Genomic DNA, 144,179 nt, shown 5'->3' with positions numbered 1-144,179 from the left:
TTCTCTTTTGTATCTTTTAGGTCAGTCCTCTTATTCCTACTCAGGACTGCACACAAAAATATTTGCATTTCTTCAGGAAGCTATCCTGAATAACTGAGTTAAGGTAAAGATGAGGATTAAAGTAAATAGTTCCTAAGCTTGATTCCTGTACGACATACCTCACTCAAGACATCACCTGGGAAATGTTCCATTCATTCATTATTATTCCACTAACTCATTTATGAAATATTTATTGACGTCTCTAGACCCCCAAAACTATGAGTAAAATTTATAGCAACATGTTTAAAACCACAGGCTCAGGGGTTAAATCCTAACTCTGCTATTTATTAGATATGTGACTGACTCTGGCAAGTTATAAAACAGTTTCCTCATTTGCAAAATAGGCATAATAATAGTTCCCAAGGGTTGTTGTGAAGATTACATAGAATAATCTATGTAGGGGTGCCTGGGTGACTCAGTGGGTTAAAGCCTCTGCCTTTGGCTTAGGTCATGATTTCAGGTCATGGGATCAAGCCCCACATTGGGCTCTCTGCTCAGCAGGGAGCCTGCTTTTCCCCCCACCCCCCCACCCCCACCTGCCTCTCTGCCTACTTGTGATCTCTGTCTGTCAAATAAATAAATAAAATCTTTAAAAAAAAATCTGTGTAAAATGCTTTGACCCACAATGGGCCTATATGAGCTAGTAATAATCTAGAGATAACATTACATTGGTTAACATGAACTGGACATAATACTGTTTTAACTTCTATGCTCCAGATTAATTTTATCTTTCAAATCAAGGGGAAAGAGCTGAGCCTCACCTGCTTCTCTGAGTCTTAGGAGTAATTAAGCTAATAGGAAATACGGCCATACTGTAGATATAATAGGAGCATGTCCTTCTAAGGAATAGGACCTCTTCTGATAGAAAGAATCCCAAGCCTAAGGTCTGGGGCCAAGATGAGATAAGAGAAATTTATGATACTTGAGAGGATCTGCCAAGTCATTAAAGGCTCTCATGTATGCAGAGCTTACTTTCACCATTGGTGTGTTAAGATCCAACTCAACCCCTTGAGCATGCAGTGGAAATTCAAGGGACTTACCAGTATTTAAAAGTTGTCATTGTATGGCTACCATTGCCCCTCACAGTGTGCCAACAGAAAGTACCCATCTGTTACAACACCCTGCCTTGGGGCCAATGGAAGAAGGGTGAGAGTGAAGAATTAGAGCTTTCTTCTTTTCCAGCCACAAGACACCTGCCTAGATATAGCTGTGTGGTGAGTCAGAAAGGATTTTTAATACGCTCTTTTCCCCCTATGACTTCCAGGCTAATTCTGAATATCCATTTGTAGCCATATGAATAGATTTTTTTTAAAACCATTTTTCATACAATTAAATTACCTATTGTATAAAGCAAGCTGTAATAATAGTTCAAATAAATACCTTGAAAGGAAGGAAATGTGAATAAAGTTAGGACTTTAGTTAACACATGTCATTATTGGTTCATTAGTTGTGAGTGTCATACTAACCTAAGATGTTAACAAGAGGGGAAACTGGATGTAGGGTGTATGCGAATCTTGTACTATTTGTACAGCTCTTTTAAAATAAATCTAAAAGTATCCTGACATTGTTTAAACAAACAACAAAAATATATTGGTGCAGCCCTACTCTCAAATTTGGTTCTTTTTGTTTGTTTATTGGCTAAGGAGAATTCTGTTATTGTTCAAATGGAGAATCAAAGTTTTGTTTTCATTTTAGGAAGTCAACTGTTCTTTCACAGTCAACTGAATGTTGAGAATGGAAGTAAGCCAACCACCTGCAACCCCAGCCAGTTCAAGTTCAAAGAAAAATAAACTTAAGGGAAACAATTAAATACAAGCAAAAGATTATATATACTAGCTCTACAGTGGATTCCCACCCCTGTTTCTCAGCAAAAAAGAAAACAATATGCCTGTCATTAGGTGACGATTCTAACAAATTATGACACATAAATGTAATAGACTATTATGTACCACTTTGGAATAAAAGAACAACTGTAAGAATTTGAGAATTCTTAATTATGCAGTGGTTGGTGGGAATACAAAATATGTGAGAGTTCACAACCAAAATAAATGCAAAAATGTAAAGAAAAGTGTGTGCATATTGTGCATGTTGTACATCTTGGAAGAGTGAGATATGTTTGTATGTTCACTAATACATCAATATTATCTCTAATAAAAACAAATGATATCACAGTGAAGCAGTTAATCTTTTGGGGGGTTAAAGCTCTCTTAGTGAATTTGTTAAGTTAAAAAAGAAACAAATAAGCATGCCATTCTCTTCCACATCTTCTAATTCCTAATGAGTTGACCTAATGGCCCCAATTTCTGAACTAGCAGGACCCCTGCCTTTCTTCCTCTTTTCAAAGTTCCTATTCCTCAGTATAGATGACTTGGGAGGGGGGTTTAGGAAAGAAAGGAAGGGAGCTATCTGTCTTCCATGTGTATATGTCGTGTCATTTAGTTCCAGAATTAATTGTGCTTTCTACTCCATTTATTTTGCTGTTAATTTTGGGATCACAGTCCTCCACTGAGTTAAGTGACATCAAATGCAGGGAGAGGTTGCATTGCTCCATGCTGTTCTTTCCTTTATAATTTTGATCGATGCTTGTCAAAATTTAATCACTGGCATTACCATGCATAAATGTGCCTTTTTTTCTTTTTGGTCTATAACTGAACTTCCAAAGCTTCCATTTCTTCACAGTTGTAAATTTACTATCTTAGAGTCAATCTACTTTCATTAAACAAACGTACACATAAAATTCCATGTTCTAAATCCCTGATATTAAAAAGAAACTTTTGAAGTTTGGCAATGTAAGCAACTGGGTCTTGCACTTGAAAATAAGGCTTTCAAAACTACTATTTCTACTGAGTTATTTCAAAATCTATTTAGAAACTCAATTGATTCCTCTGTTCTCTATGTCCCTTGGTCTCTGTTCTTTGGGGTAATAAGCCAAGGATATTCTGTGTAGTTTTAAGGCAAGAAGTCTTCAGTATAAGCAAGGAAAAAAAAAATATTTTAAAATACTATCTTCAGTTTACCTGCCTAAGTTTCCTTCCAAGCTTTGGTTCTTCTTATTTCTGGAATTAAAGGGCTTAAATAAAACATACAAACCCTTTTCCCCAAAACAAGTGTTCCCTTGAACTTCACTCCAACAGAAAAGTCTACATCAATATTACAAGTAAAAAAGCAATTTGGCAGGGAGCCTGGGAATATGGTAGAGTAGAAGGATCCTAAGCTCACCTGGTCCCACAGATACACCTTAGTTAACAACCACATTAGTGAAACTAACCTAGAAAATGACCCAAAGACTGGCAGAACAGACTCTCCACAATTAAATGTAAAGAGGAAACCACATCAAAAAGGGTAGGAGGATCAGATATACAGTTGGGAAATAAACTCCCAGTGAAACTAACCACGAACTCAGAGGGTACCACAAGGACAGAGAAGGGAGAGGGGAAGAGACCCCACACCAGGCACCCCAGACCAAGGGGATCTGCAATGGGAAGACAAGTCCCCATAACATTTGGCTTTGCAAACCAGGGGGGCTACACGTCACAACTCTGTACAACCAGTGGGGCTCAACTCTGGGTACTTTAGAAATCAGTGGGCTTAGCTCTGAGAGAGCCAGGAGGGTGTTAGGAAACCAGGCCCATGACTTTAAGGAGACATCATAACAAACAATCCTCTGACATACAGCATCGAAATAAGTAGCAGTCCGAAAGTGCCTGGCCTATATAGGAAGGATTTATTTACTAATCTCAGAAATGTGCTCACTGGAAGGACAAAGATCTTTAGAAGACTGATCCAGGAACAGAAGAGCTGGAAGGTGCCATCCACCATCCTTCCCAACCTAGATAGCAGGACACTTCCAGAACCAGCAAGAACAATTTCTGTCCAGCTTGCTAACATCTGTGTCCTGCCCCCATCTTCTCCTACAGCAGTGAAACTGAATCAGAAAACAAAACACAACTCCAAGTGAACAAAAGTCTAGGGTCAGATGGCTTCACAGGCAAATTCTACCAAACATTTAAAGAAGAGGTAATGTCTACTCTTCTCAAACTATTCCAAAAAATAGAAGAGGAAAGAAAGCTTCTAAATTCATTCTTGAGGCCAGCATTATCCTGATACCAAAACCAGAAAAGGACAACTACAGAAAAAGAGAGCTACAGGCCAATATCTCTAATGACTATAGATGCAAAAATCCTCAATAAAATATAAGCAAACCAAATCCAACAATATATTTTAAAAAAATCCTTCATCATGATCAACTGGGATTTGTTCCAATGATGCAGGAGTGATTTGATAGTCACTAATAAATCTGTTATACACCACATTAATAAGAGTATAAAAACCATGTGATCATCTCAGTAGAAGCAGGAAAAGAATTTGACAAAGTACCATATCCATTCATGATAATTACCCACAAAAAAAGTAGTTTTAGAGGGAATAGACCTTCCAACGTAATAAAGGCCATATATGAAAAACCCACAAGTAATATCATACTCAGTAGTGAAAAACCAAGAACTTCAGTCTTAAGATCAGGAATAAGACATGCATGTTTGCTCTCACTGCTTTTATTCATGATAGTACTGGAAGACCTAACCACAAAAATCAGACAAGAAATGATACATACAAATTGGTATGAAGAAGAAGTAAAAGAAGTAAAACTTTCACTATTTATAGATGGCATGATAGTATATTTAGAAAACTCTAAAACTCCACCAAAAAAAAAAAAATACTAGAATTGATAGAAATTCAGCAAAGTTACAGGATACAAAATCAATATACAGAAATCTGTTGAATTTCTACACAATAATGAAGTGACAGAAGAGAAATTAAGAAAACGATCTGATTTACAGTTATAGGAAAATGAATAAAAATACCCAGGAATAAACAAATAAGAAAAGAGTTACACTCTGAAAATGCAAAACACTGATGAAAGAAATTGAAGATGACATAAGCAATTGGAAAGATATTCCACACTCAAGGATTGGGAGAACCAATATTGTTAAAATGGCCATGAAATTCAAAGCAGTCTGCAGATTTAATACTACCCCTATAAAAACACTAACAGCAATTTCACAGAACTTCTGAACAAATTATCCTAAAATCTGTAGGGAAACAAACACACACACACAAATCCCCAAATAGTGAGCAATCTTGAAAAAGAAGAACAAAACTGGTAGTATCACAATCCCAGATTTTAAGATACACTATAAAGCTGTAGTAATCAAAACAGTGGTACCGGCACAAAAAAAGACACACATCAATGGAACAGAATAGAGAGCCCCGAAATGAGCTCACAATTATGTGGTCAATAATTCTTTGACAAAACAGGCAAGAATATATCATGAGAAAAAGACCTTCTCTTCAATAAATGATGTTAGGAAAACTGAACAGCTACATGCAAAAAATGAAACTGGACCACTTTCTTACATAATACACTAAATGGATTAAACTCAAAATGGATTAAAGACCTAAATGAAATCTGAAACCATAAAACTCCTGGAGGAAAACATAGTAATGTCTTTGACATGGGCTAGAGAAACATTTTGTAGGTATGTCCCCTGAGGCAAGGGTAACAAAAGCAAAATCAAACTACTGGAATGACACCAAAATTAAAAGCTTTTGCACAGTGAAGGAAACCAACAGCAAAATATAGAGGCAACCTACTGAATGGGAAAGGATATTTGCAAATGATCTATTAGATAAAGGATTAATATCCAATATATATAACTTATACAACTCAACACCAAAATAATGTAATATTAATAATAATAGATTTATTTATCTTAGAGAGTGAGATAGAGAGAGAGAGCACCAAGCAGGGGGGAGGAGCAGAAGGAGAGAGAAGCAGATTCCCCGTTGAGCAGGGAGCCCAATGTGGGGCTCGATCCCAGGACCCCGACATCATTACCTGAGCGAAAAGCAGATGTTTAACCAAATGAATCACCCAGGCACCCCTTCCTATCATCATCATCATCATCATCATTGTCATCAACACAATAATCTAATTTAAAATGGACAGAGGCCATGAATAGATATTTTCCCAATGAAGACATATAGATGGCCAAAAGATATAAGATGCTCAACATTACTCATCATCAGGGAACTGCAAACTAAAGCAACAATAAGACATCACTTCACACCTGTCAGAATGGCTAACATCAAAAACCCAATAAGAAGTGTTGACAAGGATGTGGAGAAAAGGGAACCTTCATGCACTGTTGATGGGAATTCACACTGGTGCAGCCACTTTTGAAAACAGAATGGAGGTTCCTCAAAGCATTCAGTACAGAATTACCATATGATCTAGTAATTCCACTGTGGGGCATTCACCCAAAGAAAATGAAAACACTAATTCAAAAAAAATATATGCACCCCTGTGTTTACTGCAGCACTGTTAATAATCGCCAAGATATGGAAGCAGTTCAAGTATCCATCGATAGATGAATGTGTAAAGAAGATGTGGTACACACACACACACACACACACACACACAAGGAATATTTCTCAGCCATTAGGAAAGAATGAAATCTTGCCATTTACAACAACATGGATGGATCTAGAGGGTATAATGGTACATGAAATAAGTTCATCAGAGAAAGACAAATACCATATGATTCTACACATATGTGGAATTTAAGAAACAAACAAAGAAAAAGAGACAAACAAAAAAGACTCTCAAATATGGAGAACGAACTAGTGGTTGCAGGGGGAAAAGTGAGTAGGGGGTGAGTGAATAGGTGGGGGGATTAATAGTAGATTTATCATGATGAACACTGAGTCATGTGGAGTCATGTTGTTGGATCCTATTGTACAGATGAAACAAATATAATCCTATAGCCAGTTATACTTGAATTAAAAAAATACAGATTGGCAACATATGCCCTCTCCTCACCCCAATTCTGATCTAGTAGGGCTGGAATGATAACATATTCTGTATTTTTTATAAGATTCTATGTGTAAAATAAATTAGATTTGGTGGGGAGAAAGCAACTTTTTTTTTTTTAAGAAAATGTAATTTGCAAAATTTCAATCTTATCCTTTATAAAAGCAAGCAAGTTTTAACTTTTCCAGAGTCATTTATCCTGCGAAGCCCTTGAATCTTGAACTTTTCTATTTTAGAAAGATGTTGTTACCTGATAATTATGTAATTAAAGGTGTCGGGGAAAGGGATAGGTTCCAAGCATAAAATGAAGGTTGGAGAGGTAAAGTCAAGGCTCCATCTTTTATTATCAGAATACCTTCCCATTTAATCCTCTGAAATTATGTGGAATTTCTTTTTGTTTGGTTTGTTTTTGTGTTCTCTATTAGAAGGCTATTTTTCTTAAATGGCTGTAATATTCCAGAATGTTCTTGACAAAGAATGCAGCAAAGAACAATAACAAAAAGCCCTGGAAACAAAAACGGTTGGCGGGGGGTGGGGGGGGACACAAGACTTCTTACATAAAAAGCATGGAGTGTGACTGGTGGCATGGCATAGATTCAAAATTGTTATAAGTACATTTTAGAAGAATGTAGAAGTGTATGTTCTTAGATAACACTGGCTAGGTACCTCTCAGGAAAGTATTCTTACAACCATATAGAGTATAGCAACTTCTGGTTTATTCATTTCATTATGTCTTTGAGTTAATGGAATCTCATAAGAAGATATTCCACTGAATATCTTGCAAATGATCTATTAGATAAAGGATTAATATCCAATATATATAACTTATACAACTCAACACCAAAATAATGTAATATTAATAATATTAATAATAATAGATTTGTTGAGATTATCACCTCCAGACATTTAGAGTTCTAAAATTTTATTTCAGCTGGGCCAAGATCCTTTGCTTCCTTTTTAAAAAAATCAGAAACAAAAATTATTTTTATCCTCACAAAAGCTTGAGCCTCAATTTTTAATTTGTTCCACTTTACCAAACTCAACCACCACACTACACTGTCCATTTAAAAGTATTCAACACGGGAGGGAGACAAACCATAAGTGACTCTTAATCTCACAAAACAAACTGAGGGTTGCTGGGGGGAGGGGGTTTGGGAGAAGGGGGTGGGATTATGGACATTGGGGAGGGTATGTGATTTGGTGAGTGCTGTGAAGTGTGTAAACCTGGTGATTCACAGACCTGTACCCCTGGGGATAAAAATATATGTTTATAAAAAATAAAAAATTAAAAAAAAAAAAAAAGTATTCAACATAAACATGTTCTCATCTGACTACTTTACTAGCAGAGTTAATGAGATGTAGCAAGTCAAAGAAGAGCTTCTGAATAAGTGATAATCACCCAACTCTCAACTGTGTTCCTTTAACATGAGAAACAACGGACTCATATAAAAGAATGTGAGCTCTACTTTAAACCTCAGACTAAATCCCAACTCACCTGATATTTTCTCCACAGTGTCATTCTTACTTAAACATATTATAGATAGACCCAACTTACAATCTTTCAAGTTAATGATTTTTTTTTAACTTTACCATGATGGGAAAACAATTCCCATTAAGTAGAAACTGTACTTTGAATTTTGAATTTGCAAGGCCAGCCACAGTTTCTAATCAGCCAGGGGGATCATGAGGATGAACAACTGATACACTTACAATCATTGGGTATCCCTACAGAACTTCTTTGAGTTTCAGTTGAGTATTCAATAAATTACATGAGATATGTAATATTTTATGATAAATAGGCTTTGTGTTAGACAATTTTGCCCAACTATAGGCGAATATAAGTGTTCTGAGCACGTTTAAGAGATGCCAAGTTAAGCTATGATGTCTGGTAGGTTAGGTGTATTAAATGTTTTTCACTTATGATATTTTCAACTTATGATGGGTTTATCAGGATGTAGCCCCACCATAAGCCCCCCAAAATCTATATTTAAAAGATAAATATTGAAATACAAGTACAGGAGACTTCTTTAAAGGAGTGTCCATTTTGAGGATGACAAGAATTTTCTCATTCTTGCTTTAAGCTACTTTCTTGCTTTGTCTTTAAGGCTACGTTTCTCCCTCTATATTCTATCTCTTCTATTTAAGGGACAACTGCGCTACATGGAGCTCCTACTTCCATCATACAGTGATTATTTGGATAACAACAAAACCTGGCTCATCACCCAAATTGTTCAGGTGATGATGACCTTTAGAATCCATCTGACACAGATGACCCACAACTTAAGAATGAAAGACACTCAGGAGGTAACTGCCTGTCTTCTGTCTCCCCTTGATTACTCAGGGAGAAGATCCCACACAATCCCCTGGCATTCTAGTCTCTGACAATTTCCATAAGCAAGACATACTTTCCATTTACCCTTATTTTATCCCCATTATGTTCTCTCAATGTGCCTTTCATGGATATAGATGATTGATCATTTCTTTCTTTGGGAGGTTGTGGTACATTGTAGCAGGCTGCTAACTAACATTAAAAAAAAAGATCCTTCAGATTCCATGGAGACTACTATTTGCTTTCTTTTATCAAATTTAGAACACCAATTTAAAAAAAATTTTTTAAAAAGATTTTATTTATTTATTTGACAGACAGAGATCACAAGTAGGCAGAGAGGCAGGCAGAGAGAGAGGAGGAAGCAGGCTCCCCGCTGAGCAGAGAGTCTAATGTGGGGCTCTATCCCAGAACCCTGGGACCATGACCTGAGCCGAAGGCAGAGGCTTTAACCCACTGAGCCACCCAGGCACCCTTAGGACACCAATTTTGAGTTTTATTTTAATATCTGTGTGTCAAAAGTTTATACACTTCCTTGGCTCTTTCTGAATAATTACTCAAATTTTTATATCCCAATTCACTCATAAGGTTCAGAGTTGCACAGAATATTCTAAAAATTATACATGCAACATTCTAGTACCTTTCTTTTCTAACTACTGAATATACAGTATTTCACATGATGATGGTAACACTATTTCATAATTTATATTGTGTCAGGGTCCAGGCTGTGTGTTTCCTGACACATTATGGGTTGACACAAAATGTTAAGAAAAAGAGTAAGTCAACTAATGTGATTCACATTCCTAAGCTCATAAATTATCTGTGAATGGTCCCGTGTTCAATAGTAATTTTCAAATCACAATTTTTGTTAACTATACTAATAGTTCCATCCAGTGATGATGGTACTGTGTAATGGTTACGCATGAGGGAGAAAGAGTTGGCCAGTGTTCCACGTGTGAATCCCAGTTCTCTCACTCAGTTATGTGTGACTCAGTGCAAGGAATGTAGTCTCCTTCATAAAACCCACATCACTGAGTTGTTGTGAATGCTTGCAAAAGTCTCTTAGCATTACCTTGGTCAAACAGTAAGCTTTCAATAAATGCTGGCATGGTGGAATGGGCTGAATGTTTGTGTTCCCCCAAAATCCAGATATTAAGACTCTAAGCCCCAATATAATGATATGAGGAGGTGGGGTTTTGGGGAGATGGCAGAACCTATGAATGAGATTAGTGCCCTTATGAAAGGGACCCCAAGAAGCAGCCTAGGCCCTCTTATGTCATGTAAGGACACAGCAAATGGGCTCACAGACAGCAAATCTGCCAGCACCTTGATCTTGGACTGTCCAGCCTTTCAAAATTGTGAAAAATGAATTTGGTTGTTGATAAGCCACCCAATCTATTGTATTGTATGTTATCTCATCCTGAACTAAGACATAAAGTATCACCACTCTGGTGGTGGCAACATTTCAACTTTGTGATGTTTCAATAACTAAGAGGAGGAGAAAACCCTTTCAGAGGTTAGAGTCTAGATAATGTTGTCTGAGTGAGTGAGAATGCATCCTTTGTTCAAGAGCTACTGTTCTGCTTTTGACCCCTCCCTCTTGTTCTCACTTCACTCCCTCTTTGTTTCCATGAATTCTACGAGAGAAATCACACTATGTACGTTGTTCCCTGATCTCATGTCCATCTCTATTCAGCCTATGCTGCCTTCTCCATTGCTCTAAACACACGGTCACCAGTCGCCACTGAACTCTGGCCTTTCCGCCCCACTGTCCTGAAAAACTTGCACCCATGCTCTCTACAACATCTGCCTTCTCTTCCTTTACTGCAAAGCAGCAGAATGCTGTTAGAAAAACCAAAAGTAGTGCAGATGACGCCTGTGTACGTGTGTGTCCTCTCACTTCACCCAGTGAACAATCCTTTCACATGTCTCAGTCAGCTTTCTCTCCAATTTGTCAGCTTTTCCTATCATCTACTATTATTTTTTCAATGTCCCAGACATTCCTCTCTTACCTCATTTTCAATGGGTAACTTTGCTTTCAGATACATACATACACACACACAGGGCCAAAAAAAGTTGAAAACTTGAAATTTTTAGTTCAGGTGTCATTTGAGAGAATGCCTAAACACAGATATAAGACAATTTTTCTTCAATATGGAGGTTATCTGAATTGATGTGTTGGTGGTGGGCCATATCTGCTTCAGAATCATGGTTGACGGGCCTCTAGGTTGCTCCCTGCCTACCTCTGGTGCTGCTGGAACCCCCACAGTAGGAAGGGCTCCTGCATCTAAAGGAGTCAGTCAAGTCTGCATCAGATGTCAACGTTAGAGCAAGAGAACTAGCTCTGCAGGGAAAAAGAGACTACCATTCATTTAAAGATGTTCCTTTAGGTTAGATTCATCTGTTCCAATTCCCTGGTCCTACATCTCTGTGCCAATCAGAAGGCACCCATTTCTTGCCGATTTTGTTATTTTCTTTCTTCCAGCACATCAGATCAACTAATATCAAAAGCTCTCCCATCTGTGAGCTGTCAATAGCTTTACCATCACAAGTCTCTCTAGGGCCAAGCAGCTGTAGAAGCCTCTTCAATAGCTCACAGTATTGACTGGACTTGGCAGCAACTTACTTTGGAAGTACTAAACCAAAAGGCTAGCTGGTGTTTCATTTGATTAACTGAAAATCTAGACATCCATTTTGCTGACCATGTTCCCAGAAGCAAGCATCTGTGGTCAAGAGCCCCTGTTTAGCATTTCTGAGCTGAGCCAAGACATTCATTACCTGACAACAAAGGCATGTGGGGAGCAGCCGGCAATAGTATCAGAGCTTGGGACTGAAGGAAAGTTCTGGCTGATGAGTGCTGGACAAACATCTTTGATATTTGTTTTCTTTAGTTCCAACTAAATATATTTATTCCTTTGCTGCTGATAAAGAGGTTTGTTGTGCTCAATATCCCCAAACTGTCCAGAAGATGTGAACCACTGTCCAATGGTTACTGTGACACCTCCTAGTTTCCCTGCTTCCTCCCTTGCACCCATTTTCTAGAGAAGCAGATCTGTTCATGCCATTGAGGTGCTTAAAATATTCTAATGGTTTCTATCACATCTAAAATAAAATCCCTATTTCTTATTATGACTTTCAAGGATGTGCCAATCTGCCTAAACTCACTTCTTATGATTGTTCCTCACCAGGGTGCCAAGAACACTGTTCTTCCTAACCCTGAACATGCTGAGTTCTTTGGTGGCTTGGAAACTTTGTGCTTGCCCTTTATGCTCTCTGCCTGGAATGCCCCAGAACAATTTTTTCAGCTAAACTTTCTTAATGTCAGTGAAAACTAACTGGTACAAATAAACAGAATTGGAGTGAGTATAAGTTTATTTAGCTTCCTTTCTTATATATGCAAGCATAAACAGCTTTCTGTCTCACCTGCCATTCTTGGAACATGTTAATATTATATCCATGGTTGTTACATTTTATTTACATTAGAAATTATGCTATTCAAACCAGCTACCTCAGCCTGGTAAGCTGCAGCTCTGCTGGACTGCCATCTCCTCGCTCCTCCCCCAGCCTTCCACACACTCACGCTCTCGCTCTCTTACAAACACACACACACTCTCGCACAGCTCTGTCCACTGGGGCCTGTGGAGACTTCCCACCTCACCTACTCTGGTGGGCAGAGAAGGGCATCTGGGGTCTGGTGCTGGGAAGGAGCCCAATGGGCTGGCTCCAGGGCTACCTGAACGTGTCGCAGCATTTGGCCACTGTGTCTTTCTCAGGGGTTTGGTCGTGAAGGATGGATCTTCCCAGCTGGAGGATGCAGGGACAGCGTACTATTTCTGGTCATTGGATCCTCTCCCCTTCCCCAGGCAGCTTGAAAGCCCAAGAATGGGGATGCCAGCAGGTGTCCCAGGAGCAGGGACTCAGGCAAGAGAAGCTTTCCCTGAAGGCCACAGGGCAGGCTGTGGGTCAGGGTCTCTCTGGGCCCTCCCCTCCCTGTCTACATGTACTCTGGCCAGGAAAATGTGTTAGCATATGGGTAGCCTAGGAAGTGATAAGTACCTCAGACGTCCTCTTGCAGCAAGTGTCTGTATATGTGGTGGTTGTTTTCTATCCTACGTGTTCTCGAATGTTTATATTTCAATAAACCTCTACCTCTTCACACACACACACACACACACACACACACACACAGAAATTATGCTATTCATTTATCTAAGAAACAACAGTATCTACACTCCAGTGGGCTAGTTCATACCTAAAGACTTAAGTAGGTCAAATTCCATCTACTTCTCGGGATCTTAAACTATTATTTAAGGCCCAAACTCAGTCCTGGCTTTTAAGGTAAAGCCTAAGCTGCTATCAGCCTAAACTGCCACCAAACACACAATGGCTTACATGAGATAAATATTTATTTCTCTGTCATGTAATAGTCCAGGGTAGCCTAGGGGCCCAAGTCTCTACATGGATATTCGGCAACTCAGATTCCCTCCATATTAATGCTCTGCTGATCCTTGGGGCTCATTCCTCCTCTATAAAGTCAAACTAGCTTAAAACCCTATCTAAGGTCTAAGATCTCAGTCGTATCTAAGCCTCCAGCCATATCTAATATATCAGACAGAATAGGGAAAGTAACTTCCTTTTAATCACGTGAGGTGGAAGTTACACTCATCACTGCTGATCACTTTCCATTGCGGTACCAAGTCCTATGGCTACATTTAGTTGCAAAGGGGTCAAGAAATACAGACTCTGTCTGGGCAGCCATGTCCAATTAATAGTGGATGAACAGACTCTGGGGAGCCACTAGCTATCTTCCATATCCATGTAGGCACTGCTATTCTTTTTTTTTTTTTAAGATTTTATTTATTTATTTGACAGAGAGAGATCACAAGTAGGCAGAGAGGCAGGCAGAGAGAAAGAGGGGGAAGCAGGCTCCCCCCTGAGCAGAGAGCCTGATGTGGACTCGATCCCAGGACCCTGGGATCATGACCTGAGCCAAAGGCAGAGGCTTTAACCCACTGAGCCACCCAGGCGCCCCTGGCACTGCTATTCTAACTAACACAAAGATAATACTCCTCTACACTGATCTAATTGAGAAATGAAAGAAAGGAATAACAAAGACAAAAAATATCATCTTTATTACTTAACAAAAGCCAGGTTGTAGGATATGGCTTTGTGTATGTTAATCACAGGAACTCTACAAAGCTGAGTGGTAGAATAAGGTATATAGAATCAACGTTAAGGCAGACTGGGCATAGGCAACTCATGTGTGGTGGGGAAAAGTGTCCCCTTGAAGGAACAGGAGAACATATGCTCTCTGCAGGCAGACTGCTCCCCAGAGGAAGGGTGGCTGGAATTCAGCCAAGAATTTTAATGCTCAGTTGTTCTAGTCAGATTTACTGAGTATGTCATTAGTTCCACCTCTCCTAAGGTGGTGTGACTGAAGGAGTAGAGACGTCCTGGCATGCGTTCTCTCTAAAGAGGAAGAAAGAGGAAATCACCCATCTGAGTGCAACTAAACTAAACTAGATATCAATGCATTTCTAAAACCCCCAATTCTCTACCACCCTCCAACCTCAAATAGGTCTTCTGTCTAAAGCCAATGACTCCTCTAAGCCTCCGTGCTGTATCTCCACTCATACTAATTTCTGTGGCATTGATTTTATGTTCTTGCTTATCTCTTAAGATTCTTCTCCTACTGATTCTCCCTCCACCACTAAATGTAACCGTATCTTTCCCATCTTGAAGAAAAACCTCTTTTGATCTTGAATTCTCTTCTAGCTATACTTTAATCTCTGCTCTTACCTTCATAAATGAGCCTCTTGAAAGAATAATCTGAATTCATTTCTTCATTCTCTGTTCATTCCTCAACCCATAGGAATCTGATTTCTGCCAGTACCTCTAACTGAAACTGTTCTTACTAATTTCCAAATTAAGTGGATGCAAGCCAGTCTTTGTCTCACTGGACCCCTCACAGTGATTAAAACCCTTGACCACTATATTGTTTAAAAGTCTTTCTTCCCCAAGATTTCCATGACAGCCATTTGTTTCTCTTTATCTCCATAAGAAGAACTTCATCCCCTCCACCCTATAAATATTGGTATTTTCCTAGAATTTACCTTACTCTTCTCCTTCCTTACTATATACACTCTCCTTAGAATAACATCTAAATCACCAAAACACAATGACCAAAATTACAACACTAGCCTAGGTCTTTCTCCTGAGCATCATATCAAATATCCAATTATTTACTAGATATCTTTCCCACGGATGCCTCTCAATTTAGTATGTCCAAAGTTAAATTCATTAACTCCCACCTCAACCTGAATATTAACATCCACTAGTCAACCTGATCAAGAACCTGGGAATCATCTCCCATTTCTCCCACTTCTTCAAAAATCTAATTTTATATAAATTAATATATAAATTTTATTTATATTTTATATAAAATATAAAAATTTTATATAAATTATTTTATTAATTAATAAATTAAATTATTAATTTACTCTTCGTCTCTGCTATCATTATCTTGAGAGCTTGTTTGGAGGTTCTAACAGGGGAGTGCAGCTACTCATATACCCTTGACTGAAGAACGGTCCTCTCCTCTATCGGGGAAGGTCGTCCTCTTCGACCGAGCGCGCAGCTTCGGGAGGGATGCACATGGAGCGGTGAGGGAGGAAGGGGACACCGCCTAGCCAGCCAGATCAGCCGAATCAACCCTGGCGATCAATGGGGTGACAGATGTTGCAGCCAGATCGCCCTCACATCCTCTGCTATCATTATCTTATGTAAGTCCAGACGTCATATGTGTTTACCTGTCTCCTAGCAGACTCCAGGAGAAAGAGGAAACTTTCATACCACTATCTTTTGTTTCTAATAACTCTAGCCACACCTTTGTAGCAAAATCCTAATCTTTTGAAAATTTGCCTTCTCTTTCCTATTGAGGACTCCTGGAAAAAATCATGTAGCGAATGTCCTGACTTCCTTATGAATTCTTTTTGTTCCCTCCTCATCTTTAATCAACAACATCCACTCGGAATCTTTAATATTCTCCTAAAAATCCTGACATAATCACCTCTCACCTCACCTTTGACAGGTAACATGGCTTCATTCAGAGAAGGGGAGAGAACATCTTCCCAAATTGAGATTTTTTGTTTTAAAGCAGATAATGCTAACATATATTTAACAAGATAACTTAAGCAGCAGGACCGTGACTAAAACAGTCATCAGGACAGAAAATACTTTTAACTTCACAATAAAGTCTAAGCTCATTCACATGACACATGAGGTCTCTCAGACTTTACTCTTGCTTGTCTCTGGCTATCCCTGGGAACTCCCCTTCTGTAACCTCCCAAATAGCATCCTCCACTACTACTTGGGGTAGCCTTTGCACAGACTATTTCCTCATCCCAGTTTAGATAATGGAATGATGGCTTTGAATCTTCCAGAACTTTACCTAATTTTAGATCAAAGTAAACATCATGACCTATCCCATACACAAAAGTACCAAAATGGTGTTCAGTTCTCTACAGTAGCACTGCCCAACCCCCAAGCACCACACACATACCCAATACCCTAGACCCCAAAAGAGCTGGGGGCGGATGCAAAAGCAGTTGCCATTTAAACATATTCTAACCATAACTCCATTCTATCTTAATTTTATTTTTTAAGCAAGCTTTATGCAGGGCTTGAACTCACTATGGCAAGACCAAGTCACATGCTCCACCGACTGAACCAATCAGGCACCCTACCTTAACCCTATTCTAAAGCAAGATGATAAATGCTAAATTCATTGTTTCTCAGTTTTCTTCTCCGTTTACTCTATGATGTCAGGAGTAGGCTGGTTGCATGGTTAGTTCTGGGAGAAGATAAAATTTTTACAGTGACTTGAAATAGAATCTGACAAAAAACAGTATTAATTTTATTATAGAGGAAGCTAAAAATTAATTTTACATATCATTGCTATGGGATGCATATTTTAAGTGCAACTAACATCAGTTTTTTTTAAAAAATGGTTCCAAAATGCCATTTTAGGATCTGACATAGAAAAACCTGAGGAAGAGTTTTGGAACATTTTCCTAGTTTGCTTTTGCCACACATGAGAAAATAGCATTTCTAGTATTATAGTACATAATAAATCATTTTAGCTTCTCCTCATCACCTGTCTCCTCTGACTGTATATTCCTTGAAGGGAAAGCAGTCTCTGTATCTCCAGAGTAGAATAGTCTTAAGCCCCATTAATGAATAATGAATGAAAGCTCATGGAGCTTCCAGGTCAAAGTTAAGAGTACTTAATCATGTAATTAGCACTTCAAAAGGCATGGGATATTGCATCACATGCTGAATTTTACAGCCCAAGTGACTGGCAAGATATGACAAGAGTTCTTTACTCCTCTCAGTTGTTCACCCTCTGTTCCTTCAGGAAAGAACACAGAAAATATATTTCTATGTGAAATATATTTCATACAGAAAAATAATATATATATATATACAGAAATATATTTTTTCTGTATGAAATATATTTTACACAGAAAAGTACTATATTTCTGTGTGAAATATATTATTTTGGGGTTTGTATTTTTCTCTTTCCTCTCTCCTGCCTGTCTTTCCTCCTCCATAAGCTGTGCCTTATGAAAATAAATGTTAAAAGTTTATTGAATAAACTTGAGTTTTCCTGGACTAAATATTAGTAATACATTTACATTAACAACTTTTTCTCTAAAATAGAGTCTTTCCAGATTGCTTTGACTTCTGAGGGCTTTATTATTTTGACAGTGTTAGTTAAGAGGTACTTAACATGAAATATGGTAAGTCAACTTTTTAAAAGCACATAGTTTATAAATAAGATATTACTGCTATCTTCTGCTCTCTCCATTTTCCACCTTAGAGAAATAGAAAAATTTGTATGAAGCAGCATCAGGCTTTACAATGGACTTTGTAAGTTCTACTTCAGGATTAAACATAAGGTATACTATGTTGGAAATTCAATAACTCAAGAAATTAATAGTCATTTTGGTGTCTACATTTAAATACTGAAAAGAGCTTTGCATAAGGTGCCTTAAGGAAAGGGAACTATAAGCATTATCTGAAACAGAAATACCACTTTGAACCAGGAGTTACTTGGGACCACATGAAAACACAAAAATGGATTTTACCTATCATTAAAAAATTTAGTTACCCACAAACATTGATACAAATTTTTACGCAGTAAAAATTCCTATACTGCCAGATTTTATACAGATCTGTGCACTGCTTTACAATGTTGAAAGTTAGAGGTACATGTTTTAGAGCTGAATTTCAGGTATCTTTTATAATTTATTTCAGCTATAGTGATAGTTCTTTATCCTTTGTTTTTCTATTTCTTTAAGATTTTATTTATTTCTTTGATAGAGAGAGTGTGAGCAACAGTGAGACAGTGAGCAACAGAGCACAAGGTTGGGGGAGGGGAGCGGGAGAGGGAGAAGCAGGCTTCCTGCTGATCAGGGAGCCCAATGCAGGACTCAATCCCAGGGCCCTGGTATCATGACCTGAACTGAAGACAGATGCTTAGCCGAGCCACCCAGGTGCCCCTTCCTTTGTCTTTCTAATGAAATTAAGAATGGTTGAAGCATGAGTCTAAAACCATCCTGAGCAGGAATGGCTGCAGTAACTCCAGTAGTAGGTAGTGTACACATTAGTCTTTTCACGGTCTGTGACTGAAAACACAGAGGTGATCCAATGAGTAAAGTACAGTTAATGATCAGTGTCTAGAAAAGAGTGTCTAGAAAAGAGATTCCTGAATGTTTTGTTCATCCATTTAACAGATGCTTATTAAATATAGGCTAGGCCAGGTGATGGGTGCCAGGAATCCAGCAGTGACCAAACCGGATGATCTGCCCTCCTGTACTTCATAGTCCAGCTGAAATGCAGATTAGTCCAGAGAAATTGTAGGAGATCTATGAAAGGAGGATGGTCATGGGGTTACAGACTCATAAAACCCAGTGTGAAGAGTTAGTGATGAACAAAACATATATTGGTATGAGATTTAATTTTCCCAATGTCCTCAGTTACGCAAATGATAATACTTCTAGAGTTAAGATTGGCTACATATTCTATGCTTTGGGGGAGATGAAGAAACCTTCACCTGAAATACCCTCCTTAATGATGCTCTGAATAAAAGTTATAGTCAAAGGTATAATGAAATACCATTCAATAAGGAAAAAAATGTCTACTGAGTGCCTACTCAGCACTAGAGAATAAGACAAATGTGTCTTGTCCCTTGAGAAGCTTTCAGTAGAAGAAAAGATGACTGCTGAAGAATAACAAAATTTGGTGAGCATCTCAAGAGGAGAAGCTGAGGGAACATACAATGAAGAGGCAAAGCCAGCCAACCATTAGCTAAAGGCTTCAAAGAGATTTGCAGGTAAATAAATTGCTCTGACTTGGCCATCTTTAGGGTTTTGAGGGTATTTCAATTTCACTACTCTTTGTCTCATACAGAGTGTGTCCTTTTAAATGATTTTTGTATTAAGATGCCCCCCAGGGGCGCCTGGGTGGCTCAGTGGGTTAAAGCCTCTGCCTTCGGCTGAGGTCATGATCCTGGGGTCCTGGGTTTGGGCCCCACATCAGGCTCTCTGCTCAGCAGGGAGCCTGCTTCCTCCTCTCTCTCTGCCTGCCTCTCTACTTGTGATCTCTGTCTGTCAAACATAAATAAAATCTTAAGAAAAAAAAAAAAAAAGGATGCCCCCCAAAACACATATCTCAGTGTTGAGTGGTCTAGGACTTGGTAGTTCGGGAAGATCAGTTATAGGTGTAAAAGAAAAAGACTCTTTTACCCTTGGTGCTCCTTTAAAAAAAAAAAAAAAAAAGCAACTTGTCTTTCCTCCCTTCTTACTATTAATAAAGTAGCAAGACTCTTAAAGCAAAAATTTGGGTGTAGGCCTGGGGCAGAGAAGTCAAAGGGGCCTCTTTGCTTTCTTTTTATCTAGGCTTTAGGCCAAAGGGACAAAAAGAGTCCTTGTAGAGCTCTATGACTCAGCCTTGCTCACTAGGGCTCTGGGTTAATGCCAGAGACTTTGTGTAAAGAATGTGCGTGTGCATGCACGTGTGTGTGTGTGTGTGTGTGTGTGTTACACTGGTCCCCAAGGAATCAGAAGATGGGTGATTTATTTTTCCCAGACTTGGGGTTCCCAAAAGTGCCTCTTTTTATCAAAGATCTACCTAACAGAAAACAAGAAGGCAACAACACATTGCCTTTTCTAAGGAAATGTACTCAACTACTTGAAATAGTTTTGTTCTTCCTTCGGTATAGAACATCATTCCACATTCACATTCTTCATGCTACTTTAGGGAGAGAGGAGGAGGTTGATTGCATTAGCAAGATCAGAGGATGCGGATTAAGCTTTCCACGGGCTATAGGTTACACAGGCCTCTGTTCCTCCATTGGCTTGCTGGCAGGACATAGCAGAGTGCTGTGAGAGGCAAAGAGAGATTATCCTCTCCCTAAGTGTGGGGCGCAATGAAAAGTTTACTTCAGCAACACACAGGAGAGCTAATAGGGTCCTCTTTGGGTTTCCCTCCATTTCCATTAGTGCTCACTGAAGTCTTAAGGCTGCCTTTGAAGCTAAAAAGTAAGAAGAGAGCAATCCCAAGAGCCTGCTATAGCCTGAGGCTATTTAGGCCAACCAGGCTCAAGAAAAAGAAACCTTTCATGTGTTCAGCCCAGTTTACTAGAGCTTCGTACGGTGGCTTGAAGCCAAATTTCCAACTAATAAAATTTTTTACTGTTGTTTGGTTATTTTTGCCCTTGAATTTTACTGTAAGCGAATACATACCTCTCAGAAGCACTGGGGAGGATATAACTATTTGAGGCAATTTCAGGGACACTCTTGGTATTTTCTGGCAAAACATCATTAAATAGTATCCTGAACTCACTCAAATTTCTAAACAAGGTAAGCTAGAAAAATTGATTTAGAAGTAAAAAATGTTATTTTTGTTTGCAGAATACATTTTAGTGGTATTGCTGTCAGTAAAGGTCCCAACAAGAGGGTAGACAGAGTAATAAAACAAACAAGCCTATGGAATTCCACAAAATCTTTACGGTGAACCCAAGCCTGCTCACACTGAAAAAAGGCTACCCATGCTATGACCCACACCTGTTCATCTGCTTTGCTGGGTTTGGAATTTGAAAGCTATCAAACATCCAGAGAAACACAAATAATTTGAATACTGGTAATAAAATCACATCTACTGTGAGTCATGTTGCAGCCACATTGTTGAAATTATGCGATGAACACAACTACTAACACCGTAATATGCCATGCTCGAGCTTCCAAAAGCAAACGCTCAAGACTTCCCATTGCACATGTTTAGAAGCAATTATTATCTGCTGCTTGCAAGAGCATCCTGTAAGTTCTGACTTTTGTATACCGAGTCTCAAGGATCTCCACCCAAATGGTCTCATCTGCTGTTTCTAGCAAGCCTGGGAAGCAGATAGGAGCCACGGCCACCCCCTTGGTTGAGTCAGCATGCTCATCTAGCTGCTTTCCTTATTCATCAAGGGTTTTGCATGTATAATCTGAAAGTGCATATTAGATTTTACAGTAATTTGAAAATTATGCCAAAATATTAGTTTTATAATATAGATCACAAAAACCAAAGCTGGAACAATGGGGATATTTGAGGCCATGATACGCAATGAGGTTGGGAGGAAGGAAATGTGTTTATTCAGGATTTTGAACAACTGATAGAGATTGTTCTACTCCCTTTTCCTAGATGATCGCACCCACTTCCAAGGCTTTACTAACTATTAAAATGCTGGTGCCTCCTAAATTTTGCATCTCCAGGCTGTATTTCTCTTCTGTATTCTGATTGGTACATTGTTATGCTTGCTGAACAATTCTTTGGACAAAAAAAAAAAAAAAAAAGCCAGCTTGATTCATATTGTTTTAAGTCATGATCAGGGCTGGTCTGGCATTGAGCTGAGGCTTTAAGGCATCATTTGTGGATAAGTAAGCTAAAGAAGGCAATAGTGCAGGCAACCAAAGCAGATGTCTCCATCAAATCTGATGAGCTAAAACTGCTTCAGTTTATAACACAGTTATAACACATTTCCTCTATTTGTGACACTATGGGTTGTTTTCAATTCTCAATTATTTTTGTTCTTTAACAGACCCCAAAAGTCAGGTAAGTCATTAGGTTAAAAAACAGAAGATTTCAAATAAGCACAGTTTACTAGTGGGTTGGTCCCTAACGGACAGATAAAATATCTCCCACAGATGAAATATTTGTACAGACATGACTAAAACATGACGAGGCTAGCTGGTGTTAGACTAACACATAAACAGTCACATAATATGCAGGCAGGTCTGCAAAAGAAGAGAGTATAGCTGATTGTTTACAACTGAAATAATGATAATCCCCTCATTTTTAGGAAATTGGTATTTTAAAATGTTAATTTGCAGAAAAGCTGAACATGGAAACAAGAACTCCTGCTTAAAGTAATTAAAACAAGAAATTATATAAACCTTTCTATCAGACTTCAGCAATCATTAAAAAACCATGTTCTAGCCAGAATTGTATGAAGACATGATTTCTGCTGACTTCAACAGATAACACCTTTCCACAAACTCAGCTGAAATATTTCTACTCAGGGAGGTATGTTTTTCCAAGTTTATTTCTGAGAACACTTGCACAATGAACTTGTCTACGCTTGCCCTTACTTCTCTTTTGATGTAACTATATATCCTATAACAGCAAATACTATTTCACCAGGGGAAATAGTTTTCTATTTGTCTGAGAATATCAGTGTTTTTATAAGTGAATGCTTTAAGTCTTAAAAACAGAGGACAACTTGGGCCACCTGGGTGGTTCAGTTGTTTAAGCATCTGCCTTCAGTTTAGGTCATGATCTCAAGGTCCTGGGATGGAGCCTCGTGTCTGTGGGGAGTCCGCTTCTCCTGCTCCCTCTGTCCCTTCCCCTGCTCATGCTGTTTCTCTCAAATAAGTTAGTAAAATCTTTACCAACAAAACAAAACCACAAGACAACTTAATTTGTTGTTTCATTTGGTTTTTTCTTTTTTGTGTTTTGAGGTTGACAGTGCATGCTCAGAAAGCAATATTACTGGTTTCATATTTTTTCACTTTTATTTTATTTGAAAACATCCATATGAAAACTTGGGTGAAAAAATATGAAAGAAGATTCACTCCAGGAAGTGAAATGGCTGTGAGTCCAAGAAAAATCTTATTCAGACAGAGTGAAGAAACAGCAATATCAACACAAAACTGATTTTGGTGTTTGCCCTTTACCTGAGTAGCTGTTTAAAATGAAAAAGTGCTCCTGGCCACTTTCATTTCATAGAACCAGGGATTTCATATTACCTTCTACCACCAGTTATCAGTTATCAGTTTATCAAACATATTACCAAAACCAATAATACTGAGATAAGCTGTATATAGAATTTAGCGGCAAAAAAAAGATAACTCATTAAAATGCTAGGCATCTACAAATATATACAAATATATTCCAAGTCTCAACCTAATAAATTAGTAACCACTATATGGCATTCTAAGATTATAGTATATACCTAGGTACTTAAATGAGAATGTAAATTTATTACCTTTTTTAAAACTTAGGTTAAACTTGAATATATCAGCGATGCCATTTGTTTCTGTTTTCCTTTCGGGCCACAGTTTCTCAATATCATTGTAAATATTTCTTTTTAAAAAAAAACATTTTTATTTATTTATTTGATAGACAGAGATCACAAGTAGGCAGAGAGAGACAGAGAGAGAGAGAGAGGAGGAAGCAGGCTCCCCGCTGAGCAGAGAGCCCAATGTGGGGCTTGATCCCAGGACCCTGGGATCATGACCCCAGCTCAAGACAGAGGCTTTAACCCACTGATCCACCCAGGTGCCCCGTACATAGTTCTTAAAATGAATTTGGGGGGGCCCCTGGGTAGCTCAGTAGGTTAAGCCTCTGCTTTCAGCTCAGGTCCTGATCCCAGGATCCTGGCATCGAGTCCCTCATCAGGCTCTCTGCTCAGCGGGCAGCCTGCTTCTTCCCCTCTCTCTCTGTCTATCTCTCTGCCTACTTGTGATCTCTCTCTCTCTGTCAAATAAATAAATAAAATCTTTAAAAAAAATGAATTTGGACTGTGTCAAATGTTTAGAAGGTTGGTTTCTGTTTACCTGCGTGCCTGGTGGATGGGTGAGAAAAGCTCAGCACTACTGTTGCCCTGCAGGCTTGCAGAGGCTGAGATTCCTTAGTAGTGACTCCTCAGAAGGGTTACTCCAGCTACTCCACAGGATCCTGGAAAATAACTTCGGGCCCAGCTGTGTTCACTTGAGCATGAGAAATTGAGACCCCACTGCAATCTCCTCCTACCTATTTCCATATGTAGAATAAGCTGGTATCTTATATTGCAAATAAACAAATATCAAAATCCATTAAATTTTTATTGTAGAAGCTTAGGATAAAAAGCACTAAGGAGATTTAAAAAACTCATTCATTGGGGCGACTGGGTGGCTTAGTCGTTATGTGTCTGCCTTCAACTCCGGTCGTGATTCCAGAGTCCTAGGATCAAGTCCTGCATCAGGCTCCATGCTCAGCAGGAAGCTTGCTTCTTTCTCTCCCACCCCTTGCTGTGTTCCCCCTCTTGCTGTGTCTCTCTCTGCCAAAAAGAAAAAATAAATAAAATCTTTAAAAAAAAATACAAAAACCTCCCTCATTCATTAATTCAACACCCAAAGGAGAGCATTTTTGGTGTATTTCCTTCCAGTATTTTTATGCATACTTATTTTCAGTATATGTTTCCTATACAGTAAATCCTCATTTTGTGGGTCCAAGAGAAGACTGGCTAGTATAAAAGGAAATATTATACAAGTTCAGCACTGAGTGAAAATAAGAAATGAATCAAAATTTTAAAATGATACGAAACATTAAAATACCAGGGGAGAGGGTAGAATCTGATTTTCACATTATCTATGAATAGCCATGTTGAAGACAGTGGGAGTAATTAAGGAAGAAGTCCCTTCTAATAAAAGGATCTAGTAGGGATCTCTGGTTCCCAGATAAAATTAAGAGGTGACTTGAACTATAGACTCCATATTGTTTAGTAGTATCTATGTGTGGGAGAATCTTGCACTGCTCACAGTCTAAAAGCATTCCAAGGAATAATACTCAATGCAGGGGCACCTGGGTGGCTCAGAGGATTAAGCCGCTGCCTCTGGCTCAGGTCATGGTCTCAGGGTCCTGGGATCAAGCCCCGCATCAGGCTCTCTGCTCAGCAGGGAACCTGCTTTCCCCTCTCTCTCTGCCTGACTTTCTGCCCACTTGTGATCTCTCTATCAAATAAGTAAATAAAATCTTTAAAAAAAATAATACTCAATGCATTCTTTCTATGTGATCATAACAGCAATTTTTGTTGTTTTGGACAAAATTTTGAAATAAATCCCTGATTTATGGGGTTGCCAAATACAAAAAAGTGTATTTCATAAGCTGGAGATAGGAGGAGAATCACGAACAATTCTCTTTACTCTAAAATAAATTTCCTCACTCAGTAGATTTTTAGAGGCGCTTGGGTAGCTCAGTTATTTGAATTCTGACTCTTGATCTTGGCTCAGTTCTCAATCTCAGGGTCATGAGTTTGAGCCCCACATTGGGCTCCTTGTTGGGTGTGGAGGCTACATAATAAATAGTCAGACAGATAGGTAGATTTAAACCATTCTAAATTGGAGATGTTTACTGGTTAGAATGGTGTGTTATTTCATTAACTTACTTGCCAGTTTGCTGGCAACTTACTTCATTAATCTTACTTGTAAGATAATAAAGATACAAGACCAGGAGTCTAGATCCATAATAATCCTAACGTCTATACAGTGAAAGCTTTAGAAATACAAGGAAATCTTTTTATTACAGTTTCTGTCCTATTTCCCAAATAAATGATCACTGCAACAAACTGAATATCTGATATTCTTAGATGGTCAAACTTATTTGTCCAACAAATTAATGGGAGGTTCTCTCATTGCCACGTAGCCTAAAATTGTGACATAGTTGTGTGTGTGTGTGTGTGTGTGTGTGTGTTTCCATTTAGCTCCTTTTTAAAATGAATCAAACAGTGCTGACCACATTCATATATCTTTTCCAAGGAGACTATGAACCTTTGAAGGTTGGGACCATGTCTCTCATTGTTATTATTATTATTATTTAAAGATTTTATTTTCCTTAGTTCCTTAGTAGGGACTCCTCAGAAGGGTTACTCCAGCTTCTCCATCTGATCCTGGAAAACAACTTCGGGCCCAGCTGCGTTCACTTGAGCATGAATGATTGAGACCCCACTGCAATCTCCTTCTACCTATTTCTATAGGTAAAATGAAGTTAATATCTTATATTGCAAATAAATTACTACTTTCCCACCCCATGCAGGATTCGATCCCATGATCCTGGGATCATGACCTGAGCCAAAGGCAGATGCTTAACTGACCGAGCCACCCAGGCGCCCACTTTTTTTTTTTTTTTTAAGATTATTTATTTATTTATTTGACAGAGAATTCACAAGTAGGAGAGAGGCAGGCAGAGAGGTGGGTGGGTCGGGGGGCAGTCTCTCTGCTGAGCAGAAAGCCCAATGCGAGGCTTGATCCCAGCACCCTGAGATCATGATCTGAGCCGAAGGCAGAGGCTTAACCCACTGAGCCACCCAGGTGCCCTGATGTCTCTCTTGTTTTTATATACCCTGCACCTTTCAGAGGCTAACATACCTAAAGCAACCAGACAGTGTCTTTTTTTTTTTTTTTTTAAGATTTTATTTATTTATTTGAGAGAGAGAGAGAGAAAGAGGGAGCAAGGGTATGAGAGGGGAGAGGGACAGAGGGAGAACCAGAGACCCACTAAGCAAGGAGCCTAATTTGGGGCTCAGTCCTGGGACTCTGGGACCATGGTCCTAGTCAAGGCACACAATTAACCAACTGAGGCACCCAGGAGTCCCTACTTTTTTTTTTTTAAAGTAGCCTCCATGCCCAGTGTGGAGCAACATGGGGCAAGAACTCAGGACCCTGAGATCAACACCTGAGCTGAGATCAAGAGCTGGACACTTAACCAAGGGAGCCACCCATGTGCCCCAACGTGTCTTACAAATGAGTGAATGAACCCTCCATATTACTGTTCTATGCACCTTATAGTATTTCATAACAAAACAAGAAATGACTTTTTAATTTCTCCACGTCCTTCGTCATCTTCATTATCAAAATTTATTAGATAGCTGTGTTCGTTTCCTAGGGCTGCTGTAACAAACTACCACAAGCTGGGTGGCTTAGGAGCAAGATAAATTTATTCCTTCACAGGTATAGGCTGCGTCATCCCTGTGAAAGGAGAGAATCCTTCCTTGCCTTTTTCAGCTTCTGGCCACTCCAGGAGTTCGCTGGCTTACAAATACATCCCTTGAATCCCCCCCCTCTCTTCACATGGCCTCCCTCTCTTCTGTATTTTTCTCTTCTGTCTCTTATAAGGACATGTGTTGTCTGTTACATCTTCAAACACCCTTTTTTTGAAATAAGCCTACATTCATAGGTTCTGCATAGACCTATCTTTTGGGGGCCACTGTTGAACCCACTAAATAGCTAATTGTGCACATTTCTTCCTACTGAATATTTTAACAATGTCAGAAATAGGCATAAATATTTGTACTAGTTGGTACAAATGTTAAGCTGGCATTAAAAAGAGACTCAAAACACATAGTGGCCTAAAAAAGGCAGAATTTCATTTCTCTCTCATCTTATCGTCTGGCCAGTCTAGGCTAGTAGAAAGGCTCAGGTTCATTAGGTCATTAAAGGTCCCTGATGCCACTGATCTCAGTATCTTAGCCCAAGAAGGGGGAAGAAAGTGGAGAGCAAGACATTTCCTTTAAGCAAATGAGACTAGAGTTGCATGTATCGCTTCTTCTCTGCCGTTCTGTTGCTGAGAACTTATTTACTTGGCTACTCCTAGCTGCAAGGGAAGTTGAGTTACTCTAGTGGGATGGCCACATACCCAGATAGAATTTTTAATACTGGTGATAGGTGGAGGAATGGAGTAGGAATAACAGCATGTGACAACTTAAAAAAAAAAAAAAAAAAAAAAAAAAAAAACCCAAAACCAAAACCAAAAGTTTTAACTCTCCAAATCATCGGTTTTTAAATGAAATGATCGTTGGTGGAATTATCACAAGTTATACGTATAATTATGCCATTTGTCATCTTTATTCGTAGATGAATAACTTCCCTGATTTTTTAAAAATACCTAATGTCTTTGGCATTAATTTTCTTAAAGGGAGAGATTATTTTGATACTGTTCAGAAGTCACTTATTAGACACTGTGTGGTTCGTCATTAATATTTTCTTAGAACTATCACTAAAACTTTATTAGAAAATATACCAGTCTTGAGGAATTCAATCCCTGGTTTCCCTGGACTTTTTGCCCTCTACCCCTGTGCTTTTCCACATGGTAGCGGAAGGACTTACTGTGGGGAGGGTGATTGACAATGGGTTAGGTTAATGTGTCCGTGTAACAGATTCCAACTTTCCCTCTAGTGGGCTGTTCCGAAGACTCGACTGACAGCGGTTCATCATTATTGTCTTTCACTCTAAGACAGATGCCCCATCAGTCCTATCAATAATAGAGTTAAAGTTTTGATCTTCTTTTTCCTGACTCACATCTCTCGCAGTTTAGAATTAGGTGGTGAGGAGTAACATATAAATCCCTCTAATCTCAACAATGACTATGAAGCTTTTTTGTTTCCCCCATGATTTGTGAGCATTAAAGAGTCAATTAGAAAAGTTCCTGAAAGGCTACAGCTGAAGAGTATGTTTAATATTGTTAAAGAAAGGGTAACATTTCTGTCCAAGGGAGAGATCCGTTTTCAGTTTACACCCAATCTGAAAGTTATTCTTCTAGTTCAAAAGAAGAAAAATATGACACCTTACTTCCACCCCACTCCATTCTTTCCTTCCCCTCCTGCTCCTGCCTCATCACCAGCAAAGGGGGACAGCACACAGAGGCTGGAGTCCAGTGCAAAAGATATATTAGGTTAATGGGCTGCAAAGAACAAAGAGAAGCTAATGGGTTGTTATAAGTATTTGGCAATGAGAACTGAACAAAGCAACCTCTTTAGAAATGCCATTGGCAGAGATTACATTGATGGAAACATTTAGAAACTGCAAAAAGATTAAAAAAAAAAAGGCTTTGTACAAGGAAGTGACCATTTCAACAGCCTTGTAAGAGGAAACAACAGCACAAAACACAAGAAAAGGGTCAGTAGCACCTGGCACCTTAAGAACAACAACAAAGAGAGAACAGAACAGAGATGGCTCCTCAGGCACACTTGGCTAAGGACTCAGTTGCAAAGAGAATCTTGAAGCTAAAATCGAAATTTCACCGAGTGTTATTACGGGTTCAATTTAGGATCAAGTTACTCATCTATACTTCTCTTTCTATTTAATGGTTTCAGCCAGTTGCGATTTATCCTCCATGTTGTATCTACGAAGTCTTAACGTATTTGGGGGAACCCCTATAGTTATTAAGAGTATATTGAGGTTGGAAAGACCACAACTAATACTTGCAGCTAAAGTTGTGATGTTCTGAATGGGCACAGTAGGTGAACAGCACTCCTAGATGATGCTGCCTTAGGAAGGTCTGACTATACATGAGTGGCCTTCACGCCACACATTTTGCGGAGTGACTGACTGCAGAATGACCACAACCAAGTCTTCTCTCTCTCTTTAGCTATAAAGGCGTGACACTGGCAAGAAAGTCTTCTGAAATTCTGTATGATTTATTAGACCCTATTTTAAAGATTTTGGTAGCATGAAATTCTTTGAGTACATAAATGTTATAGTATCTTGGTTATATTTTGGAAGATCATTTTAACATTCTCAATCATTCCAAGTAATCTTGATTATGCCTCTAGACATTCTCAAGTGTATTTCATCTTCCCATAAATGCATTGAGGCCCATTTACTTTGTCCCTTGGACATGAGATATAATCTACCCAGTGGTTTCCCTCCCTCATTCTCCTTACAACTGCCAGTAACTCCTCTAAATCCAAATCTGATTCTTTCTTTCTTAAGCTTCACAAATTTCAGGTCCCAAATGATATATAGGATAAAACCCAAACTCTTAAGAAATGGATCTGAAAGTGTGGTCCTAGTACCAGCTGCATCAACATCAGTAGGAAATTTGTAACAAATGTAAATTTTTGCCCTCTCACTCTAAATCTGCAGACTCAAAAATCTCTGGGGATGGGGTCGGGGGATCTGGGCTTTTAAAAGCCTCCAGGGAATTCAGATGCATGCTCAAGTTTGCAAACCACTGCTAGAGATTGACACAATGGTTATGCTATCTGTCTCCCTTCCCCCAGGTTCACCCACGTTTACTCTGTGCATCATCTGCCCTCAGATCTTCCCACGACTTCCCAAGCATATCGTGCCCTTTCACACTTCGGTGCTTCGGCACTTCCCCTGTCTGAAATGCTATTCCACTCCTCGATGATCTGGTCCCTTAAATCCTTTTGGAATAAGAGGATATAAATAAGTGTATACTCATCCTTCAACAACCAGCTCAAATATCACCTCTGCTGCAGAACTTTCTCTGATACTCAGACAGATTTAGCCACTCCTTCCTCTGGGCTGTCCTTGTACCTAACTTTCCATGCTACAATTGCTTATGCCTCTCCTGCTGCAAGATGGATCTGTGGGGGCTGAGTCCTACCCTCAGCATGCCCTTTAAGATGCTGGAATCACAGATGTTCCCAATAAGTAATTACTGAATAAGACTTTATTTGGTGATTTAACAAGCAAGCTTGTCTACACCTTCTGTTTGTTTGTTTGTTGTTTTAATTCCTTTCTTTTAACTGAAGAAGAATCCTCTTCCAAGGGAGACTGTTCTCTTCTTACTCTTGAAATGGGAGGACAGATTTGAGAGAGAATGATGTGAAGAGATGAGGCAAAAGAAAATCAGCCAGATGGGTCACTTTCTGCCTAGAGGTCAACAGAGTAGGCCTTTCCTCCTGAACTCATACTTAATAGATGAAACAAATGATCTTGATACAAATCCAAATCTTAGAAATAGTCTCTAATCATATTTTCTTCATCAGTCTTCACTTACAAGAACAACTGAAAAGCCACAAGTATTTAATAAATCATAAAATTCTGTGTATGTCTGCCTAAAAATATTTAGTCTACAGAAATAATATAAGTCTCTTAACATATTTTATATACTGGGAAATAAGGATCATTGGCAATAGAATATTCTGAATTTTCCTTTTTCTTTCTTTCTTTTTTGTTGCCATTATTTTTATTTATTTATTTATTTATTTATTAAAATATGTATTATTTGTTTCAGGGGTACAGGTCTGCAAAACTTTAAACATAATATTTTATACTCATTTGTATCCCTAATATCCTAGATGGTGTTAATTAATATAGTGGCTAGACTGTGTAAAACTTTGTGTGTACATCTACTTGTATAGTAACAGAATCATAATAATGGCAAAGCTTGGCATTTCCCCCCACCATCACGAATGAAAAACAGTTTTCTGACTGAGCCTTGATAAACTGTTTTCACAGAATTGAAAATACTTGAAATTAGAAACACCAAATCTTCTGATTGTTCTGGAGTGGAAATTGTAACTGTAAGATCAGCCTGTGATTTCCTATTTTCTTACTCTAAGTGATAATTAGCTAAACAATTATTTAGCTGATATGAATGGGTGCTTCCCCACTTTCTGCTAATTTTTACCTGCTACCTCCATCAAGACTCACTTCTTCTGAATCAAATATATTGAAGAGCATTGTTAGAGGAGAGGGAGGCTGGAGATATACTCCTCATGAAAATGTATACTTGGTAAAGGATGGACAGGTATGTGAGCAAAATTATGGCAGATCAAGCTAGAAAAGATTATAGCATTTCCCATCACAACTGTAATGACAGACAGAAGGAATTATAGAAGAAGACTGGTTACATTCACAGTTAGCTCCAGGGATTAAGGAAAGCCCAGAACAGAATGACAAATACTTGTTGGACATGGCCAGCCATCAGGAATCATCTACCTTACCCTTGCCATCTCAAACCTCTAGACACCACTCTGATGTACCCATTACCCATGCTAATTGAGTTAATGTTCCCTTCCTCACAATTAGACTGTACTTCCTTGAAGGCAGGAAATGAATGTCCTTCATCTTATATTCTCAAGGCAGCTAGCGAAGATATATATCCCCACTATGCTTCTGTTGAACAAATAAGTTAAATAGATATCATTCAGAAAGAATTAGTTGCTAACACTGAAACAGCAACTTCACAGAGGGTCCAGACACTCATTTAAATTATATATCTTAAGCAAGTCTGGAAAAAAGAAGGCACTCGTCTTTTGTGAAGTGCTCTAAAAGTAGTGTTCAAGGTATTTGCCTTGTTAGCTGGAGAGCTTCTTGAAGAACAGCACTGTTCTGATTCCACTATTCCATGCACTGCTTACACTTTCATATCCTTTGGCTGCAGGAGTCGTCACTGAAGGATGCCTGGCGTATGTGTTCATTTGGCACAGAGATCATGAAGTGAATTCAAGCCTTCTGAAACTCTATTACAAAATTCTAAAATTCTATTTTAAACTCGGTATTTAAACTCTATTACAAAATCTATTCTAATTTTGATTCCAGAACCCTAAAATCTCCCCCAAACCTACCACTCAAAGATGTATATAGGAGGTAGAGAAAGGTAAAGACAGTACATTCGTGTAAAGACTTGTAATTGTGGATGAGAAACAATTTGCATGAATAACAATAAATCTCAGCAAATTAATTTTAACTATTAATTTCAATACCCACATATCAAAATGTCCTTATCATTATGGATGTACTTAAGTTTAAGTGAAGGTAATACTGTGAAATATTGTGAAATCTGCAATTATAAAATAATTTAGAGTTTTAGAGTAATCTACCATTGAATTACTTTTTAATAGCATCTTACCATTTTGCTTTTAAATGTTATTAATAATGTTTGATTGGATTCCCTCTTCTACCTTCCTTCCTCTCCTCACAGATATTAACAAAGTAAGGAATTCAAATGACTAACACCGTGGCAAGGAGCCTCCATACCAAGGAGGCTAGAAAAATGTACCCACTATATGAATGGCACCTAAAGAGCTGAGAAGATAAATCAGGGAAATTATTTGTGATCATGGAAATCATGCCATAGGCTATCAAAGGGGAAGAGAAAAACTATCTGCATCTCTCCCAATAAACCCCCAATGACAGACTCCATTACAATTAGAAATCAGCACTGGCAAATTTGTATTCATTCCTCATCATTCCTTTAAACCTCAGAGAAAGCATTGCCTCCCTGCATCTAATCCTTTCCCTAGATCTTAATCCCCCCGCCCATCTCTTTGGGAACCTGGCTTCATCACTTCTTTTTCTGTTTCTCAATCCTTTTTTCTCCCTAAGGCTTCCTTATCTCAACTTATGAACATGCTAGAACATCACACAATCTCCCCATCTTCCTCACCTGCCATTACCTCCTAGCTGTCACCCTTTTCTTCCTTTTCTTCTGTTCAGGAATATCAAAAGAGCTATTTAGACTCTGCTATACTCACCTTTCATTTACTCGCAAACCTCTACAATTTGCCTTTCATTGAAAGTACCTTTCCTAATGCCTTAGCAGCTATTTTTTTTTTTTTTTTTTTAGATTTTATTTTCTTATTTGAAAGAGAGAGAGACGGAAAGAGGGAGACACAGTGTGTGTGGGAGGGGGGGAATGGAGCAGAGCAGAGAGAGAGAAGGACAAGCAGACTTAGCACTGAGTGGGGAGCTGGAAATGAGACTGGATCCCAAGACTCTGAGATCATGTCCTGAGCCGAAATCAAGAGTGGGATGCTTTACTGACTGAGCCACCCAGAAGTCCCCATGGTGGCTACTTTTAAAACATTATCTAAGAGACCCTTATTGGTCCTTCTTTTACCTTGAACCCTTTGCAACATTGGGCACTGGTGACCCTTTCTTCCTTCTTAATATTCTCTGTTCCTTGGACTTCCAGTATAATAATTTCTCCTGATCTTTCATAAAACCTGAACTTCAATTTTTTAAAAAAATATTTATTTATTTGACAGAGAGAGATCACAAGTAGGCAGTGAGGCAGGCAGAGAGAGAGGGGGAAGCAGGCACCCTGCTGAGCAGAAAAACGGATGCAGGGCTCAATCCCAGGACCCCGAGATCATGGCTCAATCCCACGACCCCGAGATCATGACCTGAGCGGAAGGCAGAGGCCCAACCCACTGAGCCACCCAGGTGCCCTCTGAACTTTGATTTTAAAACCTGGTTCCATCACTTTCTCTGTGCAGCCTTGGCTAAGCTGCGTTAATTCAGGTGTTAGTTGTACTGAACTGATCAGAAGCCATAGTGTCGCTGGAGGGAGGGTGATAGGAGATGAGGTAGGACTGGTTGGCAGAAGCTAGATCATAAAGGGCTTTGTAGACTTGGCAAGGAGCTGGGATGTTTTTGCTAACGCAACAGAAAGGTTTTAGGCTAGAGGTGGCAGGTTGGAGTCTTTGTAAGTTAAGACATACCTAATTTCCATTTGTAAAACATAGCTTCAGCGATTCTGTGAAAAATAAATTGTAGCAGGCGGGGGAATGGAAATGTCTTGGTATAGTCTGCATTGCCCTGACCAGAGCTCCCATGTTCAAGAGAACTGGGTGGTGTTCTGTGCAGGGCAGCCCTGTTTGTGTCAGGATAGGTGCCTGACACACAAGCCGCATGACTACAGACTGACTGGCAGCCAATGATAAGGCTGAGATAAGGGGTCTTGCAACTGGACTGTGATCCTCTGAAATGCGGATGAAAGTAAGAGAAGAGAATTAATTACTAGTCAGTAGTGTGAGGACAGACCAAAGAGGTAGAGAAAAAAATGGAGATCTAAGAGGAAAGAAATAAGAGGACAGCTTCTAGAGGGGCCTTGGTTCCTAATAACTACTCATATATCCATATAAACACTTTTGCTTTCACCCTTTTAATGGAGGTGGTCTCTGGGTCTTTCTTACATGCAAAATTGTCTAATGAACACATTAATGTTCTCAAGATTTGATTCTTCTCATTTCCATCAGTCAGAAATGACAAAGATCTGTTCTGGTAACAAATAAACTCCTCAAATCTCAGTTGCCTAAAACAACCAGTGTTGACTTCTCATTCGGTTTAAATATCCATCATGAGGTGAATGCGACTCTTTTCTGCATCATCCTCCCTCTAAGACCAAGAATTACAGAGCATATATTCTCTGGAACATTGTTGATTGCCATGGCAAAGAGCAAAAAGAGTTCTGGAAGGTCTTGCATCAGCAATTAAGTGCTATGCTCACAATTCATGACAGAATGTGTCAGGAGGCTCATCCCAACTACAAGGAAGCCAGGAAATGCAATCCTACTTGTATCTGAGAAAGAACAGAAAGTATTTGATACACTCGCCACCATTCACTCACCCATAACCATGGCTTTAACTGCTGCCTATACACCAATATGCAAATTTCTAACAGATGTCCCATTGTCACTTTTTATCCATATTTTCAACTACCTGCTGGAATGCCACAATTGGATTATATCATAGCTATTTCAAATCTCAAGTTATAAGACAGAATCCTTTATCTTTCCCAGAAACTTTCTCTGTTCTTTCTCTCGGTCAGTGGTCCCATAATTGAGCCATTGTACCAAATAAGAAACCAAGGGCACCTGGGTGGCTCAGTGGGTTAAGCCTCTGCCTTCAGCTCAGGTCATGATCTCAGGGTCCTGGGATCAAGCCCAGAATCAGGTTCTCTGCTCAGCAGGGAGCCCAGTTCACTTCCTCTCTCTCTGCCTGCCTCTCTGCCTACTTGTGATCTCTGTCAAATAAATAAAATCTTAAAAAAAAAAAAAAGAAACCCAGTTATTATCTTTGACTCTTCCTTCTCTTCCAACATTCAGTTAGTTGCCCAGCTTATAGCTGTTCCCCTTTAATTTATTCTCATCCTACTAACCTCATGACCATTACCTACTTCAGCCCTTCATAGATTCTTGCCCAAACAATTGTGTTGGCCCCATCTGGTGTTTTTGCCTTAGTATCTTTTCTTATAAACTGTGATAAGTTATTCATTCCTCAAACATTTATAAAGTGCTTATACCGTCTTAGTGCTTAAGTAATGAGCCCACCTTGAAGAAATTCAGTCTAAAGACAGAGACAGTGATGTAGACTAAAAATTTCAACACAGTGGACAAACGTAATAATAATTATGTAGCAAACAGTGGAAAAATAGAAAAGAAACATCAAATTGAGTGTGGTGCTGATGGGAAGGTAGTTTCGAAAGTTTCTAGAAAGGAAGTAAAACTTTAGCTAAATGAGGATGCATTACAAGCTGCTCCTCCACGTGGGCCACAGCAGTTGGAAAAGATGAAGGAAGAAGCATGTGTCTGACATCACTGAGGTACTTTTCCTGACTCAGCCAAACCAAGGTGGATTAAGAGGAATGGCATGAAGCAGCAGGAACCTGATCAGTAAGGACCCAAAGTGTCCTGGTCAGTTATTGTGCAGGCAAGTGGTAGAAGGTCATCCATTGAAATAAGAAACTCAAAAGGAAGAGCAGGTCTTGTGGGGAAGATACTTTTAATTATAGATACCTCCACATAGTTGAACACTGATTCCAGGCATACGGACAAGCATCTTACTTTATTACAGCTGACCCTTGAAAAATGAGGGGATCTGATCCCTACACAGTCAAAAATCCCTATATAACTTTTGACTGCCTCCCAAACTGCTGACTGGAAGCCTTACCAATGAAGAGTTGTTGGTTAACACACTTTGTATATGTATTACGCAGTATATACTGATAATAAAATAAGCTACAGAAGAGAGGTTATTAAGCACATCTTAAGATAGAGAAAACTCATTTACAGTACTGTAGTATATAGAAAAAAATCTGAGTGTAAGTGGACTCACAGTTCAAACCACTGTTGTTCAAGGATCAGTTGTATTTTATTTAATCTTCACAAGTTTATGTCAAGTTGTTCTTTTATCTTCATATCTTCATATCTTGCGATTTAAACGCAAACCCTGAGATTCAGAGGCTAATGACTTGACCACTCCCACACTAAATGTTTTGCACTGGAGCCCAAGCTGCCATGGAGCAAGCCATGCTAAGTTTAAGGCGCCTACAGGAACTGCACCCGCATGTGTCCACAGGCTGGACAAAGGAAGGACGGGCTTGGGGGTCATCAGAACAAGGGAAATATGGTGGGATCAAAGTTATGGGTGTGGATGAGATGGTCTAACCAACCCTAAAAAAGAAGGAAAGAGGACCCGGGTTACAGTAAACTCAGAAAGAGGAAAGGTGGATAAGAAACCAGCAAGAGAGTCCGAGAAGCCTTTTGACAGCCTTTCCATGAATCTATTTGAGAAGTCCCTAGTCCAAGTGTCTAGCACTTGGTAAAGGACCTCTGGGTCAGAAAGGGCATTCTGTCAAGGGTGGGCCTTTCTACCTAATTACTCCATCTCCAGAAGGATCTCCAGAAGGATACCCGCATGGGGACTGGGGAGGTAACAATTAGCAAATTCTCCTCAAAGCAAATGAAGAACTCTTCTTCCTCCAGTGTCGCCTAAAGAGCTGTGGATGTGAGCGTCCCACAAGCTGTTCGCTTGAATCTGAGGTTACTGCAGAAACGACCAATGGGCAAGGATCCAAGCAGCCTGGCGGACTGGGACTGGGTCCGAGGATCGCGCGGCGGGAGAGCGCGCGCCCTGACACGCAGGCAAGCGCGCGCCCGCCAGGAAAGGTCGGGAGCGCGCCTGGTCCCAGCCCCTCACGGCACTCTCTACTTCTTCGCTGACAACTCTTTCCCTCTCCCGTACCTGCGTCCCCTCGGATCCTTCTCTCCTCCCACCAACTCCCCTCAGCAGCCCCAGCGCGAGACCGCCCCCGCGGCCGCCACCGGCCCCCTCCTCACCATCCCCGCCGCTTGCCCGACTGTGCGTCGGGGGGGCGGGGCCAGAATGCCGCTCACGCTAGGCCCCGCCCCCGCGCCGAGGCCCCCACCCTCTCTGGCCGAAAAGGGGCGGGCCCGGCCGGTGCTGGGTCCAGAGTTTTCTCACTCTCGGTCGGACCCGTCCCTCCCCGCCTCTGAGTCCTCGCCCTTACCCCGGGCCCTCTCCTGCCCCCCGAGCGGACGCAGGGAGTCGAGGCAGGGCGTACCGGGCGCCATGAAGGGCCGCTGCCTGATAGGCGCCGCGGCGGAGGGGCTGGCTGGCTGAGGGCCAGCGCCGGCCGAGGCATGTGGAGTCCTGGCGGGAGCCTGCTCCAGGCACTCCCCCGGCTCCTGCAGCACGCCGCCCTCCAGGGCCGAACCGAGCCGCCGGCCCGCTGGGCCCTGCCGCGGGCAGCGGGCGGGGACGACGCGGCCGATCGCCTCCCCCGCGGAGGCGGGGCGAGCGCGGCGGCGGCGGCGGCTGCTGCCTCGGGCGCCCTGCTCGGCGCCTATCTGGAGCGCCACGGTCCGCCAGCGGCCTCGGAGCTGCCGGCGCCGGGCGGGGCCTTGGCGGGCTGCCCCGGGAGCGGCGGCGGCGGCAGCGTGGTGGTCGGCGTGGCGGAGGTGAGAAACTGGCGCTGCTGCTGCCTCGGCAGCACCTGTTGGTGCCGGAGCCTCGTGCTGGTGTGTGTGCTGGCCGCGCTGTGCTTCGCTTCCCTGGCCCTGGTCCGCCGCTACCTACAGCACCTCCTGCTCTGGGTGGAGAGCCTCGACTCGCTGCTGGGAGTCCTGCTCTTCGTCGTGGGCTTCATCGTGGTTTCGTTCCCCTGCGGTTGGGGCTACATCGTGCTCAACGTGGCCGCCGGCTACCTGTACGGCTTCGTGCTGGGCATGGGACTGATGGTGGTGGGCGTCCTCATCGGCACCTTCATCGCCCATGTGGTCTGCAAGCGGCTGCTCACTGCCTGGGTGGCCGCCAGGATCCAGAGCAGCGAGAAACTGAGCGCCGTTATTCGCGTCGTGGAGGGAGGAAGCGGCCTGAAAGTGGTGGCGCTGGCCAGACTGACCCCCATACCTTTTGGGCTTCAGAATGCAGTGTTCTCGGTGAGTGGTGTCCCGCTGTCCCCCATCCCTTTCCAAGACTGTTTCTAGCGGTCTTGTGACGGCCCTGGGAGGGCGCTCCATCAGATAAATGCCAGCAGAGAAGTGACATTGACAACAGGAGTTAGAATCACTTTGTGTCGCACGCTGAGAAATCTCATACAAATAAAACAAATCTTAAATCGGGGCCTCAGACGTGGTAGAGAAAGAACTACTCTTTTTTGGCATATGAGTGTGACTAAAAATGAAGAGCCCTTTTAACTTCGAGGGGAGATGGATGAAAATATCCGTTTTAAACATTTGTCATCTTATTTCTGTAGCAGCTTTGGCAACAGTCAGGGAGTGAAGGCTTCACATTCCTAGCTCTCTCGCCTGCAAAAATGCATCCAAGGTTTTAACTCAAGTTTTTAACGACGTGGGGCTGAAGGAAGTGTTTGGGTAAACAGTGGGAGGGGTAGCTTCCGACTCCATATTATAGTCTCCTAAAACTTTAATAGGCCTGTTCTTCACAAAGTAATTTGCTTTAATACAGTGCAAAAGGGGGAAATCCTCGTGTTTATTTTTCTTTGGAGGAACTGCAATTTGAAATCATTAGGTAGGGAATAAAACAAAATAGGACAGATAATCTTTTGCTTAGTAAGCATATATTTTTCTTTATACACACCTTCTACACTCTTTTTTGCCTTGTATTATTTATTTATTTAATTTTCTCTAGCTCGTTGCAACTGATTGAGGAGTAGAAATACTGCTGGTGGAAGAGACCATCTGCCTGGAAGAAGGGAATGAGGTCTTTACAAACTTCTTGTCTTGGACCACATCATTAACCCTATGTGTCCTTGCTTTCCTCTTTTCTAAGGCGAAGGCATTGAACTAGATGACTGAGTTCCCCAGAGTCAATGATTGTAAACTACAAAGGGTTCATACAGCGATTTTCAGGAACTCAGCCCTTCAGCTTGACTTAAATAAAACTGTGATATGGAAGTAAAGAGATGCAGCGCTCAAAACCATAGGTATAGGTATATAGGTATGTACATCTATATATGTATGTACATATACATATATAGGTGTATAAACATTTCATAATAGGTATGTTATGTTAGTGATTCTGATACATTGTATTGTTTTCAAAATATTGTTAGTCTTTAGAAACTTTCTCGTTTTGTTTTGTATTAAGAATAATTCCAACCACTGATTCCTAAAAGGTAAAGATTGGTATTTTTAGGAGTGTGGTATCCTTTTAAAGCCCAAATATCTCCTTATTCATTAGTTTGAATAATTTTTATCACCACGAATTGCTTTCAAACCAATATATAACTCTAACAAGCCGTAACCACCAGGATAAACAATTTGAATAAACTAGCAGTTTATCTAAAAAAAAAATAATAATTCTACCAACTTAACCATTTTTGTGATGAAATTAAGAATTTTTAATTTTTCTCTTTCTTTTAAGTGCCTTTTGCAAGTCTCATGTTGATATTAATCAACAGCAGCAACGACTAGAATGAGGCTTATGGAGGCATGGAAATAGGTAACTGTCTTTTTAGGTAGAGAGAAGTTTTGGTGTTTATGGTGGTTTGGTAGTTTTTTGCCTTAAATTTTTCCATTTCACAACAACTTATAGTATTAAGTATAAACATGAACTTTGATCCAGCCTTGGGTAAAATAGATCAAGTTTTCTAAGACTTTGGAAGAGAGTTGGGACTAAGGAACCTGAATATTTGCTTTGTTCTCCAGTATAGCTTGTATCCTTGTGCCTTTTCTTGTTCACTTACTGTGTGCTTACTACCCTAAGCTCTTTCCAAATATTATTTCTAATCTTTAAACCAGCTCTGCAGAATGTATTTATGCATATAGTGTAGACTTGTTTAACAGCTTGGAGCATAGGACTAGTGCTCTACTCTCTGCATCGAATCTATTGACCTTGGTCAGGTTGCTTGTCCTCTCTGGTCAGCTCCTTATTTGCAAAATGGGAAGAGAAATGGTTCCTACTTCATAGGATCATTCAGATAATTTCATAAGATAAATACCTGCAGTAGAGCCTGGCTTAGCAAATATGTGTTCTTTTTGGTCACCATTACCATTGTTATTACCCAGGGTCACCTGGGTACTAAATAAATGATAAAGTAGAAGTCTGCACTATGGCTTGAGGATAGGGTCTCAACCCATGGCTCTATTTCTTCATTGTATATTTAAAGAAAAAAAATTTTTTTAAATAAACATATAATGTATTTTTATCCCCAGGGGTACAGGTCTGTGAATCGCCAGGTTTTCACACAGTTCGCAGCACTCACTATGGTCCACTGTATATTTAATAGCTGCTGTAGTCCTGGGTATATAGTAAGGACTCATTATATATGTTTAATTAAAAATAAGACAGTTTTGGAGAGCCTGGGTGGCTCATTCAGTTAAGTGTTCAGTTTTTGGGTTTTGGCTCAGGTCCTGATCTCAGGATCCTGGCCCCGAGCTCCATGTCCTGTTCCGTACTCAGCAGGGAATCTGCTTGATTCTTGCTCCCTCACCCTCTTCCCCTCCTCTCTCTCTAAAATCAGTGAATAAAATCATGAAAAATAAGTGAGACAGTTTTTAAAAAATGTTTTTAACATATTAAATATGTGAATTAGAAGTTTTACTTTGTGCTTGGAAATAACTTAAGGTAATTATATAGTTGAAACCGCACTTGACAAGAGGCAACTCAAGTTGGTGCTGTGGGGTCAAGAGTAAAGAAGGAAAAAAAAAAAAGGAAAATGGTCTCATTATTAGTTAATTTTACTGAGGAAGAAACAGAGGCTTAGCCTTCCAGGGACTTGTTCGGGGTCACTTACCTAGCAAATGGAAGCTGTGGTTTGACAGCAGGATGGGTGATAATATGTGTCACACTAATACTCATATTCATAGCTGTAAGTAGAGTGGCTTGTAGAGCCAGTAAACAGAGTCTGTTACATTTTATTTTTTTCTTCTTAACAATCTGCTTATTAGCTCTTTCAACCAAAACAGTTTACTAAATTCACCCAGGGTATGTGGGTGAAAAGAAAGTTTAGTTTCGTCTGATTTTTGTTTTAGTCTGACTTTCTTTTTTCTGCTCTAAAACTTCATTCTACCTCCACCCTTTCTATCCCCATACCCCTCTGACTGCCCACAGCTACTCACTTTCCAGGCATATTTATGTTTTCTTCTTTTCTTCCCATCTTTTAAAAGATCTCCCCGCCACCCCACTTCTATTCCATTAAGGAAATCATTTTCGGGGGCGCCTGGGTGGCTCAGTGGGTTAATCCTCTGCCTTCAGCTCAGGTCATGATCTCAGGGTCCTGGGATGGAGCCCCACATCGGGCTCTCTGCTCGGCAGGGGGCCTGCTTCCTCCTCTCTGCCTACTCTCTGCCTACTTGTGATCTCTTGTCTGTCAAATGAATGAATGAAATATTTAAAAAAAAAAAAAGAAAATCATTTTCGTAATGCCCTTGATTAAAGAAGTTTATCTGAGTTACCTTAAAGAGGAAGTGAGGTGTAGTGATCATGAGAGGCATAGGCTTTAGAAATAGTCCTTGATTAGTCCATGCTGAGTTATGAGAGTTAAATAAGCTGGTGTAGGGGCACCTGGGTGGCTCAGTGGGTTAAAGCCTCTGCTTTAGGCTGGGTCATGGGGATCGAGCCCCGCAATGGGCTCTCTGCTCAGCAGGGAGCCTGCTTCCCTTCCTCTCTCTGCCTGCCTCTCTGCCTACTTGTGATATCTCTCTCTCTGTCAAATAAATAAATAAAATCTTAAAAAAACCTGGTGTAGTGAAGACTTCAAGTATTGCCTGGCACATAGTCAATTCTGCCATTGTTAGCAGTCATTATCATTATTAGTGGTGCATGTAGTGGTATTTACATTTTAGAGACAGGAGATGACTGTAAAGGTTAAAATATAGAAGGAAAGGGGCTCTCCTTTGCTTTGTGTCTTTTATTAACCATATTTCTTTGCTTTTTCCATGTGCTCTAAAAAGGGATAGGCAAATGGACACTACCCAATTTTGAAACTGTTGAAATAAGAAAAAAGTCCATACATCTCATAGTATCAATTATTAGATCATAAGAAATATAATTTCCCCCAAGTACATATTTAAATTTTTTCCTTTAAAAAAAAATGCACCTGTTTTTTTGGGCTGGGAAGTAGTTAAAGCTCGCTGTTTTTAATGTAATCTTGTACCTGTAGCTGCCTGTGAAGACATCTGCCTATGAAGACATCTGCCGATGAAGACAGATTTACAGACTTACAGTTTGTGCGTTTTTCTCAGTATTGTTCTTATCTGGACACTCGTCTAGGATGAGCATTTCTTACAGCTCCAGTCAGGACAGGTTAAGTTATGCTGTAGTAGAAACCCCTAAATCTCAGTGAGCTGGGAAGTAGAGGTTTGCTTACCTGTTGACACAGATTCAGGTCAGCGTGGTTTGGGGAAGGGGCAGGGAACCTTTGCGTTAGATCCCTTTTACCCTGGGATCCAGGCTGACAGAGCCACCGTCTTTTACTTGGTTACTGGGATGTGGTGAATTTTAAAGCTTTCATCTGGAAATCATCTCACTTTTTACTGGCCTGAACGAGTTACCCGGCCAGTGGTAACTTAAAAAGAGTCACGCAGATGCCTGGAAGGAGCTAGAACTGGGCTGTCTGGTAGCAGTCTTCATGACACTGTCATTTGATTACCTCCTTTCTCTCTCATCCCCCACAAGGAATCATCCACACCCTATGGATCCTGACTCCCGAACACGTCTGTGTGACCCCCTACCATCACTCTGGTTCAGGTGTCTCGGCCAGCCTCCCACCTGGTCTCCTTGCCGCTGAGCCAAGGAGTTCCATTTTTTTCTCTCTCCAGAAAGTTCTTTCTGATATGTAAATCTGATCTTGTTATTCCCCTGCAGGAAACTCTCAAATGGGTTTTCTTTTCCCCTCAGGATAAATTCCAAACCCTCACAGCATAGATACTTCTGTACCCTGCCTCTTGCCATTCCTCAATTACTAAATGCTCTTTGATGTGTTCACTTTAATCCTCAGCATTCTAGGAAACAGACACGATATTTCTGATTCAAACAGCAAATCTTGTCTGTAGCTTTGAAAATTCAGGTTTCCCTTTTTCCTTTCCTTTTTCAGAAACCCCATGGGCTGCAAAACTTAGGCTATGTCTTGCCTGGTACTATAGGAAAAGTTTGCATTAGGACTTCAGCAGTGACTCTAATAAAACAGCCATTAAGCCTAAAGCTGCTAAGCTCTCCTGTATAGCTTACTTACCTTTGTATTTAACAAAATTATCTTTTTGAAAACAAAAGCAGTAAGTACATGGGTACTGTGAGTAGAATGTACACAAAATAGAAATGAGTAAATTTGAAAGTGCAAGGCCTGTCCCTATCACCCTGGCTCTCTTTTCAGTGGAACCATTTTAAAGAATTATGTGTTAGCAAACTATTAATTACTTTAGCTATTTTTATGAGCCCACAATAGGTTAAAAAAAGCAACTGAAAGATTTTCTGTTGGTTTGGGGAGGGGCAGGGAGCTGTGAAACTGATATACTAACTAAATGACAGCAAAATGTGATTAAAGACGAACTTGGAGCTTATTTAAGGAATGAATTTTCCTCAGGTTTGCACTGAGTAATCAAGAGAAAGAAAAGTTTTAGTAGTTTAGTTCACAAACTGAAATTGATTTTACAGTTAAAGTTTTTGACAGGCTGGTGATCATAAGACCACAAGTATGGTAAAGCCTTAGCCTCATGGACTCGTTGGGGGCCTGTAGTTCTGTCTCCGCTCCTGTGTGACTTTGATGAAGTCATTTAATGATCTGCCCCCTCAGTCATCTTATTTGTAAGGGGAGAGACAAGGTCTCATAGTTTGCTTTTCAGAAGGCAAATGTTCTGAGCAACAATTTAACATCCCCCCCCCCCCTTTTTTTTAACAGTTTGGTGATTGTATGTTTTATAAAAATGTTTTCTCATCCTAAACTCTTATTCTGTATTATAGCTCTAGACATCGAGTCAGACATAGTTGATGGGTCATGGTGCTTATCACTGTGACAGCATACCTGACGGTCCTTCCTTCTCACTCTTAAGTGTACTGATCCACTGCCACTGGTACGGTTTGGAGAGAATAGCAAGACAGAGATCAGTGTGTGTTTTGAAGGACCTTGGAGTCTTATCTCTGAAGGAGCAGATGTGATGGCCAAGTTAACAAATGTGATGCCATCTCAGCCCACACCCTTAGGCCTCACAGTGCCACTGAGTCCAACTGGCCATGACTTCTTCAAAACTTTACCCTTCTTTATGCACCTTCAGTTATCTCATTAGTTTCTGTGTTTTTCCTGCCTCATCTGTGGGCTTACGATTCACAGATCAGTATTTTTAGCCTACTGTATCTTAATAATACATACAGTATGTCTTATTGTCCTTTATCCAGATTTTTAAAAAATTCTTTAAGAGCAAATCGGTTTTATTAAAACTTATTTCAACAGTATTTGTTTAGCAGTGCTCATTGTAAAAATGGAAAAATACAGTTAAGCACAAAGAAAAAACTATCATTAACATTTTAATGTTTATTTTTGTAGTCTTTACATTAATGAATTCTTGTGTTTTCCTTATATAACATTGTGAGTAAATGTTATAAATGATTCTTGTCACGTTTTACTGGCTGTAATGGGCATTTTGGTCATTACAAATGGTATAGAATGACATAAAACGGACACAGTCAACTATGGTTTTTCTGGTTTTTTATCTTTTTCCCTGCTGACAGCTGGGTCTATGTATAGAAGGCATTTGATAAATTCTTGGGGGGGTGAGTAAAAGTAATTAGCCTATAGTTTTTCAACTCTACAAATAAAATCTTTTTAATTTATGTTCCAGAAAGTATATTCAGTGAAGTGTATGTGTGTGTGTGTGTTTTCTGGGGAAAAGGGTTAGTGTGTGTGTGTGTGTATTAATCAGATTCTCAGATGGATCAGTGACCCCCTAAATATTAACCATCAAAAGCAGTTCCTAATTTAGGTACACTGAACTAATGAAAAGGTCTGTATATAAGAAAATGGCCTCTACTTTGTAGGTAGACTTACTGACCTAACCATCTTTGTCTGTAGAAGCCTATACATCGCAGGCATCTTCGGCTGTTGGAGTTGGGTCTCTTCTCTCCGAGCCTCTGCCTTGTCTGCTCTCCCCAGTAGCAAGACTTTTCCTAGTACTTTCACAGTCGCCCCTTAGCCAGAGGGTCTCAACCTTGACATTAGGTTGACCTTAGAGGTTACTGGAAATGCTTTTAGTCTTCATTCAGTATTCACTTAGTAAGTAACTGGTAGTTACCGAATTTGTGCCCACTGGTGTTCTAAATGCTAGAGTTATAACCATGAACAAGGCAAAGTTCATCCCAGATTCTTTAAGGAGCTTACAGTCTAGTGGAAATAACATTCTAGGTATAGTATGGCATAAATTTTGCTGGTAATTTTCATTTCTAAGATTTTTTCCTTCTGGGGGGTGGGTGAAGGTGTTCTCAATATCTGAACAACTGATTACAAGTGGACTTGGCATCCTCACCTGTTTATAAACTGACAATTATTATAAGTCTCAACATTCATAAACAATTTTGTTGTTTATATCGTCATCATCCAATGAGCATGTATTTAGAACGTAATATATAGTAAGCATCATGCTAAAGACAATAAAGAACAAGAGAGGTCCTTTTCTTCACAGAATTTTTAGTCTGGGAAAGAGGTGAAGGGCAAACAGGTGGTGAAATCTTTAGTTACTCTCTAGTGTGAAGGGGATGGGGACGGCCTAGTGTCCTCTCAGACAACCTGAAAGCTGTTCTTAATGCAGACCTGGGAGCTCAGGGAAGCTTTGCTAGAGATGTCCATGACTGAGTAGTCAAAGAAAGTTTAGGACTTTTGCCCAAGGAAGAGGAGTGGGAGGAAGGATATGAGTTTCCTTGCCAGAAGGAACATTGTGCAAAGGCCCAGAAGGAAGAGAGCAAGGAGTGTTCTAAGAACAAGAGAATTTTGATGTGCCTGGAACGTAATGTGACATGAAGCATGAGGAAATCAGAGTTGGGGTCACGAAGCGCATTGCCTGTGGAAGTGAACCTGAACCGTATTCTGATGGCAGAAGTAAGAGTGAAGCAGGATTAGATCTAGATTTTTAAAAGATTTCTCCAGGATTTAGCATAGGTGGTGAGTGCAGGTAGGTCTCCTGTCCGTGTCCAGACTAGAGAGGAGAGACTGACTGGGAACAGAATAGACAGTAGGTAGATTTCTTAGGTATTAGAAAGTGGCATTGAAAGACAGGGCAGATGAGTAGACGTGGGAATGAGGGAAGAATGAGCTGTGTGACTGACTTCTGAGGTGTCTAACTAGGGAAACTGAGATTGGGGACATGGGGAGAGGTATTTTGGGGAGGGAAGGAGAAGGAAGGGCAAATGGGCAGTTAATGTCTTTTCTTATACTGGTTTTGAAATTTTTGTATTTCTGGAAGTGACAACTATAGTTGACCCTCAGAACAATGCAGGGGTTGGGTACTGACCCCCCACCATACCCCTGCTCAGTCAGAAATCTACTCCCCAAAAAACTTTAGCCTAGTGTTGACCAGAAGCCTTACTGATAGCATAAGCAGTCAATACACAAATATTTTGTATGTTATTGTATACAAATAACATTACCTACTGTTTTCTTACAATAAACTAAGCTAGAGAAAAGACAATGCCATTAAGAAAATCATAAGAGAAATACATGTGCAGAGTGTACTGTCCATGTGTAAGTGGAATTGCATAGTTCAAACCCGTGGTGTTCAAGGGTCAGCTCTAGTTGCCATTTGCAACTGTTTCTGAAATATCAATAGTATTTTGAGGATATGTATATACACAGTTTATCAATAAGTAGTAATTAGATGAAAAGATTGAACTGTACTCATTTTCATTTCCTTTTGCCATTCCTTTCTTAAAAATTATTTTGGGGATTCATGATTTTTTTTCTATATAATATTATTAAATATATTTTTAATTGGAATTTACCTTAATTGCAACTTTGTCAATAAAACAGCATTGTTTTTGTATAAGCCAAGAAAATTTAGGAAAGTATAATTTGCTGAAACTAATATTAGATTCATAAAACTGTGGATAAAATCCGAGTTCTTTGTGTGTGTGTGTGTGTGTTTTGTTTTTTTTGTTTGTTTGTTTTTTGTTTTTTTAATCTGAGTTCTTTTAAACACAGATAGATCCTCTTTATATTCTTCATTAGGTCTATGTCAAGGTATTCTGTGTAAAAATTACATAGTTTCTTAGTGGATTAAATTAAATCCAGAAAATCCAGTAAAGCCATTATATAAGCAGCTGGAAACTCAGAAAGTGGAGGGGTTGCCTGGTGAGCTGAATTTTGTGCTGTGCAGTAGAGGACAACAGGCCTCGGGTTTCGGGAGCATCTGAGTGATCCGTCTGAAGATAGAAGTTCTCTTACTGTCTGCCCCAAAGATCAGTCAGCTCTAGGTCTTCTGAGTTAAGCATTTTTCCTTTTCTTTTTCTCTTCGTCTTCTTTGTCTTCTTTTGTCGCCGCCCCCCCCCCCCCAGCCCCTTGAATGGGCTCTTTGTTTTCAGGATTTATTTGGTATAAGGTCATGTCCTACATTAACCCATACAAGCCCAGAGAAATGAATTCCATCTCCAAGGAAAGCACAGTACGTCTAGGACTGAGAATGTATATGCCTCTATGGTGCTTCTAGAGTATTAACAGCATGGGAGGATGGCAATCAAGGTAACACCATCCCTGAAACTCTTTCTCGAGTTCTATAATCACAGAGACTGAGCAACAAGACAGCAATGACATCGTAGGCTGAGATTTCTAGGAGTTCTTTGGAGTAGGAAAACAATCTTGAGCTAAGATCCCAGGACGTTGTAGGCAGAAACTCCAATGATAATATTCTGCGCTCACATTTAATGTCTTTGCAGCAAGAAGGACAAGCAGACAGATTTTTAAGAAGTTGATGGGTGAGAACTTATTGGGAAGAGAAGCTTGGATAGGTCTTTTGGGAATAAGTATTCTAAATTTATTACGTTTTTCAAAGAATGGAGCCAGGTACAGTTTCTGAATAGGACCTTAGCATGCAGGAAGTGGTGTATTGGAATAATTTGGAACTGTTTATCTTAATAAAGTTAGTACTAGCTGAAAAATGTGTGTGTATGTGATTGTGTTGCTGTACTGGTTAAATTACTGGACACTCCAGTGTAAGTGTTTAAAACAGTTAGCCAAAATTAGTTTTTTACTTTCTTTTGATACACAGCTTTTCAGAAAGGGTATATGTATAAACAGTAACACTTGCTTTTTCCCTAGGATGAGGTTCTGTCATAAAAGGTTTGGTGATATTTGATTTCTCCTTTGGACAAAGGTCTTGTTAAAGAGTTGAGTTGTAGAGTTATTTCACATTTATGAGATCAGTTCTTAATATCGCCATTTGGATATTCCTGATTTCCATGTGAATGTCAATTTTATGTTTTACTTGGAGAAATTTCATTACATTTAAAGACTATGGACTGAAGCTTTGCATTCTGACATTTTGGAAATGAAATATTTACTTTAAAGATTAACAGCCTCCAAAACCTGTAATGTTTTATTATTAACTGCAGTAATTTTTATAATTCATTTTTTGTCATATGTACTCATTTTATACTTTTGACATATTTATTCTAAAGAGTGGCCCCTTCTATAAACTACCCCAAACTGACAGAGGAGCCTTTCTTCCTCTCATTGACCTCATTTCTTGACTAGACTCTCTAGTGCTTTTCTACTAGGTACAGACTTGTTTCCCTTTTCATCCCAGGCCCCTAACAAGTATCACCCTAAGGCCTTGTCCTGTATAGGATTCCCTTGCGTGTGCTCTAAACAATCCAGACCCCATTGCCAACCTCACTGGTACATCCTGTGCCCTATTGTCCCTGTTCAGTCTCTCCCTTCTTAGAACACCTTAGCTTCCTCATCCCACCTGTCTCTGCTTGCCAAACCCGTATTTGGCTTTCAGAGTCCATTTCAAATGCCTCTTTTTCCACATGGTTGCCCTTTGGCCCCTATTCCTGCAGCTAATATTAATCCCTGATTACTCTTTAACACTCTACACGTAGTCCTTCTCAAGAATCCCTTACTGCCTGTTTTTGAGGTAGTTGATGTGTCTTTGTCAGAGTGTAAACCCTTTGAGGTAGGAGTTGTATCTTACCTTCCGTCTCTTGCAGGCACCAACCAGAACATCTTGCATGGGCAGTCTGGAGCCAACAGTTGCTGAGTTAAACTGTTAACCAGTCGCAGTAGTATTCTTTCCAAACCAGCAGTGCTGTATCTCGAGTTAATCATCTGTGAGTGGAGATGAATGTAGCTTTACTGAAAATAGGGCTTACATGATTAGATTAGAGTGTAGTTAGAATAACTGTAGGTTACTCTTAAAATACCAGATCTTAACATCAGCCCCCCCAAAAAGTTTAATAAAGTGTCCAATAATTTTCTTGCATACTAGTAAACCTAGATGGGGATATATAGAAAAGTTATTTTCCAAAATTAATAGCACTAGCAACAACAAAACCACAAATGCTTAAAGGTACATGAATAAGAAATGTATTATATAAATAAAACCATCAAACTTAGTAAGAGATGTAAAGATTTTGAGTAATTACAGATACATTCTGGATAAGAATATTGAATATTGTGGGGATTTCAGTTCTATCCAGATTAATTTATAAATTTACCATAGTCCCAATATAAAATGTACTGATTTTTTCTTTTGAGTGACAGAATGATCCTAAAACTTATCTCTAAAAACAAATAGGTATGAATAGTTATGGCAGTTTTATAAGAAGAGTAATGAAAGGATTTGCAGGATAGGGAATTCTTTGTCAGATATTAACTGATAGTCTTTGCAACAATTTGGTTTCAATACAAGATTTAAGATGTCAGTGGAGATTATTAGAGCCCCAGATAGACTCTTTATATATAATTACTTTATTTGTAACAAGTAAACATCGCAAATCATAGGAGAAGTTATTGATTATTCAGTAAGTATTGCTAGGGAAATTGGCTCTTGGAGAAGGGGAGGAATAGGCTATATCCTTATCTTTAATTCCAGAAGGGATAAGTGGTAAATGTTAAAAAGGAAAATAGAATCAGAAAAGAAATACACGTTAAAAAAAAAAAAGGATCTGGGACACCTGGGTGGCTCAGTCGATCAAGTGGCTCCCTTCAGCTCCAGTTGTGATCCCAGGTCTTAGGTTTGAGTCCCACATCAGGGTTCCTTGCTCAGCAGGGAGCCCTTCTTCCTCTACCTCCACTCTGCCTGTTTGTGCTCTCTCTCTTTGTGACAAATAAATAAAATCTTAAAAAAAAAAAAAAACAAACCTAAAAAGACCTAAAGCTAAAGAAAAAAAAAAGGAAAAGAATCAGAGGAAAAGATTGATAATATTTGATTATATAAAAATTTTGAAATGTGTATGTCAAAACATAAAATATAAGGGACATTAGTGGAAAATATTTGGAAAATATTTTAGTGGAATATATTTATACTATACTATAATATTATATATTATATATTATATATATTATATTATTATTATTAGAGTAAATAGTGGGAAATATTTGCCAAGTATAATAGACAAAGGTTGCCCTTACTATTTATAGAACTCTTACGAATAAATTAAAAAATTTAACATTCCAATAAAAATGGACAAACATGAACAAGGAAAGCCATAAAGAAATGCAAATAAGAAAATGTATATTTAAAAGTAATATAAAAAATTAAAATGTGTAAGATAAACAATCATGAAATACCAATTTTGCTCCATCAGACTAGGAAAGATTGAAATTTAATACTTAGAGTTGGTAAGAGTATGACGAAACACACATTCATGGATTATGTATTGATAGATACATAAATCAGTGTGAACTTTTTGGAAAAACAGGCTTTACTATTGGATCCAATAATTCTATTCCTAGTGATCTGTCCTAAAATAATGGAGATACATAGTGCATTAGTCATTTCTTCCTGTGTTACACTCCAAAACTTGAGTGACTTTAAAAAATAAAATAAATAAATAAAATAAAAGCAAGCATTTATTAGCTCCCAGTTTCTGTGGGTTGGGAATTCTGTGCAGCATAGCCAGGTGCTTCTGACTTAGGTTTTCTCAAAACCCTGCAATCAAGTGGTGGCCAGGACTATAGACAAGATGTGGATGAGGGATTATCTGCCTCCAGGTTTACTCACATGGCCACAGGTCTTGGCTAGCTGTAGGCTAAGACATTAGTTCCTTGCCACACCGCATTCTCCATCAAGCTACTTTAGGATATGGCTTGTCTGCTGTAGGGAAAGATGGAGTTCTACTCTTTTTGTAACCTGATACTGAAGGTAACATCTCCTCACTTCTGCTAGAGGCTGTTTGCTATTAAGTAAGCACCAGATCCAAACCACATTCTAAGGGAAAAGATCACATAAGGATATGAATAACAGAGGAGGAGTTTTGTTGGAATATTTTAGACACCCGTACACAGGTTAATATACAAAGGTTTTCATCAGTTTTTAAAAAATTTATAATAAAAATATAAATAAATAATCACAGATAGACAAACAATAAGCAATTTAAATATTCTATAGCGGAAGAATGGTTATATTGAGCTAGATCCACACAGTGGTAGTATAATTACATAATAATGATAATGTCTATCCTTTCTGAGTGTCAGTCATGTGCTATTCATTTGCTACACATTGTACAAATATTTCTGATCTCGACAACAACAGTGTAAGGTTGGTTATTACCCTCATTTTACAGATGAAAAAACTGATGCTCGGATGCACAGTAGTTCACTGAATTCTCAGAACTCACATGCCATCATGGGGTTATTTGGCTTCAAAGCCCGGTAACCACACTGCCACTGAAGTATGCTTATGAAGATTTATTAAATAACATAAGGAAGACTTACAAAACTGTTTTTACAAAATGATCTGTGTGTACACATTTTATTTACATTGAAGAAAAAAGATAGTCACAAATATTGTCTTTCAGTGGGAGAATCATAGAATATTAAATTTTTTCTTTACACTCGAATTTCATTCTAAATCTACATTGTGCATGTATTCCCTTTATAATCATTTAAGAAAATTGGAATGCTTTGTAAATGTTTCAGCTCCCTTGGAAAAACTACTAACAAGACTTGTACACACAGTTTTATGTAAAATTGAAATTTTACTTAATAATGAATCAGTTCCTTTAATCTGCTCTTCTAGATTACTGATCTCTCCTTACCCAACTATCTGATGGCATCTTCGGTTGGACTGCTTCCTACCCAGCTTCTGAATTCTTACTTGGGTACCACCCTGCGGACAATGGAAGATGTCATTGCAGAACAGAGTGTTAGTGGATATTTTGTTTTTTGTTTACAGGTGAGTTTAAGGCCAAGGGTTGTCTTTTTTTCTTTTTTTTTTTTTTTTAATTTCCTTTTTCTATGGCATTACTGATTTAAAACAGATTTCACTGAAAATAATTTAGGAAGATTTTTCCTTTTTATGTCTTTCCTTGTTCTTTTGATTATACTTCGTATTTTGACATTTACATTTTAATTGTGTAGATATATGGAAGTTTATAGAACTGAATTGGTACTTCCTGAAAATTCTCTTTAAAAAGGGAATGACAAAAATAAGGTTCTTTTTGCAGTGATTTTCAAAGTCATCACTCTATTTTGGGTTTTGTGAAGTATTGTTAATACTATGCTTCTGAATATAATTTTAGTGAGATTTGATAGAGTTGGGTTTTTGTCTTATCTTCAGGTTATTAAACTCTCCAATTGGTATTTTTTAAGAGTATTATGCTGGCAATGTAAATTTTTTCCAGTACAATTTTATGTAGAACAAAATAATTTTTAGAAAGTATTGCTTTATAAAAATCATCTGAAGTATTCCATTACAAATTTACAAATTTGATTATTACAAATAAGATTACAAATTAATCTCATTACAAATAAGATTAGCGTAATGAATTGTTATTGCCATGCGAATTGTAATATAGTTTAGGGTACATATGATTACATATAAAAAAATGTTGATAAGAGAGAAAAATCGAGCTGTGTAGACATATTTATTCAATTCCTTTAAGTTGTAACAGGAAGAGTTAAAAAAACTCATTTATTTGGTTGTGCTACATGTCCTTCCTGAGATTTACCAATATATAAAATCACCATAATTTTTGATGGCTTAGTAAGATGCTGATAATAACTTAGAGATCTTTATATGCCATATATTTAAGCTCCTTTAATCCCTACCAAAGGGCTAGAAGGTATGTATTTTTATTATCTCCAGCCTATTGTGTATACATCTCTTCCCAACTTCGTGTTCAGTGACATCAGCAGTGGTAACTTGAAATTGATCGTGGCAAGGGTATTTATACCATGGAAAATGGCAGATGCTCCAAATCAAGATTCCTACCTCTGATCTCTGCGAGCTAGTTTATCAGCACACTAGTGGAGGGCGATTTGTGTAAAGTCATAGCTACAAGGGGTAGAACCATGATATAAACAACCAGAGTTGGCTCTGTGAACTATGCTCAAAACTAGGACCATAGTTTACTGAGCAGATAACACTGAGATAGCCGACATCTTATTGATCCCTTAACTTGTTAGTTTTAAGTTATGTTATTAAATATATGATACCATATTAGAAATTTAGTGTATCATTCTCCACTTTTAAGGTACTATATTGTATTAAAAATATTATGATAAATAAAGCCAGAGTTGATTTTCTCTGTGCTTATGTAGTACAAGTTCAGTAAACAGAGTGAGCCCAGGAGTATTTATATTGAACTGTAAATAAAGCTATCAATTAAATGGCTTGCTTTATGAAAATTTTGTAATATTTTTGATATTCAGGGAATTTTTTTTTTTTTACTTTTTTTCTACAAAGTTATATACACACACACAGACATATTCTAAAGAACCCTAGGTTTAGGGTTTTTATTATAGTTGATTTATTTTTATTGATGTAGTATGTTAATCACATATTAAACTTTTTATACATTATGGTTACGTGATAATGTATGTTTTTAATTACCTTGCGGTACTATAAGATTCTAACATACCCTGCATTCTCAGATTTTTTTAAGTATAAATTTAAGTATATTTTATGTTTTTCTAGTTTCCTGAAAATGAATAATCCATTTGAAATATATTTCTCCCCCCTTATATTATGCTTGAGTCATTAGAATTTATCATTATTAGTAGGTTTCCTAATATTTTCACTATTTGATACTTTATATTTCTGAGCATCTTAGTAAATCATTGAACTATAATTGGTAGAGTTATAATAGAACAAAATAGTTCATGTATTTGTCAGTTGTGCTTCTAAAAATGTAGGATCTTCTTTTTAATCCAGTGATTTCATACCCCTTTGTTTGAGCTGACAAATTTAAGTTTAGCATACAAGACAGGAGAAAAGGGCAAATAGTTCTTAACCCAGACATTTATGAAAACAAGAATAACCATCACAACAAAGAAAGTAAAGACATATTTATGCCTCAGTTTTATTTACTGATGTTACTTTATAGCGTAGTATATTTCAGAAAGGATTTAATTCAGCTTGCAGAAGATTTACAGGAGAATAAAACAAGAGGAAAAAGAAGTCATCCTGAAGGGGGAAGTCCGTAGCAAAAAAGGATGAAGCTTAAGTGAAAGTAGAGTAAGTGTGTTCACGAGACTTCTCATATTTGCTAGAAATAAGCCATGAATCTGCGTCTGAACTTTATAGCCACCTAAATAGAACCCAGTGTCTATACAATTAAAACAATACAAAATAGATGTTCAGAGGAAGGCACAACTATTTCTTGTACAAAAATCCAACTTGGATTCTGTGGATTCGCAATTCAGTTACTCTTTTCCATGCCCTGTATTTTTCTGTGTACCCAGTAACCAAAACCCTGGATGAGTCCAAGTTTTGATATGCTTTGCACCTGTTGTTTTCAGGAAGTCATACAGCCAGATTGGTAATATTTAATTCATCGTTGCAAACCTTCTGCTGGTTTCTCAACATTGCCCCGTAGCCCAACTGTTTCCTTTGTCTTCCTACTCCCCCGTTGCCTCAATGTCTATTGCAAACCTATCTCAGCTCCTCACAATTTTGATTCCTAACCCCATGTTCCTCTTCAGTGTCAACAGATTATCTCTTTTGCTTAACAGAAAAATCAGAAGCCTTCAAATGGGAACCCCTCAATTTCCATCTAAGAAATCGACTAAACACTCTGTTCAGCTCACACTCTCAGCTTGTTGTCCAGTGGATAGTGGAAGAGATGCCTTTTGTCTTTGATTCTTTTTTTTAATAGGGAAACTTTCTAAAACAGGTTTTTGTTTTTTTTGTTGTTGTTGTTTGTTTTGTTTTTTGTTTTTACATTTACACCAAGGTGGTGTGTTGGAAAAAGACTCTGTACAAATTGCCAGGCCCTGGGTCTAGAAGGGCCTCTGGGGAAAGTCCCATGTAGAGATGTAGCTAGTTCACCCTCAGTGGGAACCTGAGAAGTTTTTCTGCTAGATCTAAGCCTACTTTCTATGACTGTCATCACCAACTTTGTTGAAATCAGATGCACCTTCCAGTTCTCATCTAGCTCGATTTCTTAGCAAACTTAAGATTCTGCTAACCATGCCTTTTTAAAACATTTTTTTCCCTTACCATTTTGATTTTTTTTTTTTTTTTTCTGCTTGCCTGGTTCATTTATCAGTATCTCTTCCTCTTTTCACCCCAGAATTGATGTTCCTCATGATTCTAGCCTAAGCTTTCTGGTCTTACTCTGAAAACTTTTCTCCTTAGCAAATCCTATTCCTGAGTTGGCTGCTGTTAGGTTTATTTGTGTAAGGACTCCCTGATACACATCTTGAGCCCAGCCTTCTTTCCATAGCTTTGGATCTATTCCCTGCATTGCTTTGGATCTCTGTTCGGCACCTCAAATTCAACATGTCTGAGGCAGAGTTTAGCATCTCATCCAAATTAGTTCTAAGGTACTTTCCATGACTTCACATGGTGTCATCACAACACTGATAAGTATCAGACTGAGAGTTTTCAGTGAGTAGATCTTGTTTGTTTGGTTGTTTTTTAAAGAGAGCTCACATAGTTATAGAACCAACACAAGATTTGAAGGCCCACCTTTAAAATACCTAATTTGTTCAGAATTCTATGGCATAATGAATACCCATTTACTAGTGCCTCCCTTTCACAAGTTCCAAATTCCCCTCTCTAATCCACCCCCGGCACGACATGTCTGCCTCTGCCCTTCCCCCACTACCCTCAATGCTTATATTTAGAATATTTTTCCCACAAAACTGCTAAAATTATGCATAGGCTTAATTGAAACAGTATTATATCTTAGGGTCACTGTGGATAGATCAGCCTTTGAAACTTACTGAGACATTAAAGGTCACCTGTTCTAACCTTGTTGCACTGAGACTATTTGCTCCAAACTCTGAAGAACTGATTTACAAATGAAGTTAGAAGATGTGTACCGCCTAGACATTTTAATGAACTGTATATAGAATGTTAAAGCATCTTAACACATAAAGAGGGGCCACAGCTTCCTATTGGAGAGTAGCAGAAGCCCCACATAACAATGTGAAATCACATGACTAGTTGAGTGGCTAAACCAAGACTAGCACCTGACTTTCATGTCAGTGCTTTTTCTAGCATCTCTTTGATGGGCATTTTTTTTCTCAATCACCATGTTTTCCTTTGTTTTGTTTTTCCCTAAGCACAAACAATTTCATGTTCATGGTCTCTTGTTAGTTTATTTTGAAGTTTATTGGCATTTCATTTTTTAAGTGGTTCTTGATATTTTACATTTTAGCTGCACCAGATAGTTCATTTGCAAATGGTAGTGCTTCTCTCTAAGCGGACTTAGGAATACCTGTAGACATTTATGGTCATGCAAAGATATACTACATTAATTAAATTAAGATTTAGTTGTCAGACCTCTGTTGTAGACTTTTTTTTTTTTTTTAAATCCTTGAAGGAAGCTTTTCGGTACAGAGACAAGTTTGACTTGTATCAAGTAAACATCATGTTTATGGACTAAAAGGGATGTATGCTTGCCTTGTGTTAACCTGATATCCTGTGTTGATGACTTACAGATTTTAGCCCTCTACTCTCAATAGACGAAGCCAAGGAAAGAATGGATGGCAACTGTGTATAATCTATTTAAAATTCTTATCTGACCATATCTGAGAAACATCCTATTTGAGATATTTCTAAGCTAAATATTTACCGGGTTTATTTCTCCCTTTTTCCCCCATGTAAAATATTGTTAACTGTAATGTTTTATTTTTATTCACAGATTATTATAAGTATAGGCCTCATGTTTTATGTAGTTCATCGAGCTCAAGTGGAATTGAATGCAGCTATTGTAGCTTGTGAAATGGAACTGAAAACCTCTCTGGTTAAAGGCAATCAACCAAATACCAGTGGCTCTTCATTCTACAACAAGAGGACCCTAACGTTTTCTGGAGGTGGAATCAATATTGTATGACTGATGAAATGTATGATTGTCAAGAGCTAGTGTGCTGTCCAAGGTCTAGTGGTCACCTTACCAGTGGGCAGAGACAAGTTCTAATTGTATACGGCACAAACAAAACTGACTAGTTTTTAAATTGCACAATTTTTTTAAAGGAAGAATTGTTTTCTGGATATGTAAGTGTACATGTAGATGCAAATTTGGGCTGCACCTCTTTATCATTTACTATGCCCTCTGTGGCCTATAGGTCTGCACTTTAGTGTTTTTTAATTGTTTTCTTTCTGGGTACTTATGAACAGAGAAATAACCCAAATATTTTTCTGCTTAGTGTCTTTATTTATAAAGTCCATGAAAAGTTGTAAGCATCTTCCCTACTTATAATGATGAGTAAGAGTATGTAATTTTAAATGTATGATATTATTTAGATGTTCTTTATCCTTTTCAGAAAAGATAGTGTTTCTTTGTTTTTTAAGTAGGACCACTTTGCTTCCCTTTTCCTTATGAGTTAAAATATAGACATTAACTTTCAGTTGAATGTATTTTTGCAAGCATCATTGCAGGACCATTTACACCTGTTCACACAAGCTTAAATCCTACATTGTGGGACTGAAGTGCTCTTAAGATACCTTTTTATTTTCACTGTGGAATATGCAAAGTAAAAGGGAAATTATTGGGCAGTGGCTCAAATTAGAACCCATGCTCTAATTCCATTACATTGGCTTTACTCTCCTCAGATCTTTCATCAAAGGGCTGTCCCATTGCAGTCTTACTAAAAAGTTTTAGTAAAATAAACTTCTTTTTCCTTTTATATTCATCATTAGGCTTTGAGATAAAAGATCTAATCCTTTAAAATGATGGATTTACCATCATTGAAGATGTCACTCAGGTGGCCTTGTTTGATCAAATCGCCTTTTAAAAAAACTAAGCTTTAAAATCATGTTTATCAGTCCACTGAGTTACAAATATATTTGTCCCCATAGTCGTCAGCTTTAAAACTAGAAATACACTGTTAATGCCCAAATTTGTATTATTTACCCTACTATAAAGTGGGTTTATTTTGTTTGTTTTTTGGTACTTGTTTTTCTCTGATAAGACTCAGGAATTCTGAAATGTGAAATTAAGTCTCAATTCTTTCTCTTGTAGCATGAATTGAGTATATTTATTAATAGCACTTAGGAGTATATCATACAATAATTTGGCATATGATTCATATGACATATGTATTATGCATCTATCACCTTATGATTTTTAAAATGGTTTAGTTGTGAACTTGATGACTAATTTTTTTTTACAACCCAGATTATAGATACGAATGCAAATTTTCTGGTTGGTATCTCTTTTTTGGCTATGAAGATTCCACCTTATCAGAGAACTCCCATTTGCCCTTTCATGAGGGTAAAACCTTTTCCCTGATTCACTAAAGTGCAAAAGAATTCTTTGGGAGCAGATTATTCTAGTCCTATGTTAAAGACACATTGCATTTGATTTTAATGCGTAAGTTTTTTCCCTTATTGGAGTTATAATCGATTTCCTTACCTTTATCATGTCTGTTTTCTCACCTTTGGATAATAGAAAAGTTCATTTACATGTCTATACCAAGACTTCAGTGCAAATGATCCAAGAAGCAGCTGGGTCTGCAGTACTTAATTGGCCTCCAAATCCTTCTTTCTTTCCTTGGTAGAAAAAAAATACAGTACTAGAATATTCTTATTCTTTTTTTATCCTAATTACTTGTTTTTATTTTTAAAATAATTTTAATTTAATAATCCCAATGAACAATATGCTTGATTTATTCTTTTCTATCTAACTTGACAATATTTTTCTTGTGTTTCTTGTTTTTGATAAGTTTTTGTTAAAGGAATCATTTAAGATCACTACTTTCAGACTTGTGTTACACTTCATGTCTATTGAAGTGCATTTATTTACTTAGCATTTTGTAACTTGAATAATTTCACCAAATGAATAAATACCTTTTAGTAGTTTGTAATGAGTTCTTCCAATTGTTGCATTTTACTTCATACTTAAAATAAATATGTAAAGGTAGAAGAGAAATAATTTTTCTGTATTCTGCCAATCATAATTTTATATAATAAAATCATCCATTTTTACTTAAAATAGTATGGGTTTGCTATTTCTAAAATACTAATCTAAAGCTGCAATTTTCCTTTGCTTCATTATTTCCCAGCCTCCCAAGTAAACAACAATCCACTATATTCATGCTGTTTGATAGCTGAATTTGGTTACTGGATTTTGGATGTGTTCTCTATAAACTGTATGAAGCATTGCCATGCCTTATTCACTCCATCTTTAAGCTTGCATCCCAGATTTATGGCAGCAGCAAATTTAACAAGATCCTTGTATGTTGCCCAAATAATGCCTCCAGTTCTAGAGTGTATATTTTTAAAATAAAATGTTTTGATTTTTCAAACAGCAGTATAAAGTTGCTTTATGAACATTTTAAAAATCATACAACGTACCTAATTTCTCAATATGATGAAAGATTCTGTTTTTAATTCTTTGGGCCTTTCTTTTAGTTTTCCGTACTTTTTTGGTTTATTGTTAATGATTTGTTTACTCTTTGCCAAATTTTATCATGTAAATTATTTTTAAACAGCACATCGTTTTAAAAATGTGTACATAATAATTTACTAAGTGCTTTCACGTCCATTTTCATTTGATCATCTGATTTGTGAAATAACTTGAAATCTGTACTCGTTGGTTTATGAAAATAATAGAACCAAATCTCTGTCATTAGAACACGTGTTTTTACTTTGTGTTCAAAAGGGACTGGGTAGATTTGTTCCGAGCCTGCCATAGTCTTGTTTTATGTACTTTATAACCAACTGCAAACCTGTCTAAGATGACTTTCCTTTGGTAGGGTCAAATGTATGACTCCTTAAGACATTTCCCTCCTTGAGAAGTTCAGTTCAGTAGTTACTCTTACTTACCTTGCTGTAACTGAGCTCAATGGTCTCACCACCAGCATGTCCCAGCATTTCTGTGTGTGTTAATGTGCAGTGCTGATTTGGACTGTTCTTGGGGAAGGTGCTATGGCTTACTTACGTCCGCATTTGTGGGACTAGCTTGAGAAAGGGGATAGGTATGTGTTAGGATGATACAGGTCAGTCCTTAAATGCATGGTAAATGCACGTTATTCAAATCCAAGTGGTGTTTGCAGAGAATAAGAAAGGTTCAGGAGGACCTCAGGGACAGTGAGACCGATCTGGGTTGATGACTTTGGTGATAAATTTTGTTTCAGAACAATGGTCAAAATAACAGGATTTGGTGTTTAGGTTGGACATTGCTGATTTCTGTTGTAATCAGCTATTTAGGATATATTTTTTTAAAGGTCATCTCTTTAAGTTTAAAAGCCTTTAAAGAAGGGAGAGGAATCACCCGTTCCACAGGATATTTGAAACTCAGGAGTTCTGGTAACTGTGCATATTGAACATTAACTGTTAATTTATTTCACAACTAAATTATAACTTGGTACTTTGGAATTGCTAAGTGATTGCTGCAAACTATTTTCTATGGTAGCTGAAGATTTAAAATAGATAACTCAAAGGGTGAATCAGTAAAATCTCTTGATATTTGACATCCCAGATCACTTGTGTGCCTGAGAAAATAAAAGGTGATATTTTATTTTCCTTCTTTCTTCTCTTTCTTTCCCTCTATAATTTGAGGGATATAGAGACGTGTGACATGGGAGGGAGCATAGGAGGAAGGGAAGACATGCTTCTAAGATGGAATGGGGGTGACACCAGATGAGGGTGATCGTGGTTACGGTTATAGCAGAGGCCCTCTGGAGAGATGATTCTGATGTCTAACATTGCCACTTCCCCTTCCATTTTTTTTTCCCCCCTTATACCGCTAAATCATGAAATGCCACCTATCTGTCAAAAAATCTTGTCATTTGCCCCAGGCTGCAGTAATGTTTACAATGCCTTCATAATAATGAAAGTCTTTCACCAATGTGATTTCCTGTTGATCTCTACCCTTGTTCCATGACTGTTGCTTTGAGGACATACTCTGCTGTCATACACTTTCATCTCAGCACCTAAAATAATGCTTGTCCTTGTTTATTTGTAGCAGTTACCATACTGTCAATGTACATCTTTTTTGGTCAGAATTGCTTGCTGGAACATAACATAGGCCAAAAGGGGGATACCCCATGTTGACAGACTGCTCTAAGTAGAGAGGTGCAGTGGAGTGCCCATTGGATAAGCGTGCCTGGCAGCGCATGTGCTCATTACCCAAGATGGCACAGTACTCTCTGCCATGCTCACCGTCCCTGGTTGAGGGGCCTGTCAGCACCCATTGTGAATACACAGTAGTAGTATCCTGTATTATGAGATCAATATTGAACATTTTTAGGGATAGCATTAAATGTACAGTGGTATTAAAATAGCATATGTGTATATGGTAAATTTGACCATTCTGCTGTGTTTCAACAAAGTTGGTTAACCAAAGAGTAATGACTAACTGATATTACCGTCCTAAAAATGACTAGTGTTCTGTAGGGTAATCTGCTGGGTGAAAGGCTTAAAAATCACAAAATATGCAGAGAAGTGGCATAGAAAAGAAAGAGTAGAATATGCATTATTAAAAGAATAATTTGAAAATTACAAAATTCTTACAGTAGGTATACAATTAGAGTGGCATTTTTTTTAAAATATTTTATTTATTCGCTATAGAGATAGATGGAGAGAGAGTGAGCAGGGGGAGGAGCAGAGGAAGAGGGACAAGCAGACTCCATGCTGAGCACAGAGCCCCATGCAGGGCTCCATCTGAGGACCCTAAGATCATGACCTGAGCTGAAACCAAGAGTTGGACACTTAACTGACTGCGCCACTCAGGTGCCCCTAGAGTGGTATGTTTTAATGTGTGTTTATCCTAGGATGCCTAAAATTCGTGACCACCATATAGTAGAAGCCGCTAAGGGGTAATTCTTTGATTCTGTCCTTATTAGTTACAAAGCGCTTCTCAGTTGAAATGTTTGGAAGCACAGCCCGTTTCATACTCATTTTCTCTCCCAGCCCTGCACTAAGTTGACCTCAGTAAGGAAGGCAGGGAGCTGAATGGTTTTCCATTAAGTTTTTTCAGTTCATTACACCAGATTTTAAGTTAATTTGGTTTTGTGTCAGTTTTTAACTGGTTTTGTGTCATCACATTTCTACTTTAAATTGACAAAAGAACAGTTTTGCTTGGAATCTACATTCTAGGTAGTTTTCCTAGGAGTGCATTACGTTATTAGATGGACTTGGAACAGATTCTGGAAACATGGAGCCTGAGATTGTCTTTCCTCCACTTGGCCGCTAGGATCTACAGACTGCTGGGCACAGGTGAGGTTTGCTTTCTGTGGGGGTCTTCGCGGAGAAAGCCCTCCATTGGTTTTCTCTGGTTTCCCAGAGAGCAGGGCTTTCTCTTTTGGGAGATAAGACTGGAGAACTGCAGATCGTGGGGAGGTTCTTACTTTGAGATTCCTGAGCCTCTCAGTGGAGGTTTGGTATGGGCCCCACCAAAATATGTCCGCTCTCCCTGGCCTCCAGTGGGCTGAGAGCAGCTGAGTGGCCTGAATGTTTCCTGCTCCTAGAGAAGGAGAAAATTCAGGAAGACCACATACAAAGAAGCTTCCTGCAAACTTCCTCCAAGGAATTCACAGCCTGCCTGCTTCACATTCCATCCTTGGCATTTCTGATGTCTCCTATTAATTGCAGCATTGTTCTTAGTGTCAAACAACTGGAAGCAAAGTGAACGTAGCTTGGAGGGGGATGGCTGCACAAATTATGGCACATCCACACCCTGGGAGATGAGCAGCCACTTCAGGGAAAGGAAGAACTAGGTGCATGTCCGTGAGTGCTGACACCCACTCTCCTAGGCCAGTCACTGGGCAAGGTGGGGGTGCTTGAGCTTGTCCATTCCTGCCTGATGTGGGAGTCCTCTAACAGGAAACATTACCTTAGGGACACTCCATCAGTTGAACTGAGGTTTTCTCAGGATTGAACTGCAATCTGAGGTTCATCTTTCGTTCTCACAGTTATTAGTCCCAAGTCTTGGTCAAAAGGCCCTCTCTGCAAACGCCTGCTTCTTTACCTTTATTCTTCACAGGCATTTTCCCCAGTGAGTCTCTTGTGTTTAGTTCAACTTGCATCTGTTTCTTGGAGGACCTGAACTGATAAAATCTGCTGTGATGCAATGAGGGGGAAAAATCACTTCTATGATATTTCTGCCAAAAAATACATGATCTGAATCTCTTCATGAGGAAACACCAGACAAATCCAACCGAGGTACCTTGTAAAAACAAATGGCCTCTAGTCCCCAAAACTGTCAAGATATGATTTAAAAAAGACTGAAAACTGTTTCAGGTTGAAGGAGATGAGATAGCTAAATGCATATGTGATCCTGTATTGAATTGTTACAAAGGACATCATTAAGATAAGTGGAAAACTGGTTCTTTTTATTAGATGGTGATCACCATCTTGATGGCACAAGACGAAATGCTCACCGGGGAATTCGGGGATAATGAATGGATCATCACGTTTGAGACTGGGTTCAGAAGATAAAGGTCTTTGCACTATTTCTGCAACTTGCCTATAGATTTGAAATTCTTATCTTTCAAGAAATAAATGTGGAATATGGAGAATGGACTCAGGAGCTAAGAAGGAAAGTCACAAATTGGAAGGCTGTTGAAGATGTCCAGCTAACCATGAGTGGGCCAGCAGGTTTGGTAAGCAAAGAGAGACTCAAGGTAGATTTAAATGATCAAATTCACCAAAATTCACCAGACTCACTGATGAATTGGATATGGAGGGTAAGAAAAAGGGTTATTGAAGATAATTTTTTTGTTTCTGGCTTTAGCAACTGAGTGGAGGCTAGCCACTCAGTGTAGCAAGGAAGATGGAGGGGATAATAGGTTTGGGAAGAATTTCAAGAGTTATAATTGAGTAGGGAGTTGGTTATATGGAACTCAACCTTAGAGTAGAAGTCTGGGATAGAGGTGTAAATTTAAGAATTAATAGCATATAGAGCCATTGAAATAGATGGGAACCCCTGCCAGGAAAAAGTAGACATTAAAAGAAGTCCCTCAATTAAACCCTGATGACCTCCACCATTTATGGGTCAGTTAGAAGAGATACAGCTAAGGAGACCAAATTTGATGGAACAATTTACTAATTACTCATCTGTCCCAGACTTTTAAAATGGAATGTAGGCAGGATACTGCTTGCTTACCCAAGAGGAAGCCATGCCACTGTGCTGGATTTGTGAGCTCCTGCCTCAGAAAACATTTCTCCATTGTAATTTTCCCTCGGCTGCAAAGGGCTGAACCATTGCTGCTTCCAGCATCACCCCCTATTGTGATAGTGACTGAAAACAGGATGAACTCTAAATATGCTTTTAAATTTGCACTTGCATTAGGCTGACTCCTCATAAGAACTTTGGGAATTACTTTCTCTCCTGGGGCTCATTAGAAGCTTCCTCAGTTTTACAAACAGGTAACTAGGTGCCGTATTACATATGTAATAGGGGGAAGACTACTCTCATTTTCAATTCACTGTCATTGTTACCATCAAAGGGAATTGTAAATGAGAGCTTTCTTAAATACAATTAGCTTAAGGCTACTTAAGTATTCTTTCAGAAAACATTCTTACTTAAAAATGTTTAACTCTGGTCTGTGTCTGAAAGATATACAACACATCTAGACTGATTTTATTTATTTTATACGTTTGCTGTTATAAAATTTGATAAAGATAGTCCACATTCTTTAGATAAAGATGGGTGGTAATTCTTTTTGGGATGCCCCAGTAACAGGTGAGTAGGAAAAGCAAAAACAAAACTAAGTACGCAGGAAAACAATTCTTCAGGAGTGAAAAAAGTTGGGGAGGTCAGTCATCGCAACATTTCAGTGAGGGGATTTCTGGGAAGATGTCGCAAATATACATATGGACCAAGAAATCTGTTCCAGTGTCCCATAAGATGTGTATTTTGTACGACCCCTACTCCAGATTGTCTCAAGAGGTCTTGAGAAAGCTGATGTTGAAAGACTGAAAGCGTTTTACTTATCTGTCAGTTCAACAGTAAGACTTCTGTCTCAACTCTGCCATTCACTAGGGAAAAGCTTCACCAAATGGAGTTTGGCTCTGCCTTTTCCCCAGGTTCCTGTTCTCTGCCCTCATATTAATAAACAATCGAGCTAGAGTTCTTGGCTTCTAACCCTCCAAAATGTTAATAGTGAAATCAGTGGTAGTTTATTGAATTATTTGAGTGGTTGCAGAGAGCAAAAGGAGAAACCAGCTGAACAGGCTGTCTTCGGTATCACCAGTCAGCACACAATTGCTTTTCTTCTTTTCCCCAGAGTTTACCAAAGACCCTTAATAGGGCTCAGCTGAAGTGTACACATGGAAATAATGTATTTCATGGAGCCTTAGAGATGCCTACTAATGTGCACTATTCTCTTACTTCACCCTTGCTCTCTCAGAGGCGTTTTGTCTTGTTCTCTCTCTTGTTCATCACTGCCTTGCCGGCGCACAGAATAGTGCCCAGCACCTAGGAGATGCATTTGAATATTTGTTGACTTACTGGATAGTAAAATTAGCATAACCTTTTAGACATGAGATATGGCTTGCTTACATTACTGGATCTAACAAATATTCCAAAAATACTGGCTCTAAATCATTTGTCAATTTTTCATACTTTATATGTCCTATAAAACCAGGGGATATAATTTAATACAATTATGCTACACCAGAGGATCTTTGTTTTTTTGGACTACTGCAAACATGTTCCCTTTTCTCAATTTCTCCCACTGGTAGCATCTTATGGAAATATAGGACAGTATCCCAACTGGGGTAGTCACATGGATATAGTCAGGTAGACTAGTCCTATCACAAGGGCTCCTCATTTTGCCCTTTTACAGCAACACGTACTCTCTTGCCCCTACCCTGTTCCCAGCCCTGGCAAGCATTAATCTGGTCTCCAATACTACAACTTTGTCATTGCCAAAATACTAACATAAATATATAGTATGTAATCTCTTGGAACTGGTTTTTTTTCCCTCAGCATAATTCCCCGACGATTAATCCAGATTGCCAATAATTAGAAAGAATTCAGCTTTACTGGTAATTAAGGAAACATAAATGAAGATGATGATGATGATACTGTTCTGTTAAACCAACAAAGCTTAAAAAGCACAAAAAGAAAAACATCCAATGTATGCAAAATTGGAAGAAAATGGATGCTTTCATAAAAACAGTAACAGCTAATATTGATTGCCTATTACGTGCTTTGCAAGATTCTAAGCATTTTACCTATGTCAATTTAAGCACAACTCTGTGAGGTAAGTGGTACTATTATCTCCATTTTATAGATGAGCAAGCCAAGCTTTGAGAGGTTAAAGTAATTTGTCCAGTCATAGAATACGAGTAAATGGCAGGGATAAGACTCAAAGGTTTATTTCCTAGTTTGTTTTTTAATAACAGACATGCATTATTTGTAACATCAAAAATCCATTCGTCCACAATTAAAATGATGCTCCCCTAAGGTAGCAACCAAATATTCTGGCATCATAATTATCTCAATACTCCCATGTCATCTCCCAACCAATCCAAATTGGTGTTATAGCTACTTAAAATTGTGTGTAAGTTATTTCTATATTATCTATAATTAAAAAAAATTTTCCTTTTGATCATGTCCAAAGCCCTGAAAACATGACTATCAATATCTAATAAAATTTATAAAGTAAAATATATTATCATCTTACTGTATTTCCTAAGTTCCATGCTATCTGAGGCATCTTACAGTAAAACCAAGTTTATAAAACTTATTTTTTGAAAAGCAGTCGTTTATTTTAGATCTATAGATTCAGATTTTTTTAAGTGAGAAAATAAGTCAACTGTCCTGAAGGTATCATCCTCCCAAAAGTGTTTTGAAATGGCAGCGTTTTTTGTGGAACCAGAATCCGTATTAACTACAAATAGTTTCTAAACTATTAAAAGTATTACAATTATCTACATGATTTCTGAGGATGGCAAATGACAGATAGATTATGTTAATGAACTAAATATCTGCCTACATTTGAAATAAAATTGCTATTAAATTTGTTATTTTCCTCCGGTAACAGAAATTAGTGAAAGACTACGTTCTTCACTGAGCTTCTGCCGTTACGGTTCATTTGTTTCATTCTAAAAGCGTTATTTTCTTTCCAGTTTTAAAACTTTTAGGTATATATATTTATCAGGGGAGGAAGAAAATTACATACATGAATGACTTAACATTACTCAGTTAAAAAGAAATTCTTAAAAAAAAAAAAAGAAAAATTCCTTATTTTCCTAAACTTAAAAATACTATTTCATGATTATTGTGGCTTGTCTTTAAGTTGTGATTAAAATTATGACAAAACATTTTGTTTCCAGGTAAAAGTGTTGCAGATACGAGCTGAATATTACTGTCATCATTAACCATATAACTGGGCAGTTATACTGACAATGCAGCCCATATGAACCCATCAAAAAAAAAAAAAAAGCCACTGAAATGTTTGTGACTCAGAGCACATTTGAACAATTCCTATTTAACATGTCATGTGACACACCTCTTCAGAGAGTAACTTATTACTGTTACTCAAAATAATGACAATAAATGTATCCTAGTATTTTGACCCTAGTGCCATTATGAATTAATGTTGAATATCTGTTCATCTTGGATTTTCTTTTTTGTGCTTCTTGGGATTTTGATTATCCCACAGTAGAATCCTTATGTAATTTTGTAAAAAGATTTCTTTGTAGCAAATTCTTCATAGAGAAAATACAGAGGACTCAAAATAATTCTCAACAGATTTCAGATATGGATTATATGTTCTAATTTTACCTAGTGGGAAATAGAGTACTAACTAAATTTGCCCTTCACCCACAGAACATATGAATTGACTAAATGAGATGCTAATTACATGAATAAGGTAAAGACAAAGTCTGAAAATAAATTCCTATTTAAGTACTATATTGACAAGTATCTGTTCATATATTACAGCCCTTTTCAAGATAAGTAAATTTACTTCTCGACTTCATTAAATTCACATTCGAATTTATAAATTTCTCACATTATTATATTGCAAAGCCCAAATTATCTTAGATTCTTAATAAGAAAATAGGGGTATGGCGAAAAGAACTAATTTAAATGATTATTTGCTTTTATGTAGTGAATAGATTCAATTCTGAAATAGGGACCTGTGCTGTAAATCCTATAAATTAAATCCTGTTTGCTCATTGAACTCTAGTCTGTATGTGGAATTATTCTTTGGGAAAATGTATGCCACAATCTAGTTTAGCTCTGATACTGCTCTTTGGAGCAGAGCAGGGACATTTTCATAATAACAATGTAGCCTTTTCTCCAGTGACCCACCCAGCTCCTGGGAAGTTCCTGTACTTTATTCGTGTGACCTGGCTTCCTCCTATTTGGATAGTCCAAGGGTCTGAGTAGAAAATAACGGCTGACAGGTTTTGAGCTCCTACTGTCAGGCATGATTCTAATAAGCACTTTACAGGGATAATGGAAACCTGTGAGGTAGAATTTATTAGCTCTTTTGTAGATGGTGAAACTGACGAACACAGAGCTCTCCCGAGGAAGGGCTTGAGAACATGGTTTGATTCCAGAGCTGTGATTAGGGCCAACAATATACTATATTGCCTTCTTATTTTCTAGACTAGAACTTCTCAGTCATGGATGGGTTCTAGGTGAGCTCAGGCATGGATCCTCTAAGCCCATGGGCTTGCCAGATGGGAGCAGTAGCCCAACTCACCTGTCTCTTCCCATGGTTGTGAGCAGCTTCATTCACTTAGAAGTGGAGGGTCTCCACCAAGATGATTGTTTTCTTTATATGCCATGGTGTGAAAGTATCTGACAAACACATTGCCCTAGAACAAAGTACACATTTAGAGGTAAATATATGAACTGTGTTTCCTAACTTGCAACTGACTTTAAAATAAATGTTCAGATTCTGTTATCTTTTGACAGGAAATAACATGTATACCTTACATAATTCTACTTTATGTTACTTCTTAATCAACTATTACAAATGAAAAAAGGATTGAGAACAAAAGCTGATCATTTTTCTCATTGATATTTTGTTACAATTCATATTAATTGTTCTTCCCTGTACATTAGGCAACATTGACCCTGACTAGTTACCATGAAGTCTTAACATCATTAGAACTGCCATTATTTAATTATTATTGGTAAATCATTTTTGACTGTTTATTTGGGCTGCCTGCTTCCCAATTAATTGAATTGGCAAATATTTCACCTTGAATTTCAATGTACCACAAAGCACATCAGAGTACATAAGGTTAATAAGGGAGTGCTCTCTGAAGAGGGACATCTGCAGGTTTAAAATATATATATATGATGGAGGAACTAGGTATACTCTTGAATATCAGCTCTTGTGCAGCACTGAAGTGACTTTGGAGACTTCACATCTTCAGTACCAGAACGAAATAAAGACAAAACAGTTGAGAGTTCCTGGGCATCTTAGAAAGAGCTCAGAATGAACCCACTGGTAACCCAGCTGGCTTCAATAAAAGTGTAGACACAAACACTTGCACTCATATGCGTTCATTGTGTTTAAAGTGATTTGTTCACAATCCATTAATCATGGAAGCTCATCTGGAAGTATGGTTTGTAGACCAGAAACCCGATTTTACCTCAATAGAAGTTTTCAGGTAAAGATAAACATGTTGCAGATAAGTCAAAGAGGGGAAAAAAATAATCTTTTTTTGACTGCAATAAGCCAGAGAATGATGGCCCACTTATAACACATCCAGTCCTGTTTAGTATCTTGGTGGGGTCCATCTTTGGATCTTGGACCATTTGCATCTGGTCTGGATAACAGATTCCATATGAAATACCAGGGAGGAAAAAGCAAAGGTGACTTTGAAGTTCTAAGCCTCACTAACTCAGTGACAATGGGCCACTGGAAAGTATCACCAAGAAGAGGAGCTGGTTGGGTGTGTATGGGCTGGAGAAGATGATGAATTCTTTGGAGCACGTAGATCTGAAGGAACCAGGAGGAGATTCAAGTGGCAATTTCATGAAAGCAATTGAAAATGTTTGCCTGGGATCATGTGGAAAGATTAGGAGTAGAACTTTTGAGCTGGGAGACATCTACTCATAATCTTAGGGGTGAAGGAGACCTTTTCTCCAAGAAAGAAAGGATAATGAGCTAAAGAGCTTCATCCCATTGCTGGGATAACCAGTTTCTCAGGAGGAGAAAGGCTGAAGGCGAAGGCTGACAAGGCCACACTGGCCGCCTTGATTTTCCCCACCCCACCAAACGTAGGCCCCTTTCAACCTCAGCCTGGAACGCTCTTTGTTCCCACAGAGTTAGAAGTGCTTTCTTTGTGCTCCCAGAATACTCTGTTTCTGATGCTACATTCAACCACAGACTATGACAGTTAACTGTTCAGCTTCCTGTCTCACCTGTGACACAGGAAATATTCATTGAATGAATGAACCGGTTATATGGAATGGAGACTGGCTCAGGCCACATTTCAGTACTCGAGATCTTGGCATTCTCATAAATTGGTCAGATGGTGTGTTATTTCAAGGAAAATAAAACTGAATGCTCATTGTGTGTCAGCCATTCCCAAAATAAAGGCCAGACATTTAAAAACAACATCAAACAGGACTCTCCATTTCTTGGCTCTGGTTTTTTAGGTACTTATCCTCAGTCAGGCTTTCCCTAAGTAACAGCAAAGTCAATATTCACTCCTCTGAAATCACTCTGGCCCTCCTGAGGTCACTTGCATACCCCTGTGAGTCTAGAGCAAGTGGAGCCCTTGATGGACCTCCCAGGGGAGGGGTGGGGCAGTTTTGAAAGCAGGGTCTGATATGGGGGCAGAAACAATACAACGTAACAGAAGTCCGTGGTAGAAACCATACAAAGGCCATCAAGTGAAACAACAATAGGGGAGCAGAAGGGAAAGGAAGTAAATACATTCTCCTCCCTTCCTCTGTCTTACTGTCAAAATTACAGTCTGTCAGGAGAAGGACCCTGAGCCCCCAGGACTGCCTTTGCCTTGTAGATGAAGGAGAGTTAGAAAAGCACCAGCTGTCAATAAAGCCACTTGTTGGCATTAGAACATTGAGCCTTAGTGTTTGTTTTTATTTAAATCTTGCCTTTGGTTTGATGTGAAAAATATAAATATGAAAATCTCACATAAACTTTAAAACGACCTCTCAAGTTCTAAATATATATTATATAAAAACTAATATATTTATAATGTTAGAGAAGGATGATGTAAACTTTTGTATTTCATTCTCTTTGGTACTTTCCTTAGAGGTTAAATGGGAGAATGCACATGAAAAACACTGAGCACTTGCCCAGCACAAGTCAAAACTGGTAGGTATTCTTGACATGATTGTTGTGGCTTAAGGATTTTTTTTTTTTTTTGTGGTAAAACATGTATAACATGAAATGTGCCACTTTACCCACTTTCTAAGCACGCAGTTAAGTGGCAGTAAATATAGTCACTCTGCTGGGCAACTGTTATCACCCTCCATCTTGAAACCTTCTTAATCTTCCCACACCGAAATTGTACCCATTAAACAATAACTTCCCGTTTCTCTCTCTCCTCCAGACTTTGATCACCACCGCCCTCCTCCCTCTCCAAATTTGCCTATCCTACGTACATCATGTAAATGGAATCATGCATCTGTCCTTCTGTGTCTGGCTTATTAAAAAAAATAGTAAAAGCTAAATCCACACTTTTTAGTCATTGATTCCTGGGGTTCCTGTACTCTACGGGTCACATTCAAAAGGCCTCAATTCCATCACCCTCCTGCTAGTATTTACTAATTACTGGCATCATCTCAGTAGGAGAAAAACAATCTCTACAGTGCATTGTTAATGTCCCATCTATTCCCCCCAGCATCACAGAAGCAGGGCTTGCTTCAGGAATCTGGAACTATCTCTGGCAGGGAGCTCTAATGCTTTGGTGCCTTAATTGTAGCTGAGCTGAAAAGTTTCCAGCCTACGTATTGCAGCTTCCTCGCCATCAACCTCCCGGCTCCTCTCCCGAAGTGACTGTGATTTTGCAGTCAGTAAGCAAAGTCGATGGTAATGAGACATAAATATTCATTACTAAAAAATGAGGGCCTAAATCAAGAGATAAGATTAATTATTCAGAAAAAGCTCTATTTTAAAAGTTTCTCTCACAGATGTGTAGCAATTATGCAACCTGTTTCTTTTTTATCATGCATATGAGTTCGTGGAGCATTTCCCAGCCTGGCAAGTCTGCATTCCTTACTGCACGATGATGCCAGTTCCTAATTCCTGGACAAAAAATAAGAACTGCTAAGCCTGTAACCGTCAAATACCAAGCGGGCTGCTTCTGTAGCGACCAGTTACCCACGTGAAATCTCTTAGGGTACACTCTTTACTCCAAGGACTTGTCCATGCAAATGTGGTTTTATCAGTCAGTGGAACTTGCTAAAACTGCTCTCCGCTCCGGGAGCAGACCGTTTCTCCGTACCTCCGTGCCTTCACGCTGGGTCTTTCCGATGCCCGTGACCCAGATTACCACAACCACTACTACAAACAACAAATGACACCTCGGAATGCAATTTCTGCCCAGTGATCCTGGGCAAGGAATTATCTCTGGACATTGGCTGTTTCCTCTGTAAAATAAGTGAATATAGCCTGTGAGGCCCGAGAGCCCAGTGGCCGGTAATCAGGAATGCAGGTAAATACTGGATTTAGGAAAGATGCACGCACGTCTGTGTTGTACTTTTCCAGCACTCTTTCTCCTTGAGACTGTTCCTCATTTCTCTGCCAACAACCATCTCACAGCTTCTCACTCCTGTATTTGGGAACTGAAATTTCCACCCCATTTGCCCTTTGGCTAGCAAGGCCTGTCCAACCTCAGGCTCTCTGCCTAGCATAAGCTAAGACTGCAGGCTGGAAATCAGCACCCTTGTGATTTAATTACCTTTATCTCATCCGTACCCTTGGCAATCAGGACTCCCAATTGCGGCTTTGCAGAGCAAATTTGACAGCCTCCTATCTCTAGCTTTTAATCTAAACAAAATGCCAGTGACTCAGACAGACATATGAAAGGACACCGTGATAATCAAGAGAGAGGAAAATTCTATAAGAACAACAACAACAAAAACCCCCCCAAAAAACCAAACAAACAAAAAAACCCGTGTTCTTATTTTATGTTAACTCTAGGCTCTGTTAGGAAAGGTGACGCTATGTTTGGCATATAATTCTGCACTTTGAACAAATATGCTGGTATTTATTAGGTGCTCACTATAGCCTAGGCACTGGGCTACAGAACTCCCGTATATTATTTCATTTAAACCACCCAGTAATCCTAGAAGGTAGGTGCCATGCATACCCATTCATAGGTATGAAAACACAAAGGCTTAGGTTAAGTACCTTGCCTAAGTTCAGACAGTAAGTGGCGAGGCTGGATCAAACCAGCCCAACCTCAGAACCAATGGTCTGGCCACTAGGCTAGAATATTCAGTGATACGTTCAAGGGCAGGTCCTCACTCCGGATAAGGTAATACTGAGTTACTCCTTTAAATCCAGAAGCCTCTGGAAGGCTTAAATGATGGATTACTGTATCTAAATAATTTACTCCACTTTCTCCCCACCCCTTATCTGTTTTTTTTCTATTGAGGTCCTTAGGTTTAATTTTTTTTTTTTTTAAACTAAAAGCCATCTGTTCTCTGTTCCTTGCAGTAGGAAACATAAAGCTTCAAGAGGGCCATACAACCATACATGTTTGAAATTCCTTGTCGATATAACATGCTGAATTCATCCAATGGTACATTGTGACCTCAGGGACTCTTGTGGCTGGAATTTTTCTTTTTTAATCAAAATAGTAAGAACATTTGATGAAGGTGAAGGTGTCCCTGTAAACTAAGAATTAGGAATACTCTTTATCCAAGTAGGAAATAAATAGTCCCACTTATAGAATTTACTGTCTATATAAAAAATATTACTTAGAAATATAGGTAAAAAATTAATTAGGAGATTTTATGTGGGTGAGTTATAACGTTGTCCCCAGAGTGGGTCCAGAAGATAGTCCCTTAGGAAGGTTCTATTTCTTCTATTAGAATTTCTACTTTTATTCTTTCTTTTTTGTTTATTATTTTTTAGTTTCTATTTTTGTATATATTTTATAATGTATAATATATACTTTATATGAAATCATGTATTATTATGTACATTATAATATATTCAAATATATCCATATATTTTTATTATATATACGTGTGTGTGTGTGTGTGTGTGTGTATGTTCCATATCTATCTTCCAACCCTGAATTTGTGAGACTCACCTCACATTTATGTCAGACTGGACTATCTAGTCTCATTTCCCTGGGCCCATTGTCTACGTGGAGAAATAACGGGGCGCGACGGAAGCCTTCGTCCTTGCCCGACACAGTAGTTTTTCCTGCCCTGAAGGGGCCCTGCACATACTCCCTCATCAGCCCCCTTGTACTTTGTGGGTGCTTTATTAGATCTTTGATCTCATCACTTAGTTATTTCCCACTCTTTTTTTCTTTTCTCCTTCTTGTCCTTTCTTCTTTCTTCTTCTTCTTTTTTTTTTTTTTTTTTGTCCTTTCTTCTTTCTTAACCTGTTAGACTGACAGATCCATCTGCTGATATTTCTGTTCATACACTTACAGTCTATAGGAAATTAACCGTGGTCTTCCAGGTAGTTCAGCAAAAACTTGGGCGCTGATCCAAATAGTGGTCAGCTGGGAAATGCGGCCAAACAGGGGTGAGAGGATGCACTAGCAGCATAGGGAAGGATCAGACTGATTTTAGGGGAGACTAGATTTAGTATGCCATGTGACCCTTCATCCACAATCAGTCTCTTAATGCAAAATATCCCTAATATGGAAAAAGAAGTTATATGTTTCTTTCTCAGTTCCTAGTCTTCTTTTTTTTTTTAAATCAAGAAATGCTTTTTCTTTATCTTTAAGTCCACTTGTCTCTAGGACAAGGATGTTAGAAATTATGCTGTCAGCAAAACTGTGTTTGATTATGAAAGCAAAAACATTGCTGAATTACTTGATATTCTGTATTGTTTATGTCCTAATTCAAATATGACGTTGACACTATTTAACTGTAATAGACGGTGTGTTATAACCATCCCTCAGCTGTTTTTCTGGATCATGAGTTCAGATTTATGTTATATGTCCGTTAGTTGATTTGAAAAGTATTTTACTTAAGTTTTCATTGTGTTGAATATTTCTTTTGTGGATCCGAATTACGGATTTGCTCAACAACCCCCTCTCTCCCAAGGCTAACTTAAGCAAAATAGACAGATGGTCCTCAAACAGCCCCCATTCTCAAGACTGATTTCTACAGTAATTTTTTGTTGCCTCTAGTGATATTGTTTACTTTAATGTCTTCTCAAGATTGTGCCTTACAAAGAACAGCAAATTAATTTGTCAGTTGCTTAGTGTACAAAGCTTTCTTTTTGCTCTCCAATAAATGGGGAAAATTATTTTAAGTAGCTAGAAGTTAAAGTGTGAGATTCTTGTTTCAGGATATTATTTGCCTTTTCATGGTTGACTACATGATGAAGTAAACACCCTAAGACTCCCAGTATTATGGTTATCACAGTAATTATCAATCATATTAACGTACTGTTATGTTCATTAAGCCATCTTTTATCTTTGTTAAAGACCTTATACCTTAAAAAGAGGACATATAAGAATGAGTTAAGTGACCAAGCTTAGGGCACATGGCATGCTGAATTCTGCTTTGCAAATTTTGCCACCAGCATAACCCTAAAGTGGAGGAACATGACGACTATGCGGGGGAAGGGGCCCAAGCCCAAACTCTGAAGCAGTCTATCGCTCATGAAATTTCATGTTCTATCATAAAAATGGAAGCTGAATTTTGCATTCCCCATAATAAAACTGTTTCAATGTAAAAAAAAAAAAAAGTACAACTAAAAGTAACAACTAAAAGTACAAATGATTGATGAGGAGACCATGTATATGTAGAAACATGGTCTGTTACTAATCATAAACTAAGAACAGCCTGAACTGGATTTATGTGTCAGGTTTATCTTTTCAAAAATATAGTGACTTAGTTATCTGGTTTGTTTGAGGAGTGAGGTCACAAAATCATTTAAAAAAAAAAAATTGAACTAGTTCCTTTTTAAAAATATTATACTCTTAAAGATCTTTTTTTCTTGAGGCAAGATTTAGAGAATCGAGAAAATTCAGATAAGAGCATAATTACCCATAATCCTACTACCCAGAGATAACTACTGTTGATGTTTTAATATTAATCCCTTTTGTCATTTTTTATTTTAATTTAAAACTTTGCATAAACTTAAGTGAAGATAATAGTGTAAAAATAGAATATATAGAATGCTTATCTGTGAAGAATGATAGAAAAAGGCAGGCAAAGTTTCCTTAGTTCATGGTTGTTATGGTGGTTGTTTTTGTTTTTGTTTTTTTGATAGAATACATCTTGATTTTAGGCATCTTACTAAAAAGTATATATCTCAATACAACACCTCTTAGCCATTTTTTTTTTTAAGATTTTGTTTATTTATTTGACACACAGAGAAAGATCACAAGTAGGTGGAGAGGCAGGCAGAGAGAGAGGGAAAGCAGGCTCCCTGCTGAGCAGAGAGCCCGATGCGGGGCTCGATCCCAGGACCCTGAGATCATGACCTGAGCCAAAGGCAGAAGCTCAACCCACTGAGCTACCCAGGTGCTGCTAGCCACTTTTTAATAGAGAAAAAAATTATTTATGTCCACTACACTTAATACAACATTTTGAACAAAATGATGCTTGGAAAGACCTCCAATAATAGTCCAGGCACAATTGGTAGGTTGCAAATCAAATGTACACTTTTTGGGGAGCTCACAGGTTTAACAAAGGTCATCTACTTTCCTGGGGTTGGTGCCTAAAGATGCCCTATTCATCTATACAAGGAAAAGTTTGTTGATAATTCTGTTAATTGGTGATTAGGAAGCAAAGCTTAAAGCGATTTATATTTTTATATGATAGTTTGCTATATAACTAAGCATTCTACTGTGGTTAATATATGGTTTGGGAAATTGGAGGTTGGGAGTTGACACGATAATATAATTCATGCACTAGAATGATAAAACTGTTTATTAGCATTTTCCTGCATATTTTCAGTACTGTGTTATTAGTGTTAATATATTACAGGTGTTACCATTAATTCTGCAGGCACGTGAGGTGCCTACATATGTCACTGTGAGTCCATAAATAATTTCTGGAGGCATATACAAGAAATAGTTATTATTGTTTGCTTCGTGGCTGGGTACAGGAATGCCAATTTTGAACCATGTGTATATGTTAGCTATCAAAAATGGAATTATAAAAACACAATGAAATCTAATGTGAAAAATATACTGGTAGGTCCTTAAACATGGCCAGTTTTATCTATTTATAGGAAAAGCAAACATGATTTTATCTCAGTGACTCAAGGTCTCCTTCAGTATTAATCATGTAATAATTTACTCAGAGGCTACAGAGACAAAAGGAGCTTTTTACCTCTGTGGTGGACTCAGACTGGTGGTGCTGGAGTTGCAGTCAGGAGTCCAGTGGTCCTTTTAAGGAGCCACTGGGCAGGAGATGGCATGCTCTTTATTGGGTGTCTCCTTAGGGAAGAGGAGACAGAGACAGAGACAGAGACAAAGACAGAGGGATAGAGAAAGAGAAAGAGAGAAGAAGGAGGTGGAGGAGGAGAGGGAGAGAGAGGAGCGAGGGAGAAAGAGAAAAGAAAATGGCCCTCAGAGCTTCCCATATTTCTGCTTCTTATTTGCTGGCTCTTTCTGATTCATAATCCATTGCTAGCAACTAGCTTTCCCCCATCAGCTCTAGGCATTTCTTAATGACCTCCCAAATGTTGCTTAAGCTGCCAAGTGAAATCCTATCTCTGGAAGCAAAGATTGAACTTCTTTCGTGTTCAATGACTTTTGGAAGTGCCCTAGTAACCCTAGTCCTGGCTTTTTCCACCTCCAGCTCAATGGAGGGCCAGGATCTTACTTTGCTACCGAAGGGTGGAAAGTCTCAGAGTCCCTCTCCATCTGTAGATTGTTGCAGGCCTGTGTTCTAATTGCTCTGACTTGTTTCAGAGAAGTCCAAAGTCAGACTTCTATTCTCATGCGGGAGAAGAGTAATGACTAATAGGACTCCTGGCTGCCTTTCATCCCGCTCACTCTACCACTGCCAACCTTTCGTCCTCCAAACTTTTCCACCGATGCCTAGTTGAACTTTTTTTTTCTTTTGAGTTTTTATTCATTTGTCAGAGAGTGAGACTTCAAGCAAGGAAACACAAGCAGAGGGACTGGGAGAGGGAGAAGCAAGCCTCCTACTGAGCAGGGAGCCTGATGCAGGGCTTGATCCCAGGACCCCGGGACCCTGACCTGAACCGAAGACAGACGCCCAATGATTGAGCCACCCAGACGTCCCTATTTGAATTTTTCCCTTTTGCTTTAAAATACCCTCTTGAGCTTTGGTAAGCAGGCACCCACTTTTTGCCACATGCCATATGTACTGGTCTATTCCGGAAATCTAGTAGTAACTGAAATAAACTACATGCCTTAGTAGATGGGTTTGAACTAGTTTCATACAGGAAATTTAGCTACCTGATCTACACATCTGTCACAGCCATGAGAAGTTCTGATGACTACGTACTTTTATCAAGTCTTGGTGTCCCTTCCTCTTGAGGACTCAGGACAGTCAAGGCTGATTACTTCCACATAATTCATTGCCAAGCCACCAGCAGCTCTTTGAATGACAGTTGTTGCCCGACACTGTCCTGGAAGATTTACCTGACTTTCCTGGGAACACTATCTCTTAAGCAATTCTCCACTTGAGAGTTTTGAAGCAAGCCACTCCCAGGCCACACCAAAGCAGCTTGTCCCAGATCCTTCGTTGACATCAGCTGGAACATCTGTTTTTTACTGGGAAGAGGTTCCATTCTCGCCATCATGTCAAGGAAGTATCAGGCTCATGTGTTACAAGTGCAATGACACACGCCTCTCATCATGACAGAGGCTCTCTGATGCCACCTGAATTCCTAGGAATCATCCGTACCAGGTCTGCTAGATTACCTCCCCCAACACTGTTACCTTTGTTGTATTTCTGCCTGACATCAGCTTGCACATCTCTTGACTTTTCAACTGGGCTTTTTTTTGAGCATGTTAGAGAAATTCAGCATTATTAACCATCAAATGGCCTTTCTAGTCTTTAACACTATGCAAAGCTCCATGCTTGCAGACTATAATCTTTGCTCTTAAGGAACTTACATCTAGAAGGAGAGAAAAGACATATGCCTAAATTACCACGATGCAAATCAGTTGATAGTGTACTCTATTAGGAATCCTAGCAAACCATGACAGTCATTTACAGGAATAGGTCTCTGAAGGGAGTGGAGGAAAATTTCCTGCAGGAGCTAGCATTCTGTGCTAAGGGTTTGGAACTGCAAGTAGAAGGTGGAGTTGGCATTCCAGGTGGAAGAAATAGTCAAGCAAATGCAAGAAGGTCTGAAATTACATTGTTTAGAAAGCAACCAGCAGTTCAGTTTTGACTGAAAAAGAGAGGACATGAAAAACAGTACATGCAAGTCAAGTCTGAAAAGACATTTTGGGGTCAAATTGTGGCATGCTTTGATTTTTCTAAAGTAAGGAATTTAATTAATTATAGTAATTAATTGAAGTAAAATTACTTTTAAAAATAATAAAATTATAATTAAAGTATTAATTGAAGTAATAAAGGGGACATGAGAGGATTAGAGCTTTAGAGATCAACGTGATAGTGGGATGCAGAATTGATTAGTCAGGAAAGATGGAAAAATAGTAAAAAGGTTATTGAAATAGTAGTAAATCTCTTATAGTGTTATAACTGGGGAGGTAAACAAGTGAGTGTAAAAGTAGAGTATAAGTTCTATGAGGAATACAAAGAAAAATTATTTTTTTAAGATTTTTAAAATTTTGGACAGACAGAGATCACAAGTAGGCAGAAAGGCAGGCAGAGATATCAGAAGGGGAAGCAGGCTCCCTGCCGAGCAGAGAGCCCAATGCGGGGCTTGATCCCAGACCCCTATATCATGACCTGAGCCAAAGGCAGAGGCTTTAACCCACTGAGCCACCCAGGCACCCCATATGAAAAAATATTTTAACGCAGAGCAACCAGCTAGATGTTAATAAATTTGACAGTGACTTAGAAGGAAAAGAAATCGTGTCTTACTCCTTTTTTGTATCCTGTGTGGCCTCTATTTTGCTTTGCACATGGAAGAATTTGATGAATGTGGAACCAAGAGGCTCTAAATGATAGGCCAAGAGCTGTACCTTTCGTCCCTGCACCTGTGAATATCTGATTTCACTATTTAGGGTGTTTCTGGGTTAGCTAGACTCAACTTTTTTGCAGCTAATTGAAAATACTGGGTTTATAGCTCCTGGGAATTGACCTGTACTGCAATGCTCTTGATACGTTATCACTGATTCTTCTGTACTTCATTCCACACAGAGTATGCCATCAATATTTGCAATCTATTTCTTATTTACAAAAGTAAAGCTTACTTATAAGAAATTCATAGACTCCAAGAGCATATGGAAGAAGGAAACAAATTCTAATGGCCCTGGAAAGTTGGCAGGTGACATCACAAGTCAAGTTTGACACTGAGAGAGGGCACATACCTTTTAAAAGGGACAGCATTCCTCAGGTTTAGCTGGTAGTTGCCAAGCAGGAATACAAGGCCTGGGGTTTTAAATCTTCTCATTTTTGGTTTTGTTTTTGTTGTTTTGTTGTTGTTGTTGTTGTTGTTGTTGTTGTTGTTGTTTTTAATGAGATCAGGAAATCCAGATTTTCTCGGGAATTCTTTTGATTTTTAAAACATTGGCTTTCGATCTCCCTCAGTCTCTCTCTTTGTGTGTGTGTGTACAAAATATATCTGCTGGTTAAATCTAGGTTGATAAGTCACTAGTTTGTAGTCTCTGATAAGAAGTTAAAAAAGTGAAAATCCTTCTGCCCTCAAATGTCATTTCCTAAAGATGTATATGGCTAACAATATGATATATGTCTCCAGTAACTTTACATCTATTTTCTGGAAATTGCTTTTTAAAGTTAACAATAGTTTGCATGTATATCATGTGCTAGCACATGTAGACATTCTTCTCCTGCATCTCTTCCTTCATCATCATCATCTTCAGGTTCAGAGTTTTTCATTGTTAGGATTACATCATCAAATTACCTATTCATCTCCTCTTAAGATAAATGTATATTATTTCCCCCTTTTCCCATTTCAATTGCCAATAAATGGATATTCTCACAGATGTATATTTTATCTCTTGTGCTAACATAAATTTTATGATGTGATGTTGCTGGGCAGGTAAAAGGCATGGCATTCGAAGTTTTTAATAGGTAATTCTAAATTGTATTCCAAAAAGGTATATTATGTTAGAGAGTGCTAGATTGCTCATCTTCTTCTTCTTCTTCTTTTTTTAAGATTTTATTTGCTTATTTGAGACAGAGAGAGAGAGATTGAGCACAAGCAGGGGGAATAGCAGGCAGAAGGAGAGAGAGAAGCAGACTCAGCACTGAGCAGGGAGCCCTATGCCGGACTCTATCCCAGGACCCTGGGATCATGACCCAAGCCAAAGGCAGACGCCTAACTGACTGAGCCACCCAGGTGCCCCTAGATCTCTCAACTTTTTAAAATACCAGATATAATCATCAATCTTTTTTTCAGATTACAAATGTATTTGATTATTTTGTTGTTTTAGATTTTTTTGGGGGGGGGTGAGGTTGAACATCTTTCCCTATGTTAGTTGGCCGCTGTATTCATCAATAAATTGCCTGCTCATGGCTTTTTGTCTTTTGCCTACTAGATTGTTTTGTTATTGATTTGTAGGAGCTTAATATTTTCTCCCTTACTGTTTGCTTTTGGCTATAGTTCATGTAGTTTACTTGTGTGCTGTCTTTTCACTGCATGGAAATATTAATTTTTTGGGTGTTCAGATGGGTAAATCACCAAACATTTCCTATGCGGCTTCTGAGTTTGGGGTCCCACTTGGAGAAGACATTTTCTCTTCAGGATTATAAAAGTACTGGCCCATATATTTTTTTTTTCTGGTACAGTTTTATATCGAGAGCTATATAGATATTCAATCCATATGAAATTGATTTTTCTAAATGATTGGAGTGGGGATCTACTGATCTCAGACTATCCGTTTGTCCAAATAAATGCCATTTGGACAACTGGACCACTGTTTTGAAGTGTCATCTTTGCTGTGTATGATAATTGGGGTTGCAGATGAGACCTTTTAACTCATTTTATTACTTGGGTACATTTGTCATATAGGAAAGCTATTATTATCTATACTGTTTCATCTAACAATTATTTCTAAGCAGATGATTTTAGTTCCCTGTTGCGGAGGAAGCAAGCAGCAGGCTGAGCTGCTACAGAAGGTTCTTGAGGTTTGGGCAGCCTCGTGTGTGTCTCTGAAAGTTTGCTCTGAGAAGGCTGTGGTTTTGTGTGACCTAGTAATGCTTCACAAAAGGGAAATGAGGTGGGTTCCCAATACTCTGGAACTCTCAGGACTAGGCAGTGTTGATAACTTACATTTTAAAGCAAATTAACTACTAATTGAAAATAAATTAGGATGTTGGCATGCATTCTCCAAGGGCCAGCAGCACTCAATTTAAAGTTCTGAAGAAATGGTTATGAATGATTGTATTAGGAGGCCTCGGATGGAAATGTTTGTGATGATTCAGCACTTTGTTGAGGTAGCGTTTTTAAAAATTAATTGACCACATATGTTTTATATGTGGCAACGGGATTACACTGAAGGGTGAAAACCACCGAGTCCTTTACACCTGAACTGTATCAAATATTTCCTGTAGCAATTGTAACCATTACAATTCTACAGAGCTGTACAGCTTACATTGTTCTTTTATATATTAGAGGCATTTAATCTTCGTAAAAGACCGTGAGATGGAAAACAAGGCTCTGGCCTTATCCTTATTTTCCCCGTGAAGTAAGTGAGATTTCATGAGGTTAAAGGAGCTCTCCAAATTCCTACCACTTTAAAGTGGTAAGGTCAGGGTTTAGATGCATGTCCTCTAGGGCTTCTGCCAAAGTGCCCCGCAGTCCACGTTGCTGCCTCCCAAAGGATCTTGTGTATTGTAAAAGCGAGATGAAATCTCCTGACTGTTTTATCTCAGATCTTTGGTTTCAGGGTTGCGTGCCATGTCTGCCATTAACGTGGCTCGCGGACACGAACCTGCTCCACGTCAGAATATGGCTTTTCTGCCGTGGCCAGTGGAAGATGTCATTAAATTCCTCCAACATATTTAGTTTATTTTCAATACTGACATTATGCTAAACTATTGTGTGTCCTCTTTGATCAATTGCAACATAATTCCAAAAGAGAAAGTTCAGTTTTTCCTCCACTCAATGAGCTCTCTACCCTGCTACTGGAATGGCTATTCAAAGCTCATAAATATTTGACATTTTTGTGAGTCTTAGAATCTAGAATATTTTAAAAAGCCTTTCTTAACTTTTCATAACAATCATTTTTTAAAAACTGTGAGGCTGTAGATCTCTTTGACTATTATCTTTCCTGTCCCAAATACCCCTTTTCTGGTAGAGAGAGGTGAGGATAAAAGAGGGTAGATAATAATGGATTAAGTGTATCTAAAATAGTCAGTACTTTTTTTTTTCTCCTCTCAAAAGTCTCTAATGGAGGTATTATTGATGGCTAGAGAACATACTTTAAAAAAAAAAATTAGGTCAATCTTTTCTTCCAAATTCTTAAAATCTTCTGAGTAGGACAGTCCTGCCTTTTCCTGTATGCATTTATTTAGTTAATTATATATTGACCCTTTCCAAAAATATCCAGGATCTTGGTATGATCCTTCCTTCTAAAGCACTCATTTCCTGCCTTCTTTTCCACTCTTATTTTGCGCCGCTCTTGTCTTATCACTTCTTTCCCAAATTCTTCACCAGATCCACAAAGCTAACTCATTCCTTCTAAGCCATCTCCTACCCAGCCAAAGTGCTGGATTATAGGTATGAGGAAACAAGTGTAATCTTTCAAGTTGAGGAATAGCATAGAGGATGGAAGAAGACCTCATCAAGATTACCTTTAGGGTTCTGTTTTGTGCTGGCTGCTGTCAAACTTCAGGAATCTGAACTGTGAATAAGGAGAGCATATGACCTAAAAATTAGTAATCAAAGTGTACTAAAAAAAATACTCTTTCTGTGAAACTCTCAGAAAGTTTTACTTACATAAGGAAAAGTCAAAATGCCATACACTGTGTTCATCACCCGACTACATGGGTCTAACATGGGTTTGACAGAGCCAGCTGCCGATCCAAATTATGGATGAGAAACCTCTGTCTAGACCAGCAACTGTAGGAAAGACAAGGAATGAATGTCACACTGAAACGTTTTCTTTTAAATAAAGGAAATCCATGCATTGGGTCTCCTAACCAAAGCCATCTTTGTTTCCAGCTTACGTCTGAACTTCTTATAAAATGGGGGATACATTTTCATGGCATTACATCCCAAACACCTCAAGGAAGATAGTGTCTTAATGTACTAAGCTTCCTACTGGGAATATATGATATAGCCACAAGTCTTCTTATGCAATATTGTAGCATCTGTGGAACTTTTTCCTTATTTCTGTGAGTTGTTTACTATTTACTTGGCTAAAGAGCATGATATTACCATAAGGAGTCTGAATGGTGTATTCCCTTGTTACCAAGAGAGAATCCTCTAAAGATTCTGGTTTCTTAGCATTACTTTTTGCCTGGTAATTAATGTTAGCAAGGATGCTGTGGGGTGCTTGAGTATGAGTGATGTTAGAAATGTACCATCACAGGCTTCAGTTAAACATTACTTTTGATCTGAACACATACCTCGTTTATTTCTCCACCAATAAAATATGGCAAGCAGCCTCTATATCAATTAGTATTGAATTACAAGATTGCCTTTACTTTACAAAAGAGGAGGTTGCTCAAAATAATTATTCCTAAACTATATTGGAACTTACTATGTAGCAGGAACCATACTAAAAATCGAATGGGATAGAAAGTGGTTATTTATGACCATTTTTCAGCTAAGAAGACTATAGTTGTGCAAGGTCACAAAACTAGTAAACAATGGGGACAGGATTCAGTCCAGGTCTATTTTAATCTAGAACTTGATGTTTAGCCAGGCATATAGCTACAGAGGAGGAAAGGGAATGTTTGGCTTCCTCTGAACACATCCTTCAAAAGATGCATTTTTTAACAAGAAAATTAGCAGCAGTGTGAAAATAATGTTCAAGCCTGGCAATAACCCTTTGTGTGATCACCACCCTGTTGTGCTTCTCAGGACCCTGAGTACTTCATCATGAAGAGTTTCTGTTTGTTCATCTTTCTATCTTCCCATTATCTGGTGATTTGTTTATTATTTGATATTGATTATGTATTACCCAGTTATACATATGTTTTATATTTGTTTTATAGTTTTAGAAGTGTCACAGAAGTCAGACATTACTTTTTTTTTTAATCTTCTCACATTCAGAGAAGGAATATGTGGTCTTCCTACAATCTCTGGAAGGACTAGATACCTCCCCACCCAATAATAATCCTGCCTTCATATGAAGATAATGTCAGGAGGTCACAGCATGGGGTTACTTTTCCTACTAGTGATGGTGACTGTGCCTAGATACAGTCCTACTCTTATTCACCCTAGTGAAAGATATTCTTAGGTCACCTGGTAAGATCCTGCAAATGATCTTGAAGTTTTGAATTACAGCTTTAATGGAAAGAGTCTGGATGTAGCCACACAATCAACAGTGTTGGAAAAAGACTGCAGAGTGTTCCTCATACTTAGAATTTCATTCATTTGGTTATCAATAGCAAGGATTTTCCGCAAACAAGCAGATGATTAAGAGCTTGGTCAGGAATTACATACAATGTCTTACTGAAGCTTTTGTCAAGTCCTTAGTTGTATGGTCCAATTCAAAGAAGTGCCCCTGAATTTGTGTTGGGGCAGCTCATTTGTAGCTAAAAGATTTATCCCATATCATCTTGGTCTATTATGGGTTGAGTTGTGTCCCCCCACAATTTCATATATTGAAATTCTAACCTTAGAATGTAACCTTATTTGGAAGTAGAGTTACTGCAAATGTAAAAGATGTAAAAAAGATGAGGTCTTGTTGTAGGAAGGTAGGTTCTTAATCCAGTATGAGGATTGTTTCTATAAAAGGGAGCACCTGGGGCGCCTGGGTGGCTCAGTGGGTTAAGCCTCTGCCTTTGGCTCAGGTAATGATCTCAGGGTCCTGGGATCGAGCTCCATATCAGGCTCTCTGCTCAGAAGGGAACCTGCTTCCCCCTCTCTCTCTCTGCCTGCCTCTCTGCCTACTTGTGATCTCTGTCTATCAAATAAATAAATAAAATCTTAAAAAAAAAAGGTTGGGGGAAACCTAGGCACAGAGATATGTACACAGAGAGACTGCCATGTGGACATAAAGGCAGAGATAGAGGTAATGCATGCATAAACCAAGAAATGCCAGATTTCCAGCAAATCACCAGATGCTAGGAGAGGAACCTGGAGCAGATTATCTCTCACAGCCTTCAGAAGTAATCAATCCTGCTGACACCTTGATCTCAGACTTCTGACAATAAATTTCTGTGGTTTGAATAACCTAGTTTGTGATACTTTGTTATGGCAATTCTAGCAAACTAATACATGGTCTTCGCAGGAAGATCTTTATTGATATAGGATTAAATACATTTATTTTTGCCTTCAGATTGATCCAAATAGTGTTCTGTTTATAGAAATAATCCTTTATAGTGTATAAAGCTATTATTAAAGATGTCAAAATGCTATGATAAAGACCATTACAAGAAATTCCCATGTGAGTTTAGTTGTGAGAAAAGTCTTGTCTTAGTATGCTAATATTTATGCTTTCCTTCTTAAAAGCTTATCTTAAGGTGCTTTTTAGTCAGGCACCCAGCAACCAAGTGCATCACCCAAAAACTATAACTCAAGTGTATAGTCCAGAAGCTGAACTTGTGTACCTCAAAACATCTACTCTGCTTACTTCTTTTAGATGTTTTCTCTTGTATCCTTATTTACCTCATCTTGATTTAATTAATAAGTAGTTTAAAGCCTTTGAGAAGTGAAAGAAACAGCCATTTCATGTTTAAACAAACAATAATACATGTCCTCTAGAAATTAGTCATGATTTGTGATAATTCCAGAGAAATCAGAATCATTAGCTGGAGAACCTTGAATGCTGGACTGCTTTTAATTCAGGGGGAAAAAATGGAGGAAGGAATCATACCTTTGGGATCCAGGAAAACTCTTGGGCAAGCACTAATAAAAAGCGTGAAAGGCCGAAGATTTTTCCCATGTGGTATTTGGTCAGTTCACCAATAGTATCCCCATATATGATTGGCACATGGTATCTATGCAAGGTTCATCTTTTTTTGTGTTAATTTTGAAATGAGTAGAGAGAGCGTGAGCTAAAGTCTCTACGAGGAAACAAGAAGCAAGCTGTCCGAGAGGAGGGGTCATGTGGGCCAAAGCTTAAGCAAGGGGAGCTCAGCGGCGATTCTGGTAGTGGCGCCGCCAGTAAGCAAACATCTTGAGGTCAAAATCAAGTGAGTCAATGAGTTCATACTGAGTATCAGTGAGGTCTTCAGTCTGGTGATACAAACTGTAGCTCTCATCCTTGCGCCAAAGCCCATTAAGCCAGAGATTAAAGAATTCCAGAAATATAGAGCTTTGGTACTCATGCCATGGAGCATTTGTGCCGGGAGGATATAACGGGATTCAAGAACCATGTGAACCTTAGCAACTCTCCCGATGACCACTGGCCCATACGTAGCAATGTACAGAGTCCATCAGCCAGTACAACCCAGCATCTGTCAGTGGAAGGGGAGGTTTCTCGCCACTGCCTACAGTTTCATGTCCTTACACTGCACCACAGTCTTTCTCAGACCCTCCCCGCCCTTCAGCTGTTACTGCACCTGCATTTAAGGCTATATGAACAGGCATGAGTTCCAGGCACTCAGGTCATATATAATCTCATGTAACCCTCATAATAACCCTGTAAAATGCATTTTATTTAACCTTACTCTAAAGGTAAGGAAACAGGCTCAGAATAGTTAATTGCTTTGTCTAAGGTGAGTGGCAGAGCTGGAATTCAAATTTAGGTCTGTTAGAATTTAAAGTATTCCCATCCAGGGGCACCTGGGTGGCTCAGTTTGGTTAAGTGTCCGCCTTCTGCTGGGGTCATGATCCTGGGGCCCCGGGGCTCCAGGGTCCTGGGATTGAGCTCCTGCATCATGTTCTCTCTTCAGCGGAGATCCTGATTTTTCCCTCTCCCTCTGCCACTCCCCTTGCTTGTGCTCTCTTGCACACTCTCCCTCTGTCAAATAAATAGATAAAATCTTAAATAAATAAATAAAGTATTCCCATCCAGACCTTCCAGGGAAGGATCATTGCTATTCACAATGCTAACTCAGTCATTGTCATTACCCAATTTGGAAATGTCCAGATTCAATATTGCCTAATACATTTTTATTCTTCAGAAATAAAAGCTATTTACAGCTTTCCAGAACATTTCCTGCCCTTCCCCATCCCCCTTTCCAGCCATCCTTGTCATTTCGTTAATGTTGCTTATTCTGTCTCTCCATACTGCTGCTGACTGTAGGTTGGATCTGGGTACAAGGCCTTTTAGAAAGGTCAGATAATTATGTCTACTTGGAATCAGCAGTAAGTGTGCCTTTTGATTTCTACGCGGTGTCTCAGGATGATTGGTTTTGTCTCCACTGTGACCTAGTTGCCTTGCCCTTTTGCAAAACTGGGGATCTGGAATCACAGCTATTTCGGTCTGAATTTGTTTTATGCAGGAACTTCAACAACTCTAGGCTCACACAAAGGCCAATGACAAGATGGGTCTTAGCGTCCCAGGGTGTGTGGATCTAGCCACCACACTGTTCCTGCTTTCTTTTACTTTACGTTATAACATTTAAGTGAACTGTGTTGACACTCACGCTGGCAGCTTGATTAATGGCCAATATATCCACGTCCTAATCTATGAATGTCACCTTGTATTGCAAAAGGGACTTTGTAGTTGTGATTAAATTATAAATTTTGAGATGGAGAGATTCTCTTGGATTGTCTGGGTGGGCCCAAAATGTAATGACAAATGTCTTTACAGGAGGAGGATTAGGAAGATTTGATGGCAGAGGAAAGGTGATGTGACGGAAGCAGAGAGATTCGAAGATACTATGCTGTTGGCTTTGAAGGTGGAGGAAGGGACCACGAGCCAAGGAATGCCGGGAATCTAGCTCTAGACGCTGGAGAAGGCGAAGCGAGGGATTTTCCCTAAGAGCCTCCAAGAGGGGTGCAGCCTTGCCAACACCTTAACAACAGCCTAATATCAGACTTTTGACCTCCAGACTTGTAAGAAAATGAATTTATTGTGTTAAGTCCCAAGTTGTTGATAGCAGCCATAGGAAACGAATGCACTCATATTTCGATTTTTAAATAGAATAGGCCTCGTGTCTTTGAAACGTTACCATTTTTTTTTTTTTTTATCAAGAACTTTTCAGAAAACAATAACCACCTTTAGAACATTCCACTCCGTTTTGCTAATAAGGGGCTGGAAGTTCAGGAATGGAATTTGAAAAATATGCAGTGCCCCTTTCCAGGAAATGTGTTAGTTAATGCGGGTCACAAACTTGGCTTTTTTTTTGTTTGTTTGTTTTTTAAATACTCTTTGCTCATTTGGCACCAGATAGCTTGGTTTTGTTTGGCTGTGTTTACAAGGAATAGCAGTGAGGACTCCAGAGTAGCCTTGACTCTATCCCCTCACTGATCTTTTAGCGCTGAGGCTCTGGCTGCAAAATGGAAATTTATTCCTTTTGCACATTTCATCTTTTTCTCTTCAGTATGCCAGGTCTGTACTAGCCACTTATTTCTGGCATCTGTGTGAAATTGTAGGTCTGGAAAAAGGCCCTGTTGCCCTGTGCAAAGGTGAAACAGATGAAAGGTTATTAAAGAATGCCAGATCAATATGCAAACTTACCATAGCATCTTTGTGTTTTCCAGGTAAAACAGAACATTACTGCTCTTTCCCCAGTGCCTTCTCTATAGGAGTTTATATTCAAAACCCCTTATTTCAATTAGACTTCACAAAAGACCTTTGGATTCAGCTTCTTTCCTTTTCAAATTCCACTCTCAAGAGAGTGCGACTGATGATAGTGGGCTGGTGTGGTGAATATTTGAGAGAGGTTCTTAGGCTCCTGACCCACTTCTCCTGCTGCTCGGATTTCTGAATGCTGCTTGGATCTCTGCCAAAGCACCTTGAAGCCGCTTTCCACTTAGCTGTGGTGATTTCAGGGCCCCGTGGCACGGGCTCATCTCAGCTTGTAACTTACCAAAGAATATACTCAGAAAAAGGAAATGTGAAGATGATTCTGGCTTTACTGAAAATGACTTAGAACAAGATGCCACTTTGTTCTCGGTGGTAATGTCCCTGGTTTAAAAAACACTGGCAGCCTTCCAGTTTTGACCAGGAGCTGCTTCTTGTGATTCAGAAATTAAGGACTGAGAAATCCTTTAAAGCGTTTTTTCTCAGTAAAGACTCAGGGAAGATTTGCTGTTATCTGAAAACTTCCTAACAGAAACAATGGAGTCAGATGGAATTTGGGTCATATTTAGAAATGAGGAAGCTGCTTTATAGTTCTTCTACACTTGGATGCTGTTTTTATTCTGTGAATTGAAAAACAATTACTCACCATAGACAGGAAGTTGCATACTCTGGGTGGCCAATGAGTCCTTTTCATAATTCACTGTACACACCTCAACTCTCACTGGAAATCTAAAAAACACTACCTAATAACAGGAAGATAAGAGGCTTGGATAGTGGGCAGTTTTTGGAAAAATTGGGGCACATGCTTTTGGTTCAGAGGGAAAGGTATAACTCAGAGAAGAGACTGAAAAAACAAAAAGGGATAAAAACACAAGGTCAGAAGAGGCACGAGGCAGGTTGGTCATGGACTTAGAAGAAAAAAGGGAGGGGTGAGAATAAGTGTTCTTTTGTTAAATTTAGGGATGGACATTGAGGGATGTCACAATGATTTCAGTGAGTAAGGTACAAGTGACACCAGAGTTTGAAGTCCAGAAATGTTCATGATAATATCTATGAATATTGTGATAGAAAGTCAATGAAATGAGTGAAAAAACTTTTGAGTAGGATGAGAGCTGGGGTAGAGTTGTCACAAGTCTAGAACAGAACAATCAGCGATGCTCTGCTTTCTGAATTCAGGGATCTGTACGCTGGGCTCTGTCAGCCGTGTGCCCAGGAAGCACATGGTACAGGAACACAGCACGTCTTCCTCTAGTGTCAATTTTACTCAAAACATTTTGGAAAAAAATTTTAATTGCTTCACTGACTATTTAAAAAATAATTTTCATATAGATAGAATGAAAATCAGGGTCCATAGTTTTAAGGTATATGAGAAATTTCAAATAAAATAAATGCTTGTGGTAAGCAGCTCTTGATTACAATCCCCAAACACGCCCAAGAACCTGCAGGTTTCTGCTCATTTTCGACCACCATTAGAGCAATGTCTGCGGACAGGTTTGAGACAGGAGGGTGCTGATCTACCTGAAGGGTAGACAACATGAGTAGGTAGAAAGCAAGGAAAGAATAGGTTTCTCCTGGGGATTGTCAAAGGCTGTAGGTTGACAAGGTGAGGGATTCCAGGGTGCTATAGGTGGCCTTTCGCTCTGGAAGATAAAATGATTCTCATGACCTTCTGGCCTAGATGTTCTATTATCCCTGTTTTAGAGATTTAGCTGAACCTCAGAGTGGTCAACCATTTGCCTGAGACACACAGTGGATCAGGAACAAGGTGAGCTTGGAAAGGCTCTGTTGGTTTATGACACCAAGAGGGAGTGGAGGCACTCCCGGCCTAGATGAAGGCAAAGGCAAGGCCAGCAGGGGGCAGGGTGCAGGCAACAGAAAGATAGCAAAGGGAGGCATTGTGATTTATTGGTTATGTGATACTCTCAAGTCATGGCTTAGAATAACAAGATTCTGTAAGCACCATTCCCAAATGTCAAATTGGGCCTTAGACCTACACCAGGCTGTTCATGGTGGTCTATCCTCTGCCTTGCCATTCTTCTCTCCCAATGACCGAAGCCATGACAAGGCTGAGATTCCCGTCCTTGTAGGCACATGGATCACGAGTTCTACAGATTCAAGTAGTAGAGGAATCTACTTTGGAATAGTTCTAAGGTGCTCAGTTTTTTCCCCATACCATCTATTTGAAGAAAAGAATGAACTCTAGTAGATTGTATCATCCTGCTTCTCCTTAATAACATAGAGTGTGCCAAAGACCTGGAGACTGATGAGAGCTTCTGTTCCTCCCAGTTACACATCACTGAGCTCAGGCTTCTTTGCTACTTTAAAAGACTTTCCATGTCAATGTTAAGAACAAACTTTTTGATCTCTTTGGGATTTACAGTTACTATTGTTGTTCATTTAATACCTATTTCTTGAGCTCAAACTACATTTTCAACTTTTTTTTTTTTTTTTTTTTTTTTGAAAGTCACCAAGAGACTTACTTTCAACCCAGGGATCATCTTTAGCAGCTACCTGATTTTCCTTTGACCATTTCCGAACTCATTTGTTTCCGGATAGATGAGAATTCTAAATTGTTAAGGTGAAAGACAGGAGGAGCTTGTAGTAAGCATGGTTGGTCGAGTTTAGAACCTGGTGTTTTGAGAGAAACATGATCCAGGTGAGTGTGGGAGTCTGGCAGAGAATTTGGGACCCTAGGTACAAGGTGAAATCATTTTGTGCAGCAGAGCTGGGAGGCGACAGGAAAACTCACAAATTAGGGAGGTCAAAGATACAAGGGGCAGGCTGTAAAATACGTTCATGGGGTGCATGCCGAACAGGTAGAAATCTGCCAGGGCAACTCCATCCTTACACAGGATTCTCTACCACGGTCCAACCCATCAGCAGGAGCAGCTGTAGACTGAAAACAGCCATATTAGCTCTGAGTCCTACCCTATCTGCCCCAGCCCAAAGAGGCTGCTGTGTTTAATGTATTGAATGCTTTTGTCAACAATGTCCCTCTTCCATGATGTAAGCCTGGTAAAGGGAGAGGCAAATGCTAGCTGGTAGACTTGACTTTCATGAGGTCAGTAGATTTCTTAAGAATAAGGTGCTATCTTAGTGCTTTGTGTGGGAACAAATATCTCTAGATTCTTTTGACATCTTTTGTCCAAACAGCAGAAGCTGATTAATGATGCTGATTTTCAGATAGGCAAGTTAATTGTTAACCTAATACAGAATTCACTGACCTAATACTTGTGCATTTGAGTTGACCAAGAGAAACTTACCCCATACAAATCGGTTTCCAAATCAAAAGAATTTTTGATATCATATCACTTTGTTAAAGGCACATGGACTGGCTTTTAATGGACAACCCTAAAAGCCTAAATAAGGTTAAGACACATGAACAACCCATGACTGTATTTTGAATGTCAAGTCGGTAAAAATCTGAATGTTATTTCGGCATTCAAAAGCAATAAAGCAGAAATGTCATGAAAAACATAAATGTTGAATTGATAAAGTACCATCTGACAGACATTTCAGGGGAATGATAGCACTATGATTTCAACAATAAAAACAGTAATAAAACCTAGAGGGTCCTCCTGTCTTTTCCATTAGACATCTATGGGACAAGTCTGAGAATGTCTTGACAGGGAATTTGGAGGTTTTATCAGGATGACTTTCTCCTTCATGGATTCTAAGGAACGAGACAGGTACAAGTGTGTGCCATTAATTGAGATTAAATGTCCTCCATAAAGGTTTGTAACATTTCAGCATGTAAATGGGGTTTCAAGCCCTGGGCCAACTCTGAAAAATCTACTTATGCTATTTTTTAATCATTAAATGGAAAGAAGGGGTCTGGAGAGAGAGGCAGGGTGAAAACAGCTCGAAGAGGGATATGCTGAGAACGTAGTAGAAAATCAAAAGGTTTCCTAACACCTGGGCAAATGTCCGTATGTTTAGGAGAGGCAATTTAGAAATCTTGAGTATAACATGGCCTGAAAATTAGAAATCAGAATTCACTTTTTTTTTAAAGATTTTTTTCTTTTTTTTTTTTTTTTTTTTGATAGAGATCACAAGTAGGCAGAGAGGCAGGCAGAGAGAGGAGGAAGCAGGCTCCCTGCTGAGCAGAGAGCCCATATGGGGCTCCATCCCAGGACTCTGGGATCATGACCTGAGCCGAAGGCAGCGGCTTAACCCGCTGAGCCACCTAGGCGCCCCCAGAATTCACTTTTAAGGCTTTTAAGAGAAATAAGTGGGATTTAATATTTGAACTTGTGTTCATACTTTTTACTAAGCAAAACCAAGAACATCATGTTTTTATTAAAAGAAAAAAACACGGAGAATGATCTTCCCTTGTTGAGGGAGTCTTGTTTGAGTAATTACTTTCCTTATTCCCAGACTGTTTGAACAGTGGCTGTGTCACAAATGGTTTTTTGAAAGGTGAATTCACAGGGCCCTGGTTTTTGTCTTTTCCTTTTGGAGAGGACCACATGGTAGAATACTTAGGGAGAGCAACATTTGATTGAAAGGCAATGGGTAACGGAAAGTCAGGGGTAAGGGAAGTGTCACTGAGCCCTCACAGACTCCTCCGGAAGGCCTCCTGCAGCCCGGTGAAAACCACAAGCACCAAGAATCATGGACACAGGGTACCTCTTAAATCAATCCCTCTTCGGATCCTGCCCCACTTTAAAGCAAAAAGCAATGCATCCCTTGTCCTCACTGAGGAACTGACCTTTAATGTAACAATTTACTCTAAATTTAGACTCCTGCCAACTTTACACTGGAGACCAGAGATTGTGTTATAATAGCAACTATTTAACTTGTGTTACTCTCAGGCCATTCAAAAAGAGAGGTCACCTCCCCCGAGCAATTTGTCATCTGAAACCAAAAAGGGGAATTTAAATGGGAAGGGCATTTCAACATTTCTACTAAAAAAATATTTTTAAATGGATAACATTTACTTATAATGATGATGATAATGAGAAGGAGGAGGAGGAGGAAAAGAAGGAGGTGCTGACCCTATCTTCTTGCTGTGAGCCAGATGCTATAGAAGGCACTTTCAGGGGTCGTGATTTTTCATCTTAAAAATTAACCTCATGAGGTTTGTCCTGCTGTTTTAACTTCTAGATGGGGAACCCGAGATTTAGGATGACATCCTTGCCCAAAGTCACACAGCAAGGGTGAGGCTCCGGCCCAGGTGCACTCAACTGTAGATTTCACTGTTCCTGCTTTTCACTTCACTCTTTGGGGGTGAACAGAAAAGGGAGGCCTGGGTATTGTCGTGATAAATATAGAAAAAGTATCTAGAAACAGGAAAAAAGTCAAGAGATGACAGGAAGAAAGACAGACTAAAAAAAAAATCGAGTTGACAGAAAAACAAGAGGAGGGGTCTATTGCCAGAAGGGGAAACTGAGGCCGTAAGTCTTTGGACAGTGTGTGTATATTCTGGGGTGCTGCTGGAACAACAGGGAGGTCGAGGTTCAGATCCTAGACCCTCTCTGACAAGTGTTTGCCTGAGTTTGTTTCCTCCTGGGCAGGGAGATGAGCTGAGTGAGGCTCGGGTGGCCATTTGGGGCCACAAACACAGGCTCTGTAGCAAGTTCTCTAACCTTCCTCACTAGTGCAGTTTTCTCATTCATAAGATGGGCCTAAAAGCAGTGCTTAGCTCACAAGGCTACATGTAAAATGCCCAGAACACACATGGTATGTTTCAATAAATATTCATGTTCTTATATGAGAAATTGGAGCCTCATTAACCCTGATCATCATTTAGGAGGATTAGATGCTAAGTACAGAGTATCAAGACAAGACTCAATCAACTATTGTCATTTCTATACTGAGGTTTAATTCCTTTCTTTTCTTTCTTTGTCTCTCTTGCCTCCCTTCCTTCCCTCCTTTCCTTTCTTCCTTTTCTTTCTCTCTCTCTTTCTCTTTTTTAAAGATTTTATCTACTTGACAGAGAGAGAGCACACGCAGGGGAGTGGCAGGCAGAGGGAGTAAGCGAAGCAGACTCCTCACTAAGCAGGCAGCCTGATGTGGGACTCCATCCCAGAACCCTGGGATCATGACCAGAGCCCAAGGCAGATGCTTAACTGACACCCAGTGCCCTCCCTTTCTTGTCTTGTCTTGTCTTTTGTTGTCTTTTCTTTTCTTTTCTTTTTTCTTTCCTTTTGTTTTCTTTTCCTTTCTTTTTCTCTTCTCTTCTCTCCTCTCCTCTTCCTTTTTTATTTCTCTTTCTTCCCTCTCTCCTCTCCTTTCTTGCACTTGAGAGCTTTCTATTTCCAACCCTAAATCAATGTTAGCAGCCTTTCTGAGTTGAATACTTTTTTTTTTTTAAAAGGTTTTATTTATTTATTTGACAGAGAGAGATCACAGGTAGACAGAGAGGCAGGCAGACAGAGAGAGGGAAGCAGACTCCCTGCTGAGCAGAGAGCCCGATGCGGGACTCGATCCCAGGACCCCGTCCGAGATCATGACCTGAGCAGAAAGCAGCGGCTTAACCCACTGAGCCACCCAGGCGCCCCTGAGTTGAATACTTTTAAAATCTGGCTTTACCAGCATTCATTCTAATCTCTGGACATGATTCTTCCCAAGGCTCTTGCCCTCAGTAAACCAGTTTAACAATGTAGCTTCAAAAATTCGGATCAACCCCAACTAGCTTGTTCCTACCATAGAACCAATATTGAGGGAAACAGATTGAAGATCTGAGCTGGTTTCTGCAAATGTGTGGTGAATTTAACCATGCCTCACACTGGGATCTTTCATTTATATTTTATGTCCTAGAAGGGGGCAACTGAGAGAAACAGCTCCAACCAAAAGCAGGGAGGGAAGAAGAGTTAGAGAGCTATGAAATGGATACACAATCTGGGATAAGAGTAAATGGATACAGAAGGAAATCAGAAAAGCTATCTTTTTTAAGTCTTACAATGTGCGTATTGGCACATGATGGCTTGCTTACAGCTGGGTCAGAGCAAACTGCTGTAATCTCTTGAGATATTTCCAAACATCCAATGTTTGACTTGTAAGAACCTAGTGCTGAGATTTTTCACTGAGTCATTGCTTCTTAAACATCGCAGGTGAGAACACAAAGATTATTGTAGAGGTAGGTTCTGGTTCTTGGTCCATCATTGGCAATGGGCCATTCTAGTTGCTTGGCCCCAAAGGCAGCTTATTACTGTATTTGAGGAAGGTGTGGGGAGTGAAATAGTATTAAGTACAACTTAGAAAAGCCATCCTGGTCCTTCAGTCTTTTACAGACACTTTATTTATGAAGTATAACGAAATGTGGGGTCCTTGCATGAAATTTGTATTCTAAAAATAAAAATCTGCTGTGTGCATCTAGACTAAGTCAGGCAGAGGAAGAGGTGGAGGACTAATGAGCAACTCTCCTTCCCTTTAAACTTAAGAGCTACTCCCAGAAATTTCCAGATTCAGCTAAAACATCAAACTCATCTTTTTAGTTAAAAGTCAGTGCTATCCTTAGAATAGGAAAACTAGAACTGTTTTATCTTTTATCTAATAAGACATTTCTGTTTATTACAATGGAAAATGTTTAGCCTATTAAGATATCACTCTTAGAGTCTAATGACTGAAGAAGTATCTGTCAAAAAATTTAAATCAATACATAGTGTATGTGTAGGGACAACACTGGCTTTTCAGGGGCCTACCTCAGTTGGAAGTTTTTATTTTAGGGTCATGTGAATTTGTAGATCCCTTAGAAGAATTCCCTATGTTCTGAGAGCTTTTAAAAGTTACTTCATTCGTTTGTTCTACTTAGCAGTAGGACTTGATATTTTCGACTTTGGAGGAACTGAGAGATAAATAAACTGTGGGATTTTTTTTTCTTGTTTTTTAAAAAAAAGTTCCTTCATTAATGTTGACTGTCTTTCTGATATTTTGGGGGATACTCATACAGATAGTCCAAGTTAGATAGCACTGTAGTACTGATCACAACCACAGGATGGCAGGATGCTAACACTTTTGACTGTATTTCAGAAAAACTTCCTTTACCTTCGGAAGTTCTCTTCACAATCTTTTTTGGATGGGGCAGAAGAGTGTTTAAACAACCAGTGTTCTCTCTCTCTCTCTCCCTCTCTCTTTCTTTCTGTATGTGCGTAATTTTACTTTATTTTATATATTTGTGTGTGATAAGTGGGTAAGTGTGATGTCAATCAAATATTTCATTTGCAAGAATCAACATAAACAATAATTATATTTGTCATAAAATAATTGTGCTTTTCTGGACCAAATAGACCCTCATTCTAAAACTCTAACTACTGGCTTATTGGAAATCATTAGTGTGTCAGTTAATTAGTGGAGGATATAACTCCATTTCTCAGGTAAGCTAGAAGAAACAATAAACCTATTTCTGGATTCTCAATTTTAGTGTTTCCCTAAGGAAGAGAGTCAGAATTTGCACTACTTTCATTTCCAAGAGGTGTAGAGAAAGAATATGACTGATTCTATGCTCCTGAGTGATTGAGGATCACCATATCAATTTCAGAAATAAGTATCTCAACTGGGCTTTTCAAAGTTCAGGATGAAAAGCTTAGATAAACTTAAACAGGACATTAAAATATGCTGGGTAAGACTAGCATTAAGTTGGGTCAGTTTTAGGAAACATCTCCTTTATACTGAGAGTTTTTGCACTTTTCTGGGTTTTTATACTTAGCACAATTAAATACTTTTATAATTTTAATTATGATTAAGTACTTGAAAAAAGAAGGCTTAGTTTAGGAAAAAAAAAAAAAAAGGAATGAAATTTTAGAGTGTAAAGACCTAAATTGCCTGGACATGGTAACATTAGAAGACTTTCTTTTTGTCACTGAATTTTTTTAAAGTGAACTTCGAAGTTTTAATTTGAATTTGATTGTTTCTGTTTAGTGGTCTTTCTTTACATAAATAAGTGTTGTTTTTAGCTATTTAAATAATTTGTTTTCTCTCTGAAAGACATATTATCTAACTAATGTGAATCTAACTTCTTTATTTATAGACTTTTAGGTCAGGGAAATTAAAGTGTATTATTACATTCTCTAAAGCTACCAAACAGAGACCAAAAAAAAAAGAATCCGTTTATTAAATTCATGTGAATGGATGAAATCTTGAATTAGTTAACAGGTGATAACTATTTTTACAATTAGTGTACATTTATATTTATGTAATTAGATAGTAAATATATGATTTGATAGTGTCTTGTATATGTTATATGTATTGAATGTTGGAAATTCATCATGTATAGTGAATCTGGGGTTTTGTGGTTATGTCTTTTCATATAACAAATATAACACATATTTCACTCATTTATTCATTTTTAAAAGGAAGTGTTTAAAGAGGGGAAAATTGACTTCTGGAAATGATTATGTGGTATTTTCAAGATATTACTCTTTAAAAATGAAACGCTCTTCCTTTTATAATAACTAATAAGTTTTGAACTATGGAGTAAGTTTCATTCTCTTACTCTTATCACACGACTGGCATTATGTATAATTGGCAATGATTTGAAAATATGAGAGATTTTTTATATTTCCTACTTCTTCCTCTTTAGTTTTGAGTATTTTCTGTGTCTATCCTATGATATAGAACTACTTCATCAAAGTGGGAAAGAGTGAGTGTATCTACCTGATATATACCCTCAGATACCTACAACTATTCAGTCACTCCATACTATGTAATAATAGTTTTGCCTGTGTGGTCTGTCTCCCTTACTTAGTTGTAAGCTCCATGAGGCCAAGACCACATCTGCTTTGCTCACCGTTGCATTCTCAGTGCCTAAAATAGTACCTGGAACGTTATGAATGTCTTGTGGCTATTGGCTTGTGACTAGTTAGTGTTGCATGAGACTGATGTGACACAATCAGAACCCAGAGATCTGGGCAGTCCTTGCTGTCTGTTCACTATTTCACTGATTCCATTCAAAAATCTCTCCCAGGTACATCCCTCCATGAGAAGAACAAGTGGGTTATTGGTCTTTTCACTGGGCAAGAAAGTGTTCTCCAGGAAATGAAAAATCACTTGCTTGGTCCAACTCAGTGCCCACAATTTGATAACAGCTTGGGGTGATCAGCCTTTCCCTAGGACACTTTTCCTTGGAGAAGGCATAAGGGATATGAGAAAAGCGGAAGGAGAAATAAAGAGAAGGTATATGCTTCTGCTTCCGCCTTGTCTATTCTGTTTCCCTTCTCACTGGACCGTCTGGACACTGCCCCTGTGAACGCCTGACCGTGGGCTCGCTCTTGAGCCCTCTCTCTGCTTCACATCCCACATTTGATCCATCAGCACATTATGTAGGCTCCTCCATTGCTACAATCCTGGTTGAAGCCACCGCTGTCTCGCACTTAAATTACTGTAATAACCTCTTGATTGATCCTCCTGATTCTGTCATTGGTCTTTTCACTCCGTTATCAACACACTGGTCAGAGTGATACTTTAAAACTAAAAACAGAGCATGTCAGTTTTCTGCTCAAAAACTTCTGCTGGCTTCCCATTTTACATGCAAAGCCCAAATCCTTACAACCGCCTATCAGATCTGGTTCCCTGTATTTCTCTGTAATCAACGTCTATGGCTCTTCCCCTAAGATAATTCACTTCAGCCACACACACCTTCCCACCAATCCTGAATCCACAAGACTCACTCTTGTTTCAGGGCCTTTGAACTACCTAGGCCTACAGCCAGGAATCATTTTCTCCCGAGATATCCTCATTCCCTTACCTCCTCTAAGTCCTGGCCCGAATATTTCACTCCAGTGAGAGCTTTTCTGAGCACTGCACTTAAAATCACCACCCACCGTCTTCCTGCCCCCAACAATCCTTAATTTCTCCCTAAAGCAAGTAATACCATCTGATGGCTTATTTATTTGTTCACTACCTGCCCTGGCATCTTAACACGTGAATCCACTCACCAGCCAAGTACTACAGGTGCTTGCCAAGGTCCCTGGGGTAAGGAATTTTGTTTGCTTGTCTCACTGCCTATCACGACTATCTGTTAGAGTCCATGACACATGTAGGTACTAAATAAACACCGTTGAATAAACTACTCACTGAAGGACAAATCCAAATCCTCTGGTAAAGCTTCATGTGTCACTGACTAGGCAGCAGCCTTGGTAGGAGGGCTTGAATTTCCGCTGTGGTCAATGTTTTGAAGGTCAAAAGAAAGATACTTGCTGCCTGAACTTTACCCTCCCTTTGGTTCCAGAAGTGCATCCCCTGTCCGCCTCAAGCTGTGTGGGGTGAGGTGCCAGGTCATGAGGGTGGGGGCATTAGTAGGAACCTGAGAATTTGTATCAGGATTTCAGAAGGGAAGCTGGGGAGTCATGTGCTTTATACCCAGTGAAAAGTAACAATATAAGACAGAATAAATGTATACCTTGGGAACCAGAGGAGAGACATCGTTTCTGGCTGATGTGAGATCATTAACTCAGGGTGAATGGGACAATTTTGTTGGCAGAGAATAGGAAAGAGAGTTCTCATGAATGTGTGCTCTGGGAGTGAATGGCGTAAGACACAGATTGAGTCAGTAAAGTGCATGGAATTTTGAGGGTAAAAAGCAAACATATGTTGTCAAGTAAACCTACAAGCCTAGTGAAGGGAAAAGGGTTCTAGTCCTAGTTTTGCTAAGCATCCCAAGTAGCATCATAAGTTGTGTAGAACCCTCAGAATTCTCATTTGGGAATCAGGAGAGGCAAGTGTGCGTTCTAGTCCTTAAAAAGACACAGAAGACAGGATCAGATCCTGGAGAATTTTTGACTTTCAAATGTTCAGGTTCAAGTTCTTCTCCAAATTAACTTGACCTGGAATCTCAAGAAAGGAACCCACTTGCTAACAAAACATTATAGATGACAGTGATTCAGACAAGAAATCTAAGTGATAAGGGTAAATAAGTAATCAAGGAATTGACCAGGCCTACACTGACCATGCTGTCCTTCTCTAACAAGGTCACATAGGGCTGGTGACTAACAGAGAGCCCATGATATCAGATGCCTGTAATTGGAAGATTTACCTTCAGGAGAAACACACCCATGTTCATCGTTAACATCGGACGCATTACTAATGGCAAGTTCAGGCCCAGGGAAATAAAAAGGGTATTCCAGAGGAAGGAAAAGTGGCAACATCACCAACTGACCCTTCTAAACACTACCTATAGTTACCATAGTTTGTCACAAGAAACAGGTACATTCTTTCATGTTTGATTGAGGAGGATGACCTAAAGAGCAAAGGAAAGTTCTGAGCATCCAGGTGTGCGTGAGATGTGCAGAAGAGGGTAAAACTCCCAGTGACCAGGAAGGAAAAGACAAACTTAGGCACAGCTTCACGACTTCACCACACAGGGTCCCATGGAATGTCACAGGGATTAGATCATCCGGTTCACACAGGCTTCATTAATTTTTCATAGCTTCCTGGAGCACAGTCTGGAAGAAATAAAGGCCTTAGCCATGTGGGTGAGAAAGAGTCTAGATCACCTGTAATGTCTTCCTGGGAGGGGAGAAGGAAGGTTCATGCATTTGCCAACCGTTGGTGGAGATTTATTGTCATAAATGAATTTGAAGTTCAATTTACAAATTTTTTCTTTTTTTTTTTTTTAAGTATTGTACACGGACAACTTATTTTTTTTCCTCAGAGATCTCACTGCTCATTGTGCATGAAATCCCAAAGTCTTGGCAAAGCAAATACAACATTCTTGCTTTTACCCTCTGACTTGATAAGGTCAAAGAAGTAGGAAACCCTGCAAAAATGTCCTGGGTGAAAGAGGGGATTTTGTGCCTAGAACTGACTGAGGTAATGAATGCATTTTTTTTTTTTTTCAACACACAAGGGAAACCCACTATTTGGTGGGAACTGTGATGGGCATATGCCTGAAAGCTAGGATGTGCCAATGGGCCAACAAGGTTAGGACCTTCAGCACCAGTAGAGGATGTGCTGATCCTCTGGTTTCCTGTGAAGGTCCCCGTATGGAGCCTTCTCTCAAGTCCTCCTACTCTAGAAGTTTCTGATCATGCCCACTCTCCTTCTGGTATTGCCCCTTCACTTCCTCACTCCACACTCCTGGTACCAGCACTATCATGGGACCCCTGGGTTACCTCAATGTACTCAATATTCCACCAACTCTCTTTGCTTCCTCAGCAAGCCTTGTCCAGTCTGCTCCCATTCCTGTCAGTACCCTCTTTCAGAACTACCCACAAAGAGAGACTTCCAATACACATTCTCACTCCAAGGCACTAGTAACTGAAAACAACTTAAACTGATATCCCTTCATCCTAACAGGGAAACCAAGAGTTAGACAGTGCCTGGCCCAATGTCAAGTGATGGAAGGAGGGATATTTGCACTGAGAGTGTGCTGACAAGGCCTCCACTGATGCATAAAAACAGCCCATCCTACAACAGTTCGTACTGATGGTTCAGGATCCTAAGTTCTTACAGCCAAACATTGATGAGCAAAATGTTCTATTTTTTTTTTTTTTCTTAGAACGATGTGTCAATATAAGCTGGAAGTAGAAACAAAATCTCTTTGATTTTTTTTTATTTTCCTTTTTTATATTTTCTTTTGCATTATAGCAGGAAACTTTTGTAAGCTACTGACACATAAATTTTAAAGCTTTCCCTGTGTCTTGGTTCCCTTACTACAGAAAAATCTTTAAAACCTTTCGGAAAAAAGGCAAGTCGCCTATGAAGAAAGAATTTAAAAAAACTAAAGAAACCATGTTCGAAGGATGGAAAGAGAGTACCAGTGGAAGAAATGGGAAGACTTGATTTGGAAAGCAAAGTAAAAAATACATGTAAACAACTAGAAAATATGAGAATAAGGAAGTTGAACATTAAGGTACTCTTCTGAAGAACCGAAATAAAGGGCAAATCTGTATATTGTGAAAAGAAGTGAAAGGAAGAATGAAAAGGAACGAAAGGAAGGGAGACATCCAAAGAAAAGCAAGTTATGAATATTCTGGATATTTATTTTCTCTAAAATTATTTTTTAATATATGATGTCATACTGAGACTTGACTGGGCTTATTTTATTGCGTCATTTTAAATCTCTATTGAAAAGCCAGTTTCTGCTCAAAGCACCCTTCATGAAGAGAAAGCAGCCCTAGGAGAGAAATGATTAAATGGAGACAAATAGAAAACAAGGACAGTGAAAAAAAGGAAAAAAAGAACACAATACCATAGTTATAAAGGTTGGTTTACAAACTCTGAGAGGAAGCATGGGTAGTAGCTAGCCTGCTTGTAGTTAGATAGATCTGGACTTAAGTTCTGACACTGGGCAAGTTGCCTATGAAGAAAGACTTTGCTGACTTTGATGGTGGTGTGGATGGGCCTTGGCCAGTTTTCTTAAGCTCATCTGTCTGATTCAGCTCCAAACCCTTGAGCCTGCAACAGGCCTGGCACACAGAAGGGATACACTTAGTGTCTGTTGAATGAATGGTTGAATGACTCCCCCAACATGAATAATAATTCTTATCCAATGGGGTTGTGGTAAGATTCAAGTTAGATTGTATCTATTCTCTTAGTATTAGAATATTGTCCGGATTGAAAGTGGAATGTATTTTGGGTAATGTGGAATTACACATGCAAGGGCCAGCTTTTCACAAGCTCCTGACACATCATTTAGGATCCAAATTTGTGCTTAGGTATATGTGGTCCCAGAGTTTCTGCTGTGTCATCATGTTACAGAAAGCTCTTCTATGTCCCACAACCTCTAATACCCCTGTGCTATACGTTATTATATACCTGCCCCATAAGACAGTACACAGGTAAAGAGTATATAGTTCTACACACAGTACATGTATTAGCTGAACATATTAGGCATTTGGTAAATGATTTCTAAATGAATGAATGAGAGAAAGTTGGCAGACAGTGTAAGAGAGCTTTAGGCACCACTGCCAAGGATCCCCTTGCACACATACAGTCTTCACCACCACATCCTTTTGTGGCCAGATTCGCACAGTGGAGGCAGGCTGCCAGTCACTGGACTCCTCAGTATGACTCTCCACACTCAAAACACACATCAGTTAATGTCTAAGCCCCAGTTCCCTTGTACCTAGTTATTCCCCAAGATAAAACCAAGATGGTAAAACGGTGGTATATGGATAAGGAAAAATACATGAATTCAAGCAAGTTTGTGGTTAAGGAAAAAAAAATACTGAATCATTTTAGAACACTGAAAAAAATAAAATAAATTAAAAAAAATACTGAATCAGATAAAGAGGGAAATCCTTGTAGTTGGGGTAGACATGGAGTTAGTATTGTACCTTATTTTTTCCTCCCTTCCTCTGTGTTCATCTGTTTTGTTTCTTAATTACACATATGAGTGAAATAATATGGTATTTGTCTTTCTTGGACTGACTTATTTCACTTAGCATAATACCCTCTAGTTCTGTCTTTGCAAATGACAAGATTTCATTCTTTTTGATGGCTGAGTAATATTTCTCTCTCTCTCTCTCTCTCTCTCTCTGTGTGTGTGTGTTAATCTACTCATCTGTCAGTGGACATCTGGGCTTTTTCCATATTTGGGCTATTATGGACATTGTTGTTATAAACATTGGGGTGCAGGTGCCCCTTTGGATTGCTATGTTTGTATCCTTTGGATAAATACCCAGTAGTGCAATTTCTGGGTTGTAGGTTAGTTCTGTTTTTAATATTAACTGTTATATTAAAAACTTCATTTATTTCCAGAGAGGTGGGGTAACAATTTCCAAAGTTGAAAGTTCAACATCTTTTCAAGGTTTATCCATGATGAATAGCTCTGAGTAACCAGTTGTAACAAAACAAGTACAAAATATAGCAAGTACAGTGAAATATTTAATGCTGACTTGGCACCTGACATCTTACATTATTGTAAATAATGCTGCTCTGAACATGGGGGTGCAGATATCTTTTTGAGTTAGTGACTTTGTTTCCTTTAGATATATTACCAAAAGTGGAATTGCTAGCCTATATGGTAGTTCTGTTTTTAATCTTTTGAGGATCCTCCATACTGTTTCCCATACTGGTTGTACAAATTAACAACCTTACCAACAGTACACAAATGCTCCCCTTTCTCCATGACCATGTCAGCATTTGTTATTTCTTGTCTTTTTGATGATAGTCATTCCAACAAGTATGAGGTAGTATCTCACTGTGGTTTTAATTTGCATTTCCCTAGTGATAGTGAGCATCTTTTTATGTACCTGTTGGCCTTTGTATATCTTCTTTGGAGAAATGTCTATTTAGGTTCTTTGTCCATTTAAAAAACTGGGTTATTTGTTTTTGTTTTTGCTTTGTTACTGAGTTGTATGAGTTCTTTACATAACTTGTTTATTAACTTCTTATCAAATATAAGTTTTGCAAATATTTTTTCGCTTTCCATAGGTTATCTTTTCATTTTGTTGATTTTTTGGTTGTTGTTGTACAGTTAGTTTGATATAGTCCCACTAGTTTATTTTTGATTCTGTGGCTTTTGCTTTAAGTGTTATATCAAAAAATCATTACCAAGACCCATGTCAAGGAGAATTATTCCTATGTTTTCTTCTAGAACTTGCATGGTTTTAGGTCTCACATTTAAGTCTTTAACCCATTTTGTTCATGTTCTGAGATATGGGTGCGGTTTCATTCTTTTACATGTGAATATCCAATTATCCCAGCACTATTTATTGAAGAGACTGTCTTCTTACATGAATATTCTTGGCTCCCTTGTCAAATATTAGTTGGCCATATATACTTGGGTTTATTTCTGGGCTTTCTATTTTATTCCATTGGTTTATTTATCTGTTTTTTATGATAATACCAAACCATTTTTATGACTTTATATCTTTTTTTAAAGATTTTATTTATTTATTTGACAGACAGAGATCACAAGTAGGCAGAGAGGCAAGCAGAGAGAGAGAAAGGAGGAAGCAGGCTCCCCACTAAGCAGAGAATCCAATGTGGGGCTCAATCCCAGGACCCTGGGATTATGACCTGAGCTGAAGGCAGAGGCTTTAACCCACTGAGCCACCCAGGCACCCCTTGATGACTTTAGTTTTAAAATACAGCTTGAAATCTGGAAATGTGATGCATCTTGCTTTGTTCTTCTTTCTTAGGATTTCTTTGGCTATTTTATATCATTTGTGGTTTCATATAAATCTTATGAGTGTTTTTTCTACTTCTGTAAAAAAAATGCTTTTGGAATCTCGACAGTGATTGCATTGAATATATAGATGCCTTTTGGTAGTATTGACATCATAATAACATTAATTATTCTAATCCATGAATACAGGATACTTTCTATTTATTTGTATCTTCTTGAATTTCTTTCATCAGCATCTTGTAGTTTTCAGAGATCTTTCACCTCCATAGTTAAATTAATTTCTATGTATTTTATTGTTTTTAATGCTCTTGCAAATGGAATAGATTTCTTTATTTTTTGGAAAATTCATTGTGCACAGACATGCTACTGATTTTTGAATGTTGATTTTGTATCCTGCAGCTTCATTGAATTCACCGATTAGTTGTAACAGTATTTGTTTTTTAAGTAGGTTCCATGTCTAGTGTGAAGCTCAGCACAGGACTTGAACTCGTGCCCTTGAGATCAAAAACTGAGCTGAGGGGTGTCTGGGTGGCTCAGTGGGTTAAGCATCCTATTCCTGGTTTCAGCTCTGGTCACAATCTCATAGGTCCTGCGATCAGCCCCACATCAGGCTCTGCGTTTAGCCTGGAGTCTGAAAGATTTTCTCCTTCTACCCTTCCCCCTACTCATGTGTGCTCTCTCTCTTTCTTAAATAAATTAATAAATCTTTTTTTTTTTTTAAAGAACTGAGCTGAGATCAAGCCTGACACTTAACCAACTGAGCCTCCCAGGAGTCTGTAACAGTATTTTTTTATATTGAGATTTTATTTTTAAGTAATATCTACACCCAATTTGGGGCTCAAACCCACAACTCTGAGATCAAAAGTTTCACACTCACTGACTGAGCCAGCCAGCCAGGTGCCCCAGATCTTAACAGTTTTTTGAGTGACTCTTTAGTATTTTCTATATATATAGAATCATGTCATCTGCAAAATAGAGGCAATTTTACTTCTTCAGTTTCAGTTCTGATACCTTTTCTTTCTTTTTCTTGTCTGCTCTAGTTAGGACTTCCAGTACAATGTTGATAAAAGTGGTGAGAGTGAACACCCTTATTTTGTTCCTGATCTTAGAGGAAAAGCTTTCATCCTTTTACCATTGAGTATGATATGAGCTATGGGTTTATTATATACAGCTTTAATTATGTTGGAATATATTTTTTATACAGGCTGTATTATGTTAGGATGTATTTTTCCATGCCTAATTTGTTAAGAGTTTTTATCATGAATGGATGTTAAATTTTACCAAATGTTTTTTTTCCCCCCTGTGTCTATTGAGATGATATAATTTTCTTTAATTGTATAATTGTGATGTATCACATTGACTGATTTGTATATGTTGAACCATCCTTGCTTTGCAGGGATAAATCCCACTGGATCATAGCGAATCATTTTAATGTGCTACTGAATTTGTTTTTTGAGTATTTTACTGAGAATTTTTGTATCTGTAATTATTAGAGAAATTAGTCTACAGTTTTCTTTTCTAGGGTTTCTGCATCAGGATAATGCTGACCTTTTAAAAGGTGTATTTCTATCTTTTTGTTCTTTTGTAAGAGTTTGAGAGGGACTGGTGTTAATTATTCTTTAAGTGTTTCCTAAAATTTACTTATGAAGCCATTTAGTCCTGGACTTTTCTTTCGTGGGAAATTTTTTTTAAAAGATTTTTTAAAGATTTTTAAAGATTTTATTTATTTATTTGACAGACAGAGATCACAAGTAGGCAGAGAGGCAGGCAGAGAGAGAGAGAGAAAGGAGGAAGCAGGCTCCCTGGGATCATGACCTGAGCTGAAGGCAGAGGCTTTAACCCACTGAGCCATCCAGGTGCCCCTCTTGGGAGATTTTTGATTACTTTTGATTACTTTGGATCACTACGTTTGTATCTTTAGGGTAAATACCCAATAGTGCAATTGCTGGGTTATAGGGCAGTTCTATTTTCAACATTTTGAGGAACCTCCATGCTGTTTTCCAGAGTGGCTGCACCAGCTTGCATTCCCACCAACACTATAGAAGGGTTCCCCTTTCTCCTCATCCTCGCCAGCATCTGTCATTTCCTGACTTGTTTATTTTAGCCATTCTGACTGGTGTGAGGTGATATCTCATTGTGGTTTTGATTTGTATTTCCCTGATGCCGAGTGATATGGAGTACTTTTTCATGTGTCTGTTGGCCATCTGGATGTCTTTTTTGCAGAAATGTCTGTTCATGTCCTCTGCCCATTTCTTGATTGGATTATTTGTTCTTTGGGTGTTGAGTTTGCTAAGTTCTTTATAGATTCTGGACACTAGTCCTTTATCTGATATGTCGTTTGCAAATATCTTCTCCCATTCTGTCAGTTGTCTTTTGATTTTGTTAACTGTTTCCTTTGCTGTGCAAAAGCTTTTGATCTTGATGAAATCCCAATAGTTCATTTTTTACCTTGCTTCCCTTGCCTTTTGAGTTGTTCCTAGGAAGATGTTGCTGTGGCTGAGGTCGAAGAGGTTGCTGCCTGTGTTCTCCTCAAGGATTTTGATGGATTCCTTTTGCACATTGAGGTCCTTCATCCATTTGGAGTCTATTTTTGTGTGTGGTGTAAGGAAATGGTCCAATTTCATTTTTCTGCATGTGGCTGTCCAATTTTCCCAGCACCATTTATTGAAGAGGCTGTCTTTTTTCCATTGGACATTCTTTCCTGCTTTGTCGAAGAATAGTTGACCATAGAGTTGAGGGTCTATTTCTGGGCTCTCTAATCTGTTCCATTGATTTATGTGTCTGTTTTTGTGCCAGTACCATGCTGTCTTGATGATGACAGCTTTGTAATAGAGCTTGAAGTCCGGAATTTTGATGCCACCAACGTTGGCTTTCTTTTTCAATATCCCTTTGGCTATTCGAGGTCTTTTCTGGTTCCATATAAATTTTAGAATTATTTGTTCCATTTCTTTGAAAAAGATGGATGGTATTTTGATAGGAATTGCATTAAATGTGTAGATTGCTTTAGGTAGCATAGACATTTTCACAATATTTATTCTTCCAATCCAGGAGCATGGAACATTTTTCCATTTCTTTGTGTCTTCCTCAAATTCTTTCATGAGTACTTTATAGTTTTCTGAGTATAGATTCTGTGTCTCTTTGGTTAGTTTTATTCCTAGGTATCTTATGGTTTTGGGTGCAATTGTAAATGGGATTGACTCCTTAATTTCTCTTTCTTCTGTCTTGCTGTTGGTGTAGAGAAATGCAACTGATTTCTGTGCATTGATTTTATATCCTGACACTTTACTGAATTCCTGTATAAGTTCTAGCAGTTCTGGAGTGGAGTCTTTTGGGTTTTCCACATATAGTATCATATCATCTGCGAAGAGTGATAATTTGACTTCTTCTTTGCCGATTTGGATGCCTTTAATTTCCTTTTGTTGTCTGATTGCTGAGGCTAGGACCTCTAGTACTATGTTGAATAGCAGTGGTGATAATGGACATCTCTGCCGTGTTCCTGACCTTAGCGGAAAAGCTTTCAGTTTTTCTCCATTGAGAATGATATTTGCGGTGGGTTTTTCATAGATGGCTTTGATGATATTGAGGTATGTGCCCTCTATCCCTACACTCTGAAGAGTTTTGATCAGGAAGGGATGCTGTACTTTGTCAATTGCTTTTTCAGCATCTATTGAGAGTATCATATGGTTCTTGTTCTTTCTTTTATTGATGTGTTGTATCACATTGACTGATTTGCGGATGTTGAACCAACCTTGCAGCCCTGGAATAAATCCCACTTCGTCGTGGTGAATAATCCTTTTAATGTACTGTTGAATCCTATTGGCTAGTATTTTGTTGAGTATTTTCGCATCTGTGGTCATCAAGGATATTGGTCTATAGCTCTCTTTTTTGGTGGGATCCTTGTCTGGTTTTGGGATCAAGGTGATGCTGGCCTCATAAAATGAGTTTGGAAGTTTTCCTTCCATTTCTATTTTTTGGAACAGTTTCAGGAGAATAGGAATTAGTTCTTCTTTAAATGTTTGGTAGAATTCCCCGGGAAGCCGTCTGGTCCTGGGCTTTTGTTTGTTTGGAGATTTTTAATGACTGTTTTAATCTCCTTACTGGTTATGGGTCTGTTCAGGCTTTCTATTTCTTCCTGGTTCAGTGGTGGTAGTTTATATGTTTCTAGGAATGCATCCATTTCTTCCAGATTGTCAAATTTATTGGCGTAGAGTTGCTCATAGTATGTTCTTATAATAGTTTGTATTTATTTGGTGTTAGTTGTGATCTCTCCTCTTTCATTCATGATTTTATTTATTTGGGCCCTTTCTCTTTTCTTTTTGATAAGTCGGGCCAGGGGTTTATCAATTTTATTAATTCTTTCAAAGAACCAGCTCCTACTTTCGTTGATTTGTTCGATTGTTTTTTTGGTTTCTATTTCATTGATTTCTGCTCTGATCTTTATGATTTCTCTTCTCATGCTGGGCTTAGGGTTTCTTCCTTGTTCTTTCTCCAGCTCCTGTAGGTGTAGGGTTAGGTTGTGTACCTGAGACCTTTCTTATTTCTTGAGAAAGGCTTGTACCGCTATATATTTTCCTCTCAGGACTGCCTTTGTTGTGTCCCACAGATTTTGAACCGTTGTATTTTCATTATCATTTGTTTCCATGATTTTTTTCAATTCTTCTTTAATTTCCCGGTTGACCCATTCATTCTTTAGAAGGATGCTGTTTAGTCACCATGTATTTGGGTTCTTTTCAAACTTCCTTTTGTGGTTGAGTTCTAGCTTTAGAGCATTGTGGTCTGAAAATATGCAGGGAATGATCCCAATCTTTTGATACCGGTTGAGTCCTGATTTAGGACCGAGGATGTGATCTATTCTGGAGAATGTTCCATGTGCACTAGAGAAGAATGTGTATTCTGTTGCTTTGGGATGAAATGTTCTGAATATATCTGTGATGTCCATCTGGTCCAGTGTGTCGTTTAAGGCCTTTATTTCCTTGCTGATCTTTTGCTTGGATGATCTGTCCATTTCAGTGAGGGGAGTGTTAAAGTCCCCTATTATTATTGTATTATTGTTGATGTGTTTCTTTGATTTTGTTATTAATTGGTTTATATAGTTGGCTGCTCCCACGTTGGGAGCATAGATATTTAAAATTGTTAAATCTTCTTGTTGGACAGACCCTTTGAGTATGATATAGTGTCCTTCCTCATCTCTTATTATAGTATTTGGCTTAAAATCTAATTGATCTGATATAAGGATTGCCACTCCTGCTTTCTTCTGATGTCCATTAGCATGGTAAATTTTTTTCCACTCCCTCCCTTTAAATCTGGAGGTGTCTTCAGGCTTAAAATGAGTTTCTTGGAGGCAACATATAGATGGGTTTTGGTTTTTTATCAATTCTGATGCCCTGTGTCTTTTGACAGGGGCATTTAGCCCATTAACATTCAGGGTAACTATTGAGAGATATAAATTTAGTGCCATTGTATTGCCTGTAAGGTGACTGTTACTGTATATGGTCTCTGTTCCTTTCTGATCTACCACTTGTAGGCTCTCTCTTTGCTCAGAGGACCCCTTTCAATATTTCCTGTAGAGCTAGTTTGGTGTTTGCAAATTCTTTCAGTTTTTGTTTGTCCTGGAAGCTTTAAATCTCTACTTCTATTTTCAATGATAGCCTAGCTGGATATAGTATTCTTGGCTGCATGTTTTTCTCATTTAGTGCTCTGAAAATATCATGCCAGCTCTTTCTGGCCTGCCAGGTCTCTGTGGATAAGTCAGCTGCCAATCTAATATTTTTACCATTGTATGTTACAGACTTCTTTTCCCGGGCTGCTTTCAGGATTTTCTCTTTGTCACTGAGACTTGTAAATTTTACTATTAGGTGACGGGGTGTGGGCCTATTCTTATTGATTTTGAGAGGTTTTCTCTGAACCTCCTGAATTTTGATGCTCGTTCCCTTTGCCATACTGGGGAAATTCTCCCCAATAATTCTCTCCAGTATGCCCTCTGCTCCGCTCTCTCTTTTTTCTTATTCTGGAATCCCAATTATTCTAAAGTTGTTTCATCTTATGGTGTCACTTATCTCTTGAATTCTCCCCTCGTGGTCCAGTAGCTGTTTCTCCCTCTTTTGCTCAGCTTCTTTTTCTCTGTCATTTGGTCTTCTATATCACTAATTCTTTCTTCTGCCTCATTTATCCTAGCAGTGAGAGCCTCCATTTTTGATTGCACCTCATTAATAGCTTTTTTGATTTCAACTTGGTTAGATTTTAGTTCTTTTATTTCTCCAGAAAGGGCTTTTATATCTCTCAAGAGGGTTTCTCTAATATCTTCCATGCCTTTTTCGAGCCCGGCTAGAACCTTGAGAATTGTCATTCTGAACTCTAGATCTGACATATTACCAATGTCTGTATTGATTAGGTCCCTAGCCTTCGGTACTGCCTCTTGTTCTTTTTTTTTGTGTTGAATTTTTCCGTCTTGTCATTTTGTCCAGATAAGAGTATATGAATGGGCAAGTAAAATACTAAAAGGGTAGCAACAACCCCAGGAAAATATGCTTTAACCAAATTAGAAGAGATCCAAAATCGTGAGGGGGGAGAAAGGGGATAAAAAGACTTTCAAAAAGGAAGAAAGAAAAAAAAAAAAGAAAAAAGAAAAAAAACAGAAAAGAAAAGAATTAAAAAAAGAAAACACCTAAGAAAAATATAAAAAAGAAAAAATACATATATTAGATAAACTAGTATAAAATCGTTAAAAAAGAAAAAGGTAACAGTTAAAAAAAATTTTTTACCCGAAGGTGAGACAAAAAAAAAAAACAAAAAATGAAAAAGAAAAAAATTAAATTAACTGCAAGACTAAAAAAAATCACAGGGAAAAAGCCATGAGTTCCGTGCTTGGCTTTCTCCTCCTCTGGAATTCTGCTGCTCTCCTTGGTATTGAAACCGCACTCCTTGGTAGTTGAACTTGGTTTCGGCTGGATTTGTTGTTGATCTTCTGGGGGAGGGGCCCGTTGTAGTGATTCTCAAGTGTCTTTGCCCCAGGCGGAATTACACCGCCCTAACCTGGGGCCTGGGTGAGTAATCCGCTCGGGTTTGCTTTCAGGAGCTTTTGTTCCCTGAGCGCTTTTCTTAGAGTTCCGGAGGACGGGAATACAAATGGCGGCCTCCTGGTCTCTGGCCCGGAGTCGCCGAGAGCCCAGGTCCCCACTCCTCAGTGCGCCCTCAGAGAACAGCGCCCAGTTACTCCCGTCTGCCTGACCTCCTGCCGCGCTCTGAGCTCACTGAGCCTGCGACCGGTTCAAGGTAACACCAAGCTGTGAGCTTATTGTCGGCTCTGTCTCTGTCGCCGGCTTTCCCGTTCCAATACCCGCAAGCTCTGCGACACTCAGACACCCCCGATCCTTCTGTGACCCTGCGGGACCTGAGGCCACACTGACCCCGCGTGGGCTTCTCCCCGGTTTAGCCTCTGGAGCGATGTCCCTCAGCGGAACAGACTTTTAAAAGTCCTGATTTTGTGCGCGGTTTCTCCGCCGCTTGCCGGGAGCCGGCCCCTCCCCCCGGGGTCTATCTTCCCGTCGCTTTGGATTCACTTCTCCGCCCGTCCTACCTTTCAGAAAGTGGTTGTTTTTCTGTTTCCAGAATTGCTGTTCTTCTTCTCTTTGATCTGCCGATGGATTTTCAGGTGTTTGCAATCTTTAGATAAGCTATCTAGCTGATCTCCGGCTAGCTGAAGTAGTCTCAGCCTGCTACTTCTCCGCCATCTTGACTCCTCCCCCCTTTGTCTTTTTTTTTTTAAACCATTTTAGTTTAAAGCCTAATTTGTCTGATAAAAGTATAGTTTCCCTTTCTTTTTTTTTTTGTTGTTGTTACCATTTGCTTGAAGTATCTTTTTCCACACATTCACTTTCTATGTGTCTTTAAGGCTAAAGTGTCTTGTAGGCAGCATGTTGTTGGATCTTGTTTTTTTATTTCTTTAATCTGCTCAGTCATTCTATGTCTCTTAATTGGAGAATTTAACTGTTTACATTTAAAGTAATTATTGAAATGTAAGGACTTAGTATTGCTATTTTGTTAATTGTTTTTTGATTCTTTTGTGGATCCACTGTTCCTTACTTCTCATCCTACTTTTGTGTGTGTGTGTGTGTGTGTGTGTTAATGGCTATTGATACCAGTGTGCTTTGACCTCTTTATCTTGTTCTTTAATTACATTACTATAGGATTTTTCCCTCGTGGTTATTTTGAGGCTTACATAAAATATCTTAAACACCCTATTTTAAACTGATAACACCCAAATTCAATATAATTCATATGCTTTAGGGTTTTACTTCTTCCCCTCACATTTTAGGTTATTATTAGGTTAGGTTATCATTAGGATGAGCAGGTTGACCTACAAGTCCAAAGTCCTTCCTCTTAGAAACTTTTTGGACTCTTCAAGATGGAATGCTGTTAGCAGAAATAAATAAATATCATGATTATGTGGGAACAGACACTTCACCCTGGAGGCTGATGGTCACAGAAGAAATTTTCCAGTTTGGGGGCATTACTATATACCAATGTATTATAGAGGAAAGGAAAAATGGATGCTAGGATAGGTAATAATAAGAGCTAACACTCATCTAGTGTTTTCTACCAGTTATTGTGCTAAATTCTCAAATATATTCATTCATTTGTGTGTCAAAACAGCCTTTGATGTAGTTACTATCACTATCCATTTTATTTTCAGAAACTTGAGGCTTAGAGAGATTAAATTTTTAAGACAGCTAGTAAGTTGGGGAGCAGGCATTTCATCTATAGTTTCTTTATTTTGTAATATGAGCACTGAATCATTATACATTAGCATGTAGTAAGCAAAATGATTTTCAATAGTTCATACATCTGGTGTTTTATATAGTGGGGATGTAAGTACATCCACTCTTAGGGAGAACTAAACCAAGAAGCACTGATAGTTTAATCAGATAGGGCATGTTAGGGTAGCCATGTAAGTGTTGAAGTTCCAGACTTCAAAATTTCAGGCCCTGAACCAACAGTATTCTAGAGGTTACATTAAAAGGTTTTTGTGTACTGGTTATAGAACTGGAGATTTTAATTCAATGTGGTAGTACTCCTAAGCCCTAACTCTGGATCGTATCTATTTAACTATCTATTTAAAATTTTCTCCCTCTTACAACATTGTTTATAAGAAGAGACTAAGTCATGGATTGGCATTCCTGGAGAGATCTTCAAGAAAGCACTAAAGATTGATCATAAGTGATTTTTAAAATTTTTATTATTTTCTTAATTTATTTTTTATAACTTTTAATTTTTAATAAACATATAATGTATTATTAGCCCCAGGGGTACAGGACTGTGAATCGCCAGGTTTATACACTTCACAGCACTCACCATAGCACATGCCCTATCCAATGCCAATAACCCCACCACCCTCTCCCTACCCCGCTCCCCGCGGGATCATAAGTAATTTTGCAAGTATTTGTAGCTTATGTAAAAGGATTAAGTGTATAACTCTGTTTGTAGTCTCACAGTGGCTACTAAATGTTAACTAATTGTTGCTAGTCAGACAGTAGAAAGTTACTGTATCAGAGCCCTGGAAGAAAGAAATGGCACTCTCCAACAAGAAACTTCAGTAAAGGTGACTTGTTAGTGGTTAAGGGACTATTTACTGGGTTAAAGGAAACTAATGAGAGGATGATGAAGCACTATAATGCTAATAACTGCAGGAAACCAACATCCACCAAGAGAAGAAACAATTGATGGAAACTTCTAAGAGTAACTCTACTTCTAGAGGTCAACATACAGGACCTTTGGCCTTGTGTGAAGAGCCTCGGCTTACCAATGGTAATTTGTATGGAGGGAGCCGGAGGATAAATGCACTGAACTTCCTCCTTCCCACCCTCTGAGTCACTGCTCATGCCATCCATGACAAAATCTAGTTAGAAGAGGACAGGAAACTTGTTGGTATAGTCAAGTAAGGTCAGCTCCCAGGTTGCAGAACAGGATGGAGAGCGTAGGGGATAGACCTATAGAGGCAAATGGAAATATTCTAGAAATATATATTTTATGTAGTCACAAGTTAACTTTCATCTTTCTATCCCCATCACACCCCATTAAGACTGTGGAGGAAAATGGGAAAGGACTTGGCATTCTCTCCCTGATAAAAGTCCCTGAGCTTTTCTTATGCTGATAAGTCAAACAAGGACAGAAAACTAGACATTGTATATTTATAATACAATGGTGCACAATAGATTTCCACTATAAGAGGATAACTGTGCCTTGTGCTGCTACTAGGTAGTTGATAAGCTGCACTAGGTGAGTCCTAATAAAGGCCATAAGACCTCTGTATTCACAGTTATATGATCCCAACGGCTGTCCAAAGGCAAAAACAATAAAAGTCGGGATTTATTTTCTGCGACTGTACTTACCTATTAATCTGGTATCCCTTGGGCCTCATTTAAATGTCCTTATGCAGGGCACCCGGGTGGCTCAGTGGGTTAAGCCTCTGCCTTCAGCTCAGGTCATATCTCAGGGTCCTGGGATGGAGCCCCACATCAGGCTCTCTGCTCAGCAGGGAGCCTGCTTCCCTGCCTCTCTCTGCCTGCCTCTCTGCCTACTTGTGATCTCTATCTCTCTCTGCCAAATAAATAATAAATAAATAAATAAATAAATAAATAAATAAATGTCCTATGCTATCCCTGACCCCCAGATTGTGCACAGTCTAGGTCTACATTTATAAAATAGTCTATGATCTAGATTAAAAAAATTAAGATTTTATTTATTTATTTGACAGGCAGAGATCACAAGTAGGCAGAGAGGCAGCCAGAGAGAGATGAAGGGAAGCAGGCTCCCCGCTGAGCAGAGAGCTGGATGCAGGGCTCAATCCCAGGACCCTGGGATCATGACCCAAGCTGAAGGCAGAGGCTTTAACCCACTGAGCCACCCAGGCTCCCCCAATTTTTTTTTTTAAAGATTTCATTCATCCATTAGACAGACAGAGATCACAAGTAGGCAGAGAGGCAGGCAAAGAGAGGGAGAGGAGGAAGCAGGCTCCCCTCTGAGCAGAGAGCCCAATGTGGGGTTTGATTCCAGGACCCTGGGATCATGATCCCAGCTGAAGGCAGAGTCTTTAACCTACTAAGCCTCCCAGGTGCTCCAGATTTTTATATTTTTTAGCATTTAGTGTCTCGGCTTTTACTAAAACTCACTTCTGGGTTCTTTTCTGATGGAGCCTGCATAGCCTTTGGATATACAAACTGAGAAACCAATTCAAGAAGAAATGTGCTTAATGGTAAATAAATTTTTGATCTATTGCCTCATTTATAATAGGAAAGGGATCTTCAATGGCTCATTACACAGAAGTTTCTAAAGTAGGGGATTCTTTGTTTACCTGTCAAATCACAATGGGAACCATCTTGACTACTCAGTGGTATAAAGTTAATGTTGTTTATTGTCTTTAAGATGTCATTCCTTTATTCAGACATGCATTTACTCAATATCTGTTATGTGCTAGGCATCAGGTTAGTGCTGGGACTGTTGACAGTAAAGCACTCTGGTCATCGGTAAGACGCTCACAGTTAAAACGCTCTGAAACATGTCAAAGAGACATAGTGAGATGAGGTCTACAGGTGCACGATCTCAGGGACTACTGGATTAGAGAGGGGAAGAAACTATTACAAATTGGGAAGCAGAAGGGGATGGAAGGACGGGAAAGGCTTTTCTTTGAGCCAAGCTCTGAGAAACTATTAGGAAGGAGCTAAATGAAGAATGGAAAACTTTCTAGACTTCCAAAATGGCATGACAGCATGGGATATTTGAGAAACAGTAAAATGGAAAGAGGGACTGTCGTAAGGAGTAGCTAGAGATGATACTGGGAAATGAGATAAGTTCTTACGGTTGTTATAGGTCAAGCATAGGATTTTGGACTTATACATTATACAATGGACTTCATTTCATCACCCAAAAAGGATGAAAACCCAAGAGATTATACACAGTACATTTGTACATTTTTTGATAAGAGATGTGGCAGAGACAATGCTATTCACTGTGCCATTTAATTTTTTTTTTTCTAGGCACATTTTCCAGACTCCTGTCATCTCTCTGGGGCCATAAGACTTGTTCTGATCAATGGAATATGTGCCAAAGTAATGAACATCATCACTCTAAAGGGTCCAGCCTCAAATATCCTGCATCATGTTCCACATTCTGTCGATTCACTTGTCAAGCGATCAAAATGTAGGTGATCTAGGAGAGGAGTCCAAGGAAGCCCTAGGAGATAGTGGATCTATGGGAGGATCTTTTGTCATCACTTGAAGAATTGTCCAGGAGAGCAGCCATTAAACTATGGCACGAGGAAGGAATAAACTTTGTTGAGGTAAGCTGCTGGGATTTGGTGTCTGTTCTTTTAGAGTAGGAAACATGAATTACATTGACTAATCCAAGAGAGTCCATTGGATCCGTAGCAAGGGAATAATATAATTAAGTTTATATTTTAGTAAGATTAGCAGCATAGAGAGGATAAAGTAGGGATGGTATGGAAAACTTGGAAGTGGGGAGACCAACCCTATGATTAGTGCAATAATCCAAGCAGGAAAGGAAGATGTCTTGATTTACAGTAATGGCAGCAAAAATGGCAAGAAGATACATTTACAGGGTATTAACAGGCTAGAATCATAGTACCCTGGGATTAGTTTCAGGGATCTTAGCCTTGCCTCCACTCTAGAATCACCTGAGGAGATTTTAACAAGGTCAATAACCATGCTGCACCTGAGATCAAGTAGGTCAGAGTCAACATATTCATAAACTCCCCAGGTTATTTCAATGTGCAGTCAAGCATGAAAACCACTGTTTTAGAGCCATGGTCTCAGAATATTGTCCCTGGACAAGAGGTATCCATGTCACCTGGGAACTTGTTAGGAATGCAAATTCTTATGCCCTTCCTAGGCTGACCAATTGCTTGTATTTACCTGGGACTGAAGGGCTTACTCATAAAGGACTCTTAATAATAAAATTTGATAGTCCCCTATATCAGACCTACTAAACTTAAATTCAAGGGGTGGGGCCCACCAATCTGCATTTATATCATCAATCCATAACATCCTATTTGCCATATAATAAGCTATTGCCATTTTGTTGAATGAGTAAATGAAGAATCTAAAGTATCTTCCCTATACTCTTCATACAAAGCCAGGCTCCTTTAGCTCAGATTACACGATCTTACGGCTTGGAAGTACCCAGGTTAGTGCTTCAGTTTCAGAAGACTTAAAATTAATTCCAGTTAGGAGCTAAATTAATTCTTTGTTTCTAATCAGCAATCTTTTGGGGGCATTGTTTTTGTCTTGTATTTTGCCTAGTGTTGATTTTTCTGGGCATTAAGCCCAGTTGGAACTAATTTGTGTTTGTTTTTCTTTCTACTAATGCTTCCAATTTAATATAGAAATGGTCAATTTCCTCATTATTATTATTACTCACTTCATTTAGTAGAATAAAGATGTCCCAATGCCTAGGCACAGGGTCAAAAGTCAGACCTCGGGTTTTTCTTCTGCCTCTTACTGAGTGACCCCAGTGCATGTGGATAAATAGCCAAGTGAACACAAACACGCCCTCTACAGCCGGAGTGGGATTCAGGGATGAGCCAGTGCAGCCTTGTTTTCACACATAAGGAGAGCAACCCCACACCATGGTTTGTCAGGAAATATTATCCTGGAGTGATTATTACTGTGGCCCCCCCTCCTTGTTAAGAGTGTCCCCGTTTGGACTATGGTCTCCTGACATATGAGGAATTTGAGAGTTAATATGAGCTAAGACATGCAATAGGTTAGTGACAGAACTGGACATATGGAAAAAATGTTCTGCCTTTTCATAAATCAATTTGCTTTTCCAACAATTCAGGATGGTATGGTTTCTAGTTTCAAGTTTTATTATAAATACCACTGTAATAATTTGACAAAAATATATATGTCACCATGTCCCGTCTGGAGTCCTAGAGGAGCCCACTAGGATTAGTCTAGCATAGCACTTTAGTCTAAAGTTTCTGATTGTATTTTATTTTACTCCATTTTAATATTATCTATCTACCTTTTATTATTTATCTATCTGTCATCTATTATCTATCATCTATAACCTATCAATCATCTATTATCTATCACCTATTGCCTATCTATCTATCTATCTATCTATCAAGTTTCTGACTTGAAGATACATCTTACATAAAAAGATCTCATGCCAGCAATAAAGTACTGTCTAAGCACACAAATCTGTGACCAGATGCGTGCCTGGATCTTAGATTCGTCAATAGTCAGTTCTGGCTTTACTCTCTCCATCTCTCAGTTTCCTCCATTGTAAAACAAGGATGATGACAGTAACAATATTACCCACCTCCTAGGGATTTGGGGGAACTAAATAACGAATCATGTGTGTATCATACATAAAGTGCTTAGACATTGCCCGACACCTAGCAAGCATCATGCGATGATTATTGCTTTTACCATCATCCCATCTGCTACTAAGCACTCTTCCCTCACTGGCACATCACAGTCCAGCAGTAATAAACCTTGGCACAGACTTCTGTGGCTTTATGAATCTGCATGTCCTTAAAAGTGTGTGTGGCAAAGGCAAAAACCATGGCTTCCTGATTGCTGCATCAGTAACCAGTAAGGAAATGGCAATAAGAGAGGCACTTAACACATGCTTCTCCGATAAGTGAAGGAAAGGATGAATAAAATAATGGAGGTACTTGTAAGACAGACATCTGTGCTCCAACTTCCTCTTAGAACTTTATCTTTTGAAGCGAGTACACTTAAAATAAATCCCACAGGACCCTGAATCTTTTAGAGGGTTCTTGATTCAGAATTGCAGGGAGAAATATGCTGAATGAAGAGGGAAGTATAGGTACTGACAATAGGGATAGTATCCCAGAGGGAATTTTCCTGTTTTTCCTGATGGTTTGTTACACACATATCTCTGAACTTTTAAAATTTAATTTCCTACATTGCCTATAATTCTGTCATTTGGCAATAACTGAGATTCATAAGTATCTTCTTTGAAAGAGTGGGCATTCCTATAGAGAGGGTATAGTGTTATTAGTAAAAAAAAAGAGTCATACATTTTAGCCCGTTCCAATTTCATTTTTACTGACACCAGGTAAGATCGCCTCCACTGCATTTAATGGAGATATTGACTGCAGAAGTGAGAAGATAAAAGGAGTATTAAACAACTTTGGAGCATGGGGTACTTCATGGATAGAATGAGGCCTGGAAGTATGCTTCAGAAAGGTTTAGAGCCTGGGAAGCAGGACAGCATGAGAGGAGAAAGAGATGTAAAAGGAGAAGAATATTAAAATAATGTTTTTCTGGTTTCTGGATTTTTTTTTTTTTTAAATCCAGGGTCATGCCTAAACACAAGAAAGGTAAGAAAACTTCCTTTTTCTGTCTTCTTTTTTTCTTGTAACTGTATGGATACTGCTCTCCTCAGTTTATGATAGATGTTAGGAATAGCATAGAAACTAATTATAGGCATGGGTATAAAAGACAAGAATGAGTCATTTATTTAAAAATTCATCCTGATATAATAAGAGAGAGACATATAATCTAAATGATATGGTCAACTTATCTGTATTAATCAAAAGAGACAGAAGGATATCAAATTTAAAATAAAAATAAGTCAAATATTACTAGACCTTCAGCTTCTTGAGCACAGGGGCTGGGCCTTACTCACCACACGATCCCTAGAACTCAGCCCACAGACAACCACATAGACTCAATGGAATGAAGGAACAGATGATCTGGAGTTAGAATCAAGTTAGGGACAAATTTTTCCTCTTTTTGCTTTACTCTTCTCTTCCCTTTTTCATCTTTCTCTCAGCCTACCTCCGGGCTCTTTGTGACTTAGCTCTAATGTCTGAGGTAAGAATTATTGAAAACCCTTCAAGCTACTTTCTGTCAAGGACACAGATTACCTGGAATCCAAAAAAGAGGTGAACTAAACCCAGAAAAGGGTCTTCAGAGGCAGGATCTACTCTAGGGTTGTGCCATTAAAGACAGCTTCCTACTTTCCCAGCCTGGCCCACTGGTTGAGATTTTTGAGAGACTTTTTGGCTTCTGCACGGTCAATGGTTTGCTTCATTGGATTAGTGGACTTGGGCTGGTCTACTTCCTTGGCCCAATCAGTCATGGGAAGGGAGAATAGAATCAAGTCCCTTTGGGCTGATGGAAGAGAGCTTAATTGGTTTGCTTGGGCTGTCACAACAACGCACCACACACTGGGTGGCTTAAACAGCAGAAATTGATTTTTTTCACATTTCTGAAGCCAAAAGTCTAAGGTCAAAGTGTCGTTAGTACTGTTTCCTTCTGAGGACTGTGAAGGAAAGATCTATACCAGTCCTCTCTCCCTGGCTTGTAGATGGCTCTTTTCTCTTTGTGATTCACATTGTCTGACTTTTGTGTGTGCATGACTATATCCAAATTTTCTCTTCTTATTCATAGGACACCAATCATATTAGAGCCCACTCTAATACTCTCATTTAACCTTGCTTACCTTTGTGAAGATCTTATCTCTAAATATGATCACATTCTGAGATACTGAAGGATAGAACTTTAACCTATGAATTTTTTTTTGGTGGGGTGGGGACAAAATTCAGCCCATAACAGGTACATTCCTTAAACGGTAGCAAGAAAGCGCGAGCATTTCTTGTATTCCTGCTATTGAAAACGCTACTCTGGTCTATTATTTAGGGATAATAACTCCAGATGAATGCTCAGATAACCAACAGTAGATAAGGTCAAACACGATACTCCTATTATGTCCTATTGGACAAAATTACACTTCCTTTTAAAATAGAAATACTTGTTTTCAAAATACCAGAAAAGACTTTTTTTTTTTTTAAAAAAAAGAGGACCATAAAATTTTCTTTATTATAATTCTTGATATTTATTAAGAAATCTAAATTACTTCTAACTTGATGTAAGAGTTCATCTACATCCCAGTTCATTTTCGAGGCATGTGTTGCATCTGGGGTATAGTAATTATTCCTGACACTGGAGCCTGGCCCTTGATGTTTCAGACCATGCTAACCCAAATCAGCATAAAAAGCTTCTTATGAAGCATACCAAATTAAGCTCATGTTCCGTTTTCAATTATTCATCATCCGCAGGGTAGTGGGAGTTGATGCCAGAGTCAACACAATGGAGACAAGGAGTCTAGGAGGACTCAGTGGCATGGAGCTGTGCAGTGGGCAGCAGAGAGAAGAGGTTACGACAGAATGAATATGCACTTCCAGCAGTCACTGTTGTTGCCTTTAAATCCTACTGGGCAGCCGCAGCCCTCCCCACCCCCGGTCAGTGGAGTCACAGTCCTCATAAACTATGCATCCACAGAGCAAATGACGGAGAAATATGAAAACAGAATGGGGAAAGATAGATGCAAGTGAACCATTTTGGAATGCTGCCTATATATGAATGGAAGGGTAGGGAAAGAATTTTATGGGAAGCTCACTATTCTAGGACAGCCCAAAAGCTTACATACCTTCCTCTGTACCCTGATGCCCTTATTTTTAATTAGAAGGAAGAAACTAATTCCAAGGTAAAGTTTTATATGCATATATAGACTTTATATGCATAAATATACACACACGTGTATGTGTATATATGTGTCTGTGCATTTACATACACACACAGATACACATGTATATATGGATTCACTATTTCTATTTCACATTAACTGCTATTTCATTTAATCCTAAATTAGGAAAAGAAGGGTGTCTATGTAATAGAAAAGATCAGCTCAGATGGAGCACCAGCAGGTGACGGTACCTGGCATTACTCTTTTCTCAGGGCAACAGTGACACATATCCACCCCAGAGTGGGTCTTGCAAACTCCGCTGCCTCACTTGGCAGGAAACAAATAAACCTGTTGGTGATAAGACTGACCCACAAGGCTTTTCCACTGAAAAATAAAAGGGCAGTACTTTTTTTTTTTTTTTTTGCGCTGAAATTTGATAAACTATTTTTGTTTCTATTGAATTTAGTAAAAGCATTGCCGTGGACTGAATTGTGTGCCCCCCAAAAACTCATATATTGAAGCCCTAACTCCTAATATGATAGTATTTGGGGATGGGGTCTTTGGGAGATAATTAGATCTAGATGAGGTTATAGGGGTGAGACCCTCAGGATGGGATTAGTACCCTTATAAGAAGGGACACCAGAGAGCATGCTGTTTCTTCCTATCCTACATGCACATATACACATGTGCACGCATGTGCATACACATGCATAGCTCCTCCAGGAAAAGTCATGTGAATACACAGTGAGAGAAGGAGATGTCTGCAAGCCCTCATCAGAACCTGACCATGCTGGCCCTCTGACCTTGGGTTCCTGTCTCCCAAAACTCTAAGAAAATACATTTCTGCTCAAGCTACTCAGTCTATGGTATTTGCTTATTGCAGTTGAACAGAATAAGACAAATACAGTAAGCATATGGGTTGGGTTTTGAAAATCCAGAAGAGAGAAAATGTCAAAAAATCTTGGAATGGACTAGGTACTCTATGTTTTATCAATACACAGATAATAAGACCTCATTTCTTAATGAATGTGTAGGAGGGAGAAAGGAGTTTATTTATTACCTGAAAGTCTGAATGTGTTCCAGAAAAATGCATTTTCCCATTAAATTCATAATTATTCTACAAAGTACATTGTCTTTATGGCAGAAGATAAGCATAATTGGTTAAGTATGAAAACTTAGTCCTGTTTTGCTTTTCTTTCATTTCTTTTTTACAGTGGAAAGATGGAATGCAGATATTCCTTCCCCATTCATGACCCATCTTCCACATCCTGGGAGGGTTTATGGACTAAGTCCTTCTAGTCCTTAATGAAAAAGCAAACTTTTTGGTGTTGATTTTCCTTCTAATTAGGGTCAATTAGGAAATTAAACAAGAAAAGAGTGAAGAGATTTTCCTAAGCAGAGTGACTTGGAAGAAGAGAGGATTGAAACCCACCCACCCCTTGCTTCCCAGCCCATAAAGAAAGAGGGTCCCTTGGCTGGGGTGGGAGGGAGAGAGGACTGAGGTACTGGAGCAGGGTGCTTGGAACACTATGCCTTGGCAATATTCCTGCAGAGCTGACAGACCCAGAGACCCGTGGCTTGTTACATGGCTAGGGCCAGGAATCCTACCTCCAAAAATTCTCCACATTGATCAAGATGGCCTTAACATTCCCCTCAGCTGGTCTTAACTTTAAATAGGTTTCTTCTTAACTATTGGCCTCTAACCTCCTTTTTTTTATACTAGCTACTTCAGAAAACTTGAAAAATTTTAAACTCTCTCTGCCTCTTTGAGATGTAAATCATCTCCCAGCTTCTTGCCAGTTTTACACTCAGGAATTTGTTTCTTAGAGACCTGCCTGCTACCCACTTGAAATGTAATCATCATGAAAGATAAGGCACCAATCTCCCAATCTTTGTGAGAGTGTAGGAGTCTTAGATAAGCACCATTTAGCAAACAGAGAAATCCTAATCACATTGACAAATTCTCTAAGCTAAAATCATTCTCCAGTACTTTTCCACTACCTCATCCCACACTTTAAAACTCTGGTTTTTTTGTTTCAACTAAGTTGAGTTCAATCTCTCTTTCCAATTGCAACAGTCCTGAGTGAAGTATTCCTTGCTTGGTTAACTTCTTCTGGTATAATTTTACTCTAAGAATATCCCAAGGCTAGAAGAAAAGAACAGGAGAAAGGACAGTGTAGACATCAACACGAACACATCAGCGGTGACCTGTGTGGAGACATGACTGGAGAAAGTCTCTTCTAACTCTTTGACATCACATGAAATACAACAGTGGAACAGAATGAGGGAAACTACGTGGTTAAGTTTCCTACCAGTCCAGCAGAATGGTTAAGATATCTAAGATAAATATGTATCTTATTTATTTTTTTGTTGCTGTTGCTATGGCCATGGTGCTTTATTAGTGGAGAAATAAGAAAAGGAGGCTCAGATTCAGATAACGGATCAAGAGACATGAGGACAGTGTGGAGCCTAGGACATTTGAAATGCAGATGCCAAGAGAAGTCAAGGAGGTTAAGTGACAAGCTAGTTGACGAGAAGTAATAGCTTAGGAACATGGAGCAAGAGCTGATAAGAGATTGCAGGTAAAATAGATGATATACTAGGTCTGTTTGCATAGGGCATAGAACAATAGGGCACAGGAAATCCTGCTTAATTCTGGAAAATGGGAAAGACTTGAGCTAGAATTATTTTTAACATTACTCCTGTGCCACAATATCTTCATCTTAATAATGATGCTAATACCTAACAATTACGCAAGACTTTCTATAGTCCAAGACTGTGATTTACACTCCTATTTTCAGAATAATAAGAACTTCAGATAACATAAGACTTAGAGCCTTCCTGAGATCACTACTGACTCAGTAGCTTTGAATCCTCTCTTGCCTCTCCCTTCTCATCATATACTAATAAGTCCTGACAACCTCTAAAATAGTGGATTCCAGACACTTTTTTCCCATCTCTCACAGCCATCATCACCTCCCGAGTCACCTTCATCACTCCCTGAGGCGATTGCAAATTTTCCTTCCAGCCTTCCTATTCCCATACTTGTCTTTCCATGACCTGTTCTCCAAGGAGAAACATGAATAATTCTTTTTTTTTTAAATGTGTATTATATCATATTACTCAACGATTTAAAATCCTCCTGCGGCTTCCCATCACCCTTAGACTAAAATCATAATTCCTCACTGTGACACCATCTGCCTTCCGGCCATGTCTACAATTCCATTTCAGGTCTCTACCTCAGGAGAGTCTCATTTGCCATGTCCTCTGCACAGAATGCATTTTCATGAGCCTCTTTTTTATTTTTTTTTTTTGGCCTCCTCACCATTCAGCCCTCAGCTTAAATGTCCTCTTGAGACCAGCCTTTCCTAACAATCTTAGCCAAAGAACCCAGTCGCTCTTTATTTCATGGCTCTTTCATTAGTACACTTCTGTCTGAAATTCTTATTATTTGTTTAATTATTTATTTTCTCTCCTCCCCATCAGAGAGCCCCATGAATACAGGGATTCTCGTTGTCTCTTGTTCACTGATACAAATACATCCCGAGGACCAGAGGGGAGCCCAAGCCACTCAACTGAGACTATTTTCACCGAGAAAACAAAAGCTATGGAAGTCAAGCCAAGTTTCGAATGACTGCCAAGTTTGTGCTATTGAAATCATGCTTTAATCCTTTATAATAGATCCCTATTTTATATATTTCATTTCCAAATTTGTGAGCATGGGATTTGAGGCTAACTCTGACCTTGCTCCTGCTGGCGCCGCCTCGCTTCATTGCTCAGCAATCGTCACTGGTTTCTCTCCTGCTCCAATACGTCGGCCATATGCATACAGAACTTGTGTTTCCTCGAAAGGGCTGCGGACACTTTCTGCTTGGGTTACCCTCACACTTGGCTTGCCCCACAGGCTATTTTTCTCTTTCTTAACCTCGGTAAGTTTTATGCATTTTACAATCTCATCCTCAGTCTCCTCACTTCTTCCCTTTTCCCTGTCCAGGTTAGTTGTGACTCTGACACTTCTGTAACTGATGTCCCTATGCCCTCAAACCTTCCCATTCCAGGGCACACCAGCCCAACCTCCCTTTGTCGGAAGGCTTCTCCTGCTTCTCACACAGCAGGTGAACAAGGCTGGGAAATGAATGGTCTAGCCCCCCTGGTCTGAGGTGTGTGATCCATACTGTTTGCCTGTGTTCCCCGACAGGCGTAATCCCAGTGGCTCACGGTGGTGCCTTGCTTTTTCGCGCGTCCTTCCTTTCTCGCTTCCTCATTTCCGTGCTGGAAATGTCCATTTCCACTCCCCCAATAAATTCTTTTTCCTCAAATCCTTATGTTAGGTTTGCGTTTTGGGGAAACAAGACTAGGAGAGGATCTTAGAGTACTCATCACACTGTATTACAATTATCTACTTGCTTTCGACCTTGCTGGAGTGCTTTTGAGAGCTGGGACTGCATTTTTATCTGTATTCTCTGCACTTAGCAGAAAGGACGCACCTAGTAAGCATGCAGTAAGTGTTCAGCAAATCAGTGAATGGTGCTTAATAGATACCTGATGAGCTGAACTAGAAAATAGGATTTCCTACTCTAGGAAGGAAGGAGACAGATATTTCTCACATGGCTTGGTTTCGAGGATTCTTTTCAGTTTCTTGAAGTTTCTGCCATATACTTCTGTTAGTAGAGATTTGTAGAATAATTTTTTCCCGGCTCTGATTTTGTTCATTCCTTTGTACTGATTATTCATAATATAAAATTTAGCAGCTCCCAGTGTCCTGGGCTGGTCTTCAGCAATGAACAAATATGCTGAGATTAATGTCAGAAATTCCATTTCCTAGAATGTACAGCATAGCCATTGCTTCAGGGTTGTGCATTTTGCGTTTCCTTTTAATTCTCAGAAATCGTCTCTCTTCTTTATTTTAATTTCGGCTATTGTAATGTAATTAATTCAGAAAAAATTTTAGAGAAAAACCATGTTCTTTTTTATGGTAGCCATTTTGGACTTTATTCTTGTTAGGTATCACCAGGCCCTATGCATGGAGATTAGTTATTATAGCATCAACATAGCATCTCTTAAAAAAAAAAAAAATAAAAAAATAAAAAGTACAAGAAAATGGGGGTGCCTGGGTGGCTCAGTTGGCTGAGTGTCCGACTCTTGATTTCAGCTCAAGTCATGATCCTGGGATCCTGGGATGCAGCCCAGCATTGGGCTCCCACTCCGGGGGGAGTCTGCTTGTCTCTGCTCCCTCTGCCCCTTCCCCTGCTTGTTCATGTGTACTAGCAGTCTCTCTCTCTCTCTCAAGTAAAATAAATAAATAAATCTTGAAAAAAAAATCCAAGAAAATGGTATCCTCAATTGTCCATTGGAACAGAAATATTTTTTAAATATCTATTTGTTCTCTTCTTGTGATAGACTGCATTCTATAGGGATTAAAACTAGATCTGTGCTAGAAGAGATTAGCCTGATTCCCTCCTTGTTTCAACACTTACGTTCCCTTTCCCTGGTGTTCTGTTCTTTGATTATGCCAGTCTTATGATTCCATATTTAAACTATTTTTGAAATTTCCGAATAAAATTTCTCTTCTGTATTCCTAACTCCACTTTAGACTTTGCAACTATTGTTTAGGAAATACTTACTGTTCCCCTTGCCCAGCACAAAGAGTGAACATTCTTGTTCTATCAATATTGGACTTGACTAAGTGCTTCGCAGCGGGTTATCAGTGAATGTGATCCATCCCTTACCCAATCAGAGGCTTTGCATGGGCTTGGTGGTTTGGCTCAGTCAGTCTCTTTAACTACTGTCTTTGCCCTGAGAAAGTGAGAAGGTAGTGCCCCAGGGCTTGCTGCCCTTTGACCTGGGATCTGGAATGGGAGACAAAGGAAGCCAACCTAGACTTGTTCTTTAGTCTAAAATGGAGCCACCACAGCCCACCCCTAGGATCTGTGAATGAGACATCAGTTTATGTTGGCAGCCACTGAAATATTTGTGGGATTGCTTATTATACAGCATCATCACTCCAAATCAGACAAATGCGGCAAATGTCCATGCAAATAAGTTAAACAGTGAAAATTTTCATACTCCAAGGTTGGTTTGATATTTAGCAAGTTTATTATCTATTTTCACTATGACTCAGAATTAAAAAATTAATGTCCTAAAACAACACTAATAAACATAAAGGCAGCACTTCAAAAGAGGCCAAGTGAGATTTCACTTTGTATTTCTTCTTAAAGTCTGAGCTATTCTATTTATCTATTTATGCATTCTCATACTTGAAAATGGAGCTAAATAATTTTCCCAAAAGTATCATAACTTCTTAAAACAATTAGCTCTTTGGTTATTTTTACCAGAGTGCTTATGAGACTAAAGTGGGCACTCAAGTCATATAGACTACAAGCTGTGGGAGGGACTAGAAAATTTACCTTTCCTTGTATTCATGGCTTTTGCACTGTGATGAACACATTGTAGGTGATGTGTAAGCATGTAATTAAATTTAACTGAAGCACCTTGACACAATTCTACTCTGAATGCTCCATTAACCCCTGGGGTTGCAAAAACCCCATGGTAGAACAACTTGACTATAGGCCTTCCAGATAACAGTTCTATGATTCAGCTGTGCCTTCCTTTTAAAGCATCGAAAATGATTATTAAGGCTTTTATTTATTCAAAAAATAAATATATTTCAATCATCAACCTAGCCTGGGTATCAGTGTCCCTAACCCCAAGGAGTCCATGGTCCAGTTAAATAGATAATATTAACGTGAATCAGGAGAAAGGTAAGAGATGTTTTGTTGCCCATCATTGAGGACAGTGTGTTTTATTTCCTTTCCATGCCAGGAGAGAGAATCAATAGCATGGTAATTATGCTCATTATTGTGAAAAAAGAGTTTTCAACACGTAGCTTGATTCTGCTCAAGCTAATTCTGATGATAATTTTTCTTGACCATTCATCGCCATTTTAGCTTCTAGCAATGGTGCCAGTAATGTTAACATCTGTTTGAAGAAAGGATATGAAAATGTTCTATTGAATTATGGAATATTAGCCCATTTCCCCAAGAAATTCAGTTTCAGAATACATGCCTGCATTGCTTATTTCTCATTGAACGACATCACACTTTGCTTGTTTCAGGCCTTAATTCAATAGACTTGATCAGGGAAATAACCCTTATAGCTAATTCAAGAATAAATTTTGTATTTTCCTGCTGACAAAAGGCCTTCAAACTTGAATTCTAACATTCCTGAGACCCTGTTAATTCTAACAGGGAAGTCCTTATGAGACTTATTCTATTACAGAACTCAGCAAACTATGATTTCTTGGCAAAATACACCTACAGCAGGCTTTTTTTTTTTTAGGTATAATTAACACATATCATTATAGTTGTTCCAAGTATACAACATAATGATCTGATATTTGTATATATTGCAAAATGATCACCACAGTTAGTCTAGTTAACATCTGGCCATTGTTTGTTTTTGTAAGTAAAGTTTTATTGGAATATGACTATGTTTTTTAGTTTATGTTTTGCCTAACACAGAAACAATATGGCCTGCAAACCTAAAATTATTTCTGTGTGCCTCATTATAGAAAAATGTTCTGACTCCTCTCTAAGTTATATCGTGATCAATGACAGGCTATGATTTTTTTGTATTATTATCTGAAATCTGAGTTAGGCATATCCCCTACCCCCCATATTCCCTGATTTGGATCTGAATTACTAAAGCTTTAGAGGTAAAATAATACATTTATTTGAAAGGCCTTTTGTTAAGAGATGAGGGGGACTTTTGTCATGTTGTTTATTTATTCCTTCAGCAGGCCAGAAAGTGTCAGGTCTTTTATTTCCACTCTGGAAATGTTTTTTTGTTCATTTGTTTGTTTATTAAAGAGAGAGAGAATGCAGGATTGGGGGGGGTAGAGAGGGACAGGGAGTCGGAGGAGAAAATAATCTCAAGCCGACTGTGCTAAGCCTGGAGCCCCAAGGGCGGCTCATTCTCATCACCCTGAGATGGTGACCTGAGCTGAAACCAAGAGTGGGCGCTTAACTGACAGAGCCACTGGGGTGTCCCCCTGGAAATCTTGATGGAAAATGTGTATTTACATATTAAAGAAAAATGTTAGTATATGTTGGGTAGTTGGAGGATGGAAAAAATTTTCAAATAATGGTGAGTCTCTTATATCCCCTTTAAATATTTTCAGGACATCCTTTTTAAAAATATGGTAACTGTGGATAAACAAGGAAGGAAGAAGAATACTGAATTAAAAAAAGAAAGAAAGAAAGAAACCGCTACAACTTATTCTGTTACTCTTCCAAAATAGTTTTCCTGCACATTCTGATTTTAATGGGTTTCTATAGTATCTACTGATGCCTTCTATCTCTGAATTAAAGCATGTATTATCTTTACAAGGACAACTAGTAATTGTCCAGATTATTGATGTTACTTAGCCTGAAAAGAGAGTAAGAGTGAATTTTGACTCGCTGTTTGTTCATGTTCTTTTATTTATAAGATGCTGTCATGATTATTTGAAAAATACAAAAAGTGAACCACATCTGTTAGTTTTGAGTGGGCACAGCTGGAAGTTCCTTAGTTTATGTACCAAACTTTTTATATGGGAATGATTTTTAGTTGCCTATTCCGTCTGTATTTATGCAAATTACAGTGTTATTTATAAGTAAGTAAATAATCATTTCTAAGACAACATCTGCACTACTGTCTGATTATTAAACACCTGCAAAGTCAGCTTGCTCTGAATGGAAGTCCATATACTGCTTGAATCAGACCACAGCTTGAAATAAATTTCAACCATTTGTGTGCTTATTGATCTCGATCTTAATTTGAGACATTTATTTATTGGTGATCAGTCTTAGATATGCCTTTTATTTAAGAGTATTTTCGGATCTCCCAAATATAAAAATCTGATGTGATGAGAACTAAAGAAAGAGAAATTTTAATTCCCAAATCCCACATCACTTACCAAGTTTGTGACCTTGTGACCATGTGACTTAACTTCTTAGCTCCTCTTCCTTCATCTGTGAAGTAGGGATCACAAGCGCTGATCTTGCATGGATTTTCTGAGGGGGAAGTAAGAAAATGTGTGGTAAGTCACGAACACTGTCCGATGCACAGTTAGGTATGTGATCATTAGTGCTTCTCTTTCTTTACATTTCTGTGACACATTCTGAAGCGTAACTGCCCTTTCCTCCAGCCATCCAAAAATACTAGAAAATGGCTTATTTAGAGACAGAAAAAGAATGCTTGAGGAGGTTTGAAGCTATGTCTAGAACTACTAGAATTAACTTTTTCAAACTCACAATAATTCTTTTTGGAAAACAATGAAAATTGGAAGAAAAATAGTAGTGGAGGTAGAAGTTACACATTTCAATATTTGACTGCCCTGTAGGTAAAAGGAAGAAGCTGTGAATAAATTATTTTAGAGACTACTCATGCCACAAATATAATGCCATACACTAACATACCATATATCTAAAGATTTTGTCAGACATTAAAACACAACTTAAAAATTATACTAATTTTAGTTTTATCTCTAGCATTAGTATTTCTGCCCGCCAAATAAGTTGTAAACATGGTGATGACAGGAAATTGGATGAAAGTGAATTTATAATACATTAAAAGTTATTTCCGTTCAGTATCTGTAGGGTTTAATGAGATCGATTTTACTTAATCCATCTCCTATATTTACTTCTTAAACAACCCACTAGCCAATTATGGTGAAATCTTTACTGCTGTTTTTCTAACTCCTCTATTGATCATTCTTCTATCTGTGGTGCTACCACATCTATCTCATTTATTAATTTTTTCCACTCCAGTCAATGCTGGCCTCTGTTCATTAGCAGCAATGTCTGTGGACTTGAAAGCAAAAAAGCTGGGTTCTCATCTTTTCTTTGCCACCAATTAGTCATATAGCTGGAGAAATCTCTGATACTCTCCAGGCCTCCAATTCCCTCTTTTGTTGGGCCCTTAGGGATTCAGAGAGTTGTGGATTAGTTGAAGAAATAGTGGACCACAAGTCAGCTGTTGTGAAATGTAGCTCTGTGTGACCTTAGGCAATTTAATTAATCCAGCTGGACTTCAGTTTTCTCATTTGCAAACTTTCATGAAAACATTTCTCACAGTTACTGGTGCCATCTACATGCCTAACAACTGAGTATCGGGTCTATAAATGATCCATGCCGAATAGGTAGACTGCCCTGACTGATAGTTTCCTTTATTTAAAGGGTTATACATCATTTGGTCTGCCTCGTCTGGGCATCATATTTAAACAATTTTTTAAAATTTAAGTATAATCAATGCAATGTTCATTAGTTTCAGGCGTACAACATATGTTATAGGATGCTGACCACAAGTGTAGCTACCTTCTGTCACCATGTAATGCTATTACAGTATCATTGACTGTATTCCCCATGCTGTGACTTTTGTTCCATAACTTATACATTCTATAACTGGAAGCCTCTATTGCCCTTCACCCATATAAACATTTCCATATTTTTTCTAACGCATATTATTTTTAAATTGTTCTATTAGTATTTACTATTAATTTTCCCTATCACTTAGTTCTCTCATTCTATTTATATCTATCTATCTATATATATATATATATATATATATAGAGAGAGAGAGAGAGAGAGAGAGAAAGAGGAGAGAGAGAATCTCAGGCAAGCTCCATGTCCAGTGAGGTACCCAACATGGGGCTCCATCTCACGACCCTGAGAATATGACCTGGGCCAAAATCAAGAGTCAGATGCCTGAGTTAGCCACCCAGGCACCCCTTTATTGTTTTATTTGAATATAGTTGACACACACTGTTAGATTAGTTTCAGGTATACAACATACTGATTGAACAAACTTCTACTTATGCTCTGCTCACCACAAGTGAAACTACCATCAGTCCCCATGCAATGCTACTACAATATCATTGACTATGTTCCTTATGCTGTATCTTTTATTCCCATGACTTACTCATTCTATAACTGGAAGCCTGTGTCTCCCTTGTCCCTTCACCCATTTTGCCCAACCCCCCCCCCCATCCCTCTACTCTGGGCAACCAATAGAATAAACTAAGAGTTTATTTATTTATAGGTCTGATTCTGCTTTTTGTTATTTTTTCAAGATTCCACTTATGAGTGAAATCATATAGTATTCGTCTCTCTCAGTGTGACTTATTTCATTTAGTGTAATACCCTCTAGGTCCATCCATGTTTTCACAAATGTCGTGATCTCATCTTTCTTGTGGCTGCATCATATTCCATTGTACATAAGTCACATAATTTTTAGAATGGCAAGATAAGAAATTGACAATAATCAAACCACACTCTGAAATGAGAGTTATATGCATTTGCTATACAAGGAACAAAATACTTCATATTGAAGCAAGTGGTTACAAGTACATTTAATGAGATTCTGTCATAAAATTCTTGACCTCTCTAAGGAAGTGTGTTTGCTATTGAGTATGGAGCTGTATTTTCCTCCGTCTGCCACACTACCCTTTCCCATGCCAGTCCATGTTGCAGTGCTTCTTCCCATTGTGCTAAATTTCTAAATATCACTTGTAGAGAAGTTCTTGGTTTTTCTGTTAGCAATTGCTCAGTGGTTAGATTTTTTTTTTTTTAAAGATTTTATTTATTTATCAGAGAGAGAGGGGGAGAGAGCGAGCACAGGCAGACAGAATGGCAGGCAGAGGCAGAGGGAGAAGCAGGCTCCCTGCTGAGCAAGGAGCCCGATGTGGGACTCGATCCCAGGACACTGGGATCATGACCTGAGCCGAAGGCAGCTGCTCAACCAACTGAGCCACCCAGGCGTCCCAGTGGTTAGATTTTAATAAGAAATTTCATACCAAATGACTCACTAAAGATGTTTGCTTTTGCCTATATTCTGTAAAAGATTTTGTATTTCTGAGAATTTTGCTGATGTTTTCATGATGTTTCCTACTATAAGTTGCCTCATGTATCAACTTATAGTAGGATTTGGGGAGCATACCATCACACCATCTATTTGGTTGCAAGAGAACTTAAGAGATGGAGACCTATCTGAAAGTACTCCTTCATTGGTAGAGTAATGATCTCATGGTCATCCCTAGGAGATATCCTTCCCGGATTGTAGTGGCCTGAGGCTTTTTAAATTTACTTTCATGTTATATCTGCTGTTGTATAGGTGTAATTTAGTTTCCATAAATGCTGGTCATGTCTACTGCTTGGGCAGAGATTAAGTCCACATCCCCCGAGAGCTCCCATCCTGGTCTCTTACACTCTGGGTCATTATATATCTGCCAACTTATACCTATAGCTATAAATCTAACTGCCTGAGGAGTAAGTACCAGACTACCAGGGAAAGCCTGCTAAAATTACCCAGAGCCTGCTAAAATTACCCGAACCAGCCAACCCAAAGCCTGATTATTCTGCCTCACTTGTTTCTTCCCATAGAAACCACTATAAAAGTGCTTGCATATAGTTCCCCTCTCTTCCTCTACCTCTTGACTAAACCCCAGTGGTCTTGCATGGTGTGTTGTGCTCTCCTCAGGGAACTGTGAGTATAACAAAACTCTAAGACATTTTCTGGTTTCTCTCTCTGAGCTGCATCTGGCCTCACCATACTTCATCCAAGGTAATATGGTTAAAACAATTGGTCATATATGTTTCAAGTTTTCTCAAAGATTATACTTCTTATCAGTCACCCCAATAAGTATTGAGAAAGGGAAGAAAAAGGAAATGATGCAATAGCAAGGAAATTTGCCATATCTTAACAGATCCTCAGAAGTTTCCAGGTAAATATCTGGAACAATTTTATGTAAACATAGTTTGTGCTGGAGCAGACTATTAGAGATTACATTGGATTTGCTGGACATTTTTCAAAAGGTTTGTTTTTATTTCATCATTTCTAGCATTTGAAGATTCATTCTGTTGACATTATTTAAGGTCCCTAAACTTATTCACTACCAACTATTCTTTTGAAAAACTACTCCGAGGTAGAAAAATCTAAACCTTCATTAAATTGTAGAGATGAGATGATTAGCTTTGGTTACTTTGAACTCACCTGGGTTCCCAGCTCAGGAGCCTGTGGCTATATCTTGTAACTCATTTCAGATAGCTGGAGAGTTCATTTCATCCCTGGTGTTTGTGTAGCATTTCAAGGACCCGATCATTTTCTCTAGTGTTATTATAATCTGAAGTAGGATTGGGCACAATTTTTCCGTAAATATGTCATATACACTAGCTGTTCTCTAAACTCAAGAATGAGGTAATGTTGGGAAAAACAAAAAGAAGAAAAAAGGGAGGCAAGAAATAGGAAGAAGGAATTCCTGTTTGTTGCAGTATATTTTTAATAGTGAGAAATAGTGTCCCCTGGTTATATAATTCTGATTACATAAAAATGGCACTTTGTTGGTCTTGAGCAGTATCTACACACATACTTGAAATAAAATTAAGAATTCAAATACATTCTTTGACTTATTTATCTCATTCTATGTCCTCTCCCCTTAATTTTCTCCCCAAGAGATTTGGTTCTATTCTCCATTTTCCTTCATTTATATATATAGCAACTGGTATATAATTTTTAAAACAAGTTAATGCGAGACAAATGGTGTCACTAAACTTACTACTGACCAAAATTTCACGGTACAGTTAAAATAACTAACCCTCAGAGGAAAAAAAATAACACTACTCTAAAATCTTTGTAATACAATCAATAATTTAGAGTTACCATAAATAAAGCACTTTTGAATTTATTCAAGACAAATCTTGTCACTGTAGTCTATGAGCACCTGATGGGCCATTCATCAATAATTAATCCAAAAAAAAAAAAAAAGATTCCAGTTGGTGAATTCAAACTGAATTTTTCTCTCTAATTAGTGTACTATAGAAATGGCTATTTCCTACTCTCATTGTATATTCTTGAATATGCATAAAAAGATACTAATGAAAATTACTTAAATGGCTTAACAATACTGAATGGTGCTAATTGGACTAAATTTTACATGCCTGGATTCATTTAATAAAATATTTCCTGTGCATATAAAATAAGAATCAGTTTCCCAAACCCATATCTACTGCATAGCTCATACCTCAAGAATCTTGTTTTAAGTAGTGGGTCATGTTAGCAAGAACCGAAAAGACCACTTATTAGCCGACAGATTTTATGACTGGCTTTTTTTACTTTCTTTGAATCTTCCAGGTCCATCCAAAGGATAGTGTCTTGTGTTTCTCCCTTTGGGCCCATGGGTGGAGATGCAGGCTGTGACAAGATCCTGGAGAAGTAGCTTGCTCTTATCTTCTGACTCTCAGTCACTGTTTCCATCTCGTGGGTCTGAGAGGGCTAGCCTTCTTTGCTTCACATCCACAGTTTCTGTGATTGTATGTCAAAAGTTCCATCACACATATAGACCAGTTTCTACAAGTATGACGCTGACCCAGTTTTATTTAGGTGTCTACCTGTGGGCCAAACGACCATTTCTAAGGAGTTAGTGGCATAGGGTGTCAACTTGATGCTGGGTCATATCCTAAGGTCTGGGTGGGGGGACGCTCCCAGAGATAGAAGTGCAAAACAAATTAAATTCACAACCTAAAGTTGTCCATAATAAAATATCCATTTCTCATTTCCCAGTATTCTGCCTATAGCATTTACTTCCAGGTGAAGAAGAAGGCAGTAGCTCTAAAGCAGATATTTTATTTAGATATTATTATAAACATCAAATATTTTGTTCCAGAGCTGGTTTGTGTTGAGAGAAAGCAGCCTATTTTTCTGATGTACAAAGTACTAATTAAGTGGTGAATCATCTGACTATTGGCCATCTCTTTCCAAAACCAGTCCCTGTAGGATCAATAATGTTGCATTGACTGTAATTTCTTAGATTGTTCCTAGGACAAGTGTTTGTCTTAAAACTTAAAAACTGCAGAAAAGAAATGGACTGGATTGTACCTGGCTGGATCCCATCTTTTGATATTTTTAAATATCAGGAGGAAAACCTTCTGTTTTTAAAGTTGGTTGCACTAATCCGTATCTTTATCTAGAGTAAGGCCAAATAAATGTAGTGATCATGTCATAAAATTTTTAGATACAGAGAAGGAATATTTGATTTTTCAGAGAATTTTGGAGTGGGTCAGTAAGCACAGAGCTAGTGGTCATTTTTTTTTTTTCCAGAATAAATTGACTGAAGGTACCTGGAGTTAGCTTGGGAATCTCACCTTAAAGAAAATATAGTAGGCCCCATAGCAGAATAACTTAAATTCTTACTTAATATATGAAGAACGTAGAAATTTCTCTTTGTACCATTACCAGCATCCCACACATGTTGCAGGAAAGCACAGGTGCTCAGAGCTTGGACTTGGCATCACATAGACCTGAGCTGGAGTCCTGTTTCTATGTCTTTCTGTTCATCATCAACACTTAATCACTCGGTGGCTAGTCCCATGCTGGCCAATAACTTGGACTCTTTGAACCTCAATCTTCTCATCTATAAAATGTAAAAGGCTTACACTGTGGATTATATTAATGTTGATAAAAGACTTATTATAGGGATCTTGGATTGGATTGGATTAACACTCAACTGAAAAGACTAACATTTACTGAGTACTTCCGATAGGCCAGACACCATTCTGTGAACCTTACGTAGTAGTCATCTAATCCTCACAACAATCCTAGGAGGGAGGTACTACTACTATTCCTGTTTTAAGATGAGGAAATTGAGGCATAGAGAGGTTCAGGATAACCTGGTTGGCAGTGACGAAGGATTTGAATGCAGGCAGACTGACCAACATCTGTGATCTTAACATGATGCCAGGCAACCTTCTCAGTGAATATTAGCTATTACTGTCAGTATTTTTCTTGTTCTTGTTGCTTCTATTGCCTGAAAATCAGAGCACAAAGTAACATGCACTCACACACTAAAGCATAGTTAGTTAATTTGAGAAAGAGGCAAACCAAGGGCAACTAAGTTTGATATATCCAGAAAAGGGCATCTCGTTATATTAGTGTATCTGTAAGGATATTTAATGTGAGTATAGGTTGAACTTTCCTCTGCTTTCATTCTGCTTTTAAAATATCCTAGAGGGGCTCCTGTGTGGCTCAGTCAGTTAAGTGTGCAACTTTTGATTTTGGCTCAGGTCATGATCCCAGGATTATGAGATTGAGTCCTGAGCTGAGTGCAGAGTCTGCTTGAGATTCTCTCTCCCTTTACCTATGCCCCTCCCCCTGCTCACACACATACTCTTTCTCAAATAAATAAGTGAAATCTCTGAAAAAATGTCCTAGAACCTTCAGAACTGCCTTTGATTGTTCCAAATGCCAGTGATGGCTGTGCTGCTCAACTGCCTCTTGCCCCTTAATTACTTCTAATCTCTGTTCATCATCAACACTCTTAATTCCTTGGTGACATACATATCAACCATATACTGGAGTGAAAGATAGCTAGTTGACTAGTTAAGCCACTAAGGTAGATTAGCTGATAGACTCCCAAAGAACTGACATTTTGAAATATGAGCTCATTAGCACCAATGAGGCTTTAATCCTACACACTGTGTTAAAGAAATGACTTTCGGGAAGTATGGAGGTTAGGGTTGGGAGGAAGGTTTGGGTAGGGGTGAGGGAGGAAATGATTTCCTAACAGTTAAAATCACACTCCAGAGTTTTATCCTGCTATTAAGTTATCCAGACTATAAGGTTATTCCTGGATAATTAGATAACCTCTGGACCATGAATTATAATGGTCTTTAAACATTATTTTGAGTAGTTCTCATTTGACCAACTGATGAGATGAGTTTGGCTTTTCTCATTGAGATCGTAAGTTTTAAAGTTAGCTCTTTTCTGTGAGAATTAACACTGTAAGCTCATATTAGGAGGCCGTGGTGAGACATAGGAGTTATCCCTGACCTCTCAGTCCACATCAGTTTATAGGAAACTGAATCATAGCGCAATCAGGGAGGAGCTTAATCAAACCAGTACTTAAACTCTGTTTTGGGCAGAGAGGCAATTTTTATAATTGTGTATTTAAACAAATAGTACTTAAAAAATCTAAGTTTCCCAGCTTAGCATTATGGTTTACAAGATGTACATTTGTGGACTTTTATTAAATATAGATACACTTTTAGGAATTGATATCAGTAACTAACTGATGCTAACTTAAGAACCATGTTGGGCAATATTTATAAGATTTGTGAGAAAGAGCATGCAGGCATTGATATTAAATCTATTTTTCAAAATGAGAAAAGTAAGGCTCAGAGACATAAGGTGCTCAAGTCATCTGACAAGAAAGATAGAGCTCTCCTCATGGTATCTTGTGAAGTAGAGGCCAGATTGTCGTGGTCTCTCTCATACCTCCTCTCACTTCTCCACTCATGTAGTAATTGCTCATTCTCTGTCTATGCTTCAGAGTCTCACTACATGCACATTTCCATTGTCCTTTCTTGATGTATTCTTTCTGCCTCTTTGTTCTACAAGAGCACCACACTAATTCAAAGCACAATCGTCATTTTTCCTCTCCTCTAAGCTTTTGTTCACACTGTATTCCCCACTTGGAATATCTTCATAGGCCTGACAACCCGCCTTCTCTTCTCTTCTCTCCTTTGGAATAGGTAGATTCTAACCATCGTCTAAGGTCAATCTCAGTTGCCACCCCCTTCAGGAAATCTTACCTGATTTCCTGTGAATATGCTAAAAATAATTATGCTTATTTATTTAATAAAAT

The 144,179-nt window shown here is 38.8% G+C and overlaps 1 protein-coding gene across 1 annotated transcript; it reads left to right on the top strand.

Moving 5' to 3' along the window:
* Positions 1-38,323: 38,323 nt before the first annotated feature.
* TMEM64 (transmembrane protein 64) lies at positions 38,324-62,457 on the top strand. Its single transcript, XM_059394833.1, has 3 exons — positions 38,324-39,315; positions 53,560-53,715; positions 58,634-62,457. The coding sequence occupies exons 1-3, from the start codon at positions 38,518-38,520 to the stop codon at positions 58,823-58,825; spliced, it is 1,146 nt and encodes a 381-aa protein (XP_059250816.1). The 5' UTR covers positions 38,324-38,517; the 3' UTR covers positions 58,826-62,457.
* Positions 62,458-144,179: the final 81,722 nt, after the last annotated feature.

This window comes from Mustela nigripes, chromosome 3, assembly GCF_022355385.1.
Source record: "Mustela nigripes isolate SB6536 chromosome 3, MUSNIG.SB6536, whole genome shotgun sequence".
Taxonomy (NCBI): domain Eukaryota; kingdom Metazoa; phylum Chordata; class Mammalia; order Carnivora; family Mustelidae; genus Mustela; species Mustela nigripes.
Note: the sequence above shows the minus strand (reverse complement) of the source record. Positions and strands in the feature narration are given on the sequence as shown.

Coding starts and splice junctions, on each gene's coding strand:
- TMEM64 (XM_059394833.1), top strand. CDS start 38,518: ATGTGGAGTCCTGGCGGGAGCCTGCTCCAGGCACTCCCCCGGCTCCTG. Junction 39,316..53,559: donor TTCAGAATGCAGTGTTCTCG/GTGAGTGGTGTC, acceptor CTGCTCTTCTAG/ATTACTGATCTCTCCTTACC. Junction 53,716..58,633: donor ATTTTGTTTTTTGTTTACAG/GTGAGTTTAAGG, acceptor TTTTATTCACAG/ATTATTATAAGTATAGGCCT.